This window comes from Meleagris gallopavo, chromosome 1 (assembly GCF_905368555.1).
Source record: "Meleagris gallopavo chromosome 1, MGAL_WU_HG_1.1, whole genome shotgun sequence".
In the NCBI taxonomy this organism is placed as follows: Eukaryota; Metazoa; Chordata; class Aves; order Galliformes; family Phasianidae; genus Meleagris; species Meleagris gallopavo.
In genome coordinates this window covers 29,148,944-29,293,122 of record NC_139404.1, presented here as the reverse complement: position 1 = coordinate 29,293,122, position 144,179 = coordinate 29,148,944, and the positions used below count along the sequence as shown (strand labels likewise).

At 39.5% G+C, this 144,179-nt stretch overlaps 3 protein-coding genes and 1 long non-coding RNA gene across 14 annotated transcripts in view; 3 read left to right on the top strand and 1 right to left on the bottom strand.

Annotated features, from left to right (window-relative positions):
- PRICKLE1 (prickle planar cell polarity protein 1) overlaps positions 1–48,792 on the top strand; it is a 62,123-nt gene extending 13,331 nt beyond the window's left edge. The window contains exons 1-8 of one of the 4 annotated variants that reach the window (XM_085219667.1): positions 33,179–33,321; positions 38,173–38,352; positions 40,590–40,703; positions 41,540–41,677; positions 42,487–42,690; positions 43,239–43,425; positions 43,565–44,428; positions 46,508–48,792. In XM_085219667.1, coding sequence (XP_085075793.1) covers positions 38,221–38,352; positions 40,590–40,703; positions 41,540–41,677; positions 42,487–42,690; positions 43,239–43,425; positions 43,565–44,428; positions 46,508–47,367 — 2,499 coding nt within the window. In that variant the 5' untranslated portion in view covers positions 33,179–33,321; positions 38,173–38,220 and the 3' untranslated portion in view covers positions 47,368–48,792. Of the gene's footprint in view, positions 1–33,178; positions 33,399–38,172; positions 38,353–40,589; positions 40,704–40,752; positions 40,929–41,539; positions 41,678–42,486; positions 42,691–43,238; positions 43,426–43,564; positions 44,429–46,507 lie in introns of those variants that run through there. The other 3 variants (XM_085219663.1, XM_085219652.1, XM_085219675.1) reach the window with 3 other exon arrangements.
- Positions 48,793–51,485: 2,693 nt separating this feature from the next.
- On the bottom strand, positions 51,486–123,493 carry PPHLN1 (periphilin 1). 7 transcript variants are annotated; one of them, XM_085219690.1, is made up of 10 exons: positions 123,388–123,483; positions 118,987–119,029; positions 117,549–117,640; positions 112,587–112,766; positions 111,635–111,696; positions 92,795–93,051; positions 88,889–88,971; positions 84,651–84,770; positions 81,492–81,632; positions 51,486–53,791 (listed from the first exon to the last, which is right to left on the bottom strand). In XM_085219690.1, coding segments are annotated over exons 2-10 (1,146 nt in total). In that variant the 5' UTR covers positions 118,988–119,029; positions 123,388–123,483; the 3' UTR covers positions 51,486–53,581. The 7 variants fall into 7 exon arrangements, with proteins under 7 accessions (XP_085075816.1, XP_085075826.1, XP_085075835.1 ...); XM_085219700.1 differs by having other exon boundaries at positions 92,837–93,051; XM_085219709.1 differs by having other exon boundaries at positions 92,795–92,958.
- On the top strand, positions 63,537–73,714 carry LOC146545237 (uncharacterized). Its single transcript, XR_014882145.1, has 2 exons — positions 63,537–64,255; positions 72,883–73,714. It is a non-coding gene; the product is annotated as an uncharacterized LOC146545237 (long non-coding RNA).
- On the top strand, positions 123,468–135,610 carry ZCRB1 (zinc finger CCHC-type and RNA binding motif containing 1). Of its 2 annotated transcripts, none has more exons than XM_085219748.1 (8): positions 123,468–123,601; positions 128,876–128,963; positions 129,131–129,159; positions 132,697–132,808; positions 132,889–132,996; positions 133,674–133,783; positions 133,882–133,957; positions 134,932–135,610. In XM_085219748.1, the coding sequence occupies exons 2-8, from the start codon at positions 128,880–128,882 to the stop codon at positions 135,061–135,063; spliced, it is 651 nt and encodes a 216-aa protein (XP_085075874.1). In that variant the 5' UTR covers positions 123,468–123,601; positions 128,876–128,879; the 3' UTR covers positions 135,064–135,610. The 2 variants fall into 2 exon arrangements, with proteins under 2 accessions (XP_085075874.1, XP_010705350.1); XM_010707048.4 differs by lacking the exon at positions 123,468–123,601 and adding an exon at positions 130,435–130,576.
- The last annotated feature ends 8,569 nt before the right edge of the window (positions 135,611–144,179 follow it).

Here is a 144,179-nt window from a genome sequence, read left to right as displayed (position 1 = left end):
GTGAACATGGTTTTAAAGCAATTTCTAACTTTGGGAGATGGATGTGAATAAACACCAAGATCTTGTTAGAGGGGAGCCTTGACAACAATGTAGTAGTACTGGTATAGAAACAAGAAGGTATTAATAAGATATAGGAATGTGAAAGCAAGAGCTAACTATGAAATACTTATTGTCCAGTGCATAGCTTCACTGTTGGGTGACAGGAAGCTAGACCTTTAGTGCTGTGCTACTTGCAGAACTAACTGGTGTGGAATGGGTACAGGTGGTCTCAGTCTGAAAGCACTTGTTTAGCTAGTGGTAGCAGTAGCTAAAAAAACACAAACCACCATTCCCATCCACCTCCAATGAGAAAATGAAAACGGTCAGCACTGAAGTTCTTGTGTGCTTTTGGAATATGGGAGCTGTCTCTCCTATGTGACAGCTTTCACTCCTGATTGCTCAGCCCTGGTGATAGCTTTATTATGCAATCATGAGGCATTAAAATTGCTGTAGAGGAGTGCTCGATGTTGTGTTATTACTCTTGAAAAGGAAAACAAGCCTGAAATATTTGAATATGTAGTTGCATCTGCGATATCAGTCCTTTGAACTTCAGTGGTTAGAGCACTTCAGGATTCAGTAGCGCATGTTGTTGGTGATGATCTTCTTGATCTTGAGATACCTACTTGGACTGCTCAAAAAGGTGACTCCAAGGATCGAAGTTACATGGATTGTACACCGAAAGAGATAAGTACTGGAAATAAATTTACTTGTGAGAGTGACTGACAAATAGATTGAAATCTTCAGAACAAGGGAGGACTGGGAACAGCCCTTACTTTTTAAGCAGTTTTTGTAAGAATAAAAAATGTTAATGAATAACTAAGTGTTTTAACAAGCATGCTTTGCATTTAAAAATAGAAATATTTTTATTTGAAGCTCAGAATATGATAAATCTTACTGGAAGTACTGAGTGTTTTGTCTGCCTGACCGCTTCCTATCCATTAAAAAACTGAATGTACATTGGATAGATAAGGTGTAACCCTGGAACTGCTTCCTGTACATGATCTTTTAAAATTCTTTTCTTATCACGTTCTAATCATGTCTGGCAACCTGACACACGCCTTCAGGGGATGACAGACTGTGGTCATGTGGGATTTTTGTTTTCAAGTCTTCTAGCATAAATTTTGGGAAGCTTATGTTGATCAGGTAACACTTCTGCTTCTGAGTAAATTGTGCGCTGTCTGCACGCCCATATGTATTATGTATGAGTAATGCAGGAGCACAGAAAGTTGACAGTATGGACAACAGTCTTCAGCTGATATTCCATATTTCAATATTTATGCTGTAACTAGAGCAAGCTAAGGTTCAGCAGGATTATTAGCTCAAGGAAAGCCTAGTGATATAAATGTTATTGTCCTCATCTCAGGACTGCTTCAATCTCAAAAAAAGAATCAAAGCAGACAAGTGTAGTTCTGCTGTCCATTGTGTGAATTCAGACCAGTAAGCCTTGCCAGGCTCCAGAAGGGCCTTTGCAGAGCTCCAGCATTGCTGGAATCCCAGAGTCAGTAACATGCCTGTGCAGCTCTGCCAGTGCCACCTGATGTTGGGTTCTTGTTGCCTACTAGTCCTATGGCAAGTTGACAGTGAGTGGATTTCATGAAGATATAATCTAATTAAAAAGTAAGCCCATTGTTTCAATGTCTTTATAGAAGCACTTGTTTGTGGATGTCACTATTGTCCTTCTCCCCACCATGCTTCTGGTATCAAATGTCTTTCCTGGAAGCTATGTTAAGAGTGAAAGTAGTAGGGTTGATCAGTGGGAAACTCCTTTTTTATTCTGTAAAATACTCTTCATAATATGTGCTGGTTTTTGCCTCTGTTAATCTCTTCTGATAACCTTTTTCTGTTCCTGATATTCTTTTCCTTGAAAGTTTGATGCCTCTAATAGAAGTTTAGATTTTTCCAAAGGCTTCTTCCTCTTCACAGAAATGTCAGAGATGTTTTTGTCTTATTTGACTAAACAAGGCTGCTCAAAGAAAGTTCAGGAGGGTTCACAGTACACAGGTGACTACTGCTCAACACTTCTGCACAGCAACAGCTCTGTTTCATAAATTTAGCCTAAAATATTCACTGCCCAATTCAGGCAGTCTTAGGTGCTGCTGTTTTTGCTTGTTTGTCTGTTTGCTTTTATAGGGCTGAATTAATTTGATAGACATAGTTTGTGAGTTTTGTCTGTAAAGCCATCCTGTGGAGCATCAAGGCAGCTTCTGGACAAAAACTTCAGAGGAGCTGTAGTACTGCTGGGAGCTTCACTCACGAAATGAAGATCTAAGAACACTGAGAAGGCATTTTGTGTTTCACTCTGACATTCTTAGCTCTTGAAACGTTTTGAGGGAAACTCTTGGGCAAACCTACCTTGTATAAAAATAATTAGATTTGTAAGTTTCCTTCTTACGCCTCATCTTCATCTACAGTAGTGCATATGTTTTTTCCTGGCTCAGGTTAAGTTGGTCCAGACTAGTAGAGTAGACTGGGTCTATTCTTTTTTCATTCAAGATCTTGAGCTCAGTGGTAGATAGAGAAATGTTCATTCTGAAGAAGCCACTTGGGATCATAGTAGCTTAACATTCAACAGTAAAAATGCAGGAGATAAAGATTAACTAATAGAGAATCTGGAGATAGAGAGAAAATAAGTCTTCTCTACTTCTCAAACTGTTTTTTGTTTTTTGGGCTTTTTTGGACAAAAACAGGCCTATAGAATCCAATATGGAAAGGGTACTGATGGCAGGGTAGCTCTGGGCTAAATGGGAATTGTGTACTTCAAGGGTAACTTAGCAAGAGTGTTGTACTCATCAGGAAGCAAAGCTATTGTAAGTCTCTGAAATGTGAACAGTAATTCTACGTTTGTAGAACGTAGTGGATATTAGTTTGTTTATTTTTCATATGAAAAGCAAATACAGTTGTCATTATGCTTGAAATGACATAAATTCATTTTAACAGAGAACAGCAGTTTGTAGCACTTCAAGCGTGATCTCACCAAACCAAAACACCGTGCTGGATGGAGGAATTTGGTCACAACTGTAAAACATCAGTTTTTGCACCCACAGATCATTGTAAAACTGAATTTTGGACCATTATACTTGTTTTACCACTTAAATTAAATGACAGTAAGTAAGCCGATGTCTCTTTATAGATTGTATCTTCATAAACTAGAATTTTTTAATAGATCATGATCTAATTGAAAGAATTGGGATAATAAAAATATATAATTTTTCCTTTCATTGTGTGTGCAGTGAATCTTTAATGGTACCATACTGCATCACAGTCACTTCCAGAGTACATTTATAAATACTGTTTATATAGTTTCCATAGTTCATGGACTCTTACTTGCTAATGTAGCTGGCTGAATGGTTGTCTGAAAATGGCACTTGAGTGAAAATATCTTCCAAGTGCTGTGAGGAGACGATTAAGAGTCAACTGGGCTAGGATTTCTTTCAAAAATAGCTTCTTAAATATTAATTTAGAAGCCATATTCATGAAATATAGGCAGTTGTTCTCCACTGAATTTGGTGTCATGTTGCTGTAAGTACGTGCTGTAAGGATGGACAGTTGAGCTCCCTCATGCTCAAGAGGCACAGCAATCATGTAGGACAGCAGCCCCTTCTCATCTACATGGCAGTGAAATGGGTCAGGGCTTTGTTCTCGGAACGTTTTCAAGAATGGGAAAGAACCACTTAAGAATGCAAATCTACAGTGATTCCAGAAGGAAATACAAATAAAAATTTAGACGATTGTCATCTCCAAAATCTCTCCATGGTTGAAAATGAAGCTCAGGAACTGGTCGTTCTGAAGGAATACAAATCCAGTACTTAGAACTGAACTCAAACCTCCAGGTTCATTTTGTTTTATATGCAGAATGTCTGCATCATGCTCCTCATGAGTTGCTTGAAGTTGCACACTCATGTCTTTCAGAGAAGACTTCTGATCGTGATTTCCTTCCAGGTGATTTGGGAGTAATGAGGAAGTTTGATAACTCATAGGCTTCAAAGAAAAAGCAAAGCTCTGAAATCGCAGATACCCAAAGATATCCACAGAGATTTAATGGGAGCTTGTTTTGATGGGAGTTATCACAAAGACTGTCCCTAAGTTCCCATGGCTGTTCTGGGGATCTGAAGATGGTTCAAGAAGTGTTCAGAATGTCTGAGTTAACTGCTGGCCCTGTTGTTGGTGAGGGCTGATGGAGCTGATAGGTATGCTGGTCATGCAGTTGAAAGCATATGCTTCTTAGGATGCACAAATCCATGCTCTGGAGTAAACTTGTTACTTTTCTGTGGTATAGTCCAGTGTGCAAGCCTACCACTGTTTGGACAGATTACATTATCATAAGTAAATAATTAAAATGTCTTTATTCTTTCTGTGAAATGTTAATCACTGCTTAATTCTTCTTCATAGGTTGAGCATTCAGATACTTAGGCTGGATGTAGGAAGTCTATTGTGCTGTAAAACACAGGTACTCTTTACTAACCCAAACAGTGAACTCATCTTTGTCTCTCCTCACTTCCCTACCCCAATGTGCAAATGAGGAGAAAGATCCAGAATGTCAATCTGAACGTGAAAGAACAACTGTTTGACATAGATATGACAATAGCAGTTTGAGAACAGTTGCGAGAAAAATGCTTGTGTAGGCTCAGCTTCAGTTGGCTCAGTGCTCTATTTAGATAAGTGTGGTTGTGGTCTGTCTTGCAGTGGTGTTACTGCTTGTCTGACCTCATAGTGAACTGACTTAAATAATCAAATCAACAGGAATTTTTTTTTTCCTTTTTGTAAAGTTCACTTTCTGCTTGTTTAAGTTCTTGAATAGCTGTATCGTGAGATCAGCTGTGTGCCAGTGCTGGCATAAGGAGGCCGTGTAATCAGCACAGAAGAAAGATATAATCCCAAACATAAATGTGTTTAAGCTGTTCTTATACTGCATCTATAAAGCCCCTGGTTATTTAGTTCTTGTTCGCTTTGTCTCCTTCTGCAGGTACACTCTATTTCATGTATTGAAATAGCTAGAGAGGCTGCTACCTATGGCTACCACTGTTAGTGGTCATTAGGTCATTGCTGGAGGTTAGAGCCCTTCGCCTCCCTGTCATCTCTGCCAAAACTGACTGTCCCTTCCCAGCAGAGGACCACATACGTCTTGGCAACATCAGTGAGCACTGCAGTCTAAATCATAGACAACAAGGAGTCTGAATCCACTTTGCTCGGCGTCCAGCTACAGTGGCTGAGATGCATGTGTATTCTGGAGAGGTGGCATTTGGGCACTGGATGGGTTAAACAGCTAAAGGCAGTATCTTTTTCAAGTTACCTCAGCTAAACTTAACATTAGAATACGTTTGTCCCTTCTTGGGGACAAACTTTCAATACTTAAAAAAGCTTATGAACAGGAGAGATACTGACTTTTTAGATGGACTGATAGTAATAGGACAGAGGGGGACAGTTTTATATTAAAAGATGGAAGATTTAGGTTAGATGTTGGTAAGAAATTCCTTATTTGGAGAGTGGTGAGGCACTGCAACAGATTGCCCAGAGAAACTGTGGATGTGCCCCATCCCTGGAAGCATTCAAGTGCAGGAAAAATTCTTCTTTAAAGAAACAGTAGTTAAGCACTGGAATAGGCTCCCCAGGGACGTGGTTGAGTCACCATCCCTGGGTGTGTTTAAAAACCATTTGGATGTGGTGCTCAGGGATATGATTTAGTGGATGGTTGTTAGTGTTAGGGTAGTATGGTTAGGTTGTGGTTGGACTCGATGATCTTAAAGGTCTTTTCCAATCTGAGCAATTCTATGATTCTAAGACCAGGTAGGTTGGGGCCCAGGGCAGCCTGATCTAGTGGGTAGTAATCCTGCCCATGGCAGGGGTGTTGAAACTGAATAGTCTTCAAGGTCCTTTCCGACCCTTTTATCCTGTAGACAAAATTCTTTTCCCTTGTGCCTTTCTTTAATGTATTGTGGTTATTAAGGTATAATTAATTCCAGTTAAAAAAAAAACAAAAACAACAAATCAATGAAATTAGTCTGTGTGTAGTCAGTGGTGTGTTCCATTGACTGTTTTAATCTCCTGAGTTTTTTTTCTAAGGCACAGTAACTTGTTTTTTGAAAGCACCAGGAAAAGACTCCAGCACTTGACTTTGCTTTCCAAAAGAGAGATTTTAGATTTGCGTGTCTCAGTAGTGTCATGAATGATCTTGATTCACCTACAGATCAAAAAGGACATCAGCAAGAGATTTAGGAATGCTTTGCAATAATCATCAACCTCTAAAAACTGCTAGAACTTGTTAGATCTTGAATGTTAAAGTTAGTCTGTCTTCAGAGTGATTGTGCTGTGTGCTTCTGTAAACATCTGCATGTTCTGTCATTAGTTTGATCATTTGATCTGTCTCATACTCACAAACTCAAAATCAAGTCTGCTGTTTACAAAAAGCTTCTCATATACATCCCATACACATAAGTAGAAAAGCAAGATAGCTTAACAAAGCTAACTGCATTCTTCCTGTGCCCAGTGCTGTGTTCTTAATGGGGATTTCAGAGGTCCCAGATGTGGGGGGTTTCAGAGAAATGCAGTGCCAAATTGCATGTTGCTTACTCACAGCATTACTGGGTTTCAGTGCTGTTTTTTATGGGTTCCTCCAGGAAGAGAAGTGAGTGTGTCAGAGTATTAAAATGAAGTAACTTGTTTAGAGGATGGTGCTCTGACACAAATTTATATTTTTATAGATACCTATGTAAAATATTTTGTTACCAGTTCAGGTTGGTCGTCTAATGGCTGAGTTATCAAAACATTCCTATAGCAACTTGAACTTTTTTGAATACTCTGAAGAGACCTGCATTTTTAAATGCTGGTGTATTCATTCAGAGGGCAAACTTCTTGGTTCCAGCGTGTTACTGTCACAAAAACTAGTGATAGCAAACTTCTTATTTTTTGTAATTAAACAAATTAAACTAGGTTGAGGTGAGTTGTGGCCACCACGTAGTTGCCAAAATTCTTCAGTTAATGAAATCTGCACCTAGGGAAGGAAGGTCCTTGTTGCAAGCTGTGTCATGAGCCAGCCCCACCATGCTTCAGTAAAGAAGCTAATAGTATAGTAGGTGTAGAAATTAGTTTGTCTGAAGTGATACTCCCAGCTAAGTGAAGATGGACTGGTGTAGAAACTTTGTATTGCCAGGATTGGGTGCTGTTCTTATGTTACTTTGCTTTAATTTGCATATGTAGACTAGAAATCTTGAATTAAAAAAAAAAAAAAAAAAAGCACGGGATATATTCATGCAATTAACAAATGCAGAACAGGCCACACATCTTCATGTGGCCAGCTGAACTGTTTATTGATCTCTTCTGCTATTACACTGTGTGCTGATCATTTTTTTATTAAGAAAAACAACCTGATTACACAAACACAGAGCAGGGAAGGCCTGCAATATAAAGCCAGACTGCCCAGCTGCAGTGAAGAGTAGCTTCAGACTCGAGTTGCTGAAGTTTCTGCAGTGTGGAGGCTGGTAATGAATTCTTGTGCTGTATTCTTGACTGTGAGCAGGTACTGTGCTGACGTGTGGGTCCCAGCTGTCAAAGTCTTTCCCAAATTTCTGTGTGCAGGAATGGCTGGAACTTAGAGAGGCTGGATAGTCTGGCTCTTTTTTTTTTTTTTTTTCCCTGTCTTTCAACCAACCTTGTTTCCAATCTGGTCTGAATGCAATCAGTTATCTGTAGATAGCAAGCAGTGACTGGCTATGAATAATGCCTGTGTTACTTGAAAGTGACATCTGTGACTTGCCAGACAGCCTACGTGAAATGCTTCCATCATCTAGATGTTGCTCATGCATGCCTGTAGCAGGGAACCATGGGCCTAGTATGGGACCAAAATGCTCTGTTTCACTTCATCCACCTCAGTCATGCACCGCTCTAGGCCAAGATCCGCAAACTGAGGTTTTTGTGATCCACTCAGAGGGTGCCCAGGCTGCTGTGGGGCCACAGGCCCCTCCTGCTGCTGGCTGTTGTACCTCCTCTTTCCAGCGTAGGAGACAAACTTTAGAAACCCTTTGTTTTTCACGCTTGCTAGAATGTTTGCTCTAAGAGCTTGTGTATCAAGGTCAGCTCCTGAGCTGAAAATAAAGAAATTCAAGTTTTCACTTCAGAGCTTGAACACACAAATCTTTAGAGTGGTTATATAGATAGCAGGTCACTCTGGTGGTGTGGCTGAAGAGTGTGTTGTAAGAGACTTCTTAGCTTCATCCACCCGTAAGGAGGGAATTGAAGGAGTGTTGCTCAGTTGTAGCAAGTGAAAACAACAGAGCTAGGATTTAAAGCCTCTGGGCAAGGGGAGGGGTATACAAAATATTCTCATTGGAGGGGCTGCAGTTGCTCAGTGCTCACACTCTCAATCTGGAGAAGATAATGAGGATAGATTGCTCTCCCTGCCATGACGAGTTCTGTATTCCACTTTATTTCACTTCAGCCTGGTGGTTCTGGAATGTTTCCCTGTGTGCCCTAATGTGTCTACGCTTGTTTGAAGTTATGTTTACAGGGTCAATTTTTGCAACCATCCAAAAGAGATAGGAATAGGTTTTTTTATAAATAAAGAAAAGTAACAAAGATTATTAATGGAACAAATCCATTCGTTTGTAGCCTCTCCTTCTCACATCTGTTAATAGTCCTGAGCATTGATTTAACTAGGAATCAGTTCAGAGGAAAAAGTTTGCCTGCCGTGCTCCCATCTTTCCCCTCGGTTGGTAGAAGCAAGAAAATGATTCTCATGTACAAGTGGTAGAGACATTGTACAGAGAGGTTACTGCAAAAAAGTTCTAATAGTAATTTATGCCTAAGAAACAGTAATTACAGCTCTGAAGCTTACTGAAGTGTGATATTTTTAAACAAATCCCCAGTGCAAAATAATTAGAAAATCAGCATTAAACTCATCAGGTTAACTTAGTCTTAGGGACTGAAAAAAAAAAAATAAATCCCCAGAATGTGCTATTACTTGTTTTTCTGCCAATTGTTCTTGACAACTCAACGTAAGTTTAGCTGTCTTGTGTTATGCCTAAGGAAATCAGACAGGACTGGGGAAGTGAGATGCCTGATAGCACTGACCGTGTTTGCACACAGTTTATCTCCTGGCCCATTCTGAGGCTTCTGTTGAGAACAAATGGATAAAAGTTGACTGCTGTGTCAAGCCAGTAGGTGAAGTTTATGGTTTGGGGTGTTTTTACCACAGAATAGCTGTTAACTTCATGTCTATACTCTCTAAAAACTGAATAATTACATTCAGTAAGTTCTGTTTACTGTCTAGCCAGGAGATGGCTCTGTCTAACCATTCCCAGAGGACAGCAATTTTCTGAAGCTAGAGATAACTGGTATTCTTTGGTAGAGGACTGAAAGGGATGTGAACAGTTAAAGTAATAAAAATGATACATTTGGACATGCTTTCCTGCAGCTGAAGCTGTTTGTGGAAGGCCAAGGTAAAGGCCTTACGGTAACTGGGACCCAGCTACAAAAGCTGGACAAGCCTCATGCAATCTTCTTGCTGCCCAGAACAGCCTTTGAAGTGAAGCATTAGTAGCTCAAAACACCAAGCATGGTGTTCTGATTTCTTTGCAAGTGTTATTAAATTTAGTGGCCAATTCCAGTAGTCTTGGAATAAAATGATAGTGGTGCCTATTGAATGACTTCATACCATGGGTATTTCAGTCTAAATCAAGTCTTTTGTCAGCATTCCTAGCTTCTAGGCAGAAAAAATGCAGAATAATGTCAAGTAGTGGCAAGTGTTGCTGTTATATTGTCTTAAGATAGCTAATACTTTTTGGGTGATTTTTTTCTTAAAATTTGGTGAATTTTCTATCAGTGTTTTCATGCTGGGAGATCAGGTTTCAACTTACAAAGGAAAACCTATGCATTTAATCTCGGGGAACAGGCAACTTTCTATTGAGAAGAGAAAAGCAAATCAAAAGCATTTTAAAGCTCCAGTAAGTGTGGCAATATGACTGGCAGCACCTAATCTCTTGGGGTACCGCTCACTTTAGGACTTCAGGACTTTCAAGTGTTGCTTGGTTTCCTGTTTCTCTTTATTTCCTGCTTCCTATGTAGATGAGGTGATTTGCATTTTTTTGATACTAAGATGCCTTTGTGATCTAGAGGTAAGAATCTCAAATTATGCAACACTTCTGGAAAACCTTGATTAATAAATATGAATAAATTTGGCATGATTATTGCGTCAGCTTCTGAGAGCTTCCAAAATGGTAAGTTTGGGTTGAGAAACATCTAAATTTAGTGCTTTTCCCCAGGACTTCATGGAAATGAGTAGCTTTTGGGCACACAAAAATGGATGCGTTGTTGGGATGCTCCATTTTTCTGAAACTTGGCACAAGCCTTTATACAGTAACACTTAAATGTTTAACTTCTTTTAAAATCGTAATGGCTGATCAGTCTTCTGCCTACATTTTGCAATGAGATGAGCTATGAAGATGCAAGAACAGTATTTACTTCTTTTCTGTGATCCAAATTCTTTGAGGCAAGACAAGACTGTTTTAAAAGCTTTTGAGAACCGGCTGTAAAATACCACTGGCTGTGTACTTGAGGCACTGCTATAAACTGATTTAAATACATCAGGGAAGTGCACCTCTATACAAATAGATATAGCAACAGTTATTTTTTTTTTTTCAAATGTTCATGAAACTGTAGCCTGATCATATGAAGCCAATTTTGAGATGCAGATCCCAAATTAGGGTGCAGATAGATTGGGAACAAGTTGCAAAGGTGAATTGAAAACATGTATTTTAAAATCTTTTCAATCCCTGGTAAATCCACGTCTTCCATTTCCAAGAGCTGATTTCATCAGATCTCACAACAGTACAACACGTACTCACAAAGCAAAATAATTGTACTTTATTTTTTCCCCCACCCTCCTTAATCCTTGTACTTCTGTGAACTACAAAACAGGACAGTTTAACATCCTTATTACCAAGCATCTTAGAGAAGGGAGGGACAGGCAGGTGGGGAAGGAACATCTACAATCATGAAAAGATAAGTTATTCCCAACTTCTGGTGCATCTAAGCATTACAGAATCTAGAAAGCAGACTTAATAAGCTTTTTGTGAATCTCTTTGATTTACTTCTAAGTCTTGTAGCTCTGGGAGAATTAATAAGTGCTGCTTTTAGTGCAGCACTGCATTAGTAAGCTCTTCACTTGAGATGCACAACAGCTGGTTGTTGAACATGTAATTTTGCCAAATTTAGAACAAGAGATTTAAGAAAGAAGCTTTTTCTTGTAAATTGTGCATGTATATAATTAGTAGCTTAGTACCATTTTAAACTTCTCCATCTGCATGATTGTTCTTTTGCATTACATAAGTCTTCAAGAACAGGTTTAATTACCTAATTAAGCCTAGGGTTATTATTTCCTGTGGAACATTTTAATTACAAATAAAATCTGAGGTTGAAGTAACTTAATGTTGAAGGAGAAGGTTTGTCCTAAGATTTTACAGCCATTTATGCTGCTGTAACTGAGTAAATGTTTCCATATGAAACCCTGAGGAGCAGGAATTCTTATTTACATGTATCTACCCTCTGAAGGTAGCCTGCAGAAGACATTTTTGAAGTTGCTTTCAAGCCATCTTTGCTTCCTACCCCAAAGAAGTAGGCCTAAAAATGGTTGCGTTTGAGTAGTACATGTTCATTAAATAGTTGTTTCTAGCCTTAGGTGCTAACGGTATTGGATTAGTTACTGTGATCTTGATGGAACGGTGGCCAGGTTCTCCCCAGCGTGTGTTGTTGAAGGTTTATAGGACTAGAGATGGAATTCTTTCAAAACTTACATTATTGAAATACTAAAATGTACTAATTAGTTAGTTAATGGTTAACTAAAAGGCAATTCTCCTTTTAAGTGATTAGGTTTTTCTTCATGTAAAGAAGATGTAAAGGCATCCTTACACTTCTTCCGAGTTTCAGATTTTCAGAGAAGTGGTTGATATTTCAGGTGGAAGGCTGCACCACATTCTTCATTGTTTAGCATTCTGACTTTTCAAGAAAGCAGTGCCATTTTAAGTAAAAAGATGCTGTCTTCTCCTTCTTGAACCCCTTGAGAAAATCCTAGTTTTTTTCTTGCCTATTTTGTGAATAACAACAGCAGCAAAGCAGATCATGCTGTGTTTACAGCAGTGTCACGAGAATTAATGGTGGTACAACTACCTGAGCTGTGTGTTGAACAAGATCTGAAACTTCAGAGAGAAAATGATTTGAAGCTAAGAAAAGCTTATTCAGAGAAAACACTGTAAACAGTGAAGTCCATGGGCTGCTTTTGTAAAGTAGAGGAAGCTGCATTCACATTTTTAGAGTAGAAGATAGTGAAACAGATGGACCAAGTGGTTTGGCAGAAGCAGGAAGTTTTATTGTTGGAGAGGATTTGAGTTTAGGAATTTCGGTTTAGTGGCTTGCACACGCCCTTCTGAATATTTACTTATTAATTTTTTTAATAAGGATGTGGTTTGAGATGTAGGATTTCTTGAGGGGTTTTTGGAGTGAGAGGGGAGGTAGCCATGCTTGGCGGTTTAGTTCACATGTGCTTGATGGTATACACTAGAAAAGTACAGCAAAAGCAGAGCTCCAAGGATGAGCTCCAGAAGTATCTCTTCTGCTGGAGAGGGAAAGATCTGCAATTTGTTTGCCTTAGTGAGGAGAAATGTGGTCACAAATACGTGCTTGCACTCAGGCTTTCCAGTGACTAGAAGAGCTCTGATGGAAGCAAACCAGATCTTTGTGACACTCACCAGGATGAGCGCATGCTCAGTGGGCCCATCTTTGGTCTGCAGTGAGAGCTTACCCTTACCCTTTTTGATCTTTGCTTCTGAAGCTTTATGAAGCAGCAGCTCTGTGGATGGTTCTCTGTGGAAGACGATTCTCTTCTCTTTTGACAGTCCATGCCTGGCACAGAGCAATCCAAGAGCTGTGCCACCTGGCTGTGAAGCTGGCACTTTAAGAGAAGTTGGCCATTTAAAATAAGCTATGACTTTACACGTTTAGGGTCTAGCCATAAAATTAATATATATGTATTAAAAAAAAAAAAAAAGGCACAGCAATTCAAGGCTTGTTGAGCTGGGCAGAGATTTCAAGCTAACTTTTAGGTCAAAATCATCTTGCACCCACACAAACAATTAAGAAGAAAATTATCTGAAATCCATTTGCATGAATTACACTGGAAACAAATTTTACTCAATACAGAATGAATTATTCCACCATAAAATAGAAGGAGGTACTTCTTAGAATAAACTACTTTGCATCTTTTAGCTGTCAGCTTGCTCTTTTAAACTATTATTACTCACTTGTCTCAGCCTGCCTACTGTTGTGTCCTTAAGTGCTCTGGAATCATCTTGCCTGGATATAGTCTTGTCTATCTGTGTACGCAATGTAGTGTGTGTGTGTACGTATGTTTAGTGTATATGTTGTATATAGGTGTATATAGGAGTGTATCTTTGTTGTAGCTCAGTGTCTTCATCCTTTCTACTTCCCAGTGGAAGCTCAAGGCTTTTTCCTTGCTGCACTTCTGAGTTTTGACCTAGCAGTAGTCACTGGGGCACTGAGATGACTTTGTTTTATGTATTTTAAATCGAAAAGGGCATTTGTGTCAGCACTGCGTGAAGCTGCAAAAAATGAGATGACCTTGGAGAGAGGGAAATCGTAAGGCCCCATATATGTTGCTTTAAATGTAGGCCTGGGTGTGTGGGACAGGCCCTCTTTTGCCAGGCGGGCAGCCAGGACTAGCACTGCCATTACTGTGTGGTGAGAGCTGAAACCCCATTATGCCTTAAGCAGGAGGAAGTCTGATGCACAGCCCTGTGGCTGTGCCAGGCATCCCTTGCTCCTGGGCAGAGCTGTGTGTAAAGCTGGTACACTCCTGGTGGAGCAGCCTATCCTCTCTAACCATGCGTGGCACACCATATTTTTCAGACTTGCTTCTCTGAAAGCTCTGCCAAGAGGTCTGCCACAGGGGTATCTCTGCTGCAGGGGCTGCCTCTGGAGATGCAGGTGGTGTTACCAGCCCTGCCTCAGCAACAGTGAGAACTTGCAAGTCCCCTGGCACGGCTAGAGCCTGCTGGGTCAGCATTGCATCTCCAGCCCATGGCCTCAGCACAGCAGGGTATTGTGAGCAGTACAGTGCTCTGCCCCTGCCCTCTGTGCTCAAGGATAAAGCCTTCCAAGTGGGTGAAACAAAGAGAATGTGGCTGTTCTGCTTCAGGATGAATCCTTTAATGTGAAGGAAGAGGGGACCAAAGAGAAAGCAATTTCCAACAGCCTCCTGTGTGTGTGGCCAGACCTCACTTCCAATCACTCTTCACTCCACATAAGTATTTCTAGTGATTTACATGGCTTAATCGAGGGTGTCTTCAGTTGCCTTTCCCTTCCTGTGTTTTGGCCTTGGGCTACAGGCCTCCCTGAGAACCTTTCCTCCTGATTTCTGAGCCCCAGCTCAATCTGCTGTGTTGGTGTTGGCTTCTTCCCAACGCTGCCAATGCTGACTATGCTTCTTATTTATCCCATTGGACACCATTAAAATAAAAGACCAGAAATCATTTTTAGGCTGTTCAGCAGATTGGTGCTGTTTGTATCTAAGGCTGTCATAGTCTCAACCCATATGCCAAGGTTTAATTGGAAGCAATAATCTTTTGAGTTTACTCTGACTTTAGGAAGAAACAGTTTTATTCTTCTAACTTTATTTTTTTGTTCTTTTGTTTGTTTTTTTTTTTTCTCTGAGCATCTGTTTCTGAATGCAGACTGCCTGCATTAGCTCCTCTGCCCACCTGAGTCCCTCCTCCTGCTGCTAGGAATCGCAACTGCCTAGTGGGATGGGGCAGGAGGGTTGCTTGATAGATCTCTTCCATCTTTCAGCTGGCAGGAAGATGGTGATTCACCTCATCAGTTTTGACTTGGAGCATTTTTGTACCCCAGATGTGTGTTCCCAGCATTCTCTAGTTGGCTGCACTTCCTTGGAAGCAGAAGCTATGGGGGAATGTGATAGAGACATCCAAGTTCAGCAGCATAAGAGCTATGTAAATGTGACTGTAGTGATGCTGGCTCAAGCTGAATATCCAGCTGTACTGCATCACATGGATTTATGAGCCTGAGTCTCCACTAGCTCATGAATCTCTGCTCTTGATCTGTTGCTTGATGTAGGCACGCACATCTCTGCAGATGCCTGTGTTCAGGGGTCTGGGCTCAGACGGCTAAAACTTTCTGTACCTTACCATTTCCAGCACTGATTTCCAGCTCTGACTGGCAAAGAGCCCAGCAACCATGTCACAGAGGGCTTTTTGCGCTCGTTCCCTTCACTGACTTGATTTTTTTAGTCATTTCAAAGTTTTGAACCCTCTAAATTGTTGGATGACCTGACCTGCTCTGCCTCTTTGAAGCATTCTCCCAGGAAAAAAAAGTGGGCCACTGTGAACATCAAAATACAAAGTAGGATGTAAAACTCCCATCATCTTAATGTCATGAAATAAACTCTCAAGCAAGGCTTTTCTTAGGGACGTGCTTTGAAAACGATGAGCGTCATGAGAAAACCCAAATGAGCGATGATGGAGTAACTTAAGTTAATGATGTTAATGTTGAGATTGGCTCTTCTAGATCAGCAGTATTTTAGAAAACCTAATCTAACAGTTCCTGATAAACCCTTACATACAGAATCTTGCTTTGTTCTGTTTCCAGGGTAATCCTGGCTTCCTCATATTACAACTATAAAGCTGGGCATGCAGTATTTTTAATAAGTACTTATATCTTGGTTCAATAAAAAGATATTTCAGGATAATTTGCACACTGCAGAGTCTTATTTCAGTGTTTTGTTCCTTTTTCCTCAAGTCAGGTTATAAGATGAAAGGATACACTGCAGCTAAAACAGTGTTGTCAAGGAGAGCCATCTAGATAGGAGCTGATGAGATCTTGACTAAGCTTTTCAAGGCAGAGCTGTTTGTCAGTCAGGTTCCTCTTTGTGTGTGTGTTGGAGGAGTGGCACTAAATTAACCGTTCTCCATGAGTTAAAAATGACACACGCGTCTAATCCTGATGTCCTATAGCTTGTTGCTATAGAACTTGCCCAAACTAGTGGACAATAGCATGCTGACTAAACACCCTATAAATGACTTGTTTTAGGCAACTTGTGCAATATGTGTAGCAATTCATGGCTCTGGAGTGCACGTAGTACTTAATAAACATGAAGTATTAATAGCAGTGCAATACTAGCTTTTTTCTTCCTGTGAAGCCTACTGAAGATTATTATATCTCTGAGGATCATGGACCATATTTCTGTAACACTGGCTTAGAATTTGTCCTAGAGCAAGACATCGTTGTATTGCATCTAATTGCTAACAGATGGGAATGGATGGATGGACCCTGGCATCTACTGAAGGAGTAGGTCCATCTGGCACAGTTCTGGTGCTTCTTGTGGCTGAGGGCCACGGTGGCTGGCTGGGGAGCTGATGTGGCTGAAGGATGTGGCAGAAGTACTGGCTGTTCCCTGAACAACATGGTGTATTTCAGAAAAGTGGGAAAATGAAAAGAGATGTGTTTTAATCTGTGCACTGTACAAAGCTTCCTGTGACAAATTTTATTTCACCTGCTGAAATTGCTATGCCAGTAGAAGTATATTTCTGTTAAAGGTATTCATGTCCTCCAAGTAGTACAGCTTCCTAATCTAGGCAAAGCCTGAGGTGCTTGAAATAAGGTGTTTTGGGGGGAAAAAAAAAAAAAAGCAAATCAAATAAACAAAGAAAAATTAGGCCACTGACCTTGTTTCCAGAACCAGCCTCATGCACTCCACTGTTTCTTCTTTTCAGTGAACCAATCTATTTCCTACCGTATTTTTATGAGCCCTGTAACTTCTACAGGACAAGACAGGCAGGTGACCTGAAATGTAGAGGGGAGTCCCTGTCCTAACGCAAGTGTGCTGTCAATGAAGGATTGCCAGTAAAAAGAAGTTAGTCTTAATGTTTTTCTCTTCGAGGGTATCTTAGTGCTTAAGCCGCCAGCAGGACTGTCAAGTCACACTTACTCGCCTTTAAGCTTTCTGAATACATTCAATGAGAAAAAAACCAGCCAGTGTTTTTATTACGGGTTGCCAGCATAAATATTTAAAACATCCCCTATCTCATTCCTCTAATCCCGGAAAGATTGCTTCTCCTAGAGACTGGAAGGCAGGTACTCATGTTTGTAAATAAAAGATCGTCTCAGAGATCAGAGAACTGTGTGTTTTACTGCGTTCTGTGACTAATTGAAAGATAATGCAAAAGAAAGGGAGGTGGGAGGAGGTGGGACAAAAGAGAACAAGAGAGAGTACATGTGCGCAAGTCAACCACAAGCCATTATTTCCCTGCTGCCGGGGGCATGGAAAGAGAGGGTATATAAATGTGTGTTAGCTGAAAGGGAATAAAGCCCCAAGACAAAACTGTTTATAACCTGCACGTTAAGTCAATCTGAGCCTATCAGCAGTGGAGGTTAAGGTCTTATTTTGCCCTGGTAAGTTTTATTGAAGCTGTAATATGGCTTTGGTCATGGACATGCAATAGCAAATGCCAGTGTTGCTGGCTCAGCCCCGGGAAATGCAGCCTGCATTTTGCAGTGCCGTGAGTGAAGGGCTTTGCAGCTCTGCTGGGGCAGGCAAAGTGCGGGGCTCCCTTCTGGGCTCTGCTGGTGTGTGGTAACTTCTGGGGCTGCAGGAATAGGAGACCTTTCATTTGAATCCCATTCTCTTCTCAACTGTGCTTGCATAAACTGAACAGCATTTCAAGTGAAAGCTTCCTTTTCCCTCGTGAAGATGATATTTAATGTGAGCAGACTGAGTGACTAGAAGGAAGTAGGCAAAATCAGAGCAGACCTCCAGTGAAGTGTGTTTTCAACCAGTGCTTTGCAGTAGATGGCCTTGATTTGCTCTGGGTCACGTGTTTACTCCTATGTGTAAACTGTGGCCTGCTGATCAGACAGGAAATGTTTGGGGCTGGAAAGCTTCCTGTGGTGTCCTGATTCATGTGAAAATGAAGCTCCTTGTTGTTGCAATCTTTCCTGGCATATCTTGTAGGAGTGTCCCCAGGGTTGGGAGCTAATAAGTCGAGATAGCTACGCTGCAGACAGCCTGCAGATTCTGCCAGGCTCTGTCCAAAGGATGCTGTTCAGGCCAAGCAGATGGTTGGCCTGAAAAATAAAGCAGGGGCTTTGGGACGTTTCTCCAAAGAAAAGTGGGGAGAGAACTGAGTGAAAAGGAATTTTAAAAGATAGATGATGTGCAGAATTGTTGCTCTCAAGGCAGGAAAGTTTTACAGAAAACATACGGGTTTGGGGCAAGAAAAGGTCACGGATCAGATAATGGCAAAGGTGTGAGGCTGGTGGGTCATCTCAGATCTAGTATGTGGCACATACATCCAGCCTGGATGCAGACTGGCAGTTGTTGGATGACCAGGTATGCTTCTTAAGGTCAACGATCTGTATCACATGCTCCTGTGGTAACTAGGGAGTGACCAGCTGCTAGGTGCTGAGCAGGCCTGGTCTCCTCAGGCTCACTCCACGTAGCAACCAAACGCTGTGTGTTCCTAATCAGCAGAGGAGGGGGTCTGGCTCTGCGGCCTGTGCAGCCTGTGAAGTGGGTGCTGCTGTCAGACAGGCAGCTATCAGCAGATCTGCTCAGCTGAACAGCCTGTCTTGCCAGTTCTCAGTGGTGTTGCTGTTGTCCCTGTGTTTTCTCCTGCTGGAAGGAAGGCACCAGGGTTGTGGGATGCCAGCACATTCTCTGGCTTTGGCACCCTGTTACGGCAGGTTAGGTGAACCTCCTTTTACAGTAGCTTTGTTTTCTGGTCACAGTTGGGCCTTGAGTTTAAACCATTTGCGTTACACCTCTCACAGCTGTTGTGGCTCACTGAGTTCTCTGAAGGATGGCATGCTGGGCACAGGCCGAGGCTGCAGCACACACCAGCGAGATGAGGGGGAGAACCACAGACTTGTCCTTCTTCACAACGTACCTCACAACCCCGTGTTTAGGGGCACGGCATTGATTACACTCGCAGACATCAGGTATTTTGACCCGATCCAGACAAGTGGAGAAGACCAGAGGGAGCCAAAGGAATAAACGCAGCTGCAGTACTCGGCAGCTGCACCTGGGAAAACACGGAGAGCTGATTTAGCAGTAGAGGCATGGAATGGGTTTGCTGCACTTTACAAGTCTTTATTCCCTACTTTTCGATTCCCCATTGAAGAATCCGACCTCTGCATGAAAAAGTCCTCCGGACAGCGCTGGCATAGAGCACTGGGCAAAATCAAAGCGTTTACAACATCTATATCTTTGAAGTGCCTGCTTAATAGAGCCGTTGTCATGCCGGTTGGAGGCAACACTTCTCTTTGCAAGTGAAAGGCTCAGCGGAGCTGGCTGATAAGCGCTGGTGCCCCGCTGTGAAATTGACCCTTTGAACTGGGAAGAATCACTCCAGATAAGCACGTAATGGAATTTTTATCTGGTCTGGCTTTTTATTGCAGCGTGTTTAGAGTTGCCAGTCTTTCTATGCAGCAAAAGCATTTTCTCCTTAGCTCTTGTAGGGGTGTGGATAGCACGATAGTCACCTTTTAAAGATGCTGCTTTCGGGCTGGGAAGAAACAGCCACGTCATGCCTTGCTCTTACAGGAACAGAAAGGAAGCAGTGACAATACAACCTAAATAACAAGCATGTGTTGATTTAAGAACTGAACGTGTGAAAGGCTGGGCTTCTGAAATCCCAGAGGAACAGAGGAGTAGCAAGGATATTGGCAGTATTGTTGAAAGACAGGTAAAAAGTTATGTCACTCTTATCTATTAAAAAAAAAAAAGGCTGGGAAATGTTTCACAGACTTCTGTTTTCATTTTGCTGTAAAAATAAAGGTTCTCTTCTACATTAAACCCCACAGGTTCATTTGTCTATAAAAATATAATCTCTCAAAAGCATAACGTTTGCAAGCAGAGCATTGCTAAACACTGTGTTTCTTCTGTATCAGAGAGAATCTGCTTTTGTTTAAATCGAGGATCATACTCTTTGAGGTTCTCCTTTCTAAGGAGAAAAAACAGCCGTTAAGACTTTTGGTCTCAAATCCCAGTACCAAAAGAGCAAAGCAGAGGACTTCAGACTTGACCTGGTGCTGAGGTTTGCTATGTGCCGTAGCCCCACCAGGCCTGGAAGCTGAGGCCTGAGTGCTATGCAAAGGCTGCTGATGTCTGAAAGGAGTGTTTGAATTGTCACGGTGTGTCTGAGAGTAGGACTGCTGGATTCAGCACGTGCAAGCTGTTTGGCAAAACGGCCCTCGCTGGCAGGGCAGCACGCAGAATACAGATGGTTTGAGTTCTGAAGCTTGAAACAATAACAGAAGATATGGCTCTATTAAATACATTGATCCAAACAGATCCATCCTTTCACAGAATAAAAGGAAACTCTAAGGGACGGTGTTGTGAAGCAGCGTGGGAAGGGAACATTGTTGAGGGGGGAAAATTGCTCTGAGTAAAAATTCATCAAGTTCAGGCTGACGTTTCTCAGTGTCAGGTTTCCCCTTTGGCCTCCTTGAGGTGCTGGTGGTGAAAAACCTCTCAAGTAGTTTTATCCCACTTAATTGCTCTTTAAAATGTGCTCTATTCCTTGCTAGCAATACAGCACCACTGTGCTATAATAATGAATATGTAATTTAAAGAAGGGGGGCAGGGGCTGACATATGGCAAATACATGCTTTAGTTCTGTTAAGCACATGATTTTGAAGATAAACAAAGCTGTTTCCTTATCCTCAGCATGTACTTATTTTGTTTTACTGATAATGAGAAAAAATTAACGCTGCTTAACATGATTGAAAACAGCAGTATTCTATGAGATTAATGTCTGCGTGAATGACATTGAAAGCCTTTTTGCTTCTTTGTGCTTAAAGTAAAGTTCACTTATGTGTAAGACGTGTTAAAAAAGATCATCCTAACTCCAAAAAGCAGTTTAAAATCTCTCCAATTATGTTTTGTTTTCAGTCTTGTGGGGGTGTTGGAGCTCTTTTGGAATTATTTTTTATTTGCTTTTCAAATCTGTGTGGCTTAGTAGTGTTTTTATTAAAAATTGGATTCATTTCTATCAAAGAGCTTCCAAGTAATGGAAGGCTGTTTTAGTGTTTTATAACATAGGCATTTTGCATTGATGTCTGTAATAATGACTTCCAGCATTCAGGTTGGATTAAGTCATATTTCAAAATTTTATCTAGAAACTTTTGTAAGCCAAAAACTTGAGAGATGTAAGCCTGAAAAATGAGAGAGGCAGCAGTTATTCTGCTATTATACATGTTATAGAGGTTTGAAAAAGTTAGCACAAGACTTCTCAGAATCCATCTGCCTGAGCTATGTTTCATTCAGCAACGTGATTCTCTGAGACCAGTAGTTGGAATGGCCAAACCCATGTAGCATGCCCTGCACTGTGCACCCCACTGCACCTTTAATAGAGATGTTATTCCTCTTTGTCTGCTTCTTTTTTTTTTTTTTTTTTCTGTTCAGTGTGTCTGAAATACTGTGCTGGCCAATCCAAGTAATAATGTTGCCTCAGGAACCTTGGGATGCTGCATGCATTGGGATACTAAATAAAGGCATACACATATGCTGCATGGTTCAAAGCCTCCTTGAGCCAATGCTGGAGGACTGTGGAGGCTGGGGAAACTAAAACACAGCTCTATGTTTCTCACCTCATGCAGAAAAACAGTCTGTGGCTTTCCCATATCCTACACGCCATGTCCAGGAGTAATAGTCAAAAACATGCTGTGGAACGTACCTGTGAAATAGGGTAGGTGACTGTTAGGCTTGTGTCTTGGCCCTGTTCAGTGACAATTTAGCGTGCTCCCTATCAAAGGAGAGCCAAGAAACTCCAAATGCCCCTTGGCTGTAGTAGTAGGCAGTACGTGGTACTGCCCCAAAGGATGAAGCTACCGCACTGAATCTCACTGAGGGCTCATGGCAGATGTCTGGCAGGTCCTCCTGATCCATCGTCAGCATGAGTGTTCTCCTCATGTGCCACACAGACTACTGAAGGCTCTTTGCCCCCTTGTTACTGTGCTACAGTGTCCTCCTATAAAGTGACTGTATTGTGACCAGCACAGAAAAAGCTGTGGGTTGTTTTATGCGTTGTCATTGTTCTTCTGATTAATGATGTCCCTCCGATTTCTTCCAACACCTTTCGTATGGGGGTTCTACTAGCTCAGCTCTTAGAAACAGATGTGTAACTACAACATTAATTATATGAATTCCAGTGACCAAACTTGGGATTCTGCTGTTTTCCTTTCAGCAGGGCCCAGCAGCATGTGAGAACCAGGCACAGCAAATTGTGATAGGTGGAAGAGTGGATTCTGACGCTGCGTTTGTCTTGTGGAGAAGAAATGCGCATGCTGAAATCTTTACTAACTGAGTTCCAGCCACTCAGAACAAAAAAAGACCTGTCTTTGTTGATGTTTACTAGATGCTGCTTTGTGGATGAGTTGAGCCAGCAGTGCTGAAAGCATTTCATATTGTTACCACTTGATCTTGAAACATGCTTTCAGGTAGAAAAAAGAAAACACACTAAGACACAAAAAATCAAACCCTAAAACAAACCAAAAACAGTTTCCCCCAGCAATGTGAGTAGTGTAATATTAATTGCTCCACTGGCATTGTGAAAAGCTTTTCCTGCCTCCATTTAATGTTGTGTAAGTAGTGAAATGTTATTTGTAATACCTTGTTGCACTATTTTACAGTATTGTCAAAGGAGTCTTCAAATAACAAATCTTTGCAAGACAATGTAGTGTCACCCCATCTTTCAGACGAGGAAATCTGACAAAGAACTTATTGGTTCTGCTGAAAATCTGCTAAGAGTTACACCAAAGTGATACTAAATCTTGATCCGTTTTTTGGCATTTAAATTTGTATAAGTCACTCTGCTGATAGCTGCTGTGCCTTTTATTAAATCTTCTCTATTGATTTATTAATGCAGAAGCTTTGTTCAGTCTCACAGATCAGAGTTGAAGAGATAATGTGCAAGTGCCTTGCTGGAAAACAGTGAATTGATTTGATGAGGTGGTAGTGGATAAACTTAGTGCTGCTTACAGTAACTAAAAAAATGTACAGCTCGGGCTCAGATAGTCAGCGTTGTCCCAACGAAACTAATGCTCACTGTTCAAGCAGCTCAGTCTTTGCTGAGATGGAGCACGTGCCTAATTGTCATCCTGTTGCTCAGGGCAGATATTGGCCTTCTAAATGATGGGATTTGCTTTGGATTCTCATTGAATGTTGTATTCCATAGCATGACACATGATATGCCCTGCAGTGTGTCATGCACCATGATGCTAATCAACATTCAATACCAAAAGAAGAGAGCAGCTGCTCTGCAGTCAGCATGTCTGAACAGTCCTGCACGCAGCAGGATATCGCTTAATTCACGCTAATGGATGAAGAACTGGCTTCATAACACTTATGCAAAAGAGACTAATGATCAGGGAAGAAATGCAAACTACTTTTCATTTATTCACAGAGATAGCTATAATTATATGCAATAACTGGATCCAAAATCTTGCTCTTCAGTATTTAGTTGTTGATAACACAAAATGTGAATGGCTTGTTGTGCTGTTCGTCTCCTGCGAAGTTAATAACTTCACGCAGAAGTATGTATGTTCTTAAATTCTCATTGAGTGAGTTGCAAGGCTTAATGAGGAAAAGCTGCAGATAATTGCATCTCCTAAACCTACCTCAGTCATTTTCACTGTGCAGTAACGGATCTCTGTTGAAATCCACTGCTGGGAGAATCAGCATATTGATTCAGCTTCTTGCCCTTATTGTGTTAACTCCACTGTCTTCTGTGGATCAAAGAGAAATCAAGAGGAGGCTATGTGTCCATTGCAGTTGTGGCAGCTGAGTAATAAGATCGTAGTTACGTACAAAGGTCTTATTTTTAGCATCTAAACTGTAGAGGGCTACCAACCCTCTTATAATTCTCCCAGGCATTCTTCCTCTTCCTTGTTAATGAAATCTGTCGCTCCTCTTGTATGTGTGTCATCTCAGTGGTACAGCTGGTGCCACTTGATCATTCATGCCTTGAAGAATTAGACAGCTATGGTAGCTGTAGTAGTGTAATGGTGTCAAGCAAGAGTTGATCAAGCTGCATTTTTAACAAGTCATCATCTACTGGGTGCTCTGGACAGTGCCAAGGACACACTTCTGAATCTATGTTATACTACAAGCTAGCTTTGGCTATGCAAATGTTCTCTAGACTTCCTAGTGTTACCTGTAATGAAGAAGCAAATCCAGATCTCATTTAGAAGAGGAAGGTGACTAGCACTTGAGGGTCTGTGATCTTAACACGGTGTCAGCCCAGGTTGGTATGGGCTCTTGGTGTTTTCTGTGTTTTGATGTAGTGTGAACAGCCTATGGGGTTTCACTCCCACTGAGCGGGGAACTCTCTGGACTTCTGCAGTGGTAACTTGGTCTTGCCAAATTTTAGAGATCATCTATCTGATCAGCATGCTAGGAATCATTTTTGAGTATGGACTTCCTAATCTAATGGCACTCAAGTTTGTTTAAAGAGCAGTTGTACTCAAAACAAGATCTGGGTTCCTCATTTCAGTAACTGAATTCTTATCAATGGAATTGTAGGTAGTGTAACTAGATTACCTTTTTAAGTTTCCTTAATGTCTCATTCTGTTCGATGAATTCTGTTAAGGTCTTATTTCTGGGAACAGATCTTCTGTCTTTCAGGAGGTGTGTATGGGACATCTGCCAACTGCCCAAAGCTAAAAAGTGATCCTGAACCATGCCTCCATTCCCAGTCTTTGTTAGAAAAAACAAGTTTCTGACTTTAAAAATCACCTGATGCAAATTTCAGAGTACCTCGCATTACAATGCTGGAAGAAAGGGCCAGGGCAGCTGTCAATATATTGCATTTACAAAAACAATGTAATTATCACTGACTCATTACTTCTGTGTATGAGGGAAGGAGAATTATGAAGGAGTACTGCTGAAGAGAAAGTAGATGATGACTGAGGAGGGAGGGATGCATGTGTGTAACACAAAAATCCAAAGATTACATCAAGCTGGAGAGCTGTGTATATGGCTGTTGTGAAATATTTATTCTCATCTTTCTTCTGCTTACTAATTGGCTGGGAGTTAAACTTGTCTCAGCAATAATTGCTGTAGACAAGAAAGCAAGTCAGGAAAATGTGAATGTTTAAAGGTAGTAAATTGTCAAGAACTAATATTAAACATACAGCCATACACTCAAGACTTTGTATGGCCTCAGAACGTGACAGTTGCTAATTCTCAGACCTGTAAAAACATCGTCTTGACAAATCATCTGTCAGGTGAATCTGGAAGTCATATACGGCAGATGTGACACTCAGAGGTTGTACTTAATAAAACCTTGTTTGTCACAAGGTAGTGTTTTGCTCTGAATTCATAGTGCTATCTCAAATGCTTTCTTTCAAAACCTATTTAGAAGATACTGAAGCATTATGTAATGGGTAGGTTGCATGTTTTTATGCTATCTAACCCTGAAAATGATGGAATTCTTCCTTAGAAACTACTGGATTGAAGAAATTAATCTTGAACTATCTTTGAGAAAGTGTCTTGACACTTGAACAGATTCCCTCCACCTCTGATTCACAGCAGTCCCTCACTTCATAGTGACTGAGTGTAAATGTATTTTTAAATGGGGGTGGGGGGATCCTGCTTATTCTAGAAGCATGCACTGTCTGTGGGCATAGCTTGCATTGTCACTTGCTCACTTCTGTTATATTCTGGTACTCTTTTTAAGCTAGACATTCCTACTTCACAGCTATGTGTCCAAAGCAATCCCCCATCTTCCTAAGTAAGATGGTAAGAAAGAAAAGCTGGGATATGCTGACGTGTCCAGGTGGGTGTAGCTTAAAAGCTAGGTGGCTTCTAACAAACTATCAAGTGTCAGGTAATGTCTAACAGTTGCTGTTTCAGCAGCTGACAGTACCAGAAAGACTTAAGAATAAATGGATGCTTGTACAAAGGTCACTCATGTCAAGGGTGCCTGCTGAGTGTTCTTAAAACAATCTTGACTTTGCTGGATACCACCTAAACAAGGATTTTCATTACTGTGAATAAAATGTTTGTTCTGAAAATATGCCTATTTATTCTTAAGACTGTGCAAATCTTTCTATGAATGCAGTTAAGAATGTGTATTGAAGGCTCCAGTCCTGTCTGTATTAATGTCATGCTGACAATGAGGTGAAGCTTGATATTTTAGGGGACCGCGAACAGTTTTCCTTATTGTAGTTACACAGTTAAGTGTCTTGTAGTTTTGTGGAAAATCTAATGACTACTAGCAAAAGAACATAATTAACTTGATTTGAGTATTTGTTTAAATGAAGTCTTCACTATTATCCTGCTGAAAACCAGGTGCAACTTACATCTTGAATAGACATCTTGGACTGGAACTTCACGTGTAGTCTACATGAAGAGAGGGAAAACAGTGCTTTTAAGTCACCGCCTGATCTAGCTATGAGGAGAAGGGAATACTTGGAGAAGAAATATGACTCTTTCTAATAATGCCTTTCAACTATGTCTCTGCTAGGTCTGGCTGAACTTGTTGGTTGTTTTTTTTTTTAACTGATGTGGTGGCACTTATGGCTATTTTCTGGCTGTGTTTTTGGTTTTTTTTTTCCCTTCAGTTCATACCTGTGTATCCATAATCCTAGTGGAACTTGGCAGAGAGAAATGCTGGTGAGGCGATCTTCCCTGGCTTCTGTTTGATGTGGTGCTGATGTATCAGTGTGGTTATAATAACTAGCTACTGACCAGGAGCAGGACCATCCCTCTCCTTACCTCCTATCCCTCCCTTATGCTGACAATTGCATTCAACTCATCCTGCAGTAAACCAGTTCTGGGAAAGAACTAATTGTACTTTAGAGAGGGGGAAAAAAAAAAAGAAAGAAAGAAAGAAAGAAAAAGGACATAACCTCCTAAATCATCAGTCCTCGTAATTAAGCAAAAAGCCCAATTGAGTTTCCCAGTAAACAGGCTGAATCATAATCCTCCTAGGAAAAGAGAAAGCAGGCATAAACTCTGCATGTTTATCCTATATCCTACTTGGTCATACAGTTAGATTAATGTTAGTAAGGTGGAGTTTGTACTAAGGGCAAACCCCTTATAGTACTAACTTTCCTTGGCCAGATCTGTAAACTGGGGGCTGTTTTGGTGCCTGTTTTAGGGCGATGGGTTACCTCCCAGTAGTTCCACTGGGAAACAAAACCCTGGGATTGTTTTTTTCTTTAGCAAGGGGCCAGCTTATAGAGATTTATAACACATTTAAGAAAGACATGGGAGTGAGGGGTAAAGTCTCCACAGCTCTCAGAGAATTAACTTTAGATAGAGGATTTAGTCTTATTTTTTAAGCCAGCCACAACTTAAAGTGTGGGAACTCATTGTACAACTATGGATTAGTGTCTGTAGAGCGGGTGTCACTCGGATCCTGCCTAGCCCATGGCAAGCCTTCTTAAGCATGAAGAAAAAGAAATCTTACAAAAATCAAGAAAGCTGCAATAACAGAAGCAACTGGCTGGATAGAAGAGCAATATCTGCTGAGGTGGATGCCTGCTTAGCTTTGAGACAGATGTTTCAGTTTGCTGAGCAAGAAGCGTGAGGATTGTTCCTAGCTGTGCCTGCCTATAGTCTGACTTAGTACTTACTGGTTGATTTTTCTGTGTAGAAGACTGAAACGCATATCTTTTTTTTGGTGATGCCTTTTAGTAGGGTTGCATGGCCTTTGATCTTCACAACCCATACTTCTGGCAGTCTCTTTTTCTTTCTTACAGCTGCTTTACTGAAAGCTAACAAAGGACTAGTGCGTTGTTACACATCATACGTTCATTATGTTCTCCTTACAGCACTGCCTTCCTGGAGGATGGCCTGTGATTTTATTCATAAAATAAGCTAAATAGTTAATCCAGTCATTGTTTGTCCCATGTGTTTGTGGTGTACTGTTCTATATAGGTCTCAGAAAATGGTAACATAGTACTCTGCTGGCTTCCTAATTCAGTGACTGCGGGATTTTCCTCCCTCTCCAGATTTAAGCAATGGGAGGTTACCACTGACCTTTGCAAACTTCATCTGCCATTTAAAATTGTTTTCTATGGAGATAGTGCTGCAGCAGTGGTAGTAATCCTCCATATCAAACTGTGCCTTCACTTAGTCTCAATCACCTGTTTTTCTCCAGAGTTTGGCTTCAAGGCAGGAGCAGGCCATGCATCACTGCAGCATTTACTCATCCACAAAATCACGCTTGCTAAGAGCCCAAAGTTCATTTTAAAATATTTGTCTCTTTGCACAGATGCCTCCTGTGATAAGCCACCTTCTAGCAGAAGAACCCCACAGAATTTATACCATTTCCTTTTTTAATCTAAATCAATTTCCAAACCAATTTAGATGAATTGTGACGGGTTCTTTGGAGGCAAGGCCCGAGAATAGAACTTGGCACAGATAAGATTGATATCCTTCATCAACCACATAGGCTTTGGCACAATAGCTGGCTTAAAAGTACCTCAATAAGCAAACAGTGCATTAGCACCAGCTATGCAACACCTTCCACGTTGCACAACGGTGTTTGTGCCAATGTGTTATTAAAAAGCCAGGCAGTGATTGCACCCTGCGTCAGCTCAGCTACAGGCAAAGTGTTGGAGGCACAAGTTGTTGCAAGGCACTTGGTAATGCCTCACACAGCCTGGGAAGCGGGGCGGCAACTAGCTGGGGACGCTGATGCAGCTGAGAGGCCGGCTGGTACCCCAGGAGACTGACACCGGCCGCAGTGGTGTCATGGCCAAGACCTGAAGAGCTGTCAGCCCAGGCAGCTCCTTACACCGCGTGTGATTGTGAGCTGGTTATGGTGCAGAGCTGGTTATGATAAAATCAGATTACTGTCTTCTGAAAAGCCTGTGGGGTTCAGAGTTTCCAGGTTCCACAACAGACCTGTTGGTTCAGGAGCAAGTCCGAGCCCGATCCAACAAGGACAGGCATTTCAATGAAACTTCTAATTCTTTGCTGCTGAAGCAAAGTGGAATCAGGGCTTTACAAGGTGTTTTGTTTGCAGACTGCAGGAGCACTAAGAAGAGGAAATAAAACAAGCCTCTTGCTTTGTAACATCAGCCAGTCCACAAGCCAGTGGCAGCTGGGTGGTGGTCCCCCATCTGTGCCTCCCGCCGGGTGCCTCGGCAGCCATCCTGCAGTGGGTGGAAACACACGTGAGCATGCTTCTGTCTGCTTTGGTGAGAGAGACTCGGCTGGCTCACAATTTGTTATCTGATGCTAATGTTTCCATTGGATATTTTCACTTACTCTCCAAAGTTGTGTTGGGCATTGTGCCCACTTTGCCAGTGATAAAGCAGGCAGGGGGATGCATCACACTGAATGCAGCAAAGAAAAGTGGAAAGTGAGTGCCCCAACTGAGTCACAAACCAGTGTCAGACAAAAAAACCCTCTCCCTTATTTTTCCACTTGTTGCATTCCCCATGCAGGCTTCGATTTCATTTCCATATCTCTCCCTCTCTGTTGCACATCACCTCTTGTCTGCCTGTCTTCTACAGAGACGGCTTTCTCTCTATTTACTTGAAAATTAGCAAGGATTCAGACCTGAAGACATCACAGGTGCTGCCACTGTGTCTTTTCTTCGTAGCCTGAAAAATATACGATAAAACCAAGCAGTGACAGAACTGAGTGGCCTTAGCACACCAGTGACCACACTGGCCTGCCATTTTTTATGAGATGTCCCCAAGCTGCGTGTGGCGAGGAGCTGCTGTGCTGCTGCCAGTCTGCCTGGACGCAGTCCCTCAGCCACCTCCCTGTCCTAATGTGGCAGATATCCCCCCGTCCACATGGGAGACAGCACAGAGGGCATGTAGTGCAGGCAGAAGGAAACCAGGCTAAGTAGGGAGAGCACATGGAGGTTTCACCTATGGCTGTGTAGGTGCACAGTGGCACAAAGAGGTGAGCTTGCTCTGGTGACCCATTACGGTCCTTCATCTTTTGGATGTCAGGGAGGAAGTTCTTCACAAAGAGAGTAGTGAGGTGCTGGAACAGGCTGCGCAGAGAGACTGTGGATGTTACATCCCTGGAGGTGTTCAAGGCCAGGTTGGATGGCAGCCTGGTCTAAGTACCAGATCTGGAGGTTGGTGGCCCTGCCAGTGGCAGGGGGGTTGGAACTTCATGATCCTTGGGGTCCCTTCCAACCTAAGCCATTCTATGATTCAAAGCTTCACCTGTGCTTTAAAAGATCCAATGCTTCAGGTGCCTCCTAATGATAATATATAGCAATAACATTGTGTCAACTGTTCCTATCTATGAAGACGTACTTCCCCACGTACACCTCATGCTCTTAATCTGGAAGAGGCCTAGGGTCAGGTCTGGCAGGATGCTTAAGTATCCGGAGATGCAGATAGATGTCCACAGGGCTTTCTATACACAGCAAAATCGATGCATTCAGAAGGAGGATAAGGAGTGAACTCATGGAGGCCTACAGCTTCCTCCTGAGGGGAACTGAGGGGAGGGCACTGATCTCTCTGGTGACAGTGACAGGACCTGAGGGAACAGCACGGAGCTGTGTGAGAGAAGGGTCAGGTTAGGAGTCAGGAAAAGGTTCTTCACCAGAGGGTGGTCAGGCCTGGAACAGGCTGCCCAAGGCAGTGGGAATGGCACCGAGCTGCCAGAGTTCAAGGAGTATGTGGACAACTCTTTCAGACATAGGGTTTGAATTTTGGGTGGTCCTTTGTGGAGCCAGGAATTGGACTCTATGATCCTTTTGGGTCCTTCCCAACTCAGAATATTCTATGATACTATGAATACAGTTACATTACACTTGTATTTTTGAACACTATATTGAGTGGTCTTTGAGGAGCTGGGCCTATCTTTTTGTTGTGCTAGTGCTGCCTGGCTCGGGGAACCAAACCAGCATTTTTTTTCTGGGTTGGATCTTGCCTAGAATAGCTCAGACTGCCATGGGACTGCATCCCTTATGCTGGCCTCTTTGCTCCCTCAAAATATAGACCCGAGCCTGCTAAAGGTGGAGAGGGTCTGGATGCTGCAGAAATACCGTAGAGCTCCTTGCATTGTAGCCTGAAGTTGGGATCATACGTGCTCTGGTCACCTCTCCTAAAATTCCTTAAAGGTAGCAATGTGTACCAGGCTCAGGTTTTGATTTGTGGTCAAACCTTTGGAAAGCTGTTGTAATTCCTGTTCCGTGGATTCTTCTTGCACTGTCAGAAATATGTGAAATCCTTGTTTTGTTTCAAAATATGAAACCTGGTTTATTTGGAATAGTTTTCTCATTGAGTTCTCTGAAAGAATTACGACTGACAGATTTCTTTTTTTGGTCTTGCTTCCATTCACCTTACTGCATGCTTTCACCTTTCAGAGCTGACTCACTTTTATTTTTTAATAAACGAACAGACGAGATGATACTTAATTAAAACTCTTGGAGTGAAGGTGGTGATCATTAAAGGGTGCTGATGTAGAGAGTGATCTCCTCTGTTTGTCCATAGAAGTAATCAGGTTTGAGCAGTGGGTGTTTTGCTGCTGTCCTACCCAGGGAAACTGCGTCTAAAGCACAAGAGGTTAATTAATTCCCTGCTCATTGGTCTTTCTTCCGAGACTGCCAACAAAGGTAGCAATTACTGGTGTTATCTCAAGGGATGTTCTGTGAGGTGGATAATTGCGAACTGTGAAACCCAGCTGATACTCGGAGCAAATTTCATGCAGGCCAGAGAACACACGTGGCCTGGTCAGCGGTAAAAGAAAGTTGTTACCCAGACTAAGTTTGTGCTAAGACCTTGGGGCAAACGGCTCCGTATCCATTACAGATCCCCTGAACCAGCCGGTTGTTTGAAGAATTAGCTCTACCCAGCCGGAGCCAAGAATGTGGAACGTGCCTTAAAGGGCAAGAAGGTTTGTGCTTGTCTTTTTTTAGCTTTTTTTTTTTTTTCTGAGGCAACTTCTGGAGCATAGTTTATGCTTAAGATTAAAAGTGTGTATGCCGTTGTATTTGTTGTGTAAGAAATAGAAAGCCATAGCAACGCAATTGCTGCTGTGGAAGGAACCTGCATCAAAAGAGATAGCTCAGAAATGTGCAAATGCCCGGGGGAGTTACAGCAGTTGATTCCTTGCCTAACATTCAAGGGTTCGATTACAATCCCGCACTTGAGCACTGAAACAGCAATCTGAGTTTAAAAGAAGAGCTGAAAGATATTGACTGCTTGAAACACTTCATGGTGCGCTGTAGTGGATTTAATAGGAGTTGCGCTGGGTTTGCTGCCACTTCTGAATAAAAACCAAATGTTTTACTCATGCGAGAAGCACTTTCAGGAAGATGTTACGGGCACGTTGTACAGGGTTTCGGCCTTACGATGGCGAAGTGCATTGCCCGCAGCCCCGGGGAGCGTCTCCTCTCCGCAGTTGAGGCCTGGCGCTGGCGGCCCGCTAAGCCACTGTCAGCGCCCTGCAGGAGGAGAAGGCAGTACTCGCAGATAGCCGCTGGTTAACTCGGCCTCGGAGCGGGGAAGGACAGACATTACTCCTGATGCTTCCATTTCTGATGAGTGGTGAATGGAGCGGCCGCCAGATGGGGGCTGCGTAGCGTAAGGGTGCAGCCCGTTCTCGCGGCCCGGTGTCACCCCGGGATGCCTTCCTCCCAGGGGCCCGCTCGAGGCGTCCCTGAAGGCGGGGGCACACCGCTATCTTTCCGTTCCTTTTGTTAATACAATAGTTTTCCCGTCCTTATCAGCCCGGGCGCTCGCGGTGGACCGCGGGGTCAGCCCTCCCGGAGAGCACAATGCGGGGCGGGGTGGGAAACCTATTTCCAGTACAAACGGCGGGCGAAGCGCCTTCGGTAAAACGCGGTTCCTCGTGTCCGCGGCGCCGAAATCGGCCGCCGCGTCCCTCGGGGGCCCGGCTCGGGCTCGGGCTCGGGCTCGGGCTCGGGCTCGGGCTCGGGCTCCTCCCGGCACGAGCTCCGAGGTCGCCGCCGGGAGAAATTCCTGCCGAATTCCTGCCCCCTCCCGCAGGAGCCGCGGGGACGAGCGCTCGGCGCCGGGCTCCCGTCCCCGGCCGGGGGATGTCCCCCGGGGGGCGGCGGGGAGGCGAGGCCGCGCCCGCCCCGGCCCGCAACCCAGGGGGGAGGGCGGAGGACGGAGGACAGGGGCCGGCCGGGCCCGGGGCCGGGGGCGGCCCAGGTAGCTCGCGGCGGGCGGGCCGAGGAGGGGAAGGAGGAGCCCCCCCGCCCCTTCCTCCGGGTTGCGCCCGGCGCCGGGGGAGCCCCGCCGCAGCCCGAGGTGAGCGGCGAGCGGGGATGCTCGGGGACCCGGCGGGAGCCGCGGGACGGGGCTCGGGTTCGGCCGGCGGCGAGGAGGTAACGCGGGCGGCGAGTGCAGAGCCGCGGGGGAGGGGATGGGAGGCACCTCGCTGCCGGGAGCTCGCAGCCCGGCCGGCCGTCGGGGCAGGCTGCGCCGCGATGAGCTGGGGAGGCCACCGCGGAATTGCGTCCCCGCGGCTCCGGCCCGGTGACTGATCGAACGCTTTCTCCAAGTGTTTTCTCTGGAAACTTGTCTCAAATGAGGGCTGCGAGCCCTAACAAAGAAGGGTGTTGTTCGGGAGCCAACAGGTGACGGAGTGAAACCTGAGCGCGTGTGTACATTGGAGTAAAGTCTGGCTGCTGTTTAAAATAGAATTAAAAAAAAAAATCAATGGGAGACTGTAGAAGGCGAGATTTCTTTCTCGCTAACTCCGCGCAGCCCTTAAGGACGGGTGGGCATTTCCCGAACGCGCTGCCCCGGGGCGCTGCAGGGCTCCGCCGGGGGACGAGGGGACGGGAGTTGTGGGATCGCTCCCCGGGTCCGCCTGGAGGTGCCGGCCCGGTGCGGCTGTTCGCACCCGGAGCCGCGTGTCAGTACGGCTCTGCGCTGCGGAGCGGGACTCTGCGGCCGTCCGTGTAACGTGCGCCGGGAGCGGCTCTGCGGAGCTTCCCGCACGGTTATCGCTGCCGTGTGCCGCCCTTCCTCCCCGAACGCGGGTTCGGGCGGGAGGGCTGCGCCGAGCAGGTGAATGGGCTGCCAGCGCTAATCTTAACTCGCCGAGCCTTGGTTGTGAATGGGTGTGTGTGTGTGTGTGTGATATGCATCTCGCATCCCCTATTGCCTTGTTAACAAGCGTTCTAACAAAAAAAGTCGTTAAACAATTTGCCCTGCAGGACAGGGTAAAACAGCAGGGGGTGGGCGAGGAGATGTTTGTCTAACCGTGCTCGCAAATCGTGACCTCTCCTATCTGGTCAGGGGTGACAGCAGAGCATAATCGGTGAGCTGGAAATCCTCGCACGAGGATAACCTTCCTCCGGTGTCTGAGGGCTGTGCTCTAAGTTTGATACCCCCGTGTTTCGTGCGCCGGTGGGTTTGTAGTTGGGAGCGCCAACTTCTCCTTCTAAGAACTTGGTCCTATATGGTCATTTTAGTACATCAGCGGAAAAAAATGTCATTATTGCTTTTCTTTTAAAATCGAATTTAGCTGTTTAACTCAATATGTTATTCATAGCTGTCAAGTTGCCAGTGAAATATCTCCTTGTAGGCTAGGAAGCTTTTTTTTTTTGTGAGGTGGTATTGGAGCAAAGCTGAAACCTCAGAATGTTCCGCAGAATTGAAAAAAGCAAACCAGAACTTGCAGTGTTACGTAGATGTCATGGCATGAGAAGAAAGAAGACCACCTTTCTACTCATCCCTCAGAAAGCACTTATTTTTTCAGCTGTTGTTTATGTTCATCTGAGTTCTCCTTAGGATGCAGTCGTTTCAAACAACTTCGCTTTGAAGAAGCGGTGCAGTTGGGGGGTGGGGAGGAAGAGCCTTACAGCTTGAAAATGCAAGCCAAATTACACTTCAGCGGGAAAGGAAGGAGAACTTCTAAACAAGTAATTGCTGAAATAGTTGGGCAAATAGCTTGCTGTTAGGCTGCGCTGTTTTTAGAAACCTCGCTGTCAGCAGAAGCACGATATTTGCAGCGTGGCCATGCTGCTTTATGGTGTATTGTCAGCCAGTTTATAGCAGGCTCAGTATTAGCACTATGGTAACCTTTTTCTTTTAAAGTGAACGCTGGCCTTTGAGTAATCTGGGCTTGTTGAGATTTATGCACCTTGCTTTAAACGTTGCCAATCACCTTATTTCGGGAGGAGCACCCTGATGGTGAAGTTGTTTCTTACAGCTTGAGATTGGATGTGTTGCTCCTTTATTCCCTACCATTTGTACTGCCAGCCCACTCTGTGTCACAGGGAGAACGGGCCTGTGGATCTGCCCCGTTCTGCTCAAAATGAGCAGGTAAAGGTGACCCAGGCAGCATCAGTCTTGGTGGAGAAGGAGTGTGTCCCATCTCTAATGAAAGCCTTCTCTTTGGAATTAGGCAGCTATCCCGTGTTTACGTACCTTTGGTATGCTTGAAATCCTAACAGCACTCAGCAATGCTTTTGGCCATACAGAAGTAGCACGTAGCCTTAGCGCTCAGAAATCCCCAGGAAAGCTAGCAGGTCTGCACAGGGTCACATTTATTTATTTTTCTTGTCAGCTGGAGAAAGCAAGGCAGAGCAGTTAACCTGTGATCCCACAGAGAGGCTTTGGAGCAGTCCCTGTTGAGCAGTGCCGCAGTTACCCGGTGTGTTGGTGCCCCAGGACTGCAAAGCTGACAGGCTCTCCGGCTGAATGTGATGTCAGGTTTGCTCCTTGCTGCTGTGGTTGAGGTCAGGCCGCCTAGTGAAGCTTTGACAAAGGTGCTTCATCTTGTGGCTCCTTTCTTCCACGGGTTATGGGGCAGGAGTCAGCTTCTGAAAAGTGACAGCTTGATCAGCACAGCTTCTCGTGACACAACGCCGGAGGAATTGGAAATATCAGCTCAGGCCTCAGTGAGTGGCGTTCGTTGTAAACCAGCCGTCCAGCTACCTCTGATGGGGAGTTGCGAGGCACCACATCTGCTGCTTGCTTGGGGCTTCTCAGAAGGACTTGGGCTTCTCATCGATGCCCATCGTGGTGATGGCTGGATTTTATACTTCAGTGTTATTGGAGTTTAGATGATGTGGAACACAAGATGCCGACCCAGCTCTAGCATTGCTGTCCTTCTGCAGCAGGCAGCACTGTTGCTATTTTTGCTAGTGGTGATTTCTTATAACCGTGGGACGGTATTCTCTTGTTCCTCCACCCCCAGCCTTACAGGAACTGTAACAACAAATGTACCTGGTGGCTGACTTCATTTCCACCAGGATGTGGGCAGGGACACAGTTTGGTATCACTTGCTGTCCTGTTACCTGTTTCTGAAGGAGGTTAACTCAGGGAATCTAGTATGTACAAGGATGTCTGCCTTTGCATTTTAAGTATACAGGATGGAGCTTCTAGAGGCTTTTTCTTTGATTCCGGTCATACATTGCATTTTCAATAGGCAGTCCACGACTCTCTATCCTTGCTTTTATAACAGTGTGTAAGACAACAGAATTCAGTTAATGTGACTGATCTGCTAATGCTGTCAGTCGCTGACAGTGCACTGTGAGCAGCTGGCACATTTTCACCTAGAGTCTGATTGCCAAAATATGCCTGATGTCTGACGAGCTCTGTAAGAAGCAGCCCGTTTTATAAAGGGAAGGTTGGCAGGTCTGCTTGCCCCGTAAGATATGCAGTAAATTTTTTCTTGCAGTGTGGCCATACAGTGTAATCGTTTGTTGTCATCCTAGCAGCACACCAAAAAACAGCACCTCCATTTTCAAAACAGAAGTTTTGGAGCAAAGTGTGCTTTTTTCAAGCACTGGCTTGGGGTAGCAGTGAAGTCATCTCTTTTGATTGGGTGTGGGAAGGTATGGACGTACTGAAAGCGGGGATAGGCAGAATGTGTAGTAGCAAATCTTGTCATTTCTCTGAGTTGCTGACTTCACATGCGTGTGGCCACGTTTTTTTGAGAAGGTCTGGGTCTGCGGGTTGTACTGAAGAAGCAGAGTGTGGCACTCACCAGTGCCTTGTGCATACAGGAGAACGAGCCCCTGCTGCTTTCTTTCCACCTGCAATCCAGCAGCAGCTTGTTTGCTCTAACGCGGTGGTGATGGGACTTGCAGTGTGGGTTGCTCTCCCTGTAGACCCAAAGGTTATAAGCGGAGGACGTGACGTTTTTCTGCAGTTTGCCAGCAGCCTGCATCTGGTGGTGTCACAGTTGTGTCTCCGTGAAGGTGGATGGGTGAAAAAAATGCTTAAAACAGGGAAGGTGCAGCTCATGCATGGCACAGTGTAAAGGCAAGCTCATTTTCAAGCTCAGGTGTTCAGGATGTTTGTCCTGGCAGAAGACATCCTCTCTGGTTTTGGTAATCTGTATTCCACTGATATTTCCTAAGAACTCCTGCTAGAATGAATGTAAGATATTTATCTTAATAAGCTTTTTACTGCAGAAAGTTACAGATGTTGGCGAGAGCCTTTTTTGCCAGTTGTGAGTCAAAATGATCCCACTGATACTGGGCTTTGTAGGCTTCATGAATCAACAGAAGCATCTCCCTGTAGGGTTTTAAATTAACAGAACAATCATGATGTATTTTACAGAGCCTAATCTGCCATAATTGGATTTCAGATATTTAACTGGACCAACACCCTTCCGCTCTGATACAGCTCAAACAAGGAATGTTGCAGACATTGCTTTATGCCTGCCGTGTTAAAAACAGGATGCTGCTTGCACAGCTGTCTCTCCCCAAGAACTTTGTCAGTTTTTGACAAGCAGTTTTCATGTGTTCTGTATTACTAGATTAGTAGTGACTTCAGAAGGAGCTTGTCTCATTCATTTTGTTAATGTCTGCTTGAGTCTTTCTCTATATACATTACATGTGAAGCAAGCAGAAATGTAAAAGATGGCTGCTAGTACTGAAATAGATGTTGGCTGTCAAACATGGTAGTGGGTGTCTACTTTTCTTTCTCTTCAGTAAGCGGTATTTTCATTTTTCTCTTTTGTTGTTTTCCTGTTTTTGAGAGCTCTTTAAATATCTTTGAATTGCTTGTTGCAGTGACGCTCTAATAATCGTGCTCTGGCCAACGCAAGGAGTACTAAACTCTTGTAGGATCGTTTACGTTGGTAATCACTCTTTGTGTGTTGAAGTTTATTAAAGCTCTGTTAATCTCTTTCTGCAGATCGACTGCTTGATGAACTGCAGCTGAAACATTGAACGGCTCACACTTATGCCCCTGGAGATGGAGCCCAAAACTAACAATCTTGTCTTTGCGTGTCAGCGAAGCTCAACATCAGATGATGACTCTGGCTGTGCCCTGGAAGAGTATGCCTGGGTCCCACCAGGCCTCAGACCAGAGCAGGTACCAGCTGTTGTTCTGCGTTTTTAAATAACTCATTAGGTCTGTCTAAGGGAGTAGTAGCAAGTCTGTTACATTCTTGTATTATAAAAATTCCAATTCATCTAAAACTCATCACCTCGTTTCGTTTCCCACTCCAAAGAGGCTGCCTTAAGGGACCTTAAAATCCTCAACACTGCATCTATATTTAAACAAACAAAGTTGTTCCCAGTCAGGATTTTTCAATAAATAGTGCCAGAGAAAGATGTATTGTTGAGTCTTAAAGTGGCTCAGAAATGTGCTTTCTCTTTGAGGTAAGTTATTAGGTTAAATTGGAACTCATGTCATACCTCGTGGCACTGTGATATTTGGTCAGTACAACTGCACTTGTTCCGCTCTTCAAATAATTTGGCATTTGGCATCAAGAATGTGGGCATTGCTACAGCATACAGAAATGAAAGTATTCTGTCACTGTGACAATCACAGATGCATTTAATGCTTGTTTAAATAGTTGTATGCCTGCCATTTGTTCACACCAGGATTTCTCTTTTACCTTCTTTGCGGCCAATGCCTGTGGGCTGGTTGGGCTGTGCCTTCCCCTCTCCCCTTCCTTCTGTATGTGTTATGTCACAGTGGCATCACAACTACTGATGAGAAGGTTGCTATGGGAAATAAAATTGAACCTCTAATAGCATTCATTTATTTGATACTGCACTGAAGCTATGCATCCAGTGAGGCCCAGAGCTCAGATGGTATTAGATAGGCAGAGGTGCTTCTTCACACTTGCTGAGTGTGGCAGAGCCACCCACTCTTAGGCAGCTGCCAAGCTCTTGGGGCCCACAGCGATGGAGATGCAAAGGACGTATCTTCTTTGCAGTGCAGACATTTTCTTACTAATGAATAAGGTAATATCAGCAAGAATGGCAAATGATGGGCTATTTTTAGGGAAATTCTTTTTATTGCTCGCTTAAGCATATATAAGAATCCCGATGAATCAGACCTTAAGGCAAACAGCAAGCTAATTGTTCTGTCAGAACAATTAAATACATTCCATAAAGTATCCCCATAATCCAGCTAGTTCACACTCATTATATTTTTTCCCCTAAGAAGAATGACTTAAATTGAGAACAGGGCAAAGAGCTGAGAAAAGGGCATAAAGTATCTTTAAAATTTCACTTTGTACCACATGCTTTTATCTTTTCCTGCAGCTTCTTGAAATACGCTCAGCACTAAGTGGGCTTGCAGTAGGCTTCTGATGTTAAAAAACTTGGTTAAATGAAAGTCAAATAATATTTTGTGCAACCTTTCCCATATGATTTTGATTGCTTCCTGAGTCAAGTGACTGATCGCTGCTTCTTTTTCATCTGTCTTGCACAGTAATAAGCTGGTGACCTAAGCATTATTTACATCTAGATGGCAAGTAATATTTTTGCCAATAGTTGGCTCTTGTTTACTGCCTCAGGCCTCGTGACAAGCTGGAAACTGCATAGGAAAAACAATAAATCTGCAGCCGTTCCACAAAAATATTTTTTGCCATTGGGCTTTGTCACAGTGTTCATTACAGTTTTCCTGTCATCATTTTCTTCTGGAAAAAAAAAAAGAAAAAAGAGTGAAGATTGATAGGCGTGTACAGCTAATATTGATTTCTTTATCAAAAACATGCAGCCCGTGCAAACCTCACAGTTAATTTGCATCCGATTGAAATGTGGCTGGATCCAGCCTCCTCCCAGGGGAAGGATGTTTCCACCTTCTTACCAAAGGCCACATGGAAGCAATGAAAGCTGATGCTTTGGGTGAACCTGATCAGCAGGAGACTACAGAACAGCTTTTGTCTCAGCAATGTGTAAAATGCGCAGAGCAAATTAAATTTGTTTATATAGAGGCTGTTTTCTGGAAAGCTTCGTGCCCTGTGTGGTAAATTGCAGAGGGAAACTTGGAATTTCAACAGGGTTGTTGACCAGCCCTGAAGGGGCTGGGAGTAATGAGAACATTACATGTGCATAATTTACGATACCCCCTAATTGTCACTGCAAATTGCATTCCAGAAAAGCAATTCAGCAGCTGGGTGCTAGTTTTATCAGAGGCGAGCCAGGTTTGCTGAGTTGGTTCATCTGGGTCTCGTATTTTCAGCACGGGCCCTGTCATGGGTCTAATGTAGCATAGCCTGCTTCCTTTGTAATGAGACTTCAGATAAAACAATAGCTGAAGGGTGCTCGGGTGCTGTGCATCTTCTGGTTTGACTTCCCATTCCTCCTATGTAGGTACAGCTGTATTTTGCCTGCCTGCCAGAGGAGAAGGTCCCTTATGTTAACAGCCCTGGAGAGAAGCACAGGATTAAACAACTTCTCTATCAGCTGCCACCCCACGATAATGAGGTAAACAGGGAACCTGGGAACGCACGGTCAGGAGTGAGGCCTTGCTTGCCTCTTCCACCTGGAGAATTACCTGTCTCTGTGTTTACTACGAGCCTGAAACTTCTCTTGTGCTGGCATCTGACCTGTAAACCAGCCTGCTGTGTACAGAGTCTGTTGTCTAACTGCATTTCACTGCTGTGCAGATAAGAGCTGTCTGGAAGGATGCTGCCTTTTCTTGTCGGGAAGGTTGGTGTCACTGCAATAAACTTAACACAAGTTGGCTTTATAGTGTTTGCAGCCACCCACCAATTACCAGGAACCTACAAATTCTTGGGATTTCATTGTAGCACACAAAAAGGATGCTTTGTGACAATAAAGGGTTTGCATCTCAGATATGCAGTGTAATTTGGAGTAGAAGTGGAAATAACAAACAAGCTGTTTGTAAGAAAAGGGGCGGGGGTGTCAGTGCTTAAGATCCTGTGTACTGCAGTGCTGAGTTGTAAGCACTTTACCATAAATCTAAAGGATGTTGTGGCTGATCCAGGCTAATTCCATTGTTTTAGGGCAGCAGCAGTTCTTAGTTTGGCTTTTTTAAAATCTTATTTCTTGCCTGGACAACTGTTTAGTTAAACATGTTGTTGTTGTTTTTCTTGTAACTCAAAATTTCTCTCTATACTGTGCTTGTATTATGCCATAGTAACTGAATACTAAGATTGTAAAGAAGACAAGCTAGGGAGGCTTAATGGTGATGGCCAGTATTCCTGATATATTTCTTGCATATTATACACTTATTTTTTGAGGTGTTCTTTTAAAAGCTCAGGATCTAACGTAAATTTCTCCTGACTTTTCTCTGGAAGGTGAGATACTGCCAGTCTTTAAGTGAAGAAGAAAAGAAAGAACTGCAGATGTTCAGTTCTCAGCGCAAAAAGGAGGCGCTTGGACGAGGCACTATTAAACTCCTCTCGAGAGCAGTGATGCACGCAGTCTGTGAACAGGTAATACTGCTGGAGCCACGAGGCCAGCACTGGGCTCAATGATATATAACTACAGTATCCCAATAGTAAATGCAGTCTTATTTCGTCTGTGCCTGAACACGCACAAAAAAAGGATGTTTTTGAAATGGCACATAAATAAAATGAAGGTAGTGCTTGCTTAAGCAAAAGCAAAACCTTTGATACTAGCAGTGAACTGAGTCTGTGATGTATTTTCTACTGTCGCTGACTCACACTAAAATAGTGACAAATGAAAAACAGGCATTTATATCAAAATATTGTTGGGTATAAAATAAACTTCTACTCACAGAAGTTTCGTTGATGCACAGAAAAAACGTAGGTTTTTTTTTTTCTTCTCATCAGGATGTCCTAATAAAATTATTTTCTCTAAAATTTTTCTCCCTTCTAGTACTTGAAGGGAGCGTGGACAGGGAACAGCTCTTTACATGGATTTATAATGATAGGACAAGGGGGAGTAAGTTTAAACTAAGACGGGGGAGCTTTAGGTTAGATATAGGAGGAAGTTTTTCACACAGAAGGTGGTGACACACTGGAACAGGTTGCCCAAGGAGGTTGTGGATGCCCCATCCTTGGAGGCATTCAAGGCCAGGCTGGATGTGGCTCTGGGCAGCCTGGTCTGGTGGTTGGCAACTCTGCACATAGCAGGGGGGTTGAAACTGGATGATCTTTAAGGTCCTTTTCAACCCAGCCCATTCTACGATTCTGTGAAATAAAGCCTTTGTGTTGGGCATGGTGTTTTAAGCTAACAGTCTGGGATGGGAAGCGTGTTCACTTACTGATTTTGTTCCCAGTGTGGTACAAAAATAAACGGCGGTGAAGTTGCAGTTTTTGCCTCGAGAGCTGGCCCTGGTGTATGCTGGCATCCATCATGCTTTGTATGCTTCACGTGTAACGAGCTCCTCGTTGACCTCATCTACTTCTACCAAGATGGAAAAATTCACTGTGGCAGACACCATGCTGAACTACTTAAGCCTCGATGCTCAGCCTGTGATGAGGTAAAATTCACACTTCGCATTCAATCCTCCCACCTGTTACTGTTCTGTTAACAAACTGCATCGTTTGCTTGGGCAATTACTAAAAGCAGATGTGTTCCCTCAAACAGTAAGGGCTGTGGTGAATAGCTGTGTTTGAAAGCTGAGGGGTGTTTTATTTCTCATCAAAATGGCAATATGACAAGCAAAGGGATTGTATTTAGAAAGCACGTACCTGCTTGTATTTAGAATTGAATCTTGTAGATTGAATTATAAAGAATCTGTAGGGCTATTTAAAAATGTCATCATAATAGCAGCTATTTTGTTGAGCTCTATGACCTTGTTTAATTTATTGCTTTAAAAAGTAGTTTTTCTTCTTTCTTTGCTGTTTAAGAAAAGATTAAAATGCCCCAGTAACTATATAGGAAATTGCTGTTTCTATCATGGTCCTCAAAAGCCAGTTAAATAAATTCGATGTGCTAACTGTGCAAATAGGATATTTTGTTTGCTCTGAGTCCTGAGGTGAGCTTTTTTTCCCATTTTAATGAAAGTTCATTTTTATCTCTTGAAAGATAATTTTTGCTGATGAGTGTACAGAAGCCGAAGGTCGCCACTGGCACATGAAACACTTCTGTTGCCTCGAGTGTGAAACAATCCTGGGTGGGCAGAGATACATCATGAAGGATGGGCGCCCATTCTGCTGTAGCTGTTTTGAATCTCTTTATGCAGAATACTGTGAGACCTGTGGGGAGCACATTGGTATGTATGTCCTTTTTAGGTCTTAAACTTACAAACTTAAGGAAAGCCAATTTGAAAAAACAAAAATACATTCCAGAACTGTAGATTCTGTAAGTAATTTCTGAGAGAAACCAAAGTATTGCTGTTTCTCCCTTTCTAGGCGTTGACCATGCTCAGATGACCTACGATGGACAGCACTGGCACGCTACAGAGACTTGCTTTTCTTGTGCTCAGTGCAAGACCTCTTTGCTCGGTTGCCCTTTCCTTCCAAAGCAAGGGCAGATCTACTGTTCAAAAACCTGCAGCTTGGGTGAGGATGTTCACGCCTCCGATTCTTCTGATTCAGCATTTCAGTCTGCTCGATCGAGAGATTCCAGGAGGAGCATTCGCATGGGAAAAAGCAGCCGCTCGGCTGACCAGTGCCGCCAGTCTCTCCTCCTGTCACCAGCCCTCAATTATAAATTTCCTGGTCTTTCAGGCAATGCTGACGATACGCTTTCTCGTAAGCTGGATGATTTAAGCCTTTCAAGGCAAGAGGCAAGCTTTGTTAATGAAGACTTCTGGAAAGGAAGAGTAGAGCAAGAAATGCCTGAAGACCCTGAAGAATGGGCTGAACATGAAGACTACATGACTCAGCTTCTTCTGAAGTTTGGTGATAAAAGCCTTTTCCAGCAACCTGCTGAAGTAGAGATTAGATCAAGTGAACACTGGATTTCTGATAGCATGGTCAAGAGCAAGTTGGACTTGAAAAAGAATAACCCAAGCCTAGCAAGTAAGAAATATCAATCAGACATGTACTGGGCCCAGTCACAAGATGGTTTGGGTGACTCTGCGTATGGCAGCCATCCAGGCCCTGCCAGCAGCAGAAAAATCCAGGATCTGGAGATGGAACATGGGGCATCAGGATACAAACATGACCAGACACCGTGGTACGGAGGTTCGCTTGAATGTTTGTCCGATCTGAAGCAGCAAGAACAAAGCGTTCGGGACTCGATGGACTCTTTGGCTTTGTCTAACATAACAGGTAATGGCAGGGGAAACTGAATGGTTTTGATGGAGAGGTCAAATCTAGCAAGGATGTTGTATATTTTGAAACAAGCTTATATCTGTGATATTTAAAAAGCTTTCACAGCAAGAAATATACATAAACTAAGCAATAGCTTTTATCAAGCTCATATTCTTCCATAAGATTTATTTATACTATTTAAATTCTATTTAAGTCCTTTTCTGCTTAAATTTTTGCTTATAATGACGACAACATAAACAATGTTAAGCAGAGTAAAAGCAGTCTTGAACTCTGCATGTTATATACAAACCACTGCTTCAAACAAATTTTGTACCTTAAGTACAGGAAGTTGCATTCTTTGCTAGGATAATTTTAAAGGTAATCTGCGAAACACTGTAGATTTCCTGATGTGCTTGTAAAAGTATGTAGAAAATGTGAAATAGTAGTAACCTTCTTAGCCTTAGGAAATGAGGTTTATGAGATTATCTTTCTCCGTTGACTAAAGAGCAACTGATAATCCACTTTTGTGAACCTCCTTGTCAAATGTGACTGAAATAAGCCGAAAGGATAGAAGTCAGATATTCAACCATGTTTTGTGTGTCGCCCTCCCATCTCTATTCTCCGACAAAAATTACACAAAACAAGACAATTGAGAATTGGCTAAAAGAGACACACTGCTTTCCTTCTGTAGCATGAATTATTCTAGGTACTCATATAGGTCAGAGCCAGCCATGTGCTGTGTTACCCAAGCAGTTAAGAAGGATATGATAAAAGGAGCTAGGTGTAAGGGTTAAGGAAGGAGGAATCACACAGGTACTGCATTCGAGGGGGGGTTAGAGGGTGAATGAAACTCTTGTTCTGAGGAAGAAGGGTCATTTGATACAAACCCGGAGTAAACCAGACCAGCTTACTGTTGATGACTTTCTGAGAGTAAGAATCCTTCTCTGAGAGTGAGCCTAGCTTTTCTGGAACAACGGCTGGAATACTGAATTTAGTGATAACAGAAGCAGTTAATATTTTAGCCTTACAAAATGGTAAGCATGTATTCTATGAGGGCTGCTCTGAGAGTAATGTCCCCTATTTTATTACGTTGGCCCGTGATGGTGGTGGTGGTCAGCCTCAGTAGAGGTTGAACCTTCCCACCAATATTCCATTCCATGTTGTTGCTATGAGACAGATGGCAGCAGAGGGGCAGTCTGACACAATGATGTCTGACATGGAGGTGCGTATGGAGCAAAGATTTGTCACTGAATTCCTCCATGCTGAAAAAAAAAATGCATCTATTGCCATCCATCAACACTTACTCAATGTTGGAGACCAACCAGTGGATGTGAGCAAAGTGAGGTGGTGGGTGGTGCATTTCAGCAGCAGCAGCAGCAGATCACCTCTGCTGGGGCAGATTTTTATGTGCACAGCATGCAGGCTCTTGTTCATTGCTGGTTAAACTGCACAGCTAACAGTGGTGACTGCTGAAGAACAGTGTTACTGTGTTCTTCGTGTCTGTTGTAGTTTCCACAGAAATCAGTACAACGCATTACTTTCAGAGTGATCTACACTGAATAATTTGAAGTAATTCTTTTCTTAGAGGCTTAGCTTTATGTGTGTTAGAGCTGTTTAAATATTTTAAACTCACTAAACTTCTTCCATTCTCAATATCCTAGTGATAGTTAGTTCTTAAAGGAAGTAAAAACAGTACTTACTTACTCTTATTTGAAGCTAGTTCTTTTCGTAATAGTTTCAAAAAGCAGAATCCCAGAATGGCTGAGGGTAGCAGGGACTTCTGGCTCCATCTGCCCCAGCCCCTGCAGAGACACCCAGAGCAGGCTGCCCAGACCCAAGTCCAGGTGGCTTCAGATCCCTGAGGAGAGGAACCTCACGGCCTCTGTGCTCCTCTGTGCTCCGTCACTGCACAGAAGCACAGAAGTGTTTCCTAGTGGTCAGAGAGAGTTAGCTTGTGTCCACTGCCTAACACTGATAAAGTCTGCTTTCATGAAGTGTTTTTAACATTTCATTGTAATACCTATTTCTTTGATATGCCTCATATCAATGTAATACTAATAATACTCTTTTTTCCTTCTTTTTCCACTCCCACCACAGGGGCATCAATGGATGGAGAAGGCAAGCCACGGCCATCTCTCTATTCTTTGCAAACTTTCCAAGAATTAGAGGTAGAGGACTGTGAGAAGATGAGCAACATGGGAACTCTGAATTCTTCAATGCTCCATCGGAGCACAGAGTCTTTGAAGAGCCTGAGCTCAGAGCTGTGCCAGGAAAAAGCATTACCAGAGGAAAAGCCAGCGCACATGCCTGTACTGAGAAGATCTAAATCCCAGTCTAGACCACAGCAAGTCAAGTTTTCAGATGATGTCATTGATAATGGAAGTTACGAGAACGTTGAAATTCGACAACCTCCAATGAGTGAACGGACTCGTAGGCGCGTTTATCATTTTGAAGAACGTGGAAATCGACCTTCTCACCATCGCAGAAGAAGTAGGAAATCTCGCTCAGATAATGCACTTAATTTGGCCACAGAAAGAAGATACTCTCCAAAAGAGAGGTTTCGTTATTACTCACCTCAGGATCATGAAAAATTTATTCAAAATAAAAGCTCACGTGAGTTTCGGGCCTATATTCAAAATGCGGAGCTGTATGGCCAGTATGCCCATACTAGTTCTGATTACGCACTGAGGAGTCAGGCGGTTGATAAATTTTTTGGATTATATGGCGAGGAAGATGACTCCTGGTGCTCAACTTCATCCTCGTCATCAGATTCTGAAGAGGAAGGGTATTTCCTAGGACAGCCAATTCCGCAGCCACGGTCACTGAGATATCCGTACTACACAGATGACCTTTCTGGTCCAACTAATGCGTTATCTAGTTCTCAGTTTGGACAAAGGACAACCAAATCAAAGAAGAAGAAGAGGGGACACAAAGGGAAAAACTGCATCATTTCTTAACTTGTTTTAACAATTGGGAAGACCAGTCAACTCTAGCTACAGTTTGAACCACATCTTTTTATATTAATAATTGTACTTAGGCAAGTTGCTAAATTCTTAATGCTTTGCCAGTTTAACTGATAACCCATTCAGAGTTTACATTGTGAAAGTGAAGTACCATTGGGAAATGTCACTATGCCAAATGACGATCTGTTCAGATTTCGCTAGGTTTACATACTGTGTTTCAGCTGTCAAAATGTTGTTGCTGCGTTCTTGATACAGACTTGTTGTAGACATTATTTTATGCTCTCTATTCACCCACATTCAGTTACCTGAGAGAGAGAATTCAGTGAAGATCAATAAATAAAACTGTCAGTCCTGTACTGTAGCTGTACCTACCCATACAGTGATACTCAACTTCTCTCCATCAATCACATGGCTATAGACAGTACCCTCTCCTCATTGATAAAACTCCTTCTTCCTCTTTGATGTTTCCCTACAAAAACTGGAATTATTACTATTATTTTTAAACTTACTTAGGAAGAAGCTGCTTTTCCATAGATTCCCCCATTAAGGTGTGACAAATCAGACTGTGGGAGCTGAAATGCTTGAGGCCTTGATATATCCTAAAGCAGCAGTAAATGGTTTACATGTTTAACTTCTAGGTTTTTCCTTCCAGTTTTTGTTGTTTTTTAAAATAACTCCATCCTGTGTTGGTGTTTTTTCTTTTTTCTTTTTGTGCCTGTTAAAAGGAAGATACTAATTCAGCTGTTGGAATTGGACTTGACTGCCAGCGAGCAATGATGGCTTTTATGCCATTTCCTCCATAACAAAGCACTGAAAGAGAAAGGTACAAATGGTGGGATCCTTTGCTCAGGCACATAACCCCGTTTAAGTCCATGAATCTACTTACATAACAAACAGTTTCATAAGGGCTTAAAGGATTAGGCTCCAAAATTCTGTCTTTTCAAATGTATTATCCAGGTTTTAAAACGTATTAGTTGCAATTCTAAATCAAAAAAATTGCTATTTATAACGTAGTTCATAGGCTTAAATGTATTCATAATTTAACAGTGCAAATACAAATGTACATATTGTACAGTTAAGATTTTTAAAAGCTGAATATTTTTATATCCCTGAATTTGAAGAAGTTTGTTACGATATCAAACTAGATTTGTTAGGGGTTTAACAGCAGCATTATGGATGAAATAGTGCTTGTATTTTAGTCAGGGAGTTTAAAAATATTGAAAAATGTTTAGTGCAAAACAGCTTAATTTTGTCTACTAGGTATTAAAAGCTCTGTATGCATGGTGGGGCTCTGTAAATACTCTCCAAACTATGGCCCTCTTAATCTTGCAAGTGTTATTTATGGGTCAAGCAAAATGTAAACTATATAAATGTAAAAACCACACAAGCCTGGAATATATCAGTACAACAAATACGCAACTCCTGTGGATGTGGATTTTTTTTCTTATTGTTCCCCTCTTTTCTCAGAAATCATCTCTGTGTTTGCTTACATCAAGGGAGAGAGATGCAGGGTTGTCCTAGAAGGCAAGTTGGTAAAGTAGTTGCCTTGAATTCACCTTCAAGTTAAAGCATTGAGAGAAGCTTATTTTAAGGAAAGAGCAGGAATTTGTTTCTTAATACTGATGTCTGCCCACTGAAGTAGTAAACACTAGAACAGCAGGCTGTCTGACCACCTGAACACAGGTAATTAGTGAAGAAACAGGTGCTTCTTACATAAACAGAACTGGCAGATTGAACTGAAGTCACTTTTATCAAAAGTTTTGGAATAAAAGCAGCTAGAAATAAGGGATGGAATGGACACGTGAGTATTGCTCACACCCAACAAATGTTACAGCTGAGTTAAAATAGCTGTTACTTGCTTGTATTTTTCAGGGTAAAATAAGCAGAAGATCCTTTATTCCCAGAGGTGTTATTCACCATATAAGTCCTTTTCTAGTACAAACAGGTCTTGTGTACATGAAAGATGATCAAAGTAATATCGTGCTACATCATAGGGGCCCATGGGCGGCTTGCGGGATGCCTCCAGCTGGGCAGGCTGCCCTGGTGGCTTAGCAGCATTTGCTTTTCTGGCAGCTAAACGGCTGTTGTGCTTAAGGACATTACAACAGCCAGGCTGCTAAAGGCTTCCAGGACTTGAGGAGTGATACTGACTTGTTAGCATTTTCCCCCAGATACTCAAACACGGATTGGGATTTTCCATTCTTAACTGCATTTGCAAATACAAAATCCTCTGGAACAACATGCCCTGCTGCTACTGCTGGGCCCGTTTTGGAGCAAGTGCTGCATGCAGATACGTCCCAGCAGCACTTGTTCTGAACTATCTTACACCATCTTCAGAGATGCAGCACATACATACTCTCCCAAAGCACAAAGACTTATGGAGTATCAGATGATAAACGCTTTCCAATCATTGTGTGTGGTCACTTCTTTCTTCTTCTTTTAAACAACACAACTATTCAATGCAGGTATCTATAGTGTCATTTCTAAGCTGTCTTCAGAGAGTTCACTTCCATAGCACCTCCCTCTAAACCTCCAGATAAATGAGTTGAAAGATGACTCTCTTCCCCATACTGTTATTAAAACAAAACAAGCCAAAGAAAAAAAAGCAGCCATTCTTTGCAGCCTAAGGCAAGAGCTGTGATCTCTTCCCTTGAGACAACACTTCTGAAGGTACAGCTACACAGCACGGTGCCCAGGGAAGCAGTGCTCTGGCTGAGCAGCTTCCTCAGGGCTAGCTTAGGTACCTCAGCTTTGAGACACATCGCTCTCCCTTACCTAGAATCATAGAATAGAATCATAGAATTGCTCAGGTTGGAAAAGACCTTAAAGATCATCGAGTCCAACAACCTAACCATACTACCCTGACTAACAACCCTCTGCTCCTTCCTCCGTTTTTAAACACATCCAGGGACGGTGACTCAACCACCTCCCTGGGGAGCCTATTCCAGTGCTTAACAACCTTTTCTGTAAAGTGTTTCCTGATATCCAGCTAAACTTACCCTGGCACAACTTCAGGCCATTTCCCCTCGTTCTGTCACCTGTCACCACTCACCTGTGCTAGGCTGCAGGGCCACAAACAATTAAGACTATTAGAAACATTTAGAAAACTGTGTTTTCCGAGGATTGCTGAGGGACATTCCCATCATGGGAAGAATAACAGGTGCCTGTAACCACACTTAACAAAACAGGCAGCTTTTTGTACTACTACCCAATTCAGATACTATACACTAAGTTTAAAGTTGGCTGTAAGACTGTTTTGTTCTTCTGCAGCTTGATATAAAAAAGATTGCTCCTTTATTATTTTTGAGCAGTTTCTTTTGAGAAATGTTTCTAATCCATTCTTCCATCTTAATTTGAAGGAAATGATATGGACTATAGTGCCCACTACCTGCACTTGACACAGGTACAGAATGTACAGCCTTGGTTTTGCATTATTGGAAGGGGTGCCTATATTGTGAGTGGAGCTTATGACACCTTCATGACACCAAGAAACGTTCAGTCCACACATCCTCACCTTCCCAAAAGATGAAATACTGCACAGAAACACAGTCACAAGGAAGCAGTTCCTCTGATAAGCTGTACTGGCTCCTTTTCTCTCTGTAGTGGCTGTATTGCTGACTTTCACCCTAATTGCTCCACTTGTTACTCAAGGCTGCCAGCTCACCCCCACTGAGCAGACAGACCCATTCAGATTCTCTGCAGCCTTAGCAGCTAATTCTACCCTTGTTTCCTTCCACTTCCTCTTCCCCTTTCACTCTTAAGGGCATCTGCACATTAATGAGTCCTAGAAGTGTGCCGTGTTTCCAAGAGCTCCTAAAGGGACAAAGAACAATTCCTCATGCACAGCGTCTGGTCCATCACTGCTTTTCCTGCCCCTTTCTAGCAGTCCCCTTTAAGGCTCCACGTGAGAACAAGGACAACTTCTTATACTGATACAAAATAAAATTCCTTCTTCCTACAGGAAACAAGAATAAGAAAATGTATTTCTTGCTTAAGCTTAAGCGGCATAACATTTTACTGACATCAGCATCAAGGATACATCACAAAAGGTTACTCATGAACATTCAACATCATGCCAAGTATTAAACAGGGAAAAAACAGCCACCAAGCACTTTCATAAAAACAGCATTTATTAAAAAAATAAAAATAAAAGTGTCTCCTTAGGTTATCAATAAAAATAAATCAATTAAAAAAAAGAAAAAAAGAAAGCTAATAACAACCTAGAAGACGTTGCTGACCTACTGGCTAACTGCAAAAACACAACAGTGTTGTAAGCTCTATAGAAAAGCTCTTGAAAAATCAGATACTTTTAGAAGCCTGATTAAATTTCACTGTGAGAACAAGAGAGACTCCTAACACGATGTACAATAACAATGGACAAAAAGTATATTAAGCATGAATTCACTGTTTTCTTCTTCAGCGTTTCTAACCCAAAGCAGAAGCTTGGATTTACCACCTGAACACTATCTGGTCCATAGTGAGCCCTGTTTGCTACGTTTCTGTCTCAGAAAATGTTGCCTGCGGTTGCAGGACAAGCCAGGCTGTTGCAAAAAGGGCTGGGTCAGGTCTAGCTGCTGTACCATCACAGGTCACCTTTCTTTCCTATCTCCCACCCCAGTAGGATCAGTGAGCTTTTCCCTAACCTTGCAGCCCTGACATTAAAACTGATCAGGCATCTCAGGATTTATATATTTATATATATATTTAATGCACCATACCAAGGTTTGTCTGTGTAAGATGCTGTGGTAGAGTACCTTGTATGTGCAAAATCGCTGCCACTGTATTTACTTTTCTGCAAACCATTTGGCAGAAATCTGAGAAGCTACTTAATAAGGGGCTGAATCCATTGACATTTTCATTTAATTCTGTGCGGATGGGAAACGGTGAGCTTTAGTTGTTAGCCCTTTTACTGGATTTCATGTTTCTAAATACACGTATAGAAAACAATCTTTACTTCACTTTTTCTTGACTATGACTGAAATTCTCCCTTTTCCTAAAACATTCAAGAAAAACAGTATCACCTTATATGCACACATACCAATAGTCAGGATACCTACCCCTGCCAACGGTTCCTAAGTTACGTTTCGTCTCTGCAATGCAATGGCTCAGCACTGGCAGTCCCTTGTCTCTACTCAAACCATCCATCAAACCATTATAGCTGGTTTTTCCCAGCTATAAGTCAGTCTCTATCAGGTCAAGAATGGCTCCAGATACTACACTACTACAGAATCATTTAGATTTGAAATAACGCGTTTGGGGCCTACTTAGGGTTTAACTTCACATTACACCTGATCTGAAGCAATTTGGAGTTACTAAATAGAGAGATGGCCCAGACCTCATCTTGGCGCTCCAAATTCCTACGCCTTCTTGATTTCTGAAGATTTACAAGGCTTCCTAACTGTTAAAACTGATGCACAAAAAATGGTGAGGTTTAAGGGAGAAGAAAGGGAAAGGGTGAAAGCAGAGACCTTTCCTCAGTGTCTGCCTGTGGTTTCATTCTGTTCAAAAATACGTATGTATAAAAATCATTACAAAAGAAAACAGTTGCAAACAGTTAACAAAAATTGGAATTAATTCTACATAATACTGCTTACTAGTAATGACTTACAGTGTGGAAAACCGACATAAAAAGCATTCACAGAAATAGAGTAGGCTCTTCTAACATTAAGTAGGCAGAGTTCCTCTGACAAAGACTAGACATAAACCCTGGTGTAATTTTACAGAATCAATCTGAAATTCAAAATTAAACTATAATAAATAAATTAAATCATAGTCGTGAGCAATTTTACAAATACTTCTTGCCTACAGTGTATATGAACATAGGACATATTTCTGCATAAGCTAAGGAAGGAAGAATGTTCTTGTTTTAATAAAAAACACAACGTTTCTGGCTATGCTTACAAACATCAAAATACAAGAGCACAAACATCAGACTGAATGCGTTTTGCCAGGTAATTGCGTAGCTTGTCACTTTACAGAACTTCTGAAGAAAAAAACATCTTTTTCAAAGGAATATATGTCAACAAGTACAGGTAGAAAGAATACAACTGTGGAGACCACAATGAACAAGATACAGCCATCTGAGCTATGAAGTAGCACAGGCCTTGGGTTCAAATCTTCAACACAAACTCCCCTTTCCCCACAAGAAACAGATGTATGCACTGCAGTGCACGTACTGTATGCAGAGTTCTAAAACTGTATTTTTGTCTTAGTACGAGCTATCTTTGAAGGATTCTGATATATCTTGGTTGGCAGCATCATACTGAGCAATGAAATGTTTGAGTTCTTCAATGCATCGCTCACCTATTTCGTGCAAATTCTGCCTCAGAGCAAACTGAATGGACTTCTCTAATGACGGATCTTTATCGATCAGCATCTTCACCACCATGCCAAAGGTTTCACAGTCTTGTCTGTATACCTAGAAACAACATGTTTTAGAAAACAGTTAAATATAAGACTGTCTGCATTAGCACACCAATAGTCCTCTAGGTTAGGAGCTACTGCAGAGCCAAAACCAAAGAGCATTGAATTTAACGAGTTTCAGCTGTAAGAAATATTTGCCTTCTCCTCTCTTCTGACCAAATTTAATAGAAATGTACCCAGTACAGGACTACTCCAACACAAGAAATAACTCTTATTGGAAGAAACGCCAAAAAAGAGAACAAGTTCCTTTTGCAACTCTATTTACTAAATAATGGCAAAATAAAGTGCAAATCCTAAATCAGAGTTTTGTAAAATGATACGTAAAATGAATATAACTGTTGTGCAAATTGAACCAGCAATCTCAATCTTTACACAACACTAACGTAGTTTTGAATTTTTCATAGTGCTTTAAATGCAAGTAATATTCAAATATTTTCACCAAACCGTGTTTGTTTATTTATTTATCCATCTCTCATAGAAGTCCTTGACAAGCGTAACCTGTAAGTAGTTTGACTGCATGTGTGATTCAACCAACAAGGATAAAAGAAATTTTGGCAGTAGTCCTTCACCTTTTTCAGATTCCAAATGAGGTTATTAATCTAAGCACCACCAAAAGAGGAACATATCAAAGTCTTCCAACTACTAGAAGCAGTTCTGTTTCACACAATCCTACTTTATTTGATAGATTTCCTCTCAGAAAACACAATGAATTTTTGAAGAAAGGTAAATCAGTTGCTTATCTCCACATTTTACAAGAGGAATACAAATGTTGATATTTCTCAGTATTTCAATATTGTGCTAGAACTCTTGACTTCTGTAACGTTACGTGAGCTTTTCCTAGCACATTAATCTGTATTTTGCCTGCTGTAGAGAGCCTGCTTTGGAGGGGGTTGGAATCAATGATCTCTAGAGGTCCCTTCCAGCACCTACAATTCTGTGATTCTGTGATATTTTGTGCGCAGATGATGATATTGTATATAAAGAATTCTCTGTATTACAAAACAAAAAGGGGGGGGGAAGGGGGGAAAGGAAGAAAAGAGAAAAAGAGAAGAGAGAACAAAAACCTGAACCAAACAGAATCCTCCCACCAGCGCTACTTACTTTTTTTCTATTTATCATTGTCAGAAACATAATGATTTAACACAATATTCCTATTAAAGACTTGTCAAACATCTGACGGCATATTCTATGATGCTGTAAGTTTAAAACCAGATCCATTTTTCAAACAGTGGTTAGGAAATGAAAGAAAATCTTTTGAGAGGAACTCATTTTCAAGAGAGATTACGAAGTCAAAAACAACAGTGCAGTCCAAAACAGATTGGTGCAAAACACCTCAAATGTGGAAACAGCACGCACGTGGCGTTTTTTCAAAGATTGGGTTTGTTTCCTGCTTTATACGTTCACTTATCTGGTAGCAAAAATATCAGTAAGAAATAGAGATTCTCACAGAGCTCATTTTCCACAGCAAGTGAAGTCGGGTACTTGCTAAGAGAAATTCGAAACAGAACAAATGTTAGCTCCTTTTTTTCCTGATTCTTTCCAAGGAAAAAGCTCAGGAAGAATTGCTGTGTCTGATTAGCCACATGACAGACAGATGGTATTTCATTTTGGAAAACGCACGCCTTTCAAGTGCTTGCAGCAGGCTTCCTATCACCTTCACAGAATGATTTTTGAAAGTTCTTTTTAACCCCAGAGCCATTATGTTAGAGAGGAAATGGTTCAAAAGGTTGGTGAGGTGTTTTTTTTTTTTTCTTATTGCACGTCTATTTATCCTATTCACACCTCCTTCAGACCAAGGATGTGTGAATGATCTTCCGCAGGTGAACTGCCCCGATAACCAACAGCCTTCACAGCCTGCAGAGCAACACTGACTCCTGTGAGATCTCAGCACGAATGGAGAACACAGGCAACACTGCCCCATCTCTTATGCTGTAAGGTACCCCAGAGTACCCCAGAATAGGGCCAATGTAAGTGCTCTCCACTCTAAGCTGGCCTTCAAATGAGTGGCACACAGCACTCAGATTTCTCTCCTGCATCCCGAAGAAACAGCCCAAATGAAACGTTTTGAACTGAGCATGTAAAGATTTGCTCAGGCTGTGCACATTTTTCTTCCCAAGACTCATAAAAGAAGCCTGGAAGGAGAATCAGGTGGGCCATCACCGTTGAGTTGGAGTCAGAGAAGACATTTTGCTGACACAACGAAGTGGATGAATGTACAAGAGATGAATGTTTTCAGCAACATTTCTCTTTTGCAACAAAAGACTTAAAAAATGGAATACCTGACATAGAGGAAGAGGGCAGAAGGTGGGGCAGGAAGGCATTTCTAGCAACAGAAAACAAAGGAAACAGCTCAGCTCCTGTAATAACAATTGAGTAATTTTCCCTCAACCAAACTTTCTAGCCTCGTTGCTAATTCTGATGTTCCCAATGCAATCTGCCACCTCCTCAACTGTGCTAATAAGCCTATTTATATAGCTGCAACAAAAATTGCATCACTGAAATGATCTCTTTTCAAATTACTTCCCTCCAATTAACGTGATTCAGTGATTCAATTCTAAAACCAGATGCATCAGCACGAGTGAAGAACTGAGAACCACAGTTGAGAATGGAAAATAACTTCATAAACCAGACTGTATCTGAAACCAGTGCATGAAAACTGTCAGAGAAAAGCTACCGTGTTTTGCCAAAGGGAGACTATCATTCACAAGAATATCAATTACAGGACAATATGAACTCCAGCTTAACGGTCCAATGAACTATTTTTAAGAACTGCGAAAGTATTCAAAGCTGCTGAAAATGAAGATGGTGGCCATGCATATTCATATCCATCTTCTCTACAGAAGAGAAGAAAGCTAGTACTGGGAAATAAGCAGAGAAATGTTGCTTGAGAAAAAGAAACCTGCAGAAAATACTCTAAAAAAGCTCCGTTAGAGAAGAATATTGGAAGAACTTACAACCCAACAAGGTTGCAGAATATCCCCATCTTTAAAATTCCAGTTGATACTGATTTTGAGTTCAAACCATGGAACATTTGTCTGTAAGCAGCTGGAGATGAAACCTGAAAACGATTCCATGTGTGGGGAAAGAAGAATAGTACTTTTATACTGAAAAACAAAAATGGAACGATACCAACAACACGACCATTCTGTCTGATATATGTGTCAAGTAACCCTGAAAACAGCTAAAGCCATAGGATGATCATTTACCGAGGCCATAGTGTACTTTTACACTCTGAACTAAGCTATAGCACCAGCATAACAAACAGAATGTGTATCATCGCAGCAAGCAGATGGAGGAAGAGTAGAAACAGGTGTTCTATTCCTAAATATCTTTTTTTTTTTTTTTAATGTATGTCATAATATATACCTGTACTCTAAGTACAATTCACCAATGAAGGAAAAGCTGCATTCAAATTATCTCTGGAAAAGCTTTCAAAGGTCAGCAAAACATCCATGAGCTCAGAGGATCACAAAGATGCTTACTTTATATTACTCACATGATATTTTAACTTCTTTTTACTCCTACATGACAATAGCCTAGAAGCTCTGGCTGAGATCAGCCCTTCACTGTGCTAGTCTGTATAAGCATTTTGCTTTACCAAAATGCAAATCTAAAAGTGTGTTGCACCTACAGCATGTCAGTGAACACTCTTCCTGTATGAGAGAAATCTAAACCAAAAGTTGCACCACTAGAACTGATTAAATATAGCTAAGGGCCTGAGTGGACATTGCCTTCCAGCTCTAGTTAGAACAATAAGGATGTTAGCCCCCAGGTACCTTTTCTGCCCACCAACTTAAGGCGACCGAGCCCTACAACTCTCCAGAATTAACTTCAAAGCACCATCAACAGTGATTTAAATAACAAATTTTGATGCTGATGTGAAAGATATGAAGGATACTGCAGATTCTCTTCTTCTACCTCAGGGACATTAACCTCTGAGAGTGGAGAGACAGAAGCAACCACCTGGAGACTACTCATTTATTATATTCTGATGTCCCTTCTACAATGATCATCTACTGTCAGTTCTGACTTAAATCAGATGATGCTTGTGGAATGGCTCAGCTGACGTATGAGTACCAGCTCACACCATCCTCTAAACATCATCATCAAAACTTGGTTGTAACTTCAAATTCTGGGTGTGGGTGAAATTATACCTAGCTAGGGAACGCCTTGATGTCATGCCTACTACTCACTGACAGTCTGCATCATTTCCCTTCCGTGCCCTGCACAGTATGGTGTACTTCTCCAAAACTATCTGGAGCTGCCCATGCATTTTGCACAACAGAGCTGCTGGACAACATAAATGAACAGTAACGAGAACAGAAATCAGAACACAAAATTTCCCCCCTTGCAGGAGACTACAGTCCGCAGAAGACTCAGATACTTTGACTCCTTGGTCTCGAAGTCTTGCATAGCTGGCCAAAAAGCTTTATTTCAACAATACAAGTAGACACAATAATCAAAGGGGGCTGTGGAAAACCAGGAAGGTTAAAGTGGAGATAATCACAAACCTTGGTTAAGCCTGCGGCAGTTTTCCCAGCTTAGCTCTACATCCTGACCCTCAAAGCTCCGTTCAGCACAGGCAAAGGTGAGTTAGGGCTGTGGCACAGAAACCACGTTAAACAGACTGCAACCCTTAGATACTAACTCACCCTTGAGAAGATCCAACACGTTCAGCAATCACAACCCGGTGCCTGTGATTCATGCAAGTAATCACTTAATATATAATCTTTCAGAAGACAGAAACTGCTCCGTTACTAAGGGCACAATTCCCACAGGTATCAAATGCCCCATGCAAGGAGAGAAGCAACACACTCCCTGATAGTTATTTGATTTCTGACAAAGGCAGTGCTTGAACTTGCAGAGCACAGGGTTGAAAGCCATACCATATCCCCTCCAGATATCCCATTAATGAAAGAGCAAACTGCCTGAAATCTCTCTCGCTTCAATGAAGCCCCAGGGCTCCTCTGCAGCAGAGGAGGAGGTAACAGCTTTCGTTCCCCCAGCTGAACCACGATAGCTAGGTTGGCATAGCCCTCTGGTGGTATCAGTCAGTTTTTTATTTCCCTTCCTCAGCAGCCCTAAAATAAACCCGACAAAGCACTCTTCTGTTAACACAACCACACCTCTGCCAGGTTTTCCCAGCATGAGCAGACTGACTGTGAGCTACACGAAAAGATTTTGTAATGTAGACCTAGCTCTGAGCTGATTGCAAATGCAATAAAACCTTACATTGTAATTGTGCATGTAAATACTAGCAAATTGGAAAGTTGGTGAACAATCAGCGACTTCAATATTGCTGGTAACAAAGAATCTCCTTGCCACAGACTTCTTTTGAAAGGAATTATTACCTCTCCCTGAATGACTCTTTTTTAATTTACACGCTACATTAGATTTTTCTCAACCATGCAAATTAGACTACATCCACTCTCCTCAAGAACAATAAGCTAATGCTCTGCTGAAAGAATACAGAGACATTTCCATTACTGGAGTGGCAATGTAATTGTACTGCTGTTTATGAGCACAATATATAAACTTATTGCTCCACAGTGCAAAGAATGCTCAGAACTGTCATTAAACCACTGCAAACAATTCTCGTGATCAGGACATTTAAAATTGGTTTTCATGCAAGATTAACTATTTTTATGGTTACAAAAAGCTAAATTAGTGTACAGCAAATTTAATATTTAGCTACAATGTAGGGATACAAATTTTAATTATAACATATCAACAAGTCTATTCTACTCCTTTCTTTAATATGCACTAACAATTTTGCCTTGAATCCATGCAATAAATTTTGCACCCATTAATCAATGTGCTGTTTAAAGGCCGATTAGATATTCATTGAGATGCAAATTGAGGGAACCAAGTTATTTAATGTACTATATAATAATGAACAATTTCATGTTAATTTGCTACTTATTGGAGATATGGAAAACATCTAAGTTATTTGCACTTAAATGCGATTCTGCTTCCCTTCCCATTGAAAGTTTCTAATGCTTTCTTTAGTAGATTTAATCAGCTTTCAGAAATGTTAACACATTTTTTGGTATTTAAACACCTGACTGAAAAGTCTGCTGGAACTCCCTCATGTGGGATAAATGCCCATACAGCCATCATTTTAGAAGCCTGAATTCTGATTCTGACTCTGCTTTCACCAAAACCACACAACCAAGGTTTCCTGTTCCACTTTAAAGTAGAACTCTATCACAAAGAGATGAAAAATGTCCTATAAAATTGTGTGTTGTGTGTGTGTGTCTACTGCAACAATCTGCCTGCTGAGCTTACACACATTTCTAGACTGAAAGCCCTGAACAGTTGGCTTGGGACCTAAGATCCATCCTAAGATCTTCTCCATTCACTGGGAAGAAAACATGCAGACCAGACGGTTGACTTCAGTGAAACCATCGCTCCCAGTTTAAGCTCAAGACATCATCTGGACACTCCTTTGCTTCAAAGCACGCCCTGGTGACACCTCCTGCGATGACAGTGAAGTCACAGGGTTTGCACAGGGTGGAGCTCACTGTAAGAGAGGTGTATGACTGGCTCCAGCAGGCAGCAGCTGAAGGAGCACCTTCACCACGATCCCATCTGCAGCACTCACCCCTTCTTCCTGCAACTTCATGCAGGATTCTGCCTCTGAGCGACAGCGCTCCTAATTTTGATCTCTGCAGAGGACAGCCATAACTCCTCAACTTTCTTCTTTTTGCTTTCACTATTCAAACTTAAAAAAATAAAAATAATAAAAAAAAATCACTGTCTTGTGCATGTACTCAGTGCTTATGAAGTGATTTAAAGATGGAATATACGATTTTTGTATGACTTGTAAGTAGAGCCAAAGCATGAAAAGCAATTAAAAAGACAAGTCCTCACCAACTGTAGCAAGTGTTTGCAGCTAGAGGTACACAACAAGGACAAATCTATAGATCAGGGCTATGTGGGTCTGAACAACCCTTGCAAAAGCTAACTGCGTTGAGATCATTTAGATACCTGTTCATATCAACTATAGAACTGTCTCAAGTCCCTTTTAAGTAGAAGTGAACAGAGAAAGCAGATCATCACATGTGTTATAACCAGCGCACTGTAAGATTAAATTTAAACTGCCATGACTTTTATTTCTTAGCCATAAAATTGTATCAGGGAAAGTTCAGCAACAGAAGCTTAGTTATGAAAGCTTACATTTTTTTAAATACTTCTCCACTGCTCAAAAATTATTACAGATTAGTTCAATAAGGAGCAAAAAGTTTACTTAAAATACATTGCTAAGAAATCCATATACGTACTTCAATAATTTTAAATGCTATAGTGGAGGATTTTAAGTGAATGTTTAAATGAACAAGAATTGATATATAATAAGAAGTGTTCCCAGCAATACACTTCATTTAGTGCTATATTTTGGCAATAGCAAGTGCATTATTACTCCTTCCAGAAACGTCTTGGTCAGCCAGGCAAAAGCAGCTCCCATGTGGGAGGGCAGGGACTATTATGTTACATGGTTTTACTGGAGATAATTCTTTACTAAACCAATCAGACCACATAATAACAGCATTCTAACACCAACTACAGGCCCTCGGAGACCAGTTTGTGTGTGGCCTAGATTTCATTGGCTTCTTTACAACAGATGTGTTGGATGAGGGTAGTGTTACTTCATATATACTAACTTGTGTGTTCTGTAGGTAAAACAGCAATATTAAAGTTCTACCTCTCACATATTCTTCTCAGAAAGCATTGCCTTCTGCAAGCAGATTATAAATCCAAAATCAAATAGACCATAGCAACTACAATTCATCACTGTCTATACTATTCCAGAAGTACTGATTATCTCTTAAAGACCAGCAAAGATACCTTTCCAGCTCACATGTATGAATATCCAGATACATGTTCAAGAACGATCAGCCACAAAAATCTCCGCAAGTAAGTTAAAAAAAGTCTGTCAGAGTAGCAATTTAGGTAGCTATTAATTTTCTTTTGTTCTATAATGATCTAAAAACCTAGAAACTGCACTTTTTATGGGACCATAAACTAAACAAAATCCAAAAGCTCTTCTCTCTGATGGATGTTAAAAAGAAAAAAAAAAAAATTTTTTTTTAAATCACATGACTTAAAATGCCTGAGTTCAGGATTAAGCAGGAAATAATCAGCTTTATGCCAAAGGAAGGACCTCACCCTGCAACTTTTTATTTATAAAACACGGAATTGATGGAAGCTATTTCCTAAATGTGTTTCACAGTAAACTTATTGCTCTATCCAAAACAGGAAGGGTGAAGTTTATCTGCAGAAGATTGTTTGTCTACATTAATTCTCTCATTCCAATTTCTTTAATAGCTTTCAGTCACTGACCATAAAAGAAAGCAATATTTGTTTAAGCTTCATCAAGATGGACTGCATATTAATGGCAATAATGAGAAACCACTCATCATAAAAGCACCCCACCATTTTTATAGAGACAGTGCGGAAGTTTGAAATCCACACGTATGTACTGTGTTGCAGTCAAAATCAGCAGCAGTGCATGAGACTTCAGCCAAAGTGACCTGAGGTTTTCCTCAAGAATACTCCTTGAGTTTTCGATTCCAATAAATATCCTCAGTTGTAAATATTTTCAGATTCAGCATTAAAAAGGCTTATTTTTGTCAATGGGAAAGAGAGAATTTTATTCTGGAGTGTGGATCACCCGTATTTACATCACTAACACACTGTAAGAGAACAGTAAGAAAGGAAAAAATATATATACCTTCCTTTTTCAGTTAAGAACAACCAGTGGATGAGCTGCATTGTTGCTAAGAACTGAAAGCTAATGGAACAATGACTTTAAACTAGCCTCAAAATGAGAAGGCATTCTCATCATCAAAGCCTAAGAGTAGCCTTCAAATAAACACACAATTTATAAAAAAAAAAAAAACAAAAAACCACTAGAGAAGCCAGTGCTGCTCAATCACACACTGCATAAAGAGATTACTGCATGAAGTCAATAAAGGACTGTATGTTATGGACAACTTTTTCAGAAAGGAAAAGCAACAGCTGCAAGAAGAAAAACAATTACTTAGATTACCAACATTTTATTACTTAGTTTATGTTAAACCTTAAGGTTTCTGAGAGTTTAGAATTACTTCACACATTATACTGGCCTCACAAATCAGTTTTAGTAGTGCTTCAGTAATGGACCTACATTTTCTCCATGTCCAAGTCATGGTCTTGTCTCATTCTTTACCCATGTACTAACTTTGAATATAACATTAAAAAAAAATTCGATTAAGACCACATTTTTGAAGACTTCCATAATTTTCCCCTAGCACACGGATGGGTATCTTTTCCCATACACAGCTGTGACAGCTGAAAAGACCATTCCCCTTTGCCACCTGTCACTATCTGCATGCCAGAAATCATCACCTCTCTTATTTGTGAGCCAGCACTATACAGGACCACCCTTAAAAATTTGTTTTTAGGCAAAATCAGCCTGATTAGGTCATGTGTAGCACATCAGTCAAGTTGCAGGGAGGAATCACTTCGTTGGGGTCAGAGGGTAATGAGCAGCTGTAGATGACATCTAGAGAGGACGTTCAGCCTTATACTAATGAGGCTAAACATGTAGTGTCTTTGAGTTCAGACCTGTCACAAGACTGCTGCCCAGACAAACACAGCACACAGGATCTGTACTTAAATGACTGTACATCTTAGTGTGAATCTTCACTCAAACGCCAAGTATGTTAAGAAACAGAACATAAAGCTAACATAACCCGTAATGGTGGGGGTGGTGGATATATGATGAAACCTCATTTCTTTTTGCAAACACATTCATTTCTTCCGTATTTTTCTTAGTGTTTTATACTCATCCCTCCTTCTGAACCCGCTCCCGCAATTGTAGCTACTTCAATTTTGAAGCTGAAATCTGATCCAAAAATGGGTAAAAACTGAAAACATATCTCTCCCTAAAGCGAAAGCCACAAGGAACACAGCTTGTCTTTTATGGTTAGTAAATCATATGTCCTAGGGCAGTGATTACCAATTGTGGTCCAAGAGAACGCAGTAGGAGTTCTGCACTTACTCAGAGGATACACTGCTGACTGCATCCCAGAGCACTTGTATTAGTTACTGGATACATTCAGAGCATAGCTCATAAGAAACACTGAAGAATCACAGCAATTACGTGGTTCAAATACCTTGAGAATCACTTATTTTTATTTTGTAAACTACTTTTCCACGTGAGAAACAAGCATACTGCATAAAAAAGTATTTTTGAAGATCTTCTGAAACGAAGAACATTGGCTTCCAATGTCCTCATTTCATGCCTTCATTAATGAGATAGTTAAGCAGCGCTGCAGCACTTCAGCACAAGAACTGCTACCTATCAAACTCATTAAAGGAATGTCTGCACCGTTCAGTGCAGTGACACCAAACATTTTCCAGAAGTCATCTAACGGGGTGAACTGACGGAGGACAGATCTGGAACGGACTTGGCAAGGTACGTGAACACACTCATAACTTTTTGAAGTGTTCGCTTGTCTTCAGATTCTGGCACCAACTGAAAAGCTTTGAGTCTGGTTTCAGTCAGTTGTTACGAAAAACATTATGATCTATAGAAGAAAAATGGGATCCGACACTTCCTTTTGGGGGGAGGTGGGAGAGTATTGAGAGCTTTAGCTCTGTATTTACCACATAGCTTCAAACAGCTTCCTGAGATCCCTAATTTACATCTGTAAATTATGAAAACAGCAGAATGCAACAAATTCACTAAGTCAACCAATCCTAGAGACAAATCTTACACAAGGACTTAAGAGTTCTAGAATCGGTGCTCTTGGATTTATTCTTATCATAAAACAAGTTTGTGAGTAACATGGTTACAACCACAGAACTATACATGAAAGCATTCACTGACTAAAACTTACTGTTGCAATATAATTAAATGATTAAAACAATAAAAAAATTAATGCTAAACCAAATCATTTGCTGCCCAGAAACCCAGTTGACTTCATGTGGGCAAAAGAGATTTGCTGAGTAGCTTTAGCAGCATTATGAACTGTGCTCACTTGAAATATGCAGCAAGTTCTGGCCAGTACCCCAATGTGCAGAACTTGGGCACATCACAGTCAGCTCAAGGGATGGGACTGAGCCTTTAACTAAACAGTTTGTAATATTTCACATTACCACCGGCACCTTGATGATTTGAAGATATCCTCAAGTAATTAGGAAATCTGCTAATAACTGCAAATAGACTTACTTTGCCATATTAATCTGGGGAAATATTTAAAATCTCTTAGAAAAAAAAAAAAAAAAAAAAGTATCATAATATAATATAGTATAATAACAGTAGTACCACAACACTGTTTTATATTTTTCTTCCTCACAAAGCTGATTTCTGCATAGTTTCAGGAAAGCACTGAAAATGCTTGGCAGTTGTAGTGATACAATGTTTTACTGATCAATTTCTGCCAGTTAAATAATTCATCAGTCGGCTGAAAAACTACTTAAAATTTTTAACAGACTGACTTTGCACTTATTCTTTCTCTGACAGATTTAAATCCCCTTCTGTATTTCATATTTTATAATCACTATATTTCTACAGATTTCTGGTCATTAAAAGCAGTGTTTTGGGTTCAGGAATTTTACATTATTCACTATAATAATAAAGAGGTAATACAAAAGATCTAAACTAGTCAACGACACTGGAAACCACAGAACTATACATGAAAGCATTCACTGACTAAAACTTACTGTTGCAATATAAATAAACATTTTATGCTGCATCTTGAAGCAGAATAATAGCTGTTGCAGATAAAGTCTACTGATGCTAAATTGATACAGTGTGTTTTGGATAAGAACAGCATGGAAAGAGAGCAGTGAAGTCTCTTTTGATAAGCAGAGCTAAATAGTTTACTGCCTGAGATAAAAATAGGCTTCTAAAGGTCAAACTCTTGAATGCAATAGCCAAAAGAAACAGTACCACGCCATTTACCTTTTAACCTTACTTCATAAAAGATTACCACGTGCTCTCAAAGATACAGACTAGACGGGGCTTATTCGTACAAACATATCCTGAAAAATAAGGCATTCCTCACTTTGTGCAGCTTTCCAGAACTTTTTTTTTTCTTTTATCCTTAAACAAAAACAATTCATGTCAGTCAAGATCTGGCTGAACCACAGTGCCTGGAAACAGAATTAAACAAAGAAAAAATTTAATCAACTGGAACAGACCAGGTCAAATTCAGTAAGAAATGAAATGAAAATGAATGACATTCTCTCATTTCATTTAGAAATTCCAGCAGGCTTTTTGTTTTTTAAAATCACAGAAGGGTATAAACATTGCAAACTTTCTGTTTTCAAATCCGGACATTTTGTTATTTCAAGAATTAGTATCCACAAACAATTGATTTATCGCTAAACAAAGGATTATTTTATTTATTTACTTAAAGAGTACCATGAACTGTGTAGGATGATAACAGCAACTGTTTCTTCAAAAAGAAAAAAAAAAAAAAAAAAAAAAAAGTTACTTTCTGTAGGGTAAGCCAGTAGCTTACGTTCTTAATAGAAAAAGTACGACCATCATTTCCATTCATTGGCTTGCAATGCACTGAAACCAGTAACTGGGACTGTTGCTTAGTTTTAATATGAACCACTGTTTCACTCCATCTTACCTCAGTTTAGCATTACTCTCTCTCATCTGTTCACTTCTTCTCTTTGTCCTCAGTGCTTTGCTGCTTAGCAAACATTACTAGAGACAAGGCCATGTCGTTACTCCTTCTCCGAAGACCTTGCAGATGGTCAATACGTATTTAATAAAGCAACAACTCTAAGCAATTCTCTTACTGCCCTTGCTTCTGCAACCACTTTTGCTACCCAAGTCTTCTCCACTCCCTCTTCTGGCATGACTTCACTCCAGCCCTCATATAATAACCTAATGCCTTAAATTCAGAAACTCCTTGAAAAATATTTTGCATCCAGCGAATTACATGATCATCTTTATATTACCTTGTGACATAAAAACAACTATTCCAGAGTTTATATATCATGAATTTCTATCAAATATGAAAATATAAAAAGTACATTTCATAACTAAACAGAAAATTTATTTAAAAAGCAGAAACAAACACTGCACCCTGTATACCTACCTACACATGCATTCATTCTTTCAGAGCTTTCATAGTAGCTCTAAGAAGTACAGTAAAAAGCTACTTAAAAGTTATACCTACACTGAGCAACTTACATTGAAATGAACTGCAAATATATACCAGTATAGTCATAAAATTCACCTGACAAGATACTGAGTACTAAGGCACAGTTATCAAGTTATGACCCTGCCTCCTTTAATATCTCAGCTGGAACACAACATATCCTCATCTCTAACAAACCTATGCATATCTTACTGTTACTTCTTCAGCAATATATTATCCTATTTTTTAAGAATACTTGGTCTTATAGTACAGCAAACTTGGTCAAACAGCAGATGGGAGATAAACTCAAGCCAGATATAAAACACGAGCCATATTACTACAGAGACAACAGACTTTCAAAAATATCCAATATCACCTTAACAAAGGAGTTATAAGTTATCAAACCCTGCATTTCCCTAAAGCAGAAACAAACATTTTTACAGTGAATGCCATGATTCAGAAAAGTGAATTTAATGGTCTACAGACAGAGTAAGGAAAGAGGATAATGCTGCAAACTACACAACACTCTTTGGAAGTCCTCAATATATAGCACAGAAGTTACCTTCCATTTTCACTAGCACTGTCAAAAGTACCCACATGCAAAAATTATGTTTCTCCCATCAACAAAAGTGTACTTAAATCAATATAAATATACAAAGAAGGAATAACATTTACAGTAGATGAAACACTTTTATTCAGAACCATTCCTCTGAGCTAGTTACCAGGACATGACCCAGACAGACTAAAATGCTTGAGAGCCCACTCACTATGATGAAACATGCTTTTCTTGGTAGCAAAAAGCCCACCCTGACTAAAATAGAAAGGAACACTCCTAAAACAGAGTCCCTTTGGTGACCTATCTGGGTCATGAAAGACAACATAATTGCTTTAAATTGAAGGTTTTGTTGACCACTACCCTATTCCCCAGTATTCAGAATACTGGCTGACAAATTATGTGGAAAATTCACACCAAGAACGCATACTATGCTTTTTTTTTTTTTAAATAAGTAATTTTAAAGTCTTTTTTTATCTAATCACATAAATTTGCAATTTTACATTAATCACATTTGGATAAAGTATGTTAATGACTCAATACTACAACCATTTTACTATATATTCACTAGTGTACAGATCATAAGTGTCACATTTGGAATGCAGATGCAATTCTCAATCCAAGAGCAGACTGCAAGAATAGTAAGACCAATAGTTTCGTTTTATGTATTCTGAAACATTTCACTGTGTTATTAGAAGCATATATAACTCATAAATGGGCTCATGACACCAACAGCTAAAACCAAATCAAGGGTGAGTCAGAGAGCCTCCCACAGCTTGGAGTTAAACATTTAGGTATCCTGTTACTAGAAACTCAAAGGAAAACACATTAACTGACTTCAGTGAAACAGGAAACTGAATCTTTGAGTTTATCTTTGCTTTTGATTTGAGAGAAAACATTCTTGCAAGAAAACATCTTCCAGCAGTGAACTAAGAAAAAGGGAAACTGAACAATGAATTGTAGTTATGCTTGATTATAAACTTGAGAAAAAACTAAGAAAATTATTTAAAAATGGATCAGGAGAGTTGTAAGCTGTAACTAGACATCCAGTTGGACAAAGAGACCAGTAACTTCATTCAAAACAATTTTACATTAAAACATTCATATCATTTTGATTGTTAATTGAAAAGACATACAGTAAGCCAAACCAAAGAGTAGAACAAACAATAGCGTAACATGTTTTTTTTAATTCTTCAGCATGCAATTTCAGGTGTTCAGTGCTAGAACACTGCATTTCTTGCCTCATGACTCCATTATTCCTTCCAGAAGATGCCCCAAGGGTATATAGAGGGGAAGACACCAAGCAGGTAGCACCTGACTGTTTCCCATTTGTTTTTGGCACTAGAAATAGCAACGAGTTTTCTTGCGTGATGTAGTATCCCCACCCTCCAGCCAAGGAGAAACTCCACTGCATTTGCCCATGGGCTTCAAAGCTTCTCCTGCAGAATTAATTCCCATCTCCACCCAAGTTGCTCTTATTCCTCATAATTTTCTTTTCCCCACCCTCTTGGCTGGGTGTTCCTGATCTTGGCACAAACCTTTTTTTTCAAATGCAAGTCCAGTCCCACCCTTGTTCGTTGCTTTCCACACTCAATTGCCAGCCCTCTCTTGTCGCCACAAATCCTTTCATCTCTTCCAGTTTGCCTCCACCCTCCAATTCAGAGGTCACATCTCTGCTCAGTTACACATAGTTCCATTTCACCTCTTCCTCAGCATCCTTTTCCTCACACCCTTCTGTATCCTCTCTTGCATCCAGTTCTCCTTCCATTACCCCTTTGGCACAGTCCACCTCTCTCAATAAATAAATAATTTTGACATGAAGAACCCTACGTCTACATTCACACATCATCGTACACTGGTTTCTCTCTTTTCAACTGTATGAGAAAGCTACACTTTTGTTTGGGGTGGTGCACCACTCATTGCCAAAAGTTGGCCTCCATCCCTTTGCTGGGAAAGCTGTGGGTGAGCATGTCCCATCAGTCAAAGTAATCTAGGCTCGGGTTCCAAGGGGATTGCATCCAGCTCACAAGTCCTCCCAAAAACAAAGAGCCAGGATTTTAAGCTCTAACAAAGTCTTTGTTTCAACCATCGTATTCAGTGATAGGTAACAGAATAGGATGCATTCAGCTTCAATGAAGAGATGTTCAGCTTTACCTCACAGAGTGTTGTGCCTCTATGTGGAGGGACATTTCGCTGTGACTGCATACTTCCAGTTCATCATCACACTAGCTGACAGGCAATAAAGAAGTAAAACATTCAGAAATATTTTGATCTTCTTTTTCCTAAAGGTGCAAATACTTTAATGAACTGCAAGATGTTAAGAGTTTGTACTCAAAAGGAGCATTCTGTACCCCAAACTGACTCATCTTCTTACCAAAATCACTGATTACTGTGACTGCTCTTTCCTCTGAGATCTACTCCCAACAAGATCCAAGCTCCAGCAAGCCGCCTGGAAGATGCTGTTATGAGAGTGTTTAGTAATGCACTAGCCCTCCCAAATAAATCAACTGGGACTCATTTTTACGAATCTCATTCACATTCATAGAAATACGTAGAAACAAGGTCGTTCAAGATAAAAAATAAAAAATAAAAAAATGGTGAGGTGTCCTAGAGGAAGAAGATATTTCCGGTAGCTTTAGACAGAAATTAATTATTTTTTATTTTTCAGAAGTTTTATCTTCCATGTGACAAAAAAAAAAAAAAAAAAAAACAAATAAACAAACAAACAAAAAAAAAACACCACAAAACCCACAAAAAACAGTTACTATGGAATTGACAAAGCCACAAAAGACTGGCTTCCTAGAGACTTGTGCTCAACCTCTTAGTAAATTTGAGTATCTCAGGCAGCGCTTTCAAAACACTAGATGTTCAGAAATGGTAGCAGCTAGTTTAACAACAGCTAGGCAGCATGGGAACTCACCTGTAACAGCAGGCACATTTCAGGAATCATAGTGAATAAGACAATTAGTTTAAAAAAAAAACAAAACAAAACACTTGTTTTCTTGATCTGATTTCTCGACCTGCCAAATACTGCAATACAGTTGCTACCAAATACTTTGTAACATGCAGCTGTGGTTTGCAACAGTAATTTTTATTTTTATTTTTTTAAGAAAGAAGCAAACAAAGAAAAAAATACAGCAACTGCAGCACTTGCTTAAGAGAATGTTTTCATGCCTCACGAAATGTGATCATACTATGGTCTTCCTCCACTGGAACTTAGTCTTTTCTATTGTCTACTTGCATAACGCTTGTAACAATTAATCTTGGTTTATGCCTAAACTGAATTTAATTGAAATTTGAGAATAGATGCAAAAGATACAAAGCACAGATACTATGTGATTGCACAAGCTAGCTTTCCCATGAAGCTAAATAATAATAATTTTAAAAGTATTAAAACGGGTAAATTTCTAGTTGTAGATGATCACTGAAAAATTTGTGTCAGCACAGCCTATCTGTTCCAATTCTATGTTTAACATGCTTACGTGGAAATTTTCTATTTAAGGAGCATGTGACTCAAAAAGTTAATATATGAATAATCTTCTACACCAAGGTGGTGAACTGCTTCTGCGGTGTAATTACGGTCAAGTAAGTACACATGGCAATGAAAATGTTGTAATGAAACAAATACTTAAGTTATTTAGGGGACAGGAAAGAGGGAAAGATTGCTAACAGGTCAATTAGCCCATCTATTAAGGGTTATTAGTGTCATTCAGAGAAATGCACAAAGTTCAGCAGTTCAGAAAATTAATGCATAAACAGTCCTTCTCAAGAAGCATGAGAAGCTAAAGAATCATGAACAACCTGACCCACTTGATTTTGTCAGTGTTCAATTTCTGTAATTTTTATGAGTCAGGTTGACTCTGTGAGCCTTTAAAAGTCAAAGTGCCAAGGTAAAATGGGCTTACTACAACTGCAGAGCCTTTGCCCCATGGGGAATCCTGCCCTATTTATCTTCCACGTCTTTGAAGTTTGCCATTAAACATTATGTGTCCAAGTGTGTCTATGACCAGACAATTACTGAGGACAGTCACAGCAGTAGCGCAAATAAGAGTCAAACGAAACAGAGAAATGGTACTCATGGGTCGGTGATAAATGATGACATGCATTAGTCATTTACATCCCAAGATAAAAATCTAGTTTATATAATCTTGACTTGCAGAAGAACCACATACATAAGCTACTTGTGCAACAAAAGATTTTTTCCACATCGTTTAGGAAAGCTCCCATTTCCAAAACCCTTTGAAAATAATTTAATAACTTTATGAAATAAATAAACAGATAAAAAAAAGAACTAAAAGGTGGCCTTACATTTTAAAAAATCAGAGCACATAAATACTTTCTATGCCAGGCTTTATACACACACACACACACACACACACACACACAAATAAATACGATGTGCACTCAAAATAATTTGAACAAAAAAAAAAACAACAAGACTAGTTATCTGTAAATTGTAGCTTATTTTGTTTGCTTCCAAAATGCCATCCAATTAATAGTTGTCAAATTACCAATACTCAGAAGGAAGAACAACCTACTAAAAAAGTGCAGCCTACCCTTTAAAATGCAACAACTTTAATCTGCTCAGTGAAAAGTGCCAGAAGAAAGAAGACATGATAGGGACTGCAATTCAGAATATCAAAAGAAGCAGAAAGTCTATGGAAACCAAGAGACAAATAAAATCTATCTATCTATGTGGTTTTTGACATAGATGATCCTATATTTATATGAGAATGTCAGTGTTGTATACAAATCAGATTACAAATGGATTAGATTTAGAGGATTAAACTACATGCACCAGCAAAGCTGGCATCCACAAAATAAGCTTCTGCTAAATTAAGATCAGCTCAGCAGTTCTGCAAAAGAGACACAAAAACCAAAGCTGTAGATTCACATTCAAGCAGATTTTCCATATGTATACATTGCCCGTGTCACACTCTTCTGTTCCAAGCTCCTGAAGCCTGAAAGCTCTCACCTGTACAGGAGAGATGGCAACTAGTTTCTATGCCAAACATCAAATCCTTCCTGCCACCAACTTCCTTATGACTGCATTTCATTCACTTACTTATCAGGGTTTTTTGTATGTTCACTGAGTTACCACCTTCCTTTCATCACATACGATTTTATGAAACTATCTCTTTTCATTCATGACACTGTTCTCCATGTGCCCTACATACATCCCATTTTATCTCTAAGTCTTTCAGAACACAACACAGACTTTATCAGGAATAACGATACAGCTAATGTTTAAATCACTGTTATGGTAGCAGGGAAAGCAGATACTTGATTGTAGTTCTTTAAGCTAGAGCTATTTCTGAGGAAATTTACATTTCTGGACCTAATTAGTTGGTATATTAGACTAATCCTACACATTCTCTTTTTCTTTAGATTCAGGAAGCAATGCTGAAGAATTCTTCAGAAGTTCTAATCATGTCTTGCTCAAGAACATTATAAGAGAAGAAGAAGTCGAAACTCCATGCCACAGTGCACAGACCCAACCAAGAGATCATTTTGTCTTTCGCTGTTAGAACAGTTCAAAAATAAACAACAGTGCTAAAACCATCTCTCAAGTCCTTTAATGTTCTTTTGTCAAAGCAAGAATATGCTGGAGACAAATTTGGAAGACGTGGAGCTCTCTCTTTTTCTTCTACATGAAATTCAAGTTCCCTTAAAAATAGTTAAGGAGGGGGGAAAAAAGAGAGAAAAAGGCAACCCATACAGACAAAAATGACATCCTTCAACCCCAAAGAAACTACTGCATTTGTTAAGGCCTTGCCTATTCACCATTTCTGGTTTTAATCCTTTTGCTTTCCCAGGAGGTTCTCCAGTGTCAGTTCTGCTCATCTTTCCAAGCACCCTGACATCTGACATTTTCCTCATCAGGCAATTTCTCATAATTAGCTTTTAATTATATATATTATATACATATATCAAGCGTTATATATTTTTAGATGGTTTCCTCTCTTTCAAATTTTCCTATTCTGTTTAAACTTCCTTCTTTATGCTAAGCCTTCTTCTTTCCAGTTTATTCAGTGTTACAGTTAACAATCACTGGTAGCAGCTGACTGAAAAAATGCTATTTAAAAGTTCTTAGATTTTCATTATATCTGAACAAAAGTGGCTCTTGTCTTTCAAATTTCAGCAGCTGGGCACTGAGTGAATCAGGTACAAGTCACATCTTTTTGTTAGGTTTTTTTTTTTTTTTTTTTTTTTTTTTTTTTTTTTACTACATTCAGCAATTTCATCTAAGTACTACCACCACTCACTCATTTAAGTGTACCAGAGATCTACCAGCAACACCTACAAGTAATAATGCTCTTAAGATTGTAAGCAAACATTATTTTTTGAGATCTTGGAATTGCACTATTGTTCGACCACATAAATAAAGCATCACTGTGTCAAAAATTACATCAATGACTGGACTTGCCAACAAATAGAGTTCCCAGCATTAACAACTTCAAAATAACATGCTTAGCAAAGAACAAAAATTGTTACATTAAAAAGATAAAACTGAGTTTTGACAAACTGCCAAACTCAAATTCTTCCATGGACAGATGACAAAAAGCAAAAGGTGAATTCTATTGTATTTGAGTCATTAAAAACGAAAATACCCTACTGCTACATGAATGCAACACTTCTGGTGTTAAGTTCTCTCAAAAGTATTGCCCTATGAGTGCTATATTTTAAGTAACATTCACTTTTTATCAGCTTTGCAATGAAAAAAAGCTGCTGGCAAAGAGCTGAAATGTGGTAATACATTTCCTTATTAAAGTTTACCTGCAGGTGCTGAAGTGAAACGAGTGAGTCGCTCTGATTTTGCAAATGCAGCAGTCTGTAATTAAGAACACTGCAGTGCATACCCCAGTAACACATAAATGCCCATGGAAATGGAAGAGAATGTGGCTAAATAACTGTAAAGTGAGGGACTGCAACTTCTAAAGTACAGTATCTGTAGCACAAGGAAAGTTTCCAAACCTGTTTGATATCCCAGGTAGCCTGCTTTAAACCATTATTACTTTTTTGCAATATTACAATGCCTTAAATCAATGATAATACCAAAATGCTGACTAAAACCTTTTATGTTCTCCACCTTGCAGTCCTCATAAACATGAAAATACAGATTTCTAACAAACGGCTGAAATTTAAAAATTGAAATATCCCTTTACAAGAAAAACAAACAAACAAACAATGATATGTGTGAACTGTAAGGATGAAAATAGAAAAAATTTAATTGATTTGATTTCACAATGGTAAAATTCAAGGAGCTCTAGAATAAACATTAAAAAACTATGGGAAAATTAGCAAGTGAAAATTAATATGGAAGAAAAAGTGACTGAGAATGTGAAAAAAAAAAATTACTTGTCCACTATTTAAGGAGAAGAGTATTCATATGAGGAAATTGGTAAGTCACTGAAGGATGAAACAAGACCATTAGCAAATGCTACCAGAAAAAAAAAGGAAACCTCTTCAACTTCTCTGGGATGCCTACGGCAAACTATCCAAAACAGAGACAAAAGTTTCTCTGATTAGGAAAAATAAATTAGCACACTTAACTACATCTTACATTTAAATAAACTAATGTAAGCTTAGACAAGGCATGACACATGGTATGGTACCAAAGAAATTAGATTGATGAAGTGTTCATCATTAAGCTCTTGCAATTAAATACACAAAGTTTGAAGGACAATAGAAAAACTAGGAGGGAACCAAAATCTCAACAGCTTCCCCATCTTTTACTCTCATCTGGATTATTACTCTTGTCTGGTCTACTCCCATCAGAAGCAAAGCATGTCTGACCTCATCTATAATCTGAGCTAATCCTTTAATGTGTTCTCCAGCTACTCCAGTTCCTCTTAGCTTCACTTAACTTACCCACCTCTTAACTCACATTTTAATTAGGGGATTTTTTCTAAACTAGATCATTTTGCCTGAAACGAGCAGCAGCAGAAGTAGACCAACATGCTAATCTCTAGAAACTGTAGCCCATTTTCTTGGCTCAGCTGAAGACAAAAGGAGAAGTACAACCCAGGTCAGCTTCAAGCGCCTGCTTTTTCATTCCTTCTTGGTGTCCCATTCCCCCAATTTATTCATTTATTTCACTGCAACTGCTAAAATACAATATTAAATCTAATGTACCTAGAACTGATCAACCTGGTACACACTTACCATGGTTCCTCATTAGCTTATTCCTGGCCAGGATTTGGAAGCTACTTCAAACTTACACTGTTTCACCTTCACACCTTGGTAATGTCACCCACACATTCCTTGAAAACTCTGCCTCTCACACATTTGTTACCCACTGAGGGGTCAGTCTCATCCAGTTTCTGATGGTTTACAGAGCTTCAAAATCTAGCTCTGCCTTATTCATTCTCCTGCTCGACGTGATCTCATGAGTTCAGCACTGCCTCACCAACAGCACAAGATGAAGATTTTTAATTTTTTTTTCCCTATCAAAAAGTATAGCATTCAAAGTAAAATGTTAAGTCCTGAACAAGAGAGTACTTGGCATTCTTGGAAAAGGAAAACATATTTTGCATGTAATGCCCTACACCTTCAGTCATTTTTTTTGCTTTGTTTTTACTGCTCCATTTCTTCCAAAGTAAGAAAAGTAACAACCTCTTGTTCAGGTGCTATACAAACATAGGCTAACTTGAAGCATCCTGCTCCTAGAAAAACTAACCTGAAAACAGCGATTCCCTGTACACATTTACAGAACTGGAGCATTTACCAGAGAACAGAGGAAGAGAGCACACAGTTGATGTCCAATCAGATACTGCAACCCTAATCCATTGTCTTTGTTCTCAGACTGGCAGTGGGAACAGGATGGGGTGGAGGGTGGAGAGGAAGGCATGAAGGATACTTTCACACACTGCAGAAACAGCAAACATTCTATCATGACAGAAATGTCTATATATTTTTCTGAAACTACATGCAATACAGCTGTTAGAACATGTTTTACTTACCGAATTGCAATTTTTGGGCCAGAGATTTAAGTAATTTGCCCAAAAATGAAAAGGAACTAGACAGCAGATCTGAAAACACAATCTGGATAGCCTTTGGATCCAACCATACACTGTTTCTTCCTACTTTACATGCACCCTATCTATGAGGTTGCAAATGCACGCTTTAGGAAATCTGTGATTTTCAACATCGTCTAGCAGGAGGCTGTCCAATAAGGGTAACAGTATGCTAATATTACTGAGGGCTGCTAATAAGTAATATTAATTTAGAAGACAAGTAAGCAAGCAATTAATCTACATTTGAACATAAATGAATATCATCTTACTGAACATTTTAAAATACTGCTTGAAAGTGCCAAGTCAGCTAAGCCTAGCAGTAAGCAGCAATTCCATTTTGAGTCACGAAAGCATTAACTCCCCTGCTTCCTTCTTAGATGCCAGAGGTCTGTGGTAATAGAAGTATTGAAATCTGAATGTCAAATCTCATTCAGAAACAGAGAGGTTTGACTGTTTGCCAAAAACAGGGAAGGTACTTGGCTCATTTGGTAAAATTTGTCTTCACACACACACATACACACACATACCAAAAAAAAGGTTTTTCAGAGGTAACCCATGTCACTTTAACTTGCATATGCAACATTTAAGAAACTGGACATATAATAATGGGCTAGTTAATTTGTTGCTGCAGACTTGATGTCTAGACAAGATAAGACATTTCAAGAATCCCTGCTCCTCATGCTCATAAGGAACAAAGAGATAGCCTTTTGTGTAACACTGTCAGCAAATTGCTCCAATTGTGAATTTAACACCAGGGACATATTTGTCATCACTTCCGAAAAAACACACTTCAGCACATTGCATATTAAAAGCATAAGCTGATACTTAACTATATAAAAACAGAAACTAAACAAGTTAAAAAATACATTAATGTATATTGCAGATCAGATGTGAAAGTACAAAAAGTGTGTGAAATTGTTACATCAGCAACTTGTGAACACTCATTGATCTTGACTTGCCAATGTCAAATTCTCTGCTATGCCATTTTTGAGTAACCAGACCAGTCCCAACCATGCTGACAACATACACCAAATTTAAAAACTATCACTGATAGTTTTTTTTCACTGAAAGAATGAAAGAGATGTTCAAAAGCATAAGGAAGTGCTTACCTCTCAAGCAAACAGAGCTAATTACCTCACTACTTTTGTTTTCAAAAGCCCTCCAAAGTTTCTGATTGCTTACAAATAGAATATCAAAAACCACATCATTTATCAAGACTCTAGACATATTAAACATTCACTGGACATATTAAAACACGAGAAACGCTGCAGAATTCTCATGTTGTACAAAGAAACACAAAGATGGAAAAGAATACAGACCAGGATGGAAGAGATCAGTTTTCCCAGTGCTTGCTGTGCAGAAGTGCCAGGAAAGGTCCTGTTGCCAGCTACCAAGTGGCAGAGGCAGCAGGTCCCAGGGCAGCTAGCTGGGGGACCTCAACCCTCTCCTGAGGGCAGTTGAGCCCACTCCAAGGGGAGCAGGTCCTGATAAGCAAGTGAGACCACCCAAAAACAGGGAACCAGAGCAAGGAGATGGGACTCTGCAGCTCAAGGATGGGGAACTGCCAAGATGAGCTGGAAGCAGAAGCCTCTGGTGGGGAAAAGAAGCACTTTGTGGAGAACAGTATTCAGGACTGCAATGGCAGCTGAGCTGAGAGAGAGAGAACACTGAAACAATGGAAAAGGCTGTCTGAAGGAACAGCAGTCTCCCTCACTAAAAATATTCAGAACTTAGATTGACTGAGCTCTCAATGGCCCACCCTAAGGTCCTGCTTCCAAGAGGATATTGATCCAGGTGAGGTCCCCTGTGATTCGGTCACTACACTGATCATTTCAAAGAAGAGATAACAGAATTCCAGGATCTGTGGTCCCAGTTGAGCAATGTTCTCATGTGCCCATGCATCTTCAACCACACCTTTTCTTCTCAATTGATTAAACAGTACCACAAGTACAGCATAAACTGTATTGAGAAGTTCATCCAAATAACTTTTAGTAAGCAGTTCACCACAGGACTGAAAATTCAGTTTCCATTCCACTCTTTGCTCCGTCTCACCTTCCTTGTTAGTATTGGAGAGCTCAAGTCACTCAGAACTCACCTAAATTTACTTTCAGATTCTGATGATTCAAAGCCAATGCAGCATTGTACCAAATAAGGTTGGAAGACTCACAGCACATCAAATCATGAAACCATCGTAACAAGTTTTCTGCATTCCTTTTTTTTTTTTTAATTGCTGGACCAGCAATTACTTCTGAACATCTATCAGAAAAATACGTCATTTTACAGTGTTAAGTTTAAATGATTAAATACATATTTTTTCTAGCTTCAACCTAATTCACAGTACTCCATTTTGTAACAAACAAGAATTTTGTTCAGTTTAATAAAATGTACTGAAGATGCTTCCAGCATCATAAAATCTGATTTTAATTCTGTGGAAGCTGACACCTTCAATATTCAAATTGACAACAGGAGAAACCGGTTCTGTGAAATCAAAATATCTAAGTTATTCCTCAGGCTTTTCTGAATGAAATTACTAAAAGCATTGTTTTATAAAACGTAATCTAGATTCCTCTAGAGATAAGTACCAACACTATCAAACATAATAACATTAGATCACATTGAAAACAAGATTTGTTTTTATGCCCAAATTTTCATCAGCCTTGACTATAAGCCTATCTATAGAACTTAGGGGCACATACATCTTCATGGGAAATAAACCAATCATGGTTTCAGTACCAGCAGCTAAACTTTCCCTATTGTCGTTTTCTGAAAAATCTGCCCCTACTCTACTTTTTTCCCACATTTTTCATTTTCCCACAGTCATAAGTTTATGTATAAAGTGTGAACATATGAACTGGTCATTGATACAAAAGGAAGACAAATTGCATAATGACCCTAGTAGTTATAGCATGCTCCATTCCAGCCAGACTCACAAAACATGAAGCCATGTTCATACAAAATAATAAAAAAGAGAAGAAAAAAGAAGTAAATGAAAGAAAAAATACACAGATTAGAAATTTGGTTTTCATCTACCAAGAAAAAGGAACAATTTTACAGTATAGGAAGTAGACTCTCATGCAAAAGAGCAAAAGCTACTACAACTCAGACAGAAGAAACCTAGAAAAAGCTCTATAAGATTACTTCCAGACTACAAGACTTCTCGAAGAGTATTATGAAATAATCATGAATGAGGTATGTGACTTGTGTTTCTTAGGTATCACAGGAGCGCGTGAAAACACTGTAAATGCAAGTTTGAAGAAAGTCATCTCTCCTGCCTGAATTAAAAATTTTAAATGCTTCTCCCAGATTTGGGCAGAGTTATACTGAAAAGTTAGAAAATCTCCAAACTCTATATTAACAGCAACGTAACTACAGAAAAAAAGTACTTCAGATGTTTATGTCCAATGAAACTGAGCATATTACTGGAGATATTTTCCCCAATGTAAAGTGATATGACAGCAAAGATTAGTAAATAAATTAATTTCTACTGAGCTTCCTCACAGACTGGACATGACAAGAGAAGCAACACAAATCTTGTTTTGTATTCAATCTATCCCCAAGCACTCTACAGAAAAGAGAAAGAACAGAATTTTTGAGAATTCCCTTCTCTCATCTTGATAGCAACATACAGTCTAAGAAAAATGTAAAGGTTCTTAATCCTTGAAAAAAATGACACAAGAAATGGTATTCAAAGCTGATTAAAACAACAACAGCCTGCTTCCAGTGTTCAGTCCCCAAACTGTACGTATTCTAGTTAAGGAAATTACAGAAGTCGTTTTTGATAATTTCACAGAATCACAGAATGGCCCAGGTTAGAAGGGACCTCAAGGATCATGAATCTCCAACCCCCCTGCCACATGCAGGGCCACCAACCTCCACATTCAATACTAGACCAGGCTGCCCAGGGCCCATCCAACCTGGTCTTAAACACCTCCAGGCACGGGGCATCCACAGCCTCTCAGGGCAGCCTGTTCCAGCACCTCACCACTCTCTCTGTAAGGAACTTATTTGTTCTCATGTAAAGATATATTTTTAACTATGCTTAGAATTACCTATTTATATTGAATTTTGGAACAGTTATTCTAAGCAGCAATCATTTTGTCATAGAATCATTTGATTTGGATTTGAAAGGGACCCTTAAAGGTCATCTAGTCCAACTCCCCTGCAGTGAACAGGGACACCTATAGCTAGATCAGGGTGCTCAGGGTCTGGTCCAGCCTGATCTTGAATGTCTCCAGGGACGGGGTACCCACCACACCGCTGGGCAATCTGTTCCAGCTCTTCCAGACCATAAAAAACTTTTTTTTTTTTTAATAACCAATCTCAATTCCCCTATTTTAGGATGAAAACATTTCCCTTCGTCGCCACAGACCCTGGCTAAACAGTCTGCCCCCTCCCTTCTTACAACCTCCACTGAAAGGCCTCCATCAGGTGTCCCCGGAGCCTTCTCTTCTCCAAGCTGAAAAGCCCCAGCTCTCTCAGCCTGTCCTCATAGAAGAGGTGCTCCACCACTTGAATCATTTTTTGGCCCTCTTCTGGACATGCTCAAACAGGCCCATACCTCTCCTGCACTGGGGACTCCACATCTGGACACAGTACACCAGATGAGGTCTCACCAGAGCAGAATCACCTCCCTCACTCTGCTGACAATGCTTCTTTTGATGCAGCCCAGGATATGGTGGCTTTCTGGGCTGTGAAGGCACACTGATGGCTTGTGTCCAGCTTGCCATGCATAATAACAGTTGTTACATTTAAGATGAAGAAGACTACAGCTAACTCCCATGTGCAGATAAACGCCATACTTCTTCATGAATATATCTGAATGCATCTCTGTAGACAGAGATGCCATCACTCTATTGCTTCAACAAATAGATTACATTATACTATGCTCCATGGAGGAGGAAAAAAAAAATAAAGATATTTATAGCAGATCAAGCCATTACACAAGCACTGTATCAGTGCCAAAAAGCCAACAGGACTCACCTGTTCTATCTCCTTGGTTTTAGTTGCAATTGCTTTTGAGCGGCAAAGAAGCTGGTTATCCTCGTATAATTCTGTATTGTCAGTTACATTTGTTTCTGTTTCCTCTGTTTGTTCGACATATAATGGAGCTGAAGAACCAGCCTTAAAAGAAAAGGAATTTTCAGAGTTTTAAAATAAAAATAAAAATGCTAAAATGTGACAGCAAAAATAAAACCCAAATATATTAAATCAAATATGACCTTGCTTATCAAGACCATTAGGGAAGCATTATTGCTACAATCTAACAGTTACAGAAATACTAATTTTATATATGTAGAAAACATGACATTAGAAAAAAAAAGTGATTCAGTCTTAACTGTAAGGACAACAATGACAGATAATCCTTATCAGCCCTTCCTCTGAGAAGAAACTTCTATAGTTGCTATTTTTAACATCACCCAGTGAGAAATCCACAATGAAAGTGGGATTAGATTTCTGGGGAAGGATAGAGATAAAAAAAATCAAAGGTAAACAGTCAATGACAAAATCAGAAAGAACTCCTGCAGCATTCAGTGCTATGGGTTAAATATTAAAGGAAAAGAGACACCTACTGTACAGCAAGAGAAAGCATACACTTAGAGGATTCCTGATAATATCAGAAATCTTACTGAAGTACCAAAATTGTACAGGCTTCCTTCTAATATGGGAATTAAGACAGTAGTCCTGCCCCAAAGAATATAGACTCCTACTTCAAGGACATCAAGTAGTCTAAATAGAAGATGGAAAAAGAAAAAAATTACTACAGTATATTTAATTGCATTATTACACAACAGATTTGTACAATATATAATAGTTTGGGAGTTGCTTTTTCTTTTTTTTTTTTTGTAATAAGACTTGAGAATTTGAAGTAGATGCATAAAAATGCTTTTAACTACACAAAAATAAAGAACTGAAGAAACTTAAGACTTAATTAATGTGTAAGAGAAAAGCATTAGGAATGAAAAAAAAGTTGAAGCAGTCCTATAAATATATCTGCTCAAAACTCAGAATCAATATAAACCATTATTACCACATGCAGAATCTCTTTATTGCAGTAGATCAAGAAATGCCTGAGAAAGAGTAGAGGACTCTAAGAATTCAGCATAACACTAAGTTCAACCATTATGTAAGATAAACAAACTGGAAAAAAAAAAAAAAATCAAACTGCAGCAACTCAGACATAACAGCCTATCAGTCAAGGCAAGAACAATCTTTTCTTCTAGGATTTAGAATGAAACATCTCACCGCCCTCATTAGCGAGCCCACAGAACACTTTTTCAGTCAGTAAATCATCTCAGACTCTGTCACAACAGCAGTTGTTTCATTATGAACCTTTCTCCCACTGCAATCTCCTCTAAGGCAGAATCAATTTCATCACATTGTCCACTCTGTTCTTTCCTCCACTGCACTGCCTTCCCCTCATCAAGAAAAGTAGTGACATTTCTCTTCAGTGTTGCTCTCCTGAATCTCTCTAAAATAGAACTAACTGTCCATGCATGTGTCTCCAAATGGCATCCATGCTAGGATCCTTTTTCTTCACTCCACCATATATGCTTTTTTATTATTATTTTTTTTTCTTCCTGTTTTTAGTTTCTTTTTCCTGGAAGGAAATGAACAGTTCTTATATCCAATCCTCCCATTCAATCCAAGAAGTTGTTGATACAGTCAGCCATCACATCAATGGACATGATTTGAGAGCTCAGATAAATGTGAATTCAGCCCAAATCTAGCTCTTAGTTTCCCCAAGGGTGAAGTACAAAGAGGAAATTCAGTGCTTCCCAAGACATTTATTTTCCATCTTATCATTTACAAAAATCAAATGCCTGCCCATTAACTATAAAGTTGATGAGAAGAAATGCTGAAATTATTGCAGGATTAAACCAGACTACTTTATGAAAGAAATTACATGACTTTCATTTGTTTTAAATCAAAAGAGGTAGACGCTAGTTAAAACACATCATGCTTAATAGAGCCTTGTTGCCTTCTGTTAGTCAGAAATTACCATCTATCAATCTCATTAGTGTTAGTTAGTTGATTATGAAAATCCTGCCTATCACATGGTACGTGACTAAAAGTCAAAAGACATAATAATGCACGTCAATTTGTTCAGGGCAGAAAGACAGGAAAGCCTCAGAAGTGGTTAAGTTGTCTCAGGTGACAAGGGCTCTCTCAGAAGCCTCATTCCTTTCCCAATAGGTGCTGGGCTGAGTGCTCAGGTGGTCTCAGAATTCCCATCAGCAATCCCTACTAACTTTCTACAGTCAAGGATTCAGGTTATCAAGTAGATCCCATACCTGCAATGACACAGGATCCACATCTGACTCGTTCAGGAGCAAGAGGTTTGTCAGCTCCTTGCCAATCTTGCCACATGATCACTTGCCAAATTAACTGCAGTAACAAACTAAACAACTTAGCTTTCTCAAGAGGTTATTAACAAACACTTGCCTGCTACGCCAGTAGAGCAATAAAACATGACCACTGAAAAGAGCTATGATCATACTTCAATACAGTGAGAGGCAAAAGACAAGGAGAAGAAGAGCAGATAGCTATAAATTAACAATTAATTAATGTTGAGTATTAATGAAACAAAAGATCTGGGAAAATAATTAAACCAATCAGACAATCAACAACAGTAGCAAGAATAAAAACATGGTATTTAAGATGAAGAAGGACTGCTCCTAAAAGGGAATAAAAGACATGGCAGACTGCCATGGCCTGGAACTAAATTCAGTTAAACAGAGTTTCTCTTTTGATCTGAGGTTTTACATAAACACATTTTAATTCAGTAGGATCTCTAGCTAATTTTAGAGACTTCAGTAGGCAATGCAACTTACACCAGTGCAAGAACGTTCCTTGGAGAAACTCAAGCAGAGACGGAGCCTTATTTTGTCAACTGTAGTTCAACATAAATTCAAGGCATACTAACAAAACCTACTATTTATATGTTTTGTTTGTTTTTAACAACAAAAAAACCCACAAACACATGGCTTTAGTCCCTCTCTCTCTCTTTCAACAAATATTTAATAGCACAGGCAGACCAATCCAGAGGTGGATTATAAGATGCACCTTTCAGGAGTGCCAAAAAACAGGGGGTTACTGTTGTAACAATTTAAAATAAATCAATTAATACTTCTGTCTTACCTCATATTCTGTTCTTTCAGATAAATTGTTTTCATTGGCCTTCTCTAACCTCTCAGCTGCCCATTTGCTTGCAGCTTCTGCGAGTTCTTTTTCTGATAGTCTGGTGCTCTTCTCCATAGCCTGAAAAAAAAAAAAAAAAAACAACACTACAGTGAAGGTTTAAACATGAAATATACTTCCACGTGTAAAATCATCTTCTAAATTAAAATAAATGGTTATTCAGCTCTCCAAAGCATTTTGAAATGGCAAATAAGGAAGCTGAAGATATTGTTTGCTGACTTGTTAAAACAAAAACAGATAAATAAAAATCAATGAATTTCAGAAAAATGTTAAAATGCACCATACTTTCAGAATCAACATTGTTGTTTTGTCATTTTTTTTCAAATTCAGAGGCCAAATAACCAAAAAATTATTTGACACCAGCTGAGTTCAAAGACACATGGATCAAATGGACACTACAGAGAAATGCAGACAAATATAGATTGATTTAGTAACACAAGATAGTTTTTAGCCATGAAAGGTTATAACAAATTAAAACTGAACTATTCAACTCTGTATATGAAACAAAATCCAGGCTAATTAGGAACAGAAAGTTCATGCATTTCAATTGATCTAAGTCAGCTGAATTAAAATTAATAATTTTGTACTTGGCTGAAATGTTGATCACTAGTAACAGAATCATTCACAGGGAAATGGTCTTATAAATAGTATTTACAATATGATTTCTTTGAACATTATTTGTATATATATATATTAGAACTGACAAATGCCCATGTACTAAAAGCAGTTTAGAAATAACTAATTTTACAGATCTTGTTATCTCTATGTGAGAATTTTGTGCCACTTTCTCTGTAGAAACATCTATCCAAGAATTTATACAACTCTAACATTAAGACCTGTCACAGATGGATATCAAAGAAAGATACGACTGCCTGAAAAACGTTGCCACAATTTCTACCCAGCGGTTGTTCCACTGGGAAGGAAAATCAACAACAAAACAACCCTTCCCCATACATTTTATCATTATTTTTTCCATGTTACATAAATGGTCAGAGGAAGCACATACTCAGCAGTTCCTTAAAGGATTATATGTCATAAAGACACAACATTTAACTAAATTCAGAAAATAAGTGGAATACAATGTTTATCTGAGCAGGAGTCCCTCTTTATCATTCTGTAATTTAAAACAATAGAAATCAGCAAAGTCCAGAGGTGACAGAGATCAAAAGAAGTCCAAAGTACAGACAAGGTACTAAGAGGGTTCCTAAGAGAAAAGGGCAATATAATTCAAAGAATAATTAGCCCAGCTACCTTTCCAAACTACACAATTACTCATACACTTCCCCCTCTATTAACTATCAGCAGCCAATTTTTTTCTCCTCTGCTCTTATTCCCCGAGGCACACACAACTTTTACCCACAACCTAGCTTTCCTAGCTGCCAGAAAATCTTGTATTACGAATTTCTCCTAGTCCCCAAAAGTAGCTCTGGCCAATAGAACCAAAAAGAAAGGACCAATATCTCTGTCACCAATTGTTATCTTTGCATGAAATGAAGATAAATAAAATCTCATATGACTTACAATATTCCACAAGCCATAAGCATCGACTAATTACTCTAGTACTTAAAGGAATAGAGGGGGAAAAAAAAAAAAAAACTGTTTAATTTATTCTGACTAAATTATACAGACTGCATGGCAATAAAATACATATTAAAAAATTCTGAATGCATTTTATGTATTAAGTAATGGGTTTTCCACAGATACATTACACTACAATGTAAGAGAAAATTAAAAGAATGGTCATGTTTTTAAGAGAAAAACATCTAGAGAAGCAAGAAGTTAACTGTTTTGTGGAAAACTTTTTTTTATACTCTAAACAAAGGTGTCTTCACATTTTTTTTCTTAGGCATAACGTAAGAACAGCAAAAACCTGTCAGTTTTGTGCTATCTTCGCTGGGAAGTCTTCCTTGTCTCACACATCTGCTCTTTGCTTTAATTATATTGCACACAACCTCCAAGGCTTGTAGTCCAGACAGATATTAAACAAAGACACAAAAGATGTCATGCATTAGTCAATTAAACAGGTGGTTAAGATCTGATAACACCAACCTGTATTAATTCACATGCATGAATATGCAAAAAAAAAAAATCATAAGCAAGATTAAAAAAATACCTTTTCAGATTTGCATGTAGTTACTGAGCTGAAAAGAGATACTGCTGTGGAAGCAATACAAGTATTTCATAGTTAAATTATTACTTAGAGCACTGAAAATTATCTCCTTTGATCTATAAAACAAAGCATATGACTGATTTCACAAGTCTGAATAGATTGCAAGACCTGGACCCTAGTGATGTTTATCATGTTTTGCCACAACTTTTTTGGCTGTTATTTCCAAGTCAGTGAAGAGCTATAACTTAACTGGCTAGTGGAATGCAGCCATCACCCCCAAGAGGCTCCACTGATAGAAAACAGTACATTATAGATACATCTGGTGCTTGAAAGAGACAAGCAATATAACGTCACTGAAGCAATTCTGTTTCTGCAGCTGAGGTACACCCAATAAACATTTGTGTTCTCTGGAAAAATTATTTCAATCAAATGGAAACTTTTACTTTGTGTAGTTAACATCAAGTAGGTATATGCAAAGCTCTGGCAAAAATAAAATCAAGGCAGAACAGATCAGACTTGATAGGAGAGGAAAGCAATATGGTTAAATACCTATAGTTCAAGCTCACACTGCATATATATACTGTAGCAAAAGATTTTGCAATATTTCATTGTTCTCTTTGTTCTATTAAGGACTTGATATTAAGCTGCAGTATGTGAAGTCTGTAAGCAAAATAAGCGAACTAATTACAAAGTTGCTTTTATAATCCAAATCAGTGCAACTTCTGCCTAGTAGCTTTTATCTTACTTTCCTTATTTACATCACCGAAAATACAGTACTTACCTCCCCCCTTAAGGATAATGGCAATTAACTAGTGCCTAGCACAGCAATTCTAAAAGAGCTGTATATGGAATAAGTACTTAGAATGACATAACATAACACAACCAAAGCCTGATTTTTTTTTACCCACTTAATTATTTCCTTCAGTCTCACTTTCTCACAACAAGAATACCTTTCTTTCTTTGTTGTTTTTTTTTCCTTTTTTGTTGTTTTTTGTTTGTTTGTTTCCCCCCAAGCATTTCACTGTTTTTATTACAAAGACTTCAAGAACCAGGCTGCTACTTTTTAAGAGAACCTTACTCAGAACAATATATTACAGTGTTTCTTTATTCTTCCTTAAAGTAATTCTAAAAAAAAAAAAAATAGGGAAAATATTCCTGTAGAAGTGTTCATTTTAACCTCAAGTATAATTTTCAGGCAAGCAGTCTGTGATGTGAAAATGCTTTTATTGCCACAAGACCGCCAGCACAACACTGAATGCTGATTGTTCATTAGTGTTTATTAGTTTGTCTCTTTAATTAATTAGCAAGACTGCAGTTGGTGCTCAGACTACAAGTTTTTTTTTGATGGGAAATTAAACCACATCATTTAGAATGTAAAAAGGAATTTACCAAGCTGCTTTGCAATGTGGCACTGCTCCCAGTGAAACACTATCATTCTTTTCACATTCTCAAGCAGCCCTCTCCAAAGCAAAGCTGCTGTTCACATGACCTTCCCCATTTGTCAGACACTTCAGCTCGCTTTTTCCAGATCCAGTCATAGGTTAAGCATCACTCAAGGATGGAGTTCAGTTCAAGTACAGGTGTGTCCTATTCATCTACTGTCCCTAAGAACTGCTTACTTAATTTTACCATGGAATCACAAAGGTTGGAAAAGACCTCCAAGATCATCCAGTCCAACCATCCACCTATCATCAGTATCTCCCCACTAAATCATGCCTTTTAGCACAACATCTAAGCATTTCATGAACAAATATCCTTGCCATTCCTTTTTTAGCATACTCTGGACTTCAGATAATAATAATTTAGTCTGTTCAGAAAGCCCTCTCTCAAACAGGACAGTGACTACAGAATAAAAGGACTATCTGTATCATTATCAGATACACAACATTAACAGCACCTTCCTCCTAGATAAGGGAAAACCAGCTTCTGCTGGGTTGCAGGGCAACATAAGATACTCTGCCCTTAACAGCTGCATACAGTGTCTCCTTCAGGTGATGCAAAACATACATATATCCAATAATGTGCAATCTGAAGCCATGGTGAGAAGTACTTGAAAAGCAAAATTCACCTTTGGTGTGGGTACTGCTGTGGAGCCCGATGGTGATGCATCTCTTGATGTTTTCGACGCCTGAACTGAAGTCCTCTCTTTACCTGTAATTTTAAAAATATTAAGACCTGCAAAATTACATTAAACACATATCTTGCGAATATATTTCTCGGCTTTAATATTTTGCAGAAAAAATGTAATGAAATTTGCTCAGCTCATGAAACCTACAGCCTCCACTATCTGATAAATCTTGGTAACGTTTCCTTCTCTTTACAAAGAGAAGAGATGGTTATTATACATGGCATATTTAGGAAAACTCCACTGCTCAGTATTTAACTGAAGAGCATTTCAATATGACTTGGTGAGATGATGTGGTTTTACTTTCTAATGTTCCTGTTATAAACATAATATTAACAGGTGAAATTAAAAATTCCTATATTTCTATTAGCCATCAATCCAACACTCCAAAAAAACAGACAGTGTAGGAACACTGGTTCAGCAGGTCACAGTATGCTGGAAAGTTTTGCAGGGGGAAAGTCTTACATTCCATGAACCACAGGTTAGATTCTCTTTGTATTATCAGAAATTTTCTTGTAAGCATTCAGATCAGCCAAACGCCAATTCAAATTCACTGAGCTAATCACAGTCCATGCGCAGCCTTGCCAAAGACTGGCTCCTGGAGCCTGCAGCAGCAGAACCACTTGCAGTGCACATTGCTAGCTCTCAATCTGTGGTCCACGAATTACATCTAAGCAATCTGCAAAAGGTAAGTATGAAAAACACACTGGTTGTCAGTAAGCCTACATTTACCAAACTATTCACATTCACTGGAAATTGCTTGACTATTCACAAAAGGAAAATAAAGCAGACTTATCTTGGCTTTAATTAAGCTTGTATCAGCTCACTTAAGAAAGGCATAAGCTAAAAACAAGTCTACCAAGCACTTATAGAAATCTGGATATGAATTATTTTGGGACAATTTTTTAGGATAACCAACATGGTTTTAAATTAATGAGACCAAGCTTAATGCAACATCTCAATCCTAACAGCCACGCTACTCTTACTCAGTGCTATAAAATAAGACTACATAAGTGCTGTGTATTTTTAAATGCAACTACCTATAAAAACAGAAGAAAAATTCTATGCAAAGTGCATACTTTTCACAATAGGAAATGTTCAGGAAAGGTTTGAGAAGCTGGTCTTCTATTGTTTCCCCCACATTTTCATACCAAGCATGTAGTGTGGAGAGTCAACACAAAGCAAAGATCAAACAACTGTCTCTCAGAGACAAATGAGTTGCCAGTATGATGATGAAGACCTACTAATGCAAAAATCTTCACAGCTACTGATAGGACTTTCAAAAACATTACTGAAAATAGCTGGGGAAATTACTTTGAGAAAAGTAAACAACCTCACTTCAGTCCTTGATTTTAAAACATTGCTAAATGAAAAACGTGTAAAAACAAAACAAGCAGCTATACAAACAGAAGATGAACTACAAATTACCTTTAATCATGAAACATCTTTAATTATGAAAAGAAAAACAAAAGCAAAAGCCGTGAAAAAAAGCTCCTATAAACACAACGCACATGACAAATCTAAAAAATGAAGATAAAAATAATCATATCTTAAATCTGCCACACCCCACAAAGCAGTGTCTCTCTGACATCACCAAGTAACACAGAAGTTTTGCTCCTGTGATACCTGTTCTTCAGCCTCATGGCAAGCCATCACCTTTTCAAAAAAAATACACATAGTATTTTAACTCTGCCTTCTACAAACCTCCTTCATAACAATGGAGTCCTTAAAGATTACCTGAGTTGAGCAGACTGTATGTTTTTTTGAATTGGCTGAGGGTGCCAGTAAATTATTCAAAATTAAGAAGGGAGAAACTGAATGTGAAGATGTTAGTAAGAGACCCTTCATTCTGAACATGTAACTATTCCGAACCCACAAATCTTAACTGTACAATTGTCTAATATAACTACAAAACTGAATATGCTACTTGCATTCTTCCATCTCCTCGGCACACCACTCTACAGATCCCTGAGTGGACTGGCCTGGCCAAGGAATACCATCCTGCTCCCTACATGCTCACACAGCTTTGCTATATGCCTTCCCACGGGCCCTTTCTGTCCCTTTCTTCTAAGCTTCCTTATTTCCCTAGTTTTGTTTGCTGGAATCTTGCATTTGGTGCAGCTTTTGAAGGGCTGGAGAGCATGGAATATTTCTCCTGCAATGAAGACCATCAGGCCAAACTGACTCAGACAGCATGATTGTAAACAGTATTACAAAACTTAAAAGGATACATAACATGTTGAAAAAAAACACTGAACTAAAACTCACTGCTGATATGCACAACAGGCCCCATTTTATGTTCCTTTTAAATATGTAATACATGATTTTACGTAAGACAAATAATATTTAAGCAGTATTCTCAAAGTTTTATTTAAGCCCCACAAATGGACCATTTTAACTCAGTCATCCATAGAACAGTTCAAAAGTACTATTTTGGGAGGAACAAGCAGTTTTTTATAAACAGTCCAGCGTAAAAGCCATATGGTCTCTTCAAACTGATTTAAAAAAAATGGGAGAAAGGTGTTTAACCATGGAATTGAAAATAAATCTCCAAAGCCACAGACCTAAATATAAATAACTATGTCTCCTGACTGGTGTCTCTTCTAGTTTCTGAAGATGTCTGCTTCAAATTCGCCACCCTCACTACTGTTTGAGTAATTTTGCCAACATATTACAAATGTAATAGAAGTCAGCTCAAAATTGTAGGAAGTCCCATAGACATTCCAAAGCTTTATATTGTTTTTACAATTTTTTTTTTTTCCTGTTCCTACTGACTGTGATCTACACATCTACAACTCTCCTGCAAGTATAATTACCATATTCTTCCTTTCCTCTCGTCTACTCACAGGAATTTGTATTCACTGAGTATTGCTCCTCAGTGTTAAAGTAACTACAATTATCAGTTAGAAAGGCAATTTGTATTCTACTACTGACTAAAATAATTCCTCAATATTTAAACAATGTGAACTGAACTCCACAAGAACCTTTTTGGCAAGTGGTGCTACGTAACAGTCTCGTGTGCCACATATCAATGAAATAAAATCCAATTAATTTTAAAAAATACTGCCAAAATGGACAGTAGGTTTGTACAGCCCCCTAGAAAACATCCGCAAAACGGAAACTCAGCTGTGATTAATTTACATAAGCTAAACAAATAGCAGTAGTTGAGATTGTAGCATACTAAAAAAAAGCATTTGCTTCTTTTTACAAATTATATTAAAATATTTCGGGTTTTCATGTTTAAACAGATAATTCCTTACATTACTCAGGAAGCTTTAAAAAGCTTTTAAAAATCAGGACATATACTGTTTATTCTCAACTGAGATTTGAGAGAATCTGGCATTGAGATGAAATTGCTGACAAAAAAAAAAGCCCAACAACCAGCATCAAAGCCCTAATAACACAGTTGAAGGAACATTTTCAGAGAAATAAACAAGTAGCAGCATGCACCTTAATTTCCCCAAATGTTTTAATCCCCCTTTTTCTCTGGTTGCAGGAATAAAAGCCTTCATCTGTTATGACTGCCAAATTTCTTCTAAAGGAATCCAGTGAAGGGCTAAGCAAGGAACAGAAGCATTTGATGCTAAGAGGAAAATAAATAGTGGGAAAAAACTGCAACAGAGCACTGTCATCAGCCTAGAGCCGCTATTGAAAAAACACCTACTGTCTCCCATGTGAAATACACAGGGGAGTAAAGTATACAGTGCAACAGCCAAAGAGCAGAAAACATGTAGCCGGTACAGACTGTCTCGTTTTCTCATTGTAAAAGAGAATATGTAAAGATAAAGGTCTTGTAAGGAGTTGCAGTTTCATCTCTCTAACCAGTTCTCATCATTAATCCAGCATTACCTTGCTGAGAAGAAATATTTCTTTTATGTAAAGATGACATACTTCTGCTATGCTGGGACTGGTGGAAAGGATAGGCTTTGCTTCTTTCAGGAGAGTAGCTTCTGCTGCTCACACTGGAGCCAGATCTGCTGTGCGGAGAATCCCTCCGGCTCACTGGTGATTCCCTGAAGAAAGGAGAGTCTCTCTTATGAGGGGATCGCTCTCTCATATAATGAGAGGGATGGAAGCTTTTTCTCCTGAAGCCATCTCTGACCTTCCTTTGAAGACAACAAAAAAAGTAAATGTTACTTTGCTACCCTTCTACTGTTTGTAAAACAGTACCAGGTAATACAGGGGCAATATTTTATGTCTGATAAATACAGTATGTTGCAATGAATACTAAGCAAGCAGAAAAAGTTGGGGAAAGATTTCATTCAATTACTTCATACCTAGAAGCTAACTTCCATTCTTACTTGATAATTCATCTAAAATAGAAGAGAAAGAGACACTGGAGAAATTGAGACTCACATTTTATTTTCTTCAGATTCATTCCACTCTAGCTTACCTGGAAACAAAGTCCTATTAGCACAACAGATGAGATGCATACCCAAATATTGCTCACACTATTTCAATGTATTTCCATTCTATTTTAGCCTTATCTTTATGGGACTATCTTTCACAGACTTTACTCTGAGAAATATTATTGAGAGATTTCAGCTTATATGCAGCAAGGACAAAGAAAATTGTGGAATATCTCACCTCATGCTTACGTACTCACTCAGAGCCAAACCCTGAATGAAAAATATTTATATTTATTCCTACTAAAATCCTGCCTCTTCAATACAAAATATTTATACCTGATGCTTCTGTAAAATATCACCAGCACATTCAGTATTACATGAAACTGATTTGATTTGAAGCTATAATGAACTAACCATCAAAAATTCTTACTAAATATATGTATTTTTGCCCCAGATCGTAACCAAAATGTACTGGTTACCTGCTCATTATGTTAATATACGTTATACATGTTAGATAAAATGTGTTATCTGTGTAAATAAATATATATTTACGTAAATAAATATATATTTATAAAATATATATGTAATAAAAAATACCAAATTGAACTTCCTCTACTGAATCTTGAATTTAAACATGCAAGCAAACATTTACTGAATCTAGAGCTGTGACATTTGCTTCAGTCAGAAGGCATCTAGTGAAGAGAAACAAGTACCTCTCAGCTCCTCTGACAATCGCAGTATTGCTAAACAACAATAAAGATTTCATGTCAGACAGAGGAAGCCAGAACGCACCTTTCTCATTGCTTTTCTCTCCCGTTTCTAATCACAGTCCAATATTTTAAATAAGAGAATGTCTCACAAAGACAAATAAAGACCTGGTGGTCTCATTTAGCACAATGCAGCTATAGCTAATTTTATGCTGGTGAAGAAAAGGAAAAAAGCCCCCTAGTGTACAATTCCTACAGTGTTTAACAGACACATATTTGTGGTGGCTAACAAAGGACTTCAGTGTGCCAAAGCTGTTTTGGACTACTGAAACAACACGGGTAGCACCAAAGTAATAAAGCAAGCCTTTAGGGCCACTTACACAAACATGTTTTATACAGTGCTGATTTACTTTTTGCGTGGAAAGTACATCTACGTGCGTGCCTCTGCATTGTAACACAAATCCCACATGCAACACTGAAGTTATTCTGCAACAGAAAAATCATGTGGGGGGTGGGGAGGGCAGAAAGGGGGAAAAGATGCATTCATCTAGCCTGTACAAATACAGACAGTTATTCCGCTTATTTTTCAAATTCTAGATGGAATATAGTATCAGAAAGGTAAAATGCATCTTTGTTTTAAAAAATTTCATGACGCTGAAGAATGAGCAGATCAATAGCTCTTGGCCACACTGTTTTTCAGTAAAACACGAGTGAAGCATAGTGAGGCTTTACAGACAAATAGTTATTTCATCATTAATAGATTACAGACCTTTCACAGGTATCTTATCTTAGAATATTTAACAGGTCTATATGCCAAAACCATATACCAAAAAAAGAAAATGTTGTATCTAACAGGTGTGCTAAAAAGCAATTTTCATTTCCTTTCTGAACTTTCTTTTCTTCTGTTTATTGGGATATTTTCTTCCTTCAAAGTTGGCCATCAAAAGAACCAAAGAATTAGTAAATTGTGTTTTAATTTTCCTCTAACAATGCATACAGTATACATATACAGTATGGATATGTACTATATGCTGCATAGCTACGACAATACAGTAGCCATAGCCTAAATATTTACATCAACAAATAAAACACTTCAGAATATACAAAAGCGTAATCTTCCTGCTCTCCTCAAAGGCCTAAGAGCAATGTGCCCACCTCCAGACATCACTCTCTAGGAAATGCATAGACTAACTGGAGACTTTCCAATAGGAAATAACTGAAATAACACAGTTAATGAAGAAACACTAAAAGCCATTTGTCTTAAACTTAGGAGAAAGAAATTAAACTCAGAGGAGTTCTCAGTTCTGTGAGACGCAGCTGAAAATAGGAAACTCAGCTTCATCTGCATTGAATGTAAGAACAGTTCAAGCAGCAATAGATCTAAACTGGAGAAAGAGGAAAAAATACATAATTAGTTCAGACTTCAGGAATATTGGAAACATTAGCTCAGCACTGAACAAGTCTACACCAGCAAGTCTCCATAAACATTTGATCAATATGTTCTCTAATGAATACATATATATATATATATATATGTGCATGCTTATCAGGAACTGCTTATGTACAAGACACTTTCTCTTCAGCGTCTTTCTAATGATCTATCTCAGAACTGGAAAAAAATTGGTACTTTATTGACATCATCATTCTCAATGATTTTAAATATACACCGACTGTAAGAAACCATTTCAGCTCTTAGAGCTGCAGTGTAAGACAAAGAGGAATTAATCTCAAACAGATGTAATTCAGTTAGGTGCACATTACAAAATGTTGCCTTCTATCAACAGCTGGCCAACACAACTAAAATGTTTTTCTCGATGTTTAAATGAACTATACGAGAAAAAGCCTATTAGGTAAATTCTGAGATTTCAGATGTTATTTTTTGCATTTGAACATTTCTGTAACACACAGAAAGTCTTTGATTTTGTTCATTTTTAAAAGCACGAGCTTTCTGGCAGACTGGTACGCCACTTTTATGCCCAAAGCACATTTTTATGAGCAAGATATTAAGTTCTAGTATATATGCAAGTTTATTACGGAAATGTTTACAGAGTCCTTGCTATTGCATACATAAACACTCTAACATCCACATCAGAATTTACAAAATATCTTTGAAGCATACTTTTAAATGGGAAAATGTTTTAAACCCTCATTCTATAGTAATATTATGCACCAAAAAAAACCCCCACAAAAAAACAGACAAACAAACAGATTTCGTATTTATTTATATTTTCATTTCATCATTGCTATGTTAATTCTACACTGGACACAATCTCATACCTGAGCACGCAAGCTATTAACTATATTAAACCTGTTTTGGACAGCATAGCAACAGCACAGCATTTGTGATGTTTTCCATTAACGTAACAAACCACACTGATCAGAACAAAATAAGCATTGTTTTAGGGTTTCTTTCTTAAATACTTAAACTAACATACACCTGCAATTTGGTAATGAAGGCCCCAATTCAGCAAAGTAGTTAAGAACATGCTTTGGATTCCAACACATACTCAAAAGGTTTATTGAGAAGGGAGGATATTTAATAGAGATTAAAAATTTTTTCTCGCTTCCAACTTCAAAATAGAAATGTTTTCTTTAATAACAAATACAGGATTCATCCCTATTATACAGGATTCCTCTTATCTCTATACCTCACACTGACATCTCACACCTAGCCCTGAAAGCACTCTCAGGAGTACCGTAGTCAAAACTATTAACATTTTTAACATCTATAAAACTTGACTGTTTAATTCTCACTAAAGCTGATCACCTTGGAAGAGCTCCTGAAATGTTATAGACAAGCAGCTACACACCCATTCACCTTGAGCAGCTGAGGGAAGAGCGTGGCTCCGACAATTATTTTCTTTAATCATCAGATCCAGTTTCCTGACCTGGTAAAGATGCACTTGTCTGTGTACCAGGAGACCAAGGGAACACAATGCAGAGGAGCCTTTCAGTTCACCATCTTTCCTAAGCTACCAGTACCACACTGAGATTTTCTAGGCTCCTCTTTCCCAGCCAGCTCAAGTATTAATCAATCTGCAACGCAGCCCAGCCACAGAGGACATCTAACACTTCTGACACTGCTCTAGAAAAGACTGGAATCTCAACGGTGCATTGCTGTAGGGCAGAAACTAAATCTTCTTTCAGTCACACAGGGATCAATGTGGTCTATCACTTAGAAGTCAGATGAAAAGTCAACGTGGGCCATCTCATCAACAAATATTACTGCTATTGTCAAAAGAGTTAGATGTTCTGTTTATAGGCCAAAAAAAAAAAAACCTCACATAATTTTATAAATAAATTGAGGAAATGATACACATCTCTTAAGACATGGGATTTATGTGCAAAAGGTGAAGGACACTTAAAACATGCTTATCTACACACTTTTTCTGACTCAAAATACACTGTGAGGAAAGGGACAGAGAAAGAAACAAGGAACATTCTGCCTTCCCTGTGAGGATAACGCAGGGGCTATGAGAGCTACCAATGCAATTCACCTGACGTGGAAAACATTTAATGAAGTATACCACATCACATCCCAAACCTCTAAATTTCTCAAAATTGGCCTCATGTCTACCATCTGAAAAGCAAACATGAGGAGTCAAGAACACCTCTACTTCTAATGTTCTCCAAGCAAATTTAGTTGGTAGAAGATTCCAGAGACCCTCCTCTCCCCCAGAACACATTCCCTTTCTTTCAAAGTATGCAGCATACACTTGTGGAACAAACCCTTTACTTCAGCTCTGCTTCAGAGAGACTTGTAATACCTTGGTTTTGTCCAAAGATCTTTATGCTGATTTATCCCAGCATAAAACAATAAATTACACCATTGCAGATATACATAATTGCATCTGGCTTCAACAAACTTCATTTGAAAATCAGGAATTTTTTTTTGACAACTGGTTTCAAATGTTTTAGGGCCAAGCAAATAACTGTAGTCTTTGCAAATGCTATTTGCATTCACTTTAAATGAAATTAGCATAATTTGGTCTAGTCATTCTAATCTAAGCCTTTTGTACAAAAATGCAGAAGAAAATAGGGAGCCTCAATGAAGGGGACAGCTAGACATACAAAACGCATACCAAAAATTTAAAAATACAGAAATGCTTCACGATTTTTATGCAGCGTGTGGATGTAAACATTGAAACTCCACAATGATGGCACTTGTGCAACTTAGTCAGTATAAAACTTAGTAAACTCATTTTTCCCCTCAGACATCATGACAGATGAAGGTAAATGTAAGACAACTTGAATATTACAGCAACATTAGGGAGAAGTGTCTATGCCCATTAAATTATCTGAATAATCAAACTATGCACTTCAACTGAAGCTGGAAATCACATTACTCCCCTTTGTCCTTAGTAAAGAATATTTTCTATCATCATCAATGACGTAATTGATCAAACTTACTGGAAGATAAGCCCATACAAAAAGAAGTATACTTAAACTCAGACTATTATCTGACAGAAATAAACTATTGTCAAGCACACAGATTAGGACAAAGGAATATGAAAGAAACAAGAAGAGTCAATGCAAACATAGACTTAATTTCCAAAGAATTTAAAGCAAACACATTTATATAACCATACACAGGGCAAAGGCAAAAACATAATTTTTATTAGACAAATTAGAAGCAAATCAGATAAAATAACTGCATTTAAATGTGTGCAACCTTGGCTACTCTTCTTTCCAAAAATAATAGCTTAACAAGTCCCTGAAATTTCTCAATAATAGAAAATAAATCACAAATCTACATTTCCAGAATGCATATTTGCCTGAAGCAAAGAATCAACTTTAAATGTCTATTAACAGTTACAGCAATTTCATCAGCACGAAATGTAACTGATAACATATTTACTAACAGACACTGGTGTTGGGCCAGATTTCACACTCTTGTCTTTACGAACAGCGTATCATCCCCAAACAGCCATGCTGTTCAGATAATAATCTCAATGAATACATTTCTCAGTGTAGTAGCAAGTGAATCAATTCCTAATCAGACTTAATTCAAAATGGAAACCATTCAAATCTTGTATCCCAATACGTACGTTTAAAATTGGAAGGAAAACAGAAAGTAAGATATGGCATCTTCACATACCTTTCCAGGTCACAGAAACTGGTTACCATTATCACTTCTGGAGAATGTGCTAACGGGACAGATCTTTCTAACTTGGCTCTCACAAATCCCACTGTCAGGTTGCCTCAAGCACCAAGAACAAAAGAAAGAACTGTGAAAAGTTTCCCTGTGGTACTTTGGATGCGGGGGATAGGAAAAAATAACTACAGAAAGTTAACACAAAGGTATTGACAACAAGTATTTGAGGACAGTAATAGACTGCGAAACAAAGCTGAAATTTCAGCTCTGTGGAAATTTCAAAATAATTTTATTGTTTCTTTAAAGATCTTCTTAATTAGTGTGGGAAATGACATGAGACTTCAAAGTAAAATAAAAGTTGTTTACAGTCACATTTCATATTTCCATGTTTTTAAACAAAGCAAGTTGTGGGTTCGTGGAGGTGGAAGAGCTGTTTGCTCTTGTTGTGGGGGAAGGTCTGTTGTTTGTTTGTTTTAAACAAACATACAGACAGACATCTGAGCATCATATTCTTCTAAAAAGAACAGCATATAATGAATGCCAATATTCTTCAATATCATTGCTTACAGTCTTATAAGCAACATAATATAGGCAAACATCTGTCTACCAGTATATCCACTAAGCACCTCAAGGAAAGGAAGTGTTTCGACACTATATTTCAGAGGCAGAAGTGAATTACATTTAGTAAGCTGCCATTCTTTTCCTCAAATACCATCTCCAAAATTCTTAAATACAAGAACAGAGAAACCATGAACTATCTGCTAGAAAAGCTCTTAAAACTTTCCAACAGTGTGACTGCAGGATGCCAATAGTTCACTGATACATAAGAGAGAACAACAGTGTACTGTACTTGAATATATCGATTTGATTAACTCTTATGGTCGACTCTCCAGCACTCTTGACAAAGCTTCAATAGGAAAAAGCATGCTGTGGAACAGGTTTGGAAGTAGTAAGTCCTTATGTCAGCAATACTGACACACAATACCCGTATTCTATTTTGTTTGCTTTTTTTTTTTTTTCCTCTCTGCAAATTCCTTAATGAGATCTATAAATCAGGAAGAAGAAAAAAAAAAAAAAAAACACTTTTTCTCCATCAGAAAAAAATCCTAAAAAAATGGTTTCTCCCATGTTTTTATTCTTAAATTAAAGTGAGATTTGAAGCAGTAAGGTCAATTTCTTTTATTTCTTTATGTTCAAGCTTTGCAGTAACGGTTTGGACTCCTGAGCAGCAGATTTAAATAGAAGTTTGCAAACAGTGCTTTTGGATTGCTCAAGATAGAAGACATTATAAGCATGTAAAGAAAAAATTTATTGTGCCTAATGATTGTTGGTTTTTTTTCTGATCTCATTCCTTCCTGCCAAGTATTAGTTCAAAATCAGAAAGTCCTGAGTTAAGGCAGACATTTCCCTTTGTAGATTTATTCAGCCACATAAATTCCTTCTCATCAAATTTGCTTTTTCCTTTCCCACTGAGTACATTATCACTATTAACAGTCATACATTATTATACATAACTAATCTCTTTTTAGATCATTTCCTATATAGTACAAACAGCACTTTCTTAAACGTATTTAATACAGAGATGAGCCATCTTACTTGGCTAAACTCCTCATTAAAAAATCTTTCTGCCACTACTGTATGCCTTCACTCATTTATTAACAGTTAACTTCAGAAAGCAGCCCCATGACAAGTTGTAAGGATCGAAATTTGTGCTCCTACAATCCCCATCTTACCATCCTTCCTTGAATCCAGACTCTCATTCTCTACTAAGCCAGTATTCATATTTTCTCTCAGGCAATCAAAACTGGCATAAAATTATTGTTTCTGCTGGATCAGCGTGAAGTGACAGCTCACTGAACAATGCAAACACATGAACTAGTAGCAGAAAGGGAAAGACTGGAGCAGCACTAACTTAGATAGGTCTACACTGCTATGGAATTAGATTTTTGCAGTAAGAAGGATCAGCTTCTGCATGACTATTATTTGTTTATGATAAATAACATAGGTTACTTGGCAGGATTTCAGTTAGCAGCAGTAAAAGTCAGTGTTTATACATTCGTTTTTTTTTTTAAATAACACAGTATTCTGACAGAGTAAGCAATGTAGATTAAAGATAAAATTTTAAATAGAAAACTGTTCTTAACAGTGATGCATTTTAACAAAGGACAAAAGTAGCAGCAGCTGAAGACAGTGTTTGAAGAAGGTAATTCATTGATGACCAATCTCAACCTCAATCTCCTGTGTTAACACAATTCCTGTACAAAATTATTACAAAAAATCCATATATTACAAAAAAATTGTAGAACATACACTGAGTTACTCCCTCATCAAACCTGAACTAGTTTGAAGGATAAGTCAGTGCATTATATCTTCCTTTTCCATTCTACTTGTAAAATTGCATAAATCTCTTCCGAAATAATTTCAAAGAATAGTTTAGCATACTAGACTGTTAAACAGGACTTCAGTTAACACCGTGCAACTGCTTCAGCTAGGTCTCAGGAGAAAAAGACATTCAGACAGATGGCTGACATAACACTGCTGAGCGTTATGACATTAATATTCACTTGCAGTCGTTATCAGCTCAAACTAAAATTACGAAGCTTCGTACACAAGAATCCTAGATGGCTATGCAAATGCCTATCATGAACAGACATCAAGATTCACATTAAGAATAACATATTAGCATGCAAAAATATCAACCTTTTTCAAAATAATACCAATAGTATGAGATCATGGAGTAGCTTTATTAACAAACTTTTCCTCCTGTGTAGATCATAACATACCCACAGCAACAGGTGGAAACATATACCATCAACCTTCTCTCTGCAAGAGAATCCTTAACAAAAGGATACCTATGTTGTCAAAAACACCAAATTTGTTTTCATTTTCTCTCCTGTACTGAAATTTACAACACACATCACTGCTTATTTTAAACAGGAAAAAAAAAGAAAGGCAACTTCTATTCATTTAAAAAAACGTCATCTAGGCAAAGTCCTCAGGTGTTCCCACTTTTTCTCACTGCAAATTAAATTCCCTGAAATGTTTAGTATATTCAAAATATAACAAGTCCTTGGAACCTAACAGATGAAGGGTTTGTTTTCTTAAGGGAAATAATGCACAACTCCTCTCTGACAACACTTCTCTCATCCTGAGAAAGTCATCACTATATTCATTAAGTCAATCTGTTGGCTGGTCATTCAAATGATTTAGATAGAAGCTCAACTTGATAGTAGTTGTTTGGACTCGAAGGGAGACTCCCATCTCTTTCCCTCCTCACTGTTTCTCAGTACTTGGCTGTTTTTCAACACATTTGTTAGGAAACCATTCTGGAATAATCAAATCCCATCCATGGGAGTTTGCCTCATTATTTCCCAATAGGGTATTAACTTGCTAGCTTCATACCATCTACTGTTTGATTATAATGATAGCTATAAAACTGGACCAGACAGGCTTGGTTTTCAGAAGCTTTCTTTGAAGTGATGTGTTAGCCAAGACCTTACAGCATACAAGTTCATAATCTCATCTTTAGGCACCTTGCCCTATCCATACACTGTAAACAGAGAATCTCCTGACAGTTCATTAGCACTATATAAACACCACTGATAAAAAGAAAAAAAAAAAATCCAGAAAAGTGACTTAGTTGTAAGGAACAGATCAATGTTATTAAAAAATTTGGTTCGATTTGCAGAACTAGTGAATTCTTTCTGTATATATACATATATATATATATAAAATAAAATGTAACAAAACATAGTTACTATTAGGCATAGTAAACAGCAAAAACCACTACTAAAAAAATGTAAATAACAATAATGATTTCCTCTGCCAATGTGGGATCTTACAAAAGCCACAGTGGAAAACAGTTTTACACACAAAAAGACATAATTCCTTAAGATATAACATTGCATATAACATTGGTTTAGATCAAAAGCGAGCTGTATGAACATATGACAGCAGTTGAGAACCGCAATAAACTTCTAATTCCTTTGTTACTAAAATTGGTGTTTAATAACTGTTGATTAAATACTTAAGAGGACTTTATTACCTAGCTGTTCTTCATTCAATATTTCAGACTGGGTTCCTAAGCTTTCTTTTTTTTTTTTTTTTTTTTTAAATAAGATTATGACAACTTGTCTTTATACCAGAAAATACTTTGTTAAACCTCAAGAGTCACAATAGATATGGAGACCATATCTAAAAGTAACTGAAACATTTTAAGGGACCATCAAAGCATATGAAATACCACACACAGAATTCAACTGAAATCACTTATTTGTAATTATGTTCTTCAAAAACAAGCTCAGCCAGTTTTCTCTTACAACTCTCATCAGGAATTAAAAGCAAGATACAGAACCTTTGTAAGTTTCATACAAAGAGTAAGAGCTAACGCATGAGGTTGTAAAATTTACAAGCTAGGCAGGAAAAAAAATAAATCAGTTAGTGGGAAGTTCTGCTAATTTGACAATTCCCACATACAAGAAACTTTTTGAAGAAAATGTTTTGATTAGGAAAAATGAAGCTTCCATTACATCCCTCCAAAATGAAGTAGAGCAGCCAGACCTCTCTATTACCAACACCTGCCAAAAGAGTCCCCCATCAGCTAGAAGGAAAACCACAGCTCAGACTCCTGTGGGAGGTTTCAGGCTTGTGGTTCAATAGTTGGAACACTATCAACCTCGGAAGCTCATCAGGAGAAAAGATTAAAAGAAAAAACTAAACAATCAATATAGAATATATTAAGACACTAAAGTCTGAACACTCAGTCCCTACCACCAACTCAGAGATAGAAATTGCAATATAGAATATGATATGGACAGTGAGGTGGGTTGAGAACTGGCTGACTGGCAGAGCGCAGAGGGTCGTCGTTGGTGGTGCAGGAGACCTGTAACCAGTGGTGTCCTCCAGGGGTCTGTGCTGGGTCCGGTCTTGTTCAACATCTTCATCAATGACCTTGATGAGGGGATAGTGGCAACCCTCAGCAAGTTTGCTGATGATACGAAGTTGGGAGGATTGGCTGACACGCCTGAAGGCTGTGCTGCCATTCAGCGAGACCTGGACAGGCTGGAGAGCTGGGCAGTAAGAAACCGGATGAGGTTCAACAAAAGCAAGTGTAGGGTCTTACACCTAGGGAGGAATAATTGCATGCACCAATACAGGCTGGGGGATGAGCTGCTGGAGAGGAGCTCTGCAGAGAGGGACCTGGGCATCCTGGTGGACGACAGGCTGGCCATGAGCCAGCAGTGTGCCCTCGTGGCCAAAAAGGCCAATGGCATTCTGGGGTGCATTAAGAAGAGCGTGTCCAGCAGGTCGAGGGAGGTGATCCTCCCCCTCTACTCTGCCCTGGTAAGGCCTCATCTGGAGTACTGTGTCCAGTTCTGGGCTCCCCAGTACAAAAAAGACAGGGATCTCTTGGAAAGAGTCCAGCGGAGGGCCACAAAGATGGTGAAGGGCCTGGAGCACCTCCCCTATGAAGAAAGGCTAAGTGAACTGGGTCTGTTTAGCCTTGAGAAAAGAAGACTGAGAGGGGACCTGATCCAGGTTTATAAATATCTGAGGCGTGGCGGCCATAGCGGTGAGGCCAGTCTCTTTTCAGTGGTACGTGGAGACAGGACGAGGGGAAACGGACATAAGCTGCAGCACAGGAAGTTTCGCACGAATGTGCGTAAGAACTTCTTCACGGTGAGGGTGACGGAGCACTGGAACAGGCTGCCCAGGGAGGTTGTGGAGTCTCCTTCTCTGGAGATATTCAAGTCTCGCCTGGACGCCTACCTGTGCGACCTGGTGTAGGGAACCTGCTTTGGCAGGGGGGTTGGTCTCGATGATCTCTAGAGGTCCCTTCCAACCCCTACAATTCTGTGATTCTGTGATTCTGTGATATAGAACTATATCATAGTTCTTCAGGATCCCCAAAGAGCAAGAAAATTACCAGTACATAACTTTTTAAAGAGGACACCTCTTTCATAGCTAGAATGAAAAATTCTACAAGGACATAAATGAAATCAGGTCTTCAACAAAGACCACAATCAACAGTTGTAACAAATATTTAAAAATTAGAAGCAATCACTCAACAACTTTTACTAGGTGAAATCAAAAGCTACATTCACCTTGAAGAATAATCTCGTAATTACTTGAAAGATGCAGAAACATCCAGTTACAATATGAGGATGGTTTTACCTCCTCTTCATATTTTTACACTGTAGGGTGGGAACACAAAAATTCTCCAATCGAAACCCTGTTCACCAAATGGGCTTGACTGAATTGAAATCCGCCTACTTTCAACTGCATTGCCCTGCAATACTGCACAGCCCTAAACAGTTCTTTAAACATAGCCAGAAGAGGGAAGTTTTAAAATACTAAGCTCTTAAAATCCATTTAAAAGAAAAACCTGTGGTCCAAAGGAACCAAAAACATTCATGATGAATTCAGAAGCTTACAATTTTGGTCAAGTAACAAAAATCAAATTATAAAATCCATTTGTAAACAAATCAGTGAGAAGGTGGTGGAATAGAAAACATGTCTAAGAAAATACTGAATTGATATGACTACTGCACAAGTTACAATGTGTAGTACGACATTACATATGAAATGTAAACTGGAATCTACTTTTTATTACCTATCACCTATTATCTTCTTCCAAACAATGCAATTTCCTCACCACTTCCCTCCCTCCCTCCAACCCCCCCCAAAAAAAAGAAATCTTAAGCCAAGGTAAACTAACTCGGCAGCAAACTAATACAATGAACCTTCTGAATTAAAGTTTTCAGCAAACAAGACCTTGCCTAGAGTTTACAGGTATAACAAATTTACTACAATGACCTATTATAAGGAAACTGTAACTTTGTGTATGAATGGGCGTAAGTTACTCTAATAGTTTACCTGAATGTCTGAAAGGTTCAATGTTCTGGCAGAGATTTTTTTATTTTTTTTAAAAGGCATGTGCTAATGAATATGATTAGAACTCTACTTATCAACCTCCATCAAAAACAAGACCATTTGCTTTGGGTGACTGCCATATTTATTTCCCTCCACACATGCTTTTTAATAAAGAATGAGGTTCTTGTACCGTGTCCCTGAAGACCTGTCAAATGTTGCAACAGAACAGCAAACTTATGTACATTTTTAGCACCATCTCATAAATCCCTTTGGCTAAACTTCTCTTCTATAAGCAAGACAAAGATCAGTTTGCTTCACAAGAAAATCTAAATCCAAAGCTCAAAGACCTCCCACAACACGACGTGTTGTTTTAAATGAGTACAAAATATTTAAATAGGCTTGCTGTTTCATTTCATTCACTGAATACTTAGAGGGAAAAAAAACAAGCTACCCCCCATAACTGAAAGCTGACTGCACAGTGATAAAGATAAGTGCCTTAGGCTACAACACTTCTGGGGAAAAAAAAAAAACTCTCTCACAGAATCCTCATTACTAAATCCTGTTTTATTAAGAGAAGAGTCAGTGGCCCTCAGCTTCTAGCTGGAGTTCCTCCGGTCAATGGTTTTGGCTTAAAACAAACACTCCTGCCAACAAATAATGTTTGTTGTAAAGTACAGTCTTTAGATCCCTTCTCTAGAACATCCTATCACCACATAATGCACTGGAATGGTGAATCACTAAATGGAACAGCAGGTCAAGCAGAGATCAGAAGGCCAATACTGGTGGACCTACCAAACTTCCGCATGATCTTCAGTAAACACAAACTTACTGAGAAGGTCTGTCTCTCTAAAAAGCTGGGATATATAATGTTTTCCTAGTCTAAAGAGAGAACATATATATTTTTTTAATTTAGTATTTCTATTTATTATAAAATGCATCTTGGGCACTCCACGGATCAGCAGAAACATTTTACATCCACACGTATTAGCATTAAGGACTGGAGTATGACTACTTTCTGATTTCACAAAGTATATGGAAAAATAAAACTTTAAAATACCACCAAGGAATACATGGAGTTCAAGTTGTAAGTTGGCTTCCTCAGGAAAGGAAAACACATTGATATCAAAAACTACGGAGGAGATATTCAAAATCTCATGTGCAAGTCCGTTCTCAGGAGAGTATATAACATGAAACACCATTACTACTGATAAAAAATGGTTTGTCTACCAATATGGCAATGCTTATGGAAAAAAATATGGACCTCAGATAATTTAAAGTATTAAATTCCATGTCTGTATAGCTGGGATTTACAAGTGCATTATTTTGAAATTTCTCTTTGAAGATGAGTCTTACCCCTTTTAAGTTGCCAAGTTTCACATATTTGAATCTAAGAAACTCAGTGCAGCTGAAAAAAAGAATGAAGTAATGCTCTGAACACTCAAAAGGATTAAAATTTGGTATGATTGAAGTCAACAGCAGCTAACAATCTTCTAAAGCATTTCAGACAGAACAGTTTGTCTCACTTCATAACAACAAACTTGTATGTAAGATCCAATCCTGTGAGGCCCATTCAGAAGTACTGGAACACTGGAGTTCTTCAATACGTGCTTCTCCAAAAATGTGACATGCATGAAAATAATTCCTTTGAGTACTCTGAATAAATGAGTTTGATATATCATTAAAGACAAGTAATAACAGAGTCCCAGAAGAGTGATCAACATCAATAAAAGATAAACGTACGAAGAAGTCATGTTATTTGATCTCTATTCCCCTCATAATTTTTAAGTTTCACAATTCTCATAGCAGCAGTGATCAAGACATTAAAACTGCCGTCACGTATACAGATAATTTTCAGCTCAGCATACTAAGCCATTCTGCTTTGATGTAAAATTCATTATACATGCCAACTAGAATTGAACCAAGAGGTGCATAACTTCAAACCAAATTGCGACTGTAAGGTTGCACAGCTTACATCAGTCTCTGGAGTTCAGAAAGAATCCCTTAGTGACCAGCCCTGGAGAAAGAGGGCTAAGAACTCATTCTGAAGTCTATGCCCAGCAAATCTTCTGAGTTATTTTCATACATAAAATAAGATGTCAAAAAGAAACCATGTCAGGATGAGAGCTATTCACTGAGCATGGCATAAAACAGGGCTAACAACTCTCAAGAATTGGAAAGGGCGAAAATATCAGCAATGCTATGTTCCATAGCAGAACACAGCCAAATCAGAGATGCTCTCGCAGAGAATTGCTGCTGGTCAGTTGGCACAATGCTCAAGCCACTGCTGAGCAATTGCAATGCAAGCAAGCACATCCTATTTTCTTTTTTTAAGGAAAAATCAAGAAGGTCAAGGAGAAAATAGTAATAATGAAGATCTAACACGGTTTCCTCAACACAGAAAACTTCTACCCCCTAAAATTCTGCATCCTTTAAGGATTTTTGATTTTCCAAATAAGCAGCTACTCTTGGAAAAAAATATTAAGTAATGTTTTGAATCACTCCAAAGAAAGAAGACAGTGGGGGAAAATAAATGAAAAGAGCTACAGACCAAAAACTACTCTTTACCAGTTAAATTGCCAAAAAAATCAAAGTAGGAAAGTGTGAACGATTAACATTTAGGAGCAAACGCTAAACATAACATTGACAAGTTCTTAGAGCAGATTTTTAGCTGCTGAATGAGTTTTTTTAAATACTCAAAAAAAAAAAAAAACCACCTCTGGTTATTTATATCAATAAAAGAGCTATTCTTTCTAGAATTTACAGTAAATGTTCTGACTATGAAAACCCATTAATTTTACAAGTCTCCCAGCATCTTTAGTTTTACAAATCTCACTTTGTACTACATTCTAGCTATGTTTTGTGCTTTTATTTCTTTTTTTTAGAGGTATTTCTGGTGAAAGTAATCTTACATCTCCTTTTACTACTTCTAAAAACAAACACACATCACCACTTATCCATACTCCACAAAAACTTTTTGTTTTTGTGTCTTTCATCAAACCCAGAGATAGCATTTTCATGTCCAATCATTTCCGAACATTAGGTTTTATAATGCAAATACCTTTGAAACATAAAACAATTTGCACCCTCAGTGCAGGAGACAATATGTACAAAGTTTGATTTTCTCTACTGAGATCTACTATGTAGCTCAATAGTGAGTAATATGCAAAAAGTTGTATTTATTACCATGTAATGCTATGTCACACTAGAAACATTTAGCAGCTTGATCACAGACTTTGACATTCAAGATTACTTACTATTCCTGTGCTTTCTGTACAAAGAGACTTCTGACATAAAGCTTATTTATATAACAAATATATATAAACAAATATTTATAAAATAAAAAAGTAGGGCTTCATTCAATTGCAAATACATTCCAATAATCTCCACTGAGTTCCTTCGCAGTGCAGTTGTGCAACAGTCAGGCATTCTGAAATATATAATATAGAATGAGAGGGGACTTCCACTACCACATCACTGAAGGGTTTAGCAAAATGAGCTGACATTTTGTCCTCACTTCTTAAATGGAAGAAATCTGAAAAAATTTAAGACAATCATTTTGACCACTGGGTGCCACTCTTGTTCTCTGTGAAAACAAACTGCCCAGCCTTAACTCATTTTTTGTTTTGTTTTTTTTTCCCTTGCATACCTGTTTTTTTATTGTGTTCTAAAGGAAAAGATACAAAAATTCTAGAGCAATGTACATGGAACACTTCTTTTTAAAATACTTCAAGTTGTTTCTAGCCCCAATAATGTAATTTTGTTTGAAGTCCAGAGCACATGCATCCTTACAGAGTATGGAGGGATTGTTTTTATTTATTTTAGTTGCTCATAGGGTTTGTTTTGTTTGTTTGTTTGTTTTTTGGGGGGAAGAGTCTTTATGAAAGGAATAGTTGCTTAGTGCCTACCCCTGTAACACTTACTGTCATTGCTATTAGCAGGCCACTATTCTGTGCATTTATATATTGTTTTTTAAAAAATCTCTTATCAAACTGCATTGCAGACGTATGTATGTTACATCCCTACTGCTTAATACCATTCCTGCATTTCATAGATATGAACCTGAGGTACAGACCCATCACGCCGGCTAAGAAAAGATCAGAACAAGGAAACAATGAACTATGAATACTACCCACTATCCACCCAAGTGAGTTTTAAAATGGATCAGGTATTTTTTCACTGTATGGTGGCCTCAAAGTACTACATTCACAGAAACAAACATTAGACAGACCAAAGAATTCTCTGAAATCGGATAAATGTGTGACTGGTTGCATAGATGCACTAAGTTACTTACAGTCATAGCCTACCTTCTTAAAGATATTATCATCACACTTCCTATTCTTACTGAACAAATATTAAAATGTAGACTTTCATGTCATTTATTTATTTAATTTGGATTTATTTAATTTTGATTCAGTCTGGAGGAGGTGCAGGGGAGACCTCACTGGTCTCTATAACTACCTGAAGGGAGGATGTAGTGAGTTAGGTGTTGGTCTCTTCTCTCGTGTAACTGGTGATAGGACTAGAGGGAATGGCTTCAAGCTGCGCCAGTGGAGATTTAGGCTGGACATTAAGAAATACTATTTCTCTGAAAGAGCGGTCAGGAACTGGAATGGGCTGCCCAGGAAGGTGGCGGAATCACTGACCCTGGAGGTGTTCAAGGATTGCTTGAACGTTGTGTTGAGAGATATGGTTTAGTGAGAACTACTGGTGATAGATGGATGGTTGGACTGGATGATCTGGTAGGTCTTTTCCAACCTTGGTGATTCTGTAGATTTCAATGTATCTTGAAAACACTTCATCTGGTACTAGAACAGATGTCCTTTCCCACATTAGTATCAATTCTCTGCTCTACAAACCATTTTGATAACATACAAAAATGTTCTCAATAGTCACAATAGATGTTTTGACAGTTTTGATGTTACTATGTGAACAAAAAATGTAATACCAAGAAACAGTAAGGTTAACTAAGGAAATTTCTAAAACATAAGTGTCAAGTTGCAGACTGACAAATGTATACAAGAGGAACTGTTCTCTGTTTCTGCATTTAAGCATACATATGAATCTTCTAGATTCAAAGATAGACTAGGATCTGAGTAAATCTACAGCTTGGAACACATTTTTGTGAGATAATCTTCGTAAGACAGATTGTTTATAAAATAGCACTTATTTAACCTTTTTTTTTTTTTACTGCATGGAGGGATATTTATACACACATATACAAAAAAGACAAGAAATTTATAAGATAGAAGAGCTTTGATTCAACAGTCTGGGGTAACAAAGATGGGATTTTCACAGGGAAAATAAGAGGAAACGAAACAGGTCATGAGTTTCTAACAGTTGCAACAACAGCATATTGACATTCAGAACAGGCATTTAGCTACCTTCCAATACCTTAAGCAGAATGACAGCATGTGCACAACAGTTAACTACTCTTTCAAGCAAATATGCCTAAACAATTTCAGGAAGAGTAACCTGAGCAATACCCTTGTAGTAAAGCAACATTCAGTATCTTGAAAATAAAGCTTCCCAGCATTTCATAGTTTCAAATTCCACCTCAATAAGCCTTAATTTTTCCACTAACAGAAGCTGCTTTGAGCAGGAGGATGGAATAGACAGCCTCCAAACCTTCCTATCCATAGCATCGCTGTGAAGTTTTATATAATACCTGTATTCAGTCTGACGATTCATAGGATGATCATCTCTTGGCCATCTGTATCCTGACTCATCCTGCAAAACATACAGAGACAAATGCTTGAAGTGCATCTCAGCATCAGCTGTGAAATATATTACCAAATGATACTTATTTACTGCATAAGCAAAGTACTTAATGAGTTAAAAAGACAGTATTCATCATTCACAGAAAGACTTCCTCTTAGTTTATCCATTCCATCCAACTCCTTTTATTTTCTTCTTCCACCAGTGCTAAAAGGAGTAACTCTGCAATGCTACAGAAAAAAAAAGTATTTTGTGTGGTATAAAATTTCTAAATCATATAAGTGGGCCCTGGTTTTAAAAAATAAATTTTGTCACTGGAATATAAATTCTTAGCACCAGCTTGAAATTACATAAGTTCAAACAACTGTCTCAGAGAAGTCAAAATTAATGATCTTTTAAGAGTAACTACTGGTAAAAAAAAAAAAAAAAAAAGAAAGAAACTGAACACTCAGCATCACTACAGAATTTAAACAAGTGAACAACTTCACAAATAGGGAGGCTGGGTAGGTAACATTCTGTAAGTCATATATGCAAGGATATGTTATACACAACAAAGATCTTGCAATCAGTCCTCTAGGTAACTTTGCACTGCACTGCAGAGGACTTCTACCTACGTCTGTTGTCCCACATCAGACTCTGAGCTCACCACAGACCACGAATACGACTCTTTGCCAAGCCTGTACAGTAGTTAGGAACAACGAAAGGTACCACATGTGTATCATCACATGAGTCTCAGAGGCACAGTAACTGCACAAAACCTAAGTTTTGGGTTTTTTTTTGTATTTCAGTTTATGAGAAGAACAGTAGTAATAACAACACTCTGTCTGAAAAAAATATTTTAATTGTACAGCGTTCAAGCATTAATTCAGTGACAAACACCATAATCATGGGAGAAAAATCACCTTATGTACAGCCCGATGTGGTGGGCCACTTCTTCGCTCATGGGCAAAATTGCGACCCTCCTCATAGTCTCTGTACTCAGCGTGGCTGTAATCATCACAGTGACTGTAACACCCTTCTCCAGGTCTATCAAGAAGTGGCGGTTTCTTGGGCATGATGTTTACAACTCTGTGGTAGTCATCCTAAACCACAAAACAAATAAAAGCATACTTCTCTAAGCATCTGGAAATGTATAGTGAATATACAACTAAAAATGTTATTTTTACATAGTGGATTATAATAATTTCAAAGCTGAAATAAGCACAGAAGAACATCAAGGATTGAAACACAGAAAACATAGAATCATAGAAAGGCCTGGGTTGAAAAGGACCTCAAAGATGATCTAGTTTCAAACCCCCTATGTACAGGGTCACCAACCACCAGACCAGGCTGCCTAGAGCCACATCCAGCCTGGCCTTGAATGCCTCCAGGGATGGGGCATCCATAACCTCCTTGGGCAACCTGTTCCAGTGCCTCACCACCCTCTGTGTGAAAAACTTCCTCCTAATATCTAACCTAATGCTCCCCTGTCTCAGATTAAAACCATTCCCCCTTGTTCTATCACTATCCACCCCTGGAAACAGCTGTTCCCCCTTCTGCTTATACTCTCCCTTCAAGTACTGGAAGGCCACAATGAGGTCTCCCCAGAACCTTCTCTTCTCCAAGCTAAACAAGCCTTCTCTCATAGGAGAGGTGCTCCAGCCCTCTGATCATCTTAGTGACCCTCCTCTGGACCCACTCCAAGAGCTCCATATCCCTCCTGTACTGGGGGCCCCAGGCCTGGACGCAGTACTGCAGATGGGGCCTCACAAGAGCTGAGTAGAGGGGGACAATCACCTCCCTCTCCCTGCTGGCCACCCCTTTTTTAATGCAGCCCAGAACAGATCATCGGATCGTGCCAAATTGACAGCGGAATAAGTTGTCATTTGGACACCAGTCAGATGCAATCCTTAAGTACAGCAAGTTTAACCACAAAGGGGAAGCTCTCAACAGAGTTTAAGTTTATTCCGAAATTTTAAAGTAGTCAACTAAATTTTCTAAGCATTCACTATACATATTTCTCCAACTTCTCCATTAAAGTTACATCTGTTATGCCTTTAAAACAGAGAGCCTATTTGAAAACAATTAATTTCCTTAACATCAATAACATTTTCTACACCATAGAGATTATAGTGAAGACTGCCCTTGTTTCATGATCTCATTAGATAAGCATCCTCTCACCATAACACAGCGTGTGACCCAATGATTCAAGTGACAGTTTTTATCACTCTCAGATTTATTCTCAAACAGGTTTTGGATGGATTTTTGCTAGAAATCAATCCATTACATTTTCAGGTAAAGTATCATACACCATTTACCAATTAAATAGATTTTTTGCTCATTAAGGCCAAATTACAAAAGATTCAAATTCAATTCTCTAGAACTGAGTATTATGTAAACCCACTGCAGATAAAAAGCAAATGGAAACATGAATTGAAGACTTTGTCTTTTAAATCTTATTCCTTTAGCAAGTCATCTTTTCCATGGGCCTTAGAAACAAGTTATAAATTCAGAGACTTAATGCATGGGTGCAATTCAGAGGGAGGGGAAAGAGACCCAAACTGCCTTTTTTTCCTAACAGTGTAAGTCACAAGATAATGAATGCAGCAATAGCTTTGGCAGAAAAATACATTCAGTTCACAAATTATAAAATATGATCATGCAAAAAAAAAAAAAAAAAAGAAAACAAAAAAAGAAAGAAAACAATATTGTTCTTATTTCAGAGACCAAGCAATTGATTCACTAGAGGGCAATCCAAAACCAGCTTACCACCATACTGATGCAAATTATTACACGCTGTACACACATTACCATGCAACCACAATGCTTGATCTACCATTACCTCATTGGCAACCTTCACATACATTTTTTCAGAGAAGATATGCTCTGAAACTAAGATAAAACTGTTCTGTGCTTTTATCTCCTACAGTAGTCCCCATCACAGCAGGACAGTTACATACGAGCTCAAGACGTACCCATTGTTTCTAAATTTGGTGATGTGCTCCTAACTTTTTGCTGTTAACCAGCCTCTGAAAGCATGTGTTCCTACAGCAATCCAAACTTGTATAATTAACATCCAGGTTTGGATTAGGACAGTCTCTTTCTCTCTCAAACAAGTGAGATTTCTTTCCTTATCAGTGGAACATCCCAGTTCCAATACCTTACCCACGAGCAAATACTAAGAGTTTTCATATGGCTGAGGAATAATAATGTAGTTCCACTTTACTTGCCTAGCAAGAATTAGGTCAGACCTCTGAATGTGAATGCAGATAAAATGGCATAGGTTTGCATGGACAGAAACTGCCTGCTAGTTCTCTTGAATCAGCAGATCTGTATGAGAAGGAGCTTTTTATCTATCTTCCACTAAGAAAATGATTCAGATCTTGCTTTGCCTAACATGCTATGGGGCAGCTCTTGGTCCCTTCTCATAAAGGCCAACTCTTCAAGCCCCCCGCTACAAAAACCTCACCACATGAGCCATGTAAGCAAAAGAATGCATCTTATCTTTTTAAACTTTTAAAGTAAAATTCCATAATATATATGCCATAATTTGGTCCCTGTAGAGCTCGAAAGACTAGAAAAATTCAGGAACGCCGCTGCCACAACAGTTAGCAATTAGCTATTCACTGCTCAAGCCAAATATCAATTAATTAAAAAAAAAAAAGCAAGAAGACAGACAAACAAAGTGTGAAGACACATTCTGGCTTTTCTTGTATTTCATTGCTGATACATATACTGGAGAAGCAACTGATTAACCAACATAAGCAAACACAACCTGATTTCCAGCTTGCTGAAATGTACATATGTTGTTGTGTTGTCTGTAAAAAGCATTAAAACCATCACAGAATAGCCAACCCCTAGTGCATTATTTGACCAAAAAGACTATGTAACTAGTTATCTACAGCAGTATGCTTCTAGAAAAAAAGCTGAAAACATGAGAGAGAACCCAGAAGTATGTTAGTGTGTAAGTATCATAATAGAAAACTACATTGGTGACAAGAACAGTACTGAAAGTAGTCATTTTACCATCTCTGAAGTGGTTTGAGATGTATGAACATACAAGAAAATTCCTGGGGAAAAGACAATACAGTGGGACCTCTGATTCTCCACAAACTGTTTTAAAAAGAACATGTTTAATTACACTGAAAAGCCAGTCAGCTGTCCTAATTCTGTTCCTCCCAGCTCCTTCGGCCCTTCATACAGAATCACAGAATGGCCTGGGTTGGAAGGGATCTCCAGGATTATGAATCTCCAACCCCCCCCCCCAACAGACAGGGCCACCAATCTCCACATTTTATACTAGACCAGGCTTCACTGTGGCCTCAACGGGCACCTATATAGATTGGAGCATTATCAACTCTGTTTTTCTTCTAGAACTAAAGCATAGCATCATACCTGACACTCTGAAGAAAACAATACTGTCCCACTGAAACTAAGACAAAGAAGATGTAAAAGCAGGCATGCATGCAACCCTGGATGGACAGTTAGTAATGCAGCCTACAGGATCATAAACTTTTCATATTGCTAAAAATCACACAGTAATGTGTTTCATTAGACAACTGCAAACCACACAGGCAACAACAGAACACTGGGGAGGGCACAGTGCATTGCTAACTCCATCTCTTGCTCCCATCACACACACACACACACACACACACTCAAACTGAAACCCATTATAACATGCAATGACATGTTATAATGTCATCAAAGCTGTGAATTTCATAAAGTCCAAGGCATTGACTCATTACCAGTTCCAGGACTTCCTTAAAAGTATGGATGTTTATTATGGGGACAATGTTGGTTTTTTTTTTTTCCTTATTTTCTGAAATATGGTGGCTAAGTTGGGCTAAAACGCTAAAAGTTTTTACAATTCGTAAAATAAAATCATGTCATTTACGGAGTTAGAAGGAAAACTGGTGCCAGAATATGAAGATGTAAAATGGCTACAGATTTAGCATTCTGAGTGGAATTGACTGCTCATTTAAATGAATTAAACACACATCTTTTGAGATCAAAATCAACTATCTGCACTGCATTTCAAATCATAACAGCATTCAAAATGAAACAAATTATAGCAAGCTCAGGTTATGGCAAATAATTTTATGCATTTTGATACAATGGCTAAGCACAGTCCTATGAACAGTGAAAAATATGCAGCTGTGCTCCGCATTTTGATCAAGGAAACTGAGAATGGATTTCAAGATTTCTAAAAGTTTTTTTTTTTAATATTTGGGACTTCATTTTCAGCCAACATAAGTACCCCACCTGTAAATTTTCAAATGGAAGGTATAGAGTTATAATCAGATGCACAACTCAAAAGAAAAACTTGATCACACCTCTTTGCCAGACTTTCCTAAGATGTATCAGAGAAAAGTATCTCTCACTTCACACTCACACCTTCTTCATGTCATCACTTTTTGGCAGCACGTACATTTGTGAACAACCGTTTTCAAGGATGAACAACTGGAAGAGTAAAATTAGAACAATCATCTCTTACGAGCACCTTGAGAGCTCATTAAGAATTGCAACCACTGCCATCAAACCAGAAACTGATGCATTAGTTTCACAAAAACAAAGTCCAACGTCGCACCCAGTTTTGTTTTTGTTGCCTTCCTTAGAATTATATGTTTTATATATATATATACAGTTTATTTTAATTATAAAAACCTTAAACATTAACTATTACATTATATATTTTATACACAGCCCAAGGCAATTTCTTTTTCACTAAGCGTGGATCAGGTGAGCCAAAAGGTTGGACAACCACGATGTAAAGGTTTAACAGGATCTTCAGAACTGACAAAAATCCTGCTCTTGTGGTACAGGTCAGAGTATGAAGGTGTAGTAGAGTGGTATAACGCTAAAGAAACAAAGTACAGACATACATCAGGATGAAACCTTGGAGGAAGGCGTTCTCTTGGAAGTCTTTCATAGTCATATCGTCCTTCAGACCACATTTCATCTCTCCGATATGCCACTGATGACAATAAAAAACCAATGAGTCAAAACCAGACTTGTTATGAATAGATGAGAGGATACTAAGCATAGAAATAAAGGTTCTTTGGCTTCTCCCAAGGTAACGTATTATGCATAAGCTCTGTACACTTTTTTTTTTAAATGAGGTCCTTATAAAAGTAAATCTGTCTAGTTATATGAACTAATTAATGAGTAAGTAATTAATTTAAGGCAAAAAAACACTAGAAGTAAAAATTCTGATAAGTGTTGTTCAAAACTTCTTCAGTCCCAACAACCAACATAAACTTCCTCTAAGTGATGACGGATATAGTTTAAAATAGTCAGAATTTGTAGTCATGAAAAAAGCATTTGCATTCTCCATCACAAAATATAAGCTGGAGTCTGAAAACGGTTTTAAATAAAACTGAGATCTGTAGCAAACTCCTACTTAAGTCTATACAGAGTTCTGTTACTCGCTTTAAAAAAAAAAAAAAAATAACTGATACTTTGTGTAAGAACTGGATATCAGTGCAATATAATCAGAATAAATCCAGGATTCACAGACACTATAAACAGTCCTAGTGACATTTGCACATACTCTACTATCAACTGTAGAAATAAACTCATACACAAAATCCTTACAGCAATTTTGTTATCGTTGTTTTTTAAAGAAACTTTTTTTAAAAATGAATTTATCTCATCTTTATTAGATTGAAGAATTCATGCTTTCTTATATAAAACTTTTATTTTATCATCTTGGCCTTTTGGAAACAGGATAAGGCACAACATGGTGGTAATCAGTTAACACAAAACTCTGTTCTGAATACATGAATTAAATGCATTCTTCACATGAAGATTTTGTGTTTTAAACTGTGAGTCAGCAGATCATTGAGATTCCTCTTTCAAAAAAATAATGACTTCCAAAGTCAAAATTAATAACAGGTGAAAATAAACCAATACTTGAAAAGATTCTAGTCATGCTGTGTTAGACAGCACAAACTCAAGGAGCTGAAAGCTTTCTGATGATTATATAGGCAAAAAAGTGTAAAACACCCACGGCTGAAAATCATTACGAAATTGCTAGAATTACATTTCTCAAAGTTTCCTTTCACAATAGGTTCTAGCAATTAAGAATAATCTACACGAAGAAGAAATAGCAGGATATTTTCAGGAGAGATTAACATTAGCTATTTTTCTTTTCTGAAAGTAGATACCTGGAGATAGATTTATGAGGCTATATAAAAATGACAATTATCCAAGTTGTCAAGAATCAACAAGATAAGGGGTTTATCAACTCTAATCAGAGGTAGCACCAAGTCAGCTATATATTCTTATGAAAAACAGCAATCACTGCACTGGCATACTCACTTTTCTGTTAGTCTTAGAAACTTTGCCTCTGAAGACCCATTACCTGGAAAAGAAAAAAAAAAAAAAAAAGCAACTGAAATTAGTGAAAAATGCATATAAACTCATAAATTAATTTTTTGTAAGTAAACCAAACATTTAAAATTTAAATCCCTTTGCAGTCCATTCCTCTTAATCTGTTTGGATTAGTACAGGGTAATTCACTACACTCAGTTTAGAAAGAATATGAATGTCAGCTAAATTCAGAATACCAAAAACCTTTATATGAAAAAATACTGTAGGTATATTCTCTGAAACCAAAAATAATAATACTCAGAGCTTTGTTTTCCTATTATGACCTTTTTCCAGGTAGCAGTCACCCACACTCACGTACATGTCCATTACAGATTATGAGATAGCACAGCCCACACTTCCATTTCTATCACTGTTTTAGAAAAATACTGAAACTTGCAAGAATTATTAGTATTTGGACACCTCAAAAATAGAAAAAAGGTAGAACATAGTGTGACAAACACCAACGGACTGAAGGAAAAAAAAATATTCACAATTTTATAGACAAGAAGAAAGAATGGAAAGGCAAAGAGGGATGAAAAAAATCTCATGAGAAGATTTTCAATTAGAAAGAAAATGTGACAATTAATAAGACAACCAATTATCGAGTACGTTGTCCAAAACACTGGCAAGAAAAAAAGGGGAAAAAAAAACTTCTATATAGAGGACAAAATAGACCGTTTTTAGATGGAACCAATGAAAGACACACACGCACACACACACATATACTTAAAGGGAGAAAAGCACATTTCTCAGCATTCTGAACACACCTTATCTGTTTCTAGAGTAAAAATTTCTTAAACAATGTGACCTAATCAGAATACAGCTTTAATAATACTGCTGACATGCCAGAACATTTCAAATCAATTTGAGAAGATTCCATTAACAAAGTTTCAGGATAGCAAACCTCAAGCTTTCTGTGCTACATTACCTGTTCTCTCAGGACAATCTTGTTTCAAAACAAAGATTAAAAATAAATACTTATTTTTGTTTCATACCTTAATTTCCCTGTGACTGACATCATTTTCTATTAGCACATACATCAAAGATAATTGATATTTCTTCACTATCGTGAAATGTAATGACTCACAATATTAATTTAAATCGCTTTCTTTTTGCTCTTGGTCAAAGGTGACTGTTTTTGCTATACCAAGTTCTTTATTTTCTCAAATGCTGCTACACAATTGTACACAGAAGCCATTGTACGGATGCAGCACAAGCTGCTCCATGGTGGCCTGTTGCCAAGGTTGGCTTGGCTCCACTTATTACAGGGCTGCATCTTGCTACGCACTCCTATAGCAGAGCTAACACTAAAAGGTTTTCTTCATCATGAAGATTACACAGGTCACTTAAACGTCAGATTTCTACACAAGTGAGTTTTCTTCATCAATCAACAGTTAATTATTCTTTTCTTCCTAAGGAACATTAACAAGCTAAAAAAAAGCTGACGTATGTGAAAACACCCCATTACTCTGCAATGTTTTGCACATCATTCTTGTCTGTTTACACTTTCTTGAGACATCAATTTTAATCACTGCTAGAAATATCAACTTCATCAGGGTTTGGAATATTTCAGTGTATGCTATCAACCTTCTATAGAATCGATACTGTTGCTCCAAAAGCATGCAGCTTTCTAGCCCAGATGGCTACATCTTGCCATATGTGAATAGAGCATAAAACCAAGACCATGCTCTAAATCCAGAGGGAGGCAAGGCGGCTGTACTGTTCTTGCTGCTACTGGAACATACCTGGCTTTGTACTGTTACTGTGACAAACTGACAATTGACAAACATGGACTAATCTTGTCCCTCCTATGTCTTGGAAAGTTCTCAAAAAATAATAATAAAAAAAAACAAAACATGATCCTGTATAAGTAAGACATAAGAAAGATGCTGAAGACTCTGGTCTTCTCATGGTCAATTTCACAACAGCCAGCTATTGTCTCTGAGGACAGACACACTGAAAACGCAGCTTTTTCTTGCAGCAGTGAGAATCAGAGAATGGTTTGGGTTGAAAGGGACCCTTGAAACCACCTAGTTCCAATCCCCCTGCTATAGGCAGGGACACCTCCCACTACATCATGTTGCTCAAAGCCCCATCCAGCCTGGCCTTGAGTGCTTCCAGAGAGGGGGCATCCACAGCCTCACTGGACAACCTGTTCCAGTGTCTCACCACCCTCACAGTAAAGAACTTCTTCCTAATATCTAGTCTAAATCTACCCTCTTCCAGTTTAAAGCCATTTCCCCTCCTCCTGATGCTACCTGCCCTTATAAAAAGTCCCTCCCCAGCCTTCCTGTAGCTCCCCATCAGGTACTGGAAGGCTGCTATAAGGTCTCCCCAGAGCCTTCTCTTCTCCACTCTGAAGAGCCCCGACTCCTTAGCCTTTCCTCGTAGGAGAGGTGCTTCAACCCTCTGATCATCTTCATGACCCTCCTCTGGACCTGCTCCAACAACTCCATGAATGCAGATGTGATAACTCTTCAAATATACTCTGGCATTGCTAGTTAGACAGGAAGCAAAATGGATAAACTGGAGTTTGGTGCAGGCTGAGAACACTGAACAGACACAGTTCTCCGTTATAACTCAAAGCATCAGAACTGTGAGAGAAAAGTATTGATTAAAAAAAAAAAAAGAAGAAAAAAAACACCAGAACAGAAATGCAGAGAGAATCCATCTCTTCCTAATACGAATGGAGAGAACGCTTTGGGAGCTAATATTAACATTAATCTTTACATCTTTCTGTGAACACCCACAGTTACCAATACCCCATCCTTCATCATTATCAATGCCATGAAAAGAATATCCTGCCAAGCTGCAATAGGACTGCTCCCCCATTGGTGTTAATACATCTGCACAGAGCACCACCTCTGCAATGCCTTTCCATCTTCCAGCATGAATAGCTGGACAACAAAATATGTCAGCTCACCATGTCATTGTCATAACAGGTCAAAATTATAATGCTTTCAGCATTTATGCTTGAAGGTATCAAGAAATGCTGAGTATTTCAGCAAGAGGAATTAATACCTCTGACTCTACTCAGCACTTCCAGATCTCTTTGTATCCCTCCTACAGATTCTTTGCTCTCCTGAAGTCCCGAACACCTAGACTGAAGAACTTATCACAACACTTTACATCACAACTCTAACCTAGGGCAAAGAGCCTACTCAGATTCTGTCAGAGAGCAGACTTCAAGTGCTGAAACATGTAGGTTGCTACTAACGTAATGCCTATTTATTTCCATGGAAACTACAACAGATACGAAGAGCACAATAATACTATTTGTTAGAGGAAATTCTCAGCTACAAAACACTATTTTTGAATGTAGTCACCACGATTAGCTGTGCATTTTTGCTAGCAACAAACAAGAGCATGCATGCTGCATTCATAAAAACAGGCACCAGTGGAGGTGACCCGCTATTGCTGTCACCACTGCTGAAATGCAGCACCTCACTGTGCTAATGTGCACTGGTTGGTGTCCAGAAACGTTCAGCAAGCGTTGATGAGTGGCAATGGGCGCAATTCTTTTCTACATGGAGGAATTCAACGACACGCCTTTGCTTTGTATGAACTTCCATGTCAGACACCATTGTGTCAGACTGCCCCTCTGCTGCCATCTCTTGCACGGCAACAAAATGTAATGGAATATTGGTGGGAAGGCTCAGCCTCTACTGCCGTACCAACATCTACCTCAGATGTTGTGGACCAACACAATAAAAAAGGAGGCACTACTTTTGGAACAGCCCTCATGCAAAGACTCTAAGTGAGTCACAGGACACCCCACTTTTAGGCTGAGCACCAAGATGTATTTTAGGACATCCAAGGAAGTCGGACAGGTGACGTGGGCCTCAGGCCGCCCCGCAGAAGCAGCCAAGGTACTGCCCCTGCACCACGAGGAGCCGCAATGAAGGCACCTGCAATGGGTTCGCACCGCCTCCGAGAGCTAACTCGTGTAACTACACATAACTAAGACTCTTCCTGTCAGAACAAAACGATTAGACTGAGAACGAAAATATCTTGTCACCCGAGGGCTTAAATAATGAAAATAAAGTTTGAGAAGTGAGCTTGTACTTCCTGCTTCCCAGACTCACGCAGGCTGCCGACACCGCCCGTGACCAAGCAGCAGCCGCAGCCGTCCTCCCCTTCCCCTTCCCCTTCCCCTTCCCCTCCCCGCCTCTCCGCCCCGCGCTCCCCACGCTCAGGGCCGGAGATACCCGGGACCCCGGCGCCACTTCGCGCAGCCTCCGCCCCCCAAGGCGCAGGCGTGCCGGAGGTGCCTCCTGCCCGCCTTGCGCCGCAGCCCCACCGACCGGGGGAACGCCGTCCTCGAAACCCCGCTCTCGGAACCGCGCTCACCTCCGCCGCGTCCCGCTCCGCAGCCCCGCTCCTGCCGCTTCCGGCGCCGTTCGGGCGTTAACGGAAGCGCCCGGCTCGCTCGCAACGCTCGGCGCGAGTCGTTGCGCGTCAGCGGAAGAGCGGGTCGGGCCGGGCCGGGCCGGGCCGGGCCGGGCGGTGCGGGCCGCTGTGTCGCAGCATGGGCGCCAGCGCGCGTTGAGCGCCGCTGTGCCGGGTAGGGCCGCAGTGGGGTCGGGGGAGGCGGCTGGGCACCGCACTGGGCGCACTGAGCGGGGCGTGTGGGGCGGCGATGGCGGCGCGCTGCGCAGGGCTCGGTGGGCGGCCGGGGCGTGCGGGTGAAGGGTGCGCTGTGGAAGTTTTTTGACGGGCTGCTGCTCTCGACCTCGGTGTCGGTTTGGCCATCGTATCCCAGGCGGCACCAAAGTGGGGTGGCCAGCAAGGGCGAGGGAGCTGCTTGTTTCCCTCTGCTCTGATGCCTGGTCTAGTATTAAATGTGGAAGTTGGTGGCCCTGCGTGTGGCAGAGGGGTTGGAGATTCATGATCCTTTAGGTCCCTTCCAGCCCTGGCCATTCTGTGATTCTGTGTGATTCTGTGTTTTGCCCACGTGAAGCCCCAGCTGGAGTACCACATCCAGGCCTGCGCCCCCAGCAAGAGAAAGATGGAGGGCTGTGAAGGCAGTCAGGGGGCTGAAGCAGCTCTCCTGTGAAAGGAAGGTTGAGGGAGCTGGGCTTCTTCAGCCTGGAGAAGAGGAGGCTCTGGGGAGACCTCATTGTGGCCATCTGGTACTTAAAGAGAGTACATAAGCAGGAGGGAAATTGGCTTTTTACATGGGCAGACAGTGATAGGGGAATAGTTTTAAACTAAACGAGAGGAGACTTAGATGAGGTGTCAGGGGAAATTTGTCCCTGAGAAGTGGTGAGGCACTGGTATGTGCTGCCCAGATAGGCTGTGGGTATCCCAGGTCTGGAGGCTTTGGGCAGTCTGAGCTGCTGGGTGGTAACTGCCCTTGGCATAGGGGTTGGAATGAGGCAGTCTTGAAGGTCCCTTCCGACTCCTGTGCAATTCTAGAGTTCTGGGATTTGGGTATAAGTTGAAGGCAACTTAGTGTCATAACCGATGGTTGGTTGATTTGGCACTAAGCTCTGTCAATGCGCTTAAATTAGAAATAAAAAGTGGCATTTTAAGTGTCGAGATAGAAGTTAGGCCTGAGTGAGCATGTCTGGACTGAGTAGTTTATCCACACATACTTATATGTCTTTAATTCATTAAGTCACAGTGACTTAAGTAAGTGACCTTACTGCTGTGTATTTAAAACAAGTAAAAAAATTATGCGTAAGTTGCAATTTTGTTGGTGAGGTATGAAAATATTGGTGATTTCAGATCTCGCTTGATGCTTCAGAGCCATCTGAACTGTTTTGGTGATGTCCTTCTTCTATTCTGTCCTGGGACAGTGTAGGAAAACCAATTACTGAAATGAATCATTGTCTTTTCTTCTGACGTTCTCAATGTGAGTGACAGACGTGGCATTGAGTATCTTGGATTCATGCGAAGCATGCTTGTGTAATCAGTGTATTTTGCAGGAGACTGCATCATTACTGACAGATGGTTCTCATCAAGGAATGGCTTCTTTGTATTATTGGAAAAGACAGAAGAGGTTGAATTCAAGAAGTCATTCTGGTGACAAATATTTCCATCCCAAAAGTTAGTATGTGAAAATATTGTGAAAAATATAAAAATTCACAATATAAAATATTGTGAAAAAGTTAGTATGTGAAAATATGTGAAGAAAGCATTGGTATTGGAGAGAGGCTGTTATGTTAATGGGAGTTCTGCTCAACCCCATGGAGATAATGTACTGGCTTCCAGCAGATGCTTTAAAGTTACGTATCCGAGTAGCACCTTGACGACTAGGGAAGCCACATAAAACCATTCATTATAAAAACAGAAATGTTTCCATTTGCTGTAGCGGGGTATAGAAGCCAGATTATGCGTGACTCCCAGGTGAGTCCTGTGGCAACTAGAAAGCTCAGATGCTTGTTTTCATTTTGATATTTGATTTTTTTTTTTTTTTTTTTTTTTTTATGTTAGCCTGTGAAGTGAAATCCTACAGAGTAGACAGACTGGTGATGAAGGAGAAAGAATGTAATGAAAATATGTTGAACTTACATTGGACTGTTTATGGTGTTAGAGAGTTCCTGAAGTAAAAGGATTCTGAGCCTTGTAATGGAAGAGTTTATAATCTGGGGAGTTTAGCTTCAAACAAAAAATGGCTATTTTTTACACTTACCTTTTCCTCGTACTGGAAAATATCATATATGTAAATATGAAGCCTGCTATATCATGATTGGTGTCTATTAGTAGAAAAACAAAACAAAAACCTATTCTTCATATCCCAACAGTGGCTTTGAGGTAATTTTTGTTTGATTGTTTTAAAAAAAGGTAGATCTTTTTGTTAAGGTTTATAGGGGTGGGAAGAACTGTGGTAGTAGTTGGGTCTAAAATTGTATTTATACCATTGTATTCACAATAGATAACAAGAGATCTGCATTTTTAATGTACTTGAGCTTTTGGAGAGATTAATTTTTGTAAACTCATTATAAACCATCCCAGTGGCCTTAGTATTTAGAGCAGGATGCTGTCCTGCAGATCCTGAAGTTGTAGATTTGAAACTTTGCCAATTGGAAAATGGGAATGGCACTGCAGCCTTATGGTTGCTTCTTGATTTATTAAAACTTGTGTGTTGAAGGTAAGATGACTGAAACACCAGCACCATAGCCCTGAACAATACCATTATGTAGGCAGTCGGAACTACAACACTGATTCACTTAAATTTTTCTGGGGAACTGGAAACAAAGCAAAGCCTTAGCTGGCTAGCAGGCTGCAACTTTTTCAGTTTGCACCTGGAATAAGTAGTGTACAGCTAAAAACTGCAATTTTCAAGCTTGTGTTGATGGTAATTTTGTATTGGCTGAGCAATTAGGCTTGTAGTAATCTTCATACGACATACTGCTTTCTTTTTGGAGGCTTGCACAGCAGTGCTGTGGGGTATGCAAGCTGACTGGTGCCCAGTCACACTAGTCTTACTGGCATCTGTTCATTAATACACATCCTGCTTGATCTCCAGCTAGAAGGTGCTCCAGCTTCTGTCATTTTAGGCAGGGCAAATTGCTATCTACAGCCACATGAGGTTCACGTCTGCTGTTACAAAATACTGCACTGGTGATACGCCATAATGCAGCAGTGAGAGAGTGCTTACCATGTCCTTTGTATTGAGCTGCTTGTCTGGATAACTGCACTCAGGCCATCTATTTGTGTGGTGCGGTGCGGGGTCTGGTTAGGCTTGTCAAGGATACTAATGCCAAGCAGCAAGGAATTTGGGATAATAAATCAAGGCTGCATAACACCAGATGCAATGCGTGGCCTTTCTTGCAAATTTATTCTGTTTTTGTTTGCTTAACCTTTATGTTGCCATTTCCACTGGTGCCAAAAAAAAAAACAGTCTCTGAATGTGGAAAAACTCAGAATTCAATCACTTAGAAACCGACGCTTAAATGAGTTGTGATACATGGAGCTTGTCAGAAAAGAGAAACAAAACAGTTAGATAACAGGTTTTTGCTAGGAGTGTTGTATCTTCGATTACTAAATATTGAAATGCTAGAAAATAACCAAAGATGGATTAGAGTCTGACATTAGTTACTTTGTTGGCAACTGACACTTTCATTTAATCAAACTCGCTATGCAGAAAGTCCTTTAACATGCTGTATGTGTTCCATGATGGATATTGATTTATTTGGTTTCTTTCATCCTTTCATCAGCTTTCATCTGCATTTTAAAATGAATTGGTCTTATAGAATGGCTTGATCTCAGTATGGCAGGCAGCTAGGAATCAGAGCTACCAAGAAGAGGGAGTAAGGCTGCAGGAAACGGGATAAGTAGGTATTAATAGGGCTGTGTAGGGAATTTTTTTTGCTATGTTCTTTGGTGTCTTTTATTCTGATCTTGCATTTTGCTCATTTGGACCAAATCCTATTTACTGATTGGATCGGAAGCAAGAGGAGCTTTCCACCGACTTTGGTGCCACTTAAAATTTTGGGGAAAGTCCTAACATGAGGAAAACCCCAGCCTGCCTTTTCTTAAAGTTAATTCAGTCATTTGTTGCTTTGTGTAAGATAATGTGCGTGTAGTTAGAAGATAGGATGACTCATAGAATGGCTCGGGTTGTAATGGAATAGCTGGAAAGAGACCGTCCAGTTTCAACCCCGTGCCCTGGGTGAAGCTGCCACCCACAACTGTATCTGATTGCCAGGGCTTCATCCAGCCTGGCGCTGAACCCTCCAGGGATGGGGCATCCTCAGCTTCTCTGCGCAGATGTGCCAGTACCTCACTGCCCTCTGAGTAAAGAATTTCTTCCTTATCCTATCACTATCTGCCTGTATAACAAGTCAGTCTCCCTCCTGTTTATAAGCACCTCTCAAATATTGTAAGGCTTCAGTGGAATCCCTCTGGAGCTTTCTCTTCTCCAAGCAGAACGAGCCCAGCTCCCTCAGCCTTTCTTCATAGGAGAGCTGCTCCAGCCCTCTGATCATCTTCCTGACCCTCCTCTGGACCCACTGCAATAGCTCTGCATCCTTGTGCTGGGGACCCCAGCCTGGGCACAGTACTCCAGATGGGGCCTCACGAGGGCAGAGCAGAGAAAGACAATCACATCCTCACCTCGCTGGCCATGCAGCATGTTGAAGATCTTTTAAAATTGTCTCATTATTTCTAGGCATAGTGTTGGTACTCAGCATCCATAACTTAAAGAGGTTAGGATAGAAAATGTCTGTGGGATTTTCATGGTTCCTGCTGGTATAAAGCTGCTTAATCAGGAGAAGGAGTGTCTCAGGAAGATGCTGTTCATAACATGCTCTGGAAATCTACAATTCCAGAGCAGTATAGTATAGAAGCACAGGTAATGAATTCAGAAGGAAATGTGTGCTATCTTGACAGCTGAGATACGCTTTTTAAAGCCAATGCAGTTTATTTTCTTACTTCCCAATAGTTAGGACTCTGCTTTAGGAAAGCTTTTCCTTTTTTCCTTCACTAAATGTAGTTTAGTCTATGTTGAATCCAGCTGAGCTGGAACTAGTGAAAAGATCATGGTGGTACTTGAATGAAGGTTATTAATTTCACATATTGGCCAGAATATTTAATAAGTGAAGATAGAACCTTAGTACACTAACTTGCCAGTTACTGGTTGACTGGGACAGAAAAATTATGCTTTAGAGAAAAAGGAAGGGGGAAGAATATAAGGGTAAAAATGGATTTCATGTAATAAATGATGAAAGGGAAATGAAAGCTGTGCTTTCTTGCATTTTTGTCACAGCCAGCTGTGTTTGAAGAACAATTTGGAAAAAAAGTGAAAACTCTTACAACTGTTTTGTTGAGCTTTTTCAATTGCTTGCATTTTGAATACAGTTTAATTCATTTCTCTTTCTTCTTTCATCAGGAAAATGAGTGGAGGGTTGGCACCAAGCAAAAGCACAGTCTATGTGTCCAATCTACCCTTCGCTTTGACAAACAATGATCTATATAGGGTAAGTTTTCAAGAGCCATATTGCTTAGACTAAACTTAGTGACAACAATTTTGAGTATAAATACTATATTGATATGGATCTTTTAGAAAAGTTTATCTCAATAAATTTATTAATAATTAAATGTAATTTTCTGTAGTTAAATCTTTTTATTTTGTTCTGTATTTCAGATTTTTTCCAAGTATGGAAAAGTTGTCAAGTAAGTGATCTGATTATAGCCTGTTACTTTTGGAGTTCTCATTTTAAAATATTTGATGTCTTTGCTTGATTTGAACGTATTGTGCTCTTTATGATTTAAGCATTAAATGTCTAACTGTATTGAAGTCCTGTTCATTTTTAATAAAGTATAAATTTAATAACTGGGAGTTCTTGCACATATACTGTAAGAGTATCTGCGTTGGAGAAAAATACAGTTGGTAACCACTTCTCAAGAGCAGGTAGAATGTTGATACATAGCAGCAGTCATTTCTCTAAAGTAGCTGAAACAATATTCTTCTGGTAAGTGCTGCCAGGTTGAGAACTGTAGGAGTGGAAACTTCTACATGTGTGAGCTAGATGTTGCAGTTATTACAACCAGTTCCCACAACTGCAGTGTACAATTCCTTTGTGGTTCTAGGTTGATTTGTTATTGTCACTGTTTAAGATTAGATGTAAGGCTGCATGATAACAGTTCTTTATATGTGCCACATGCACGAATAAGATTTGGGAATACCTGTCTCCACATTGAAATAATAGGAATAAATGCCATGATAAGAAACTTGCTGGATTTGTATGCTGTTTTTAACTGATCGGAATAACAAAACTAGATTTGAGTTTTCAACTCTGTATGAGCAAATATCTGCTCTAAAATTCACACACAGAATCACACAGAATCACAGAATGGCCAGGGTTGGAAGGGACCTCAAGGATCCCCTGCCACATGCAGGGCCACCAACTTCCCCATTTAATACTAGACCAGGCTGCCCAGGGCCCCATCCAACCTGGCCTTGAACACCTCCAGGGACGGGGCATCCACAGCCTCTCTGGGCAGCCTGTTCCAGCACCTCACCATTCTCTCTGTAAAGAACTTCCCCCTGACATCCAACCTAAATCTTCCCTCCCTCAACTTAAAACCATTTCCCCTTGTCCTGCAGTTATCAACCCTTTCAAAGAGTTGACTCCCCTCCTGTTTGTAGGCTCCCTTAAGGTACTGAAGGGCTGCAATGAGTCACCCCACAGCCGCCTATTCTCCAGGCTGAACAAGCCCAGCTCCCTCAGCCTGTCTTCGTAACATTCATTGGCTGCTGTAATCATTTCTCATGTATAGAGCTATTCAATGTTTGTGAAGTCTCAGCAGTGTGTTTCAGTGGACAAAATAGCAGGAAATGCCAATCAGGCTGTTAGACAAACATACAGGAGAGGAAAGCCCTTATGCAGGGTTCTGACAGACGTGCAGTGACCAGTGCAACCGGGCAGCTTCAGTCTTTCTTTCCAGGTTCGGGGTACTTGACCTGTTTTAGTTGATTGCTGAACAACTGACTTAGAAAAAACCCGTTGTAGTAACATTGGTGTTTAATAACTATTGATGATCCTATTCTTCATAAATTTGTCACTTCTGACCTCCCTGCTATCCTTTGGTAAGGAGTTCCACAATCTAAAAGTATGTATGTGGTTTGTGTTTGTTGGGAGTAGGGGTCTTCTTTGAACTTGTTTGGATACTTAACTGCATGAAGTAATGACTATATGATACAACGCTTATTTTAAAGGTGCTATACCAGCCTGCTTTCTCTTTTCTGTTAATAGTTTCTCATGGCTTTGCCTAACATATGCCACAGAAATGGTGTTTTCAGATGCGTGTATTAAAGAAATCCTGTTCTGCATTATTTGGGAAACGGAGTAACTTAGAACTCAGCTCTGTTTGTATGGTTTCTGTTTGCCTCACCTGTGTATTACTTCACAAAAAAAGAATCACTTCCTAATACCTAATTTTTCCTGATGGTTTACCTGTTTACTATCAGAAATGAAACTAACTGCAGACTCATGGAATAGCATGTGTAAAATACTATCGTGGAACAACTTTTGCTTAGCAAAATTTGCTACCTAACTCTTTGTCCCTTTGCAAGCTGACCTGACTCTCAACATGCAGATAGAATGGGATTTTACTGGCTTTTCAGCTTCACAATGAAAAGTGATCCTTGTTAGTGTTAGTTTCCTATTTGTAACTAATTATTAATTCCCAAGAAAAGTCTTTGCAAAAGTTAGTTTGTTTTCTGGAGAGTCTTTGTTCAGGGATGTTAAACACTCCATTTCACAGAAAGTTTTATAGTTTCAATTGAATCAGTTCTAACTTAATTGAAAGAAGAAACTTTAGTTGGCTTTTTCTGAGGTGTGACTTGACTCAGCAAAATCATATTGACTTTTCTTTCTTACTACACTTTTCACCTCACTATATGCTGATGATTATGAGTTCAGCTCAGTTTTTTCAGAACTCAGACTTCCTAGGATTCCAAGAAGCTGCTGACTTAGTAAAGGTTTGTCACACATTGCATTATTAATTGCTGCATTAACATCCCAATCAGAAGTCTGACAGTCATTCTGGGGTTCCACTGGGACTCCTGGGAGAATATCTTGTCAAAAGAACGAATAGAATTGGTCCAAACTCAGTTTTATTGATGCTTCACCACATTGTTGGGTGCATCCTGGTAAAAGAGGCTTTGATAGAAAACCTGTTCTATGCTCTGTCTATACCTGCATTTAGGGGAAAATTGAGTGTTTTTACTGAGCTTCTGTCTCAGTTCTTACTATATAGATCATCTGTTACACTTTTTTCTAGTAGGCTTTCTGTTTTTGAACTGTTCACTGGTTGGTTGGTTTGGTTGGATTTAGATTATCTGTTGGTGTCACTACTTCTTATGATTTTATATTGCCTTATGGCTGAACCTTGTTCTACCTGCTAAGTGAGGCACAGGCAAGAGTTTATTTTTTTAGCTTTGAACATATATTTTTACATATATGCAGACTGCCATCCTGTTTCCCATTGATGTTTTCTAGGACTAAATACAATTGGCATAAGAGCGAAAGAATCGAGGTTGGGTAGTTCATTCTTTTTCTTTGTTTTTGCTGGGTAAAAGTCTTTAATTTGCTACCATCTCTGCTGTTTCCAGTGTCAGACTGAAGATTTGGCTTTGTGTCATGTAAATTAACGCATGTATCCATAACCTGCCTGGATTCCAGTTGGAGAAACTTGTAGAAAAATATTGCAAAATACTTATTATTTTCCATTGTGTACATCTTTGGCTGGTTAAAATATATGTATATCTATATATTATTTTTGGCTGCAAAAATATATACTCTGTTTGGATGCAGTTCAATACACTGCTTTTTCAGCAATTATAGCAATGGTCAAGATTACTTCTGAATTTTAATTTCACCTCCAGTGTGTACAGTTCCCTTCAGTTGCACTGTCTGCAAATCTAAAGTGTACGTTCTTCATTCTGAAGCCATTCAGGAGAATAAGGCATGGTAGCGGACTAAAATGATGTAGAGAGACTCCTCAGACTATTTCCAAATCGTCTCCAATGTACCTGCAAGCACAAAGTGTGGTTAGCTGTCCCTTTGAATTTAATCTTTTCTATTGTTAAGTATGCTTTTTTTCCTTTTTGCTGCCTGGCTAAGCTAAGATCCTATTGGGATCTTTCTGGAAAAATTGTCTCTAAAACAATTCTAGCATATCAATAATGTGACTGTATGTTTTCAGAGTTACTATTATGAAAGACAAAGACACCAGGAAGAGCAAAGGAGTCGCCTTTATTTTGTTTTTGGATAAAGAATCTGCACAAAACTGTTCCCGGGCACTCAATAACAAACAGGTAAGTTACGGAACGTTGTTATGGTGGAAGGGTAGGGTTTGCACTTCCAAACATTTACTTTTTTCTCCTATTTGCTGTAGCTGTTTGGAAGAGTAATCAAAGCAAGTATTGCCATTGATAATGGAAGAGCAGCAGAATTCATTCGCAGGCGGAACTACTTTGATAAGTCAAAATGTTATGAATGTGGGGTGAGTAAAACCAAAAATAAAGCAACATGTTCCATATTTTAATTTTCAGCTTATTTCTTCAGTTTCACCATTAATAATACTGTGGTGTTAAAATCTGTTTGCTGTTGTTGTTGTCAATTTGCATAGCAGTTTTACCATTGTCCAGAATGACAAAACCTTTTGGGGGATTTTTGAGGGATGGGGGAAAAATGTTCTTACAACAACTGCTTAACGTGCTGATGAGCAAGACAAAGCATCATTATTATAATGTTATATGAGAAGGAACAGCTCCTAATCTTTGCTTCAAAATATTCCTATTTGTAACATTTTTGAGACCAAAAATGTTGACTCACTCATATTTCTTAAATTGTTAACACTGAAGTTTGTATCTCATTATGAGTATAAACCATGCTGTCCTGTATTCTGATGTTGCAGCAGCAGCTAAAGTTAATCTGGCTCGCACATAGTTGTTCTGAATTTGCAATTAAACATGCATATCACTGCCAATCTCTTTGTTTCCATGGCGAGCTTATAAAGAGTTTGTCTTCTGTGTGCTAATTCAGCATTCCATTTATCTTATTAATTGCTTCAATTTTTTTTCCCCTGTGAACTGTCTTCCATTAACTTCCCTCATTATATGTTTCAACATGTAGTGGTTGGTAATGATTTTTGTTAATTAATATTTCTTTTCCTACAAGGAAGCAGGACACTTAAGTTATGCTTGTCCTAAAAATATGCTGGGAGAGCGGGAGCCACCAAAGAAAAAAGAAAAGAAGAAGAGAAAGAAAGTTGTCGAACCAGAAGAAATGTATGTACATCTATTTACATGTTACTACTTTGTTTAAGCAGCTTTTTCATATGGAACACTTAAAGCTCTCTGTATTTTTCTCTCTCTGCACAATGAAGTGAGGAAGAAGAAGAAAGTGAAGAGGAAGGAGAAGATCCTGCTCTAGACAGCCTCAGCCAGGCTATAGCTGTTCAGGTACAAAATTGAAGTGTTGCATATTTATTTCTAAATGGAACTCTGCCTCCTTCTTTTAGCTGTAGTAGATACATGCATTGCTTTATCTAATAGAGCTTTCCTCTCAAAACATATTTATAGCGGTTTTAGTTACATAGATAGTAATACAGCTGTCAGACTCTCTGTCTTTAATACTTCTTTACAGGCTCTTACTTCACTACAGAGTGCAAGCCTGAATTGGTGTTCAGATGTCATGACTTTCCAGTCCCCAGCTGTCCCCTGTGAACCTCCACTACCCAAAAAAGTTCTCAGATTTTTTTTAAGATAACTTTGTCCCAAATATGACTTTACTGATGTGCAACAGATTTACAGGACATAGTCTGTCAGTCTGTGCAGATACGCACAATTATACCCCCACTTGCATCCCAAAAAATTCTCCATGGTTAGAAATAAAACCAGTAAGCACAAAGAAGCCAGACAATATTTCATTTCTCTCAGTTCAAAGAATGTAACCAGGGTAGTATGTTTTCTAACAAAAATAGGAAACATCTATTTTAACCTTTAGCTGAATTACTTTCGAATCCCTGAAGAATTGAATTCCCTGAATGAATGACTGGAAAAGGCAACAGATAGACTTGTTAGTGGAACAAATCTGACTCAACATCAGGCTCAAATGCAGTGTGCATTCCTGGCTTCAAATCTCAGTTGCTCTATAGCTCTGGAAGTTCACTGTATTCATCTAGGTCCTCTCTTTGAAAACAGAGAGTACTCCATCTGCATTGGTGCAGAGCACTCCAACTGTTTGAATGTGATAACTACTTTCAGAAGTGTTTTCTGAAATGCATGCATAACACAATTTCTCTGGAAATTGAGATAAATCCTCTAAATTCTTTAACTTGCTAAATAACACATTGCCTTTTAATAATTAGCATTATTATTTGTAATGCATCTTAATTTTTTCTTAGTACTAGCTAATACTGCTTCTTCCATTGTAGCAAGCCAAAATTGAGGAAGAGCAACAAAGGTGGACACAGACTGCAGGGGAATCTTCAATTTCAGATGACTCAAAACGTCCACGGATTAAGAAAAGTGCTTATTTCAGTGATGAAGAAGAACTTAGTGATTGAAGTAATAGTGTTTTATATGTGTATATATAATATATACGGTGTACATTTTGTAAAGTGGTACAAGTTGTCTGTAATACAGGTTTTTCTCGGTGTTGAAGACACACAAAATCATGTTTCAGTTCTATCCTTCCCCTTGAATGTCTTATTTTTTGATCTGTCTGTCTCTCTTCTCTCTCCATGTCTCCTCCACAACCCCCTCTTTTGCCTTAAAGGCAGCTTTTTACAAAAGTAGTGTGTTTCTATACTTAAATCCAGATAAATACCTGTGAGAATACTTCTTGCAGGTAGTATCTCAACCTGAATCCTGGGAGTAAAACCTTTCATTAAAGCAGTTTTCCTAAGAGAACTTCCTCTTAGGATCGCTGTTAACACCTCAGATTCTTTATTAGTCTGTTTATTGTCTGTTTGGAAGCAGTGCTTTAATAGTACTTCAGTGTTACGTGATTGTTGCAGTAGCTTCTCTGCATGGGGTTGTATTTCAGCTTTAACCATTGTACTAGTCTTCTAACACTTCATGCAGTAGTACAATAAATTACTGTTATATAAACTCAGTCTGTGAAATCATTTTAGAGTATACCTCTGCCTGTTCTCCAGAAGGACACTGAGATGCTGTTCTCCTGGTTTATTTACCATTTGAGTCATTTGTTGTACACCTTTACAGCATTATATAGTCATATGCAATATAGGCGTTGTATGAGATACGAGTTAAAGGTGATGTGGTGATTAGGTCGCTCGTAAAATCGAGTCTCCATATAGTTAAAAAAGAGAATAGCCGTTATACTTTAAAAGTGGGAGGGTTCATATGTTTTTAATATACTCTAATCTGATATTTGAAGTCTTCTGCTATGGTAAGAGCTTATACTGCACTTCTTTTCATGGCTGCAGTTTGGATGCCTGACACGTTATTTATGGTTACACCTTGATTTATAAATGTAGTTGTATCTAGAGTGGTTAACAAGAGCATAGCTCAGTCCTGTCTATATTCTTAGGTATCTGAATCTGCTGTTAAAAGCCAAAGGCCACAAAGATCCCTGTGTGCCTGAAAACCAGCTTTAATTTGTCCCTGGAACTGTCACGGTCTAAGCAAGGTGTGTTGGCACCTATTTTGCACTGAAACTTGTTCAAATCTTCTAAAAAGGATATCCTGTTTAAATTTGTGTAGGGTTCTGGTCTTCTTCTCATGACTAAGGCTAAAGAGCATCATGGAAGCATCAGGATCAGTACAAAGCCCTGCACCAATGATCACTCCCCAAACCACAGGCACATGATGATGGTAATAACCTTTCTATGTCGGCCACTTTCTGTAGTCAGACTTTTCATTTTTAGGATTCACAGTATAAAACACATTTACACTTTCACTCTTGAAAGAAGAGACCATCTGGCCTCTGTTTCTATTTTCAGCTCTTCCTGTTACTCATCAGGACTTGGTTTTCTTCCAAATATAGAAAATATAAATCTAAGTATACCATTACATATTTTTGGTTAATGCCAATTTACATTCAGATATGTAACTGACTGTTTTAGCATGTGCAAACAAACCAACCACAACTAAGTACACCCTTTAAGCAAATACACAGCAGCATTCAGATAGTCGTTCTAGGGTCTTCTGTTAATAATTTCAAAGAAGTTCAGAAATGAAGATAAGGTAATGAGCTGGAAGATTTTTCTGCATGAAAAAGCCACAAAAAACTGGGTTTGTCTACTTCTCAATTATTCTTCAGTGCTGTTTTCCAAAAAAATTAGAAAGCCAAAACACAGCAGAGGACCTGGTTGACATAATCTATGGCTTTGATTTGGGAATAAAGATTAGAATAGGATCATTCATTTGGAAAGGGCCTTCAAAGATCATTTAGTCCAACTGCAACGTTTGGCAGCTTGGAAGAATTCAGTAGTCAAAGAAGTGATCAGGAAGCCAATTTCAATGAATTCACTACACTGTGTAGTCTAGTAATGGAACTCATTGCTGAGGGACTTTTTTCAGGGTCAGAGGGTCAAAAAGATTTGTATGTAGGTGATAGTTAATCAAATGTTAGCTTAAATGTGATCTCCACTCAGAAATACCCTGCATTACTGACTACTTATGGCTGTAAAATACAGAGAGATTAACAGCCTAGGAGTGCTTCATTCTTACACACTTTTCTGTTTCCTTTTTCCTACTGGAGTCTTGTCAGAAAAAATAAAACAAAACTGACCTTTGTTCTGACCCGATGCAGTGCATTTTCAGGATTTCCAGTAGCTGGAGCACATTGTTATATCTTTCTACCCTGCTCCTTCTGCCTCACTACTTTCCCCATAGGATCTGCTTTTGTCAGCATGAAGCAATAGCTCAGTCCAGGCTATTAGAACTGACCTGGTGTCACTCTTCCGTGCTCTTTTGTACCAAGCATAAAGTCAATTAAGGGGCAGCTGCCATTGCAAAAGAAACAGATAGAAATGATCCTGCTTCTGTGCAGAGCTGGCATATAGAATTCCTTACCTTAAATCATATTTAACCAGATTTTTTAATTCTGTTTGGACTTTTATTGTTTAATGGTACTTACAGGTTTTGTCTTAGAGTCAGGGTAAAGAAGAGAGCACCCAGTCCCTAAAATGGGGCCGAGAGGGACTTTGGAGAAGTGAGATTTTGCACTTTGGTCTCATGAATTATTTGAAGTTTCTGTTCTTTGTTGGCAAAAGGATGAAGCATCTCTATGTGAGGAATTAGGGATACCAATGTTAGGTAATTACTGTTTATTAACACCAAGGGATTTGCCCAAGGTCACCGACTTCATGCAGCATGGCTTCAGTTTTCCATCAGAATCCGATCAGTGTGGATAAGCTCAGTGGAGTGTGAACCAACCTCTTAATTTAGATCAGGCCAGTAGGATACCACTTTATAAAACAGAAGTGGTAGAGTGGTTCCTTTGTCATAGTTTGGAATCTTAAAGAAGCACTTCAGGAAGCAGAAAACAGCTGTGGTGGCTGCATGGCTCTGGGCCAGATGGGTGACGCTATGGAGGCATATTATGGAAAGAGAGAAGAATAAAAACTGCCTTGTAAAACACCTTGCTGCCTTCCTGTTGCTGTCACAAAAGCCACAGCATTTTGTGAGTGGTTTTTGTTGCTTTATTTTTCCTTTTTATAAAATACTTTGAGGTCATAGCTTACGCAAGCAAGCTGATGCTGGTGTCAGAGTATATGCAGTATGGCTATGATTAGAGAGAATATGATACAAGTGGCAGACTTCTAATAACACTGAAAATTGAGATCTTTGTACAAATACCATTTTACTACATTTTATCCTTCGTATTTTCAGAACAGTTTGAAAATTGTTGAAATAATTCATTCCAGGTGTTGGAATCTCTTTTTGTCTATTGAACTGGCTCACAGAGTAATGTCCCAAAAGCCACTGGAAGATGACTTTTATCTGTCCTTGGGGAAGAAAGGACTGTGTAAAGGGGGATAAGGATGATTAGCGTAACTGATTATAAATTATATTGCTCAAATTGTGCCCATGCAGCACTTGTTAAACCATTGCAGCCATGAGGCATTGGAGTAATTCAGTCCATGTTTAGCAGGCTCCCACTATGTTCTTGGCATATTCAGGTTACTACTCTCAGCAGAGCAATAGATGGGGCTGTAAATATAAAGAACTATGTCTAGCTAAATAGGTGATGTCTGGAACAAATTGTAAACACTTTATCTTTGGTTTCTGGGTCACCACGTTCTCTGGGATAGCCCTTTGTTAGTCTGCAGGGATGGCTTGTGCCATTGCACAAGAAGATGTGCACTGCATGGTCTTTTAGCTGTAGTGTTCTGTTGCAGAAAATATTGAACTGCTTAGAAAAACTGGATGTAAAGCTTATTTGATATTTAGAAATGGGATTTATTAGGTGCTACTGTGAACATTAAAGATATTGGTATAGAGACTTCATAGATTCCAGTTTCTATTCTGTTTGGCATCTGCAGCATCAATAAGATAACATATATGTCAAATACCACCATTGCTCTTCTACAGAAGTATTTCAGATACACTCTTCCATATGTGTTACATTAAATTAACTGGTGTTGGACAGCTGATTGCTTGTTTTTAGTATAGATTGCAAAACTGATGTTAGGTGTTCTTAAAATGTTCCTGTGAAACAGTTTTGATTGTCTTGCAGATCATAACAGGGTGAGTTTTTTTCTGTTGAAGGCAATATTAAAAATTTCTGCAATGTACCTCCTTTAGAGAACAAGGTGTAAACTGAAGAGCTGAGTTACTCTCGGAGTGGATGACCTTGTTTCTTCTATCTTGGTGTAAGATAGGCAAAAAGCCTAGAAAGGATAAGTCTGTATGTGAAAGAAAGGAGTATTTTTGAAGTTGAGAAATAGCACAGGTTTGTGAAATAATGTTTGGTTTTTTTTGGTGCCAGAGCAGCTCTGACCCTGCTGTGCATTCAAACAGATGAGATATGTGCTTATACATGTATTTAATGGATATAGATAATCCAGCAACTAGATTTACAGAAATTGTAAAATGTGATAAAAGCATCTGCGAAAAACCTGGTGAGGCAATGTAGGGTACAGTGACTTGAAGAAACCACTGCTAATAGTATGAGGACTTCCCTGTCCGATTAGTAAGATCTCCTGAGAAGCAAATACAGCTCTGAGATGATGTCCGTCGAAGCTAAGAGCCACAAGCCTACGTCAAGATGAGCTGATCCGTGAAAATTCAATTGTATCAATAGGCAGCTGAAGAAAATTAGAAGGCATCTAAATTTAGATACTGCATCAAGCTTGGTACAGTACAGCAAAAACTGTCACTTGGCTGCAGAAGTAAAGATGCATTACTGTAACTGTGTGTGATGGCAGAGGGCATGCCGTGAACAGATGCAGCTATAGCAGAAGGAGGGACCCAAAATATAACCAAAATGAATGTGAAGGAAAGTGTGTGTATGCTGTGAATTTCCAAAGCACTGAAATATATTTTTAGAGTGAATGGACTGGAACTGCATATATAGCTTCATGTTTAATTAAAAAATAAGTGTGTTACATCTGAAAATGATGAACCTTTCTAATGGTACAAGCTTGTGGTGATGTGCAAATGTTCAAGGAAAGGAGAAAAAGGAAAGGAGGATGCAGTTCTGCAAAGGACCTCACTTGGGATGCCCTTGATGTGTGAATTTGATTAGATGGCAAGGAGCCATCTGCCCATGAAGCCTGGAGCCAGGAGGGTGCATAAAAAATGAAATGACTTAGTAGCATATGGCAGTTAGAAAAGATGAGAACATACAGTACGTGGACGTGATGGCTTTGAGTTCATGAACCGTGTATTTGGAATGAGTGATTATAGTCCTTGAAATTATGTTCTTTCAAAGAAAGTTTTTAAAAATACAACCGCTAGATTTATTTTCATCTGTTGCAGCACTGCGTTTTGGACAAGTGTTTTTACTGTGGGAGGCTTTCACAGGAAAAGCTTAAATATGGAAACTCATTTAATTAAAATCTGGAACGCAGTTCTGCAGCAAGGGTGGATCGTCTGAGTCCCGTGCCTGTGGCATCTCAGAATGCAGGGCCCTGGGGCATTATCTGTGTTCATATTTAATGTAGCTGAAGCTGCTGGAGAACATCCAGTACCCTGTCCATTTGCTGCACAATGTAGGTCAAGCCCATGATGGACTGTGTGAGCTTAGGACAAAGTCGCCCTTTGCAAAACTTCTTTGCCTTTTTTTCTACCCTTGTCTTTGGTTGGTGTATTTTTTTACTCCATTGCACTCACATTGTATGCTCGCTAAACTGCACACATATTGTGCAAGCTACAAGATGTTATTATTACTCTCACCATCTTTCTGCTGGCACATTTGGGGTCGTGCTTTTGCTCAGGATTTCATATGCATGCAAGCACTATGTAAAGTTTTGAAATGGGAAGGCTGGTTGGTCTACATGTGCTGGGAGCTCTCCACACCAACGACTCTACACCTCTGAGCAAGGGGCAATCAGTGCTTGTGGGGCTGGGAGGCAGGCAGAGCAATGAGTGGGCCAAATGTCCATCCAGAATGAGCATATGACAATTATACTAAATATTTTCAGCTCTCTTTCGTCAGATCCCACTCTTGGCATTACTTTAGATCAGGTTTTCTGACGGTTAAATTTAAATAGCAATCTGGGGTATCTAGGTGTCAGTTCAAACTGCCAAGATTTGATTTCAGTCTTGTGATGGTTAAAAAAGTACAACAAAAGCACTGTGAGGGTTATATGAATGCAAATTGGACTCACTATGTCTGCATTGTTATCTTCATGCCTTACCTGGTCTTTTGTTGGGACTCATTTCTCTTAGTAAAACTATTTTTCACCTAAGAGTTACTTTTAAATAGATTCTGACTTCAGAGACATAAACGAAGATAGGACAGTGACTGTTTGGAAATAAAGAGAGTGAATTACACTTGGGAGGAGAACTGGGAGAACTTTTCTCTCAGAGAGTGGTCAGGCACTGGAATGGGAGCCCAGGGAGGTGGTGGAGTCGCCATCCCTGGCAGTGTTCAAGAGGTGTCTAAATGAGGAGCTACAAGATACGGTTTAGTGCTTGTGGTAGCAGTGGTAATGGGAGGACTGTTGGACTAGATGATCTTGTAGGTCCTTTCCAACCTTGTGATTCTATGATTCTATGATTCAGAAAATAAAGAATACAGAGAATTGGCAGGTGAAACTGGGAATGTTGTTAGAACAGAGATCAGCATCAGACTAAGGGCAAAAGGGTACAAAAGAAGGTCAACCAAAACCCAGCAAACAGTTGTCTGTAACATCAATTTCCCTCGTATAGTTTTGCATAGGAAGTGAGCAATGTTACGGATTGCAGTGAAGGTTTGCTTTCAATATTTGACTCAGAACTCAGCTAAAGTTCACAGCATTATAGCAAAGGTGAATGCATACGTCAGGGAGTTTTGAAAACAGACTTGGAATGACTTCCCAGTCTTCAGTCATTGTTCTAAGAGCTCTTTAACCATTACACAACTTTAATGACCTGATGGTGCATCTGCAAACCTCTGTCTCTTAAACTCACTTCCCTGCTTGTTGCCCCTCCTACCACTGTGAGATTGCTATTTCTAAGAGTTTTCTCCAGTTTTTCCAGTCATCTGGATGGCAAAGTCCTACCTCTATTCACAACACTGACATGACTTACTAAGGGTTTTTCCTTTATTCATAACTTGTTTTTCTGTCTGTGATGGAGGTTTCCTCTCTGGATCTCTGACTGTTTCAGATGGACAGGTTTCTGTTCTCAGTTTTTTTTGTTGTTACTGTTTTCTTTTAACTATATTGATGTCCAATCTGCAGGCTGGCTTCAGGGTGTCTCCTTGTAGCTATACTTTATCAGAGAGACACTTTTTTAAAGAAAAAATTACATTTCAGCTATACCATTCACGTTATCATTTTGTCCAGTTGATTTTCCACTTTTCCTATCAGTGACTTAAGTTATAATCTAAATAAGGGTTTAGGCTTACAACTAAAGGAGATTTTATTCATTCACGTTCTCTCCCCTTCAGTAAGCTGCTAAAAATGAGAGTTTCAGTTAACTTCTGTCACATTTAGCCCATCCATTTTTTAATTTTTAATTTAGCAGGAAAAAAAAGGAAAATGTTCAAAAAATGGGCAGAGTCCTGGCAGCTGAGGTGAGCAGCTAATAATGCAAGTTCATCTTATGTTTTGTTCTAAAATTACTTGTGTTAATAATGAATAAGGAACAAGAAATCCATTCCAAAATTTGCTGCCTGCAAATTTGCCATCTCTGTTTCTCTCTCTCTTCTTGCAATATAATTGTTGCAGTTCCTTTACATAACATGAATGAATTAAATTGAATTCACTAAGATGATTAAAATATATATGGCTGTCATTAACTCAATTATAGCAAAAAACAAGCAATGAATCACACAGGCTAATATTTGCTGTCACGTTTGATGAGATACTTAAACCTCTGCTGTTGAGAGAGGCCAACAAACTGTATTTCAAATGTTTAGAAGTTTTTTTTTCTTGTGAGAATAGAATCAGAGAATCATACAGTGGCTTGGATTGGAAGGGGCCCCAAGGATCATCAAGTTCCAGTCCCCATGCCGCAGGCAGGGCAATACTCCAGTATTAGTTTCATACTTGCCTCCAGTCTGAGCAGTGTGATATTATTCACTGATAGCTGTTTTTAAAAGACATATTTATGCCATAGTATTATGATAGGTAGTACTTTTTGATGTTGCTCTCTTGAAAGATTGAATAGCTGTTCCATTGTTTTCTTTGGTCTTTCTTCTTTTCCCTCTCCTTTTTATTGGTACAAAAGTTCATCGTTGAAATCTACTGATGTTTGACAGAAAATGCTTATTCTAGAATCAAAGCTTTATTGATTCTAGAAAGAAACAGAAATACCCCAGCTTACTGTTTCTTACATAATCTATTATATTTTACTTCATTTAGAAATAAACCTTAGCTGATTGTCCCTTTTAATTAGAATAAGCCAACGGGCAGATGGTTATTCCATGTTTTGATTCGTATCTCTGGAGTTCCTTACTTGAGTTGTTCCCAAGCGTTCATGTTTCTCACTGGTGCTGCTATATCTGAATACTGATTTAGGGAAGCTGCTTTTTGACTCAGAGCAAAAAATCTCAGGAGGGAATGGGGAGACTCAGAGGAGCCTTGGTAGACTGCTATCATTTACATGACAGGAATGATTTGTCAAGAAACAGGCCACCTTGCTGAGGAGAAATCCCACATGACCGATCATTCACTCCTGCTGGTTTCTCAACCTGTTTTTCTCATCCTGAAACTGTGGGTCAGGTTTCGCTTAGTAAAAGTACTATTGATTTTCAAACAGTGTCACAACAAAACTGGAGCAGTAGGAGATGAGAACTCACAGCTCATGGGAAGTAGTGAAAAGCAAAAAAAGGGCAATTCCTTCAAGAAGTTGTGATGAAAGCATTGTCACAAACTACCCCAAAGTGGGAAGAAATAAGATCCCAAATTAACCTAACCGTGAGCTTTTCAACAGTGTTAAAACAGAAAAAGAAAAATGAAACCTGGGTAAGCTTGCTGAGTGTTAGCACAGAGAGAGAGAATCATAGAATCATAGAAAGGCCTGGGTTGAAAAGGACCGCAGTGGTCATTGAGTTTCAACC

Bases quoted from the DNA above. Each gene is read 5' to 3' on its own strand.
- ZCRB1 (XM_085219748.1), top strand. From the start codon at position 128,880: ATGAGTGGAGGGTTGGCACCAAGCAAAAGCACAGTCTATGTGTCCAAT. The intron at 132,997-133,673 runs GTGAGTAAAACC...TTTTCCTACAAG, and splicing joins CAAAATGTTATGAATGTGGG to GAAGCAGGACACTTAAGTTA. The intron at 133,958-134,931 runs GTACAAAATTGA...CTTCCATTGTAG, and splicing joins GCCAGGCTATAGCTGTTCAG to CAAGCCAAAATTGAGGAAGA.
- PPHLN1 (XM_085219690.1), bottom strand. The intron at 111,697-112,586 runs GTGATTTTTCTC...TATGTTTTGCAG, and splicing joins CACATCGGGCTGTACATAAG to GATGAGTCAGGATACAGATG. The intron at 53,792-81,491 runs GTGAGTCCTGTT...TGTTGTTTCTAG, and splicing joins AAACCAAGGAGATAGAACAG to GTATACAGACAAGACTGTGA.